The sequence below is a fragment of the Idiotropiscis lumnitzeri genome, chromosome 8 (assembly GCF_059441095.1).
Source record: "Idiotropiscis lumnitzeri isolate Australia: NSW breed Sydney's pygmy pipehorse chromosome 8, RoL_Ilum_1.0, whole genome shotgun sequence".
NCBI lineage: Eukaryota > Metazoa > Chordata > Actinopteri > Syngnathiformes > Syngnathidae > Idiotropiscis > Idiotropiscis lumnitzeri.
The window spans coordinates 23,550,275-23,683,759 of NC_142398.1; the positions used below are offsets into that span (position 1 = coordinate 23,550,275).

The 133,485-nt window shown below is 51.7% G+C and overlaps 13 protein-coding genes and 2 pseudogenes across 26 annotated transcripts in view; 7 read left to right on the plus strand and 8 right to left on the minus strand.

Annotated features, from left to right (window-relative positions):
- Nucleotides 1-1,704: 1,704 nt before the first annotated feature.
- On the plus strand, nt 1,705-6,810 carry LOC148332919 (transmembrane protein 178A-like). Its single transcript, XM_088303431.1, has 4 exons — nt 1,705-2,303; nt 2,710-2,823; nt 4,089-4,226; nt 4,344-6,810. Exons 1-4 carry the CDS (start codon nt 1,826-1,828, stop codon nt 4,583-4,585), a joined length of 972 nt encoding a protein of 323 aa, XP_088159557.1. The 5' UTR covers nt 1,705-1,825; the 3' UTR covers nt 4,586-6,810.
- A 1,036-nt stretch (nt 6,811-7,846) lies between these two features.
- Nucleotides 7,847-18,868, plus strand: LOC148332920 (son of sevenless homolog 1-like). 3 transcript variants are annotated; one of them, XM_088303374.1, is made up of 24 exons: nt 7,847-7,956; nt 8,500-8,625; nt 8,709-8,840; nt 8,932-9,096; nt 9,209-9,418; nt 10,340-10,483; nt 10,665-10,775; nt 11,213-11,311; nt 11,664-11,791; nt 13,099-13,393; nt 13,485-13,851; nt 14,517-14,598; nt 14,669-14,785; nt 15,172-15,275; nt 15,396-15,618; nt 15,697-15,816; nt 15,898-16,060; nt 16,147-16,264; nt 16,340-16,512; nt 16,577-16,693; nt 16,922-17,198; nt 17,362-17,406; nt 17,618-17,739; nt 18,240-18,868. In XM_088303374.1, the coding sequence occupies exons 1-24, from the start codon at nt 7,870-7,872 to the stop codon at nt 18,669-18,671; spliced, it is 3,957 nt and encodes a 1,318-aa protein (XP_088159500.1). In that variant the 5' UTR covers nt 7,847-7,869; the 3' UTR covers nt 18,672-18,868. The 3 variants fall into 3 exon arrangements, with proteins under 3 accessions (XP_088159500.1, XP_088159502.1, XP_088159503.1); XM_088303376.1 differs by having other exon boundaries at nt 9,233-9,418; XM_088303377.1 differs by lacking the exon at nt 17,362-17,406.
- Nucleotides 18,869-19,022: 154 nt separating this feature from the next.
- Nucleotides 19,023-20,979, minus strand: LOC148332921 (gem-associated protein 6-like). Its single transcript, XM_088303228.1, has 2 exons — nt 20,561-20,979; nt 19,023-19,512 (listed from the first exon to the last, which is right to left on the minus strand). The coding sequence occupies exons 1-2, from the start codon at nt 20,692-20,694 to the stop codon at nt 19,068-19,070; spliced, it is 579 nt and encodes a 192-aa protein (XP_088159354.1). The 5' UTR covers nt 20,695-20,979; the 3' UTR covers nt 19,023-19,067.
- Nucleotides 20,980-21,742: 763 nt separating this feature from the next.
- LOC148332922 (UDP-N-acetylglucosamine transferase subunit ALG13-like) lies at nt 21,743-27,013 on the plus strand (annotated as a pseudogene). Its single transcript, XR_015844764.1, has 23 exons — nt 21,743-21,980; nt 22,110-22,193; nt 22,302-22,352; nt 22,467-22,513; nt 22,627-22,699; nt 22,782-22,863; nt 22,918-23,083; nt 23,141-23,195; nt 23,301-23,418; nt 23,498-23,562; nt 23,668-23,768; nt 23,877-23,962; nt 24,031-24,334; nt 24,418-24,522; nt 24,716-24,869; nt 24,954-25,119; nt 25,229-25,296; nt 25,378-25,446; nt 25,509-25,644; nt 25,705-25,824; nt 25,903-26,154; nt 26,266-26,373; nt 26,449-27,013. The product of XR_015844764.1 is annotated as a UDP-N-acetylglucosamine transferase subunit ALG13-like (transcript).
- Nucleotides 27,014-28,205: 1,192 nt separating this feature from the next.
- Nucleotides 28,206-37,006, plus strand: LOC148332923 (alanine--tRNA ligase, mitochondrial-like). Of its 2 annotated transcripts, XM_088303588.1 has the most exons (22): nt 28,207-28,590; nt 30,047-30,235; nt 30,486-30,631; nt 30,707-30,898; nt 31,596-31,740; nt 31,820-31,959; nt 32,038-32,146; nt 32,350-32,388; nt 32,456-32,570; nt 33,350-33,477; nt 33,550-33,685; nt 33,753-33,922; nt 34,003-34,116; nt 34,998-35,138; nt 35,216-35,353; nt 35,423-35,526; nt 35,611-35,719; nt 35,895-36,020; nt 36,090-36,200; nt 36,264-36,347; nt 36,418-36,531; nt 36,607-37,006. In XM_088303588.1, exons 1-22 carry the CDS (start codon nt 28,372-28,374, stop codon nt 36,775-36,777), a joined length of 2,940 nt encoding a protein of 979 aa, XP_088159714.1. In that variant the 5' UTR covers nt 28,207-28,371; the 3' UTR covers nt 36,778-37,006. The 2 variants fall into 2 exon arrangements, with proteins under 2 accessions (XP_088159713.1, XP_088159714.1); XM_088303587.1 differs by having other exon boundaries at nt 28,206-28,590; nt 33,350-33,685.
- A 1,230-nt stretch (nt 37,007-38,236) lies between these two features.
- On the plus strand, nt 38,237-47,739 carry LOC148332924 (calpain-2 catalytic subunit-like). 2 transcript variants are annotated; one of them, XM_088302155.1, is made up of 21 exons: nt 38,240-38,721; nt 38,874-38,943; nt 41,315-41,433; nt 41,978-42,111; nt 42,196-42,364; nt 42,452-42,535; nt 42,612-42,697; nt 42,785-42,850; nt 43,231-43,391; nt 43,465-43,634; nt 44,747-44,758; nt 44,859-45,070; nt 45,297-45,333; nt 46,019-46,084; nt 46,153-46,210; nt 46,287-46,351; nt 46,428-46,496; nt 46,561-46,639; nt 46,836-46,952; nt 47,440-47,498; nt 47,584-47,739. In XM_088302155.1, the coding sequence occupies exons 1-21, from the start codon at nt 38,485-38,487 to the stop codon at nt 47,605-47,607; spliced, it is 2,094 nt and encodes a 697-aa protein (XP_088158281.1). In that variant the 5' UTR covers nt 38,240-38,484; the 3' UTR covers nt 47,608-47,739. The 2 variants fall into 2 exon arrangements, with proteins under 2 accessions (XP_088158279.1, XP_088158281.1); XM_088302153.1 differs by having other exon boundaries at nt 38,237-38,721; nt 42,196-42,535.
- A 900-nt stretch (nt 47,740-48,639) lies between these two features.
- Nucleotides 48,640-49,252, minus strand: LOC148332925 (small ribosomal subunit protein bS1m pseudogene; annotated as a pseudogene).
- Nucleotides 49,253-51,098: 1,846 nt separating this feature from the next.
- On the plus strand, nt 51,099-54,388 carry LOC148332926 (splicing regulator SDE2-like). The gene is made up of 8 exons (XM_088303415.1): nt 51,099-51,290; nt 51,808-51,928; nt 52,006-52,117; nt 53,094-53,263; nt 53,615-53,720; nt 53,792-53,905; nt 53,991-54,087; nt 54,323-54,388. Exons 1-8 carry the CDS (start codon nt 51,174-51,176, stop codon nt 54,386-54,388), a joined length of 903 nt encoding a protein of 300 aa, XP_088159541.1. The 5' UTR covers nt 51,099-51,173.
- LOC148332927 (echinoderm microtubule-associated protein-like 6) lies at nt 54,380-81,722 on the minus strand. Its single transcript, XM_088303881.1, is given in 52 exon segments — nt 54,380-54,642; nt 54,888-55,028; nt 55,100-55,264; nt 56,571-56,711; nt 56,949-57,210; nt 57,720-57,924; nt 59,267-59,443; nt 59,619-59,779; nt 60,031-60,202; nt 60,536-60,650; nt 60,723-60,847; nt 64,997-65,097; nt 65,162-65,315; nt 65,890-65,993; nt 66,059-66,221; nt 66,873-67,045; nt 67,164-67,352; nt 67,708-67,822; nt 67,888-68,045; nt 68,573-68,781; nt 68,850-69,023; nt 69,524-69,544; nt 69,683-69,781; nt 70,351-70,480; nt 70,550-70,628; nt 70,738-70,864; nt 71,459-71,660; nt 71,756-71,923; nt 72,740-72,828; nt 72,897-73,028; nt 73,089-73,241; nt 73,326-73,467; nt 73,559-73,686; nt 73,763-73,874; nt 73,949-74,151; nt 74,317-74,417; nt 74,494-74,587; nt 74,656-74,761; nt 74,829-75,015; nt 75,587-75,687; nt 75,751-75,857; nt 75,952-76,119; nt 76,191-76,400; nt 77,162-77,418; nt 77,497-77,634; nt 77,959-78,202; nt 78,205-78,361; nt 78,423-78,608; nt 79,203-79,271; nt 79,338-79,436; nt 79,499-79,658; nt 80,358-81,722. Coding segments are annotated over 52 exon segments (7,740 nt in total). The 5' UTR covers nt 80,555-81,722; the 3' UTR covers nt 54,380-54,472.
- A 1,038-nt stretch (nt 81,723-82,760) lies between these two features.
- Nucleotides 82,761-107,387, minus strand: LOC148332928 (spectrin beta chain, non-erythrocytic 1-like). 3 transcript variants are annotated; one of them, XM_088301859.1, is made up of 36 exons: nt 106,557-107,387; nt 104,852-105,029; nt 103,347-103,498; nt 102,731-102,904; nt 101,425-101,516; nt 101,261-101,341; nt 101,066-101,181; nt 99,826-99,938; nt 99,411-99,598; nt 99,189-99,306; nt 98,909-99,067; nt 98,534-98,836; nt 98,244-98,397; nt 97,308-98,178; nt 97,104-97,241; nt 96,269-97,025; nt 95,990-96,192; nt 95,835-95,925; nt 95,623-95,769; nt 95,289-95,552; nt 95,004-95,228; nt 94,843-94,932; nt 94,105-94,368; nt 92,973-93,103; nt 92,145-92,349; nt 90,744-91,118; nt 89,740-89,987; nt 86,798-86,936; nt 86,332-86,416; nt 86,075-86,271; nt 85,360-85,448; nt 85,247-85,280; nt 84,775-84,983; nt 84,526-84,699; nt 84,415-84,457; nt 82,761-83,719 (listed from the first exon to the last, which is right to left on the minus strand). In XM_088301859.1, the coding sequence occupies exons 2-36, from the start codon at nt 104,985-104,987 to the stop codon at nt 83,537-83,539; spliced, it is 6,948 nt and encodes a 2,315-aa protein (XP_088157985.1). In that variant the 5' UTR covers nt 104,988-105,029; nt 106,557-107,387; the 3' UTR covers nt 82,761-83,536. The 3 variants fall into 3 exon arrangements, with proteins under 3 accessions (XP_088157985.1, XP_088157986.1, XP_088157987.1); XM_088301860.1 differs by having other exon boundaries at nt 89,740-89,984; nt 106,557-107,386; XM_088301861.1 differs by lacking the exons at nt 104,852-105,029; nt 106,557-107,387 and having other exon boundaries at nt 102,731-102,899; nt 103,347-103,608.
- A 200-nt stretch (nt 107,388-107,587) lies between these two features.
- Nucleotides 107,588-111,146, minus strand: LOC148332929 (DNA-directed RNA polymerase III subunit RPC6-like). Of its 2 annotated transcripts, XM_088302391.1 has the most exons (9): nt 110,729-111,143; nt 110,060-110,177; nt 109,916-109,983; nt 109,782-109,849; nt 109,598-109,710; nt 109,304-109,447; nt 108,470-108,577; nt 108,211-108,402; nt 107,588-107,742 (listed from the first exon to the last, which is right to left on the minus strand). In XM_088302391.1, exons 1-9 carry the CDS (start codon nt 110,788-110,790, stop codon nt 107,665-107,667), a joined length of 951 nt encoding a protein of 316 aa, XP_088158517.1. In that variant the 5' UTR covers nt 110,791-111,143; the 3' UTR covers nt 107,588-107,664. The 2 variants fall into 2 exon arrangements, with proteins under 2 accessions (XP_088158517.1, XP_088158516.1); XM_088302390.1 differs by having other exon boundaries at nt 107,588-108,402; nt 110,729-111,146.
- A 1,601-nt stretch (nt 111,147-112,747) lies between these two features.
- LOC148332930 (double zinc ribbon and ankyrin repeat-containing protein 1-like) lies at nt 112,748-118,928 on the plus strand. The gene is made up of 18 exons (XM_088303416.1): nt 112,748-113,041; nt 113,251-113,383; nt 113,806-113,875; nt 113,944-114,001; nt 114,398-114,474; nt 114,547-114,605; nt 115,444-115,549; nt 115,624-115,725; nt 116,065-116,190; nt 117,156-117,230; nt 117,314-117,434; nt 117,498-117,601; nt 117,664-117,741; nt 117,805-117,856; nt 117,935-117,966; nt 118,061-118,129; nt 118,206-118,333; nt 118,761-118,928. Exons 1-18 carry the CDS (start codon nt 112,933-112,935, stop codon nt 118,837-118,839), a joined length of 1,578 nt encoding a protein of 525 aa, XP_088159542.1. The 5' UTR covers nt 112,748-112,932; the 3' UTR covers nt 118,840-118,928.
- Nucleotides 118,929-119,637: 709 nt separating this feature from the next.
- Nucleotides 119,638-124,367, minus strand: LOC148332931 (cysteine-rich protein 2-binding protein-like). Of its 2 annotated transcripts, none has more exons than XM_088302389.1 (10): nt 124,127-124,367; nt 123,502-123,623; nt 123,317-123,438; nt 123,070-123,242; nt 122,532-122,975; nt 121,939-122,471; nt 121,734-121,867; nt 120,552-120,727; nt 120,300-120,490; nt 119,638-119,862 (listed from the first exon to the last, which is right to left on the minus strand). In XM_088302389.1, the coding sequence occupies exons 1-10, from the start codon at nt 124,365-124,367 to the stop codon at nt 119,689-119,691; spliced, it is 2,310 nt and encodes a 769-aa protein (XP_088158515.1). In that variant the 3' UTR covers nt 119,638-119,688. The 2 variants fall into 2 exon arrangements, with proteins under 2 accessions (XP_088158515.1, XP_088158514.1); XM_088302388.1 differs by having other exon boundaries at nt 120,552-120,739.
- On the minus strand, nt 124,362-126,987 carry LOC148332932 (protein PET117 homolog, mitochondrial-like). The gene is made up of 2 exons (XM_088302393.1): nt 126,864-126,987; nt 124,362-124,508 (listed from the first exon to the last, which is right to left on the minus strand). Exons 1-2 carry the CDS (start codon nt 126,957-126,959, stop codon nt 124,380-124,382), a joined length of 225 nt encoding a protein of 74 aa, XP_088158519.1. The 5' UTR covers nt 126,960-126,987; the 3' UTR covers nt 124,362-124,379.
- Nucleotides 126,988-129,953: 2,966 nt separating this feature from the next.
- The window catches only part of LOC148332933 (mechanosensitive cation channel TMEM63B-like), a 16,843-nt gene continuing 13,311 nt past the window's right edge, over nt 129,954-133,485 (minus strand). For 4 of the 5 annotated variants that reach the window (XM_088302105.1, XM_088302102.1, XM_088302103.1 and 1 more), the window contains 8 exons: nt 133,304-133,390; nt 133,167-133,232; nt 132,933-133,095; nt 132,291-132,396; nt 132,053-132,220; nt 131,349-131,464; nt 131,186-131,269; nt 129,954-130,854 (listed from right to left, as the gene is read on the minus strand). In XM_088302105.1, coding sequence (XP_088158231.1) covers nt 130,675-130,854; nt 131,186-131,269; nt 131,349-131,464; nt 132,053-132,220; nt 132,291-132,396; nt 132,933-133,095; nt 133,167-133,232; nt 133,304-133,390 — 970 coding nt within the window. In that variant the 3' untranslated portion in view covers nt 129,954-130,674. The remainder of the gene's footprint in view (nt 130,855-131,185; nt 131,270-131,348; nt 131,465-132,052; nt 132,221-132,290; nt 132,397-132,932; nt 133,096-133,166; nt 133,233-133,303; nt 133,391-133,485) is intronic. The other variant, XM_088302104.1, reaches the window with a different exon arrangement.

The window sequence follows — 133,485 nt, forward strand, 5'->3', positions numbered from 1 at the left end:
GCTGCTTTTCTTACGAAGAGCGTGAATGCGCACACGAACCCCGTTGGCAGATGCTTGCAGTTTTCGGACATTTCGCTACGCTAAAGTTTGGTTCAGTCTCAGGTGGTGGGTTAGCTTCTCTTTGACGTTAGCCATGGAAAGGCGAACAATCGTTTTGTGACGTTTTCAGAGGTTGAAGTGGGCCCAAGTGGCGATGTCCACGTACGTTTTGGCCCCGTTATTTTGGAATTATTAGCCACGTATTTACAATGAATTGAAATTGTGAACGCTCCTTGTCGTGATTCCCGCCAGAAATGGGTGGAGGGGAGGGGGCGTGGCCATACTGCTCATTACCAGGAGGTGTTTTAAACTCCTTTGTTTCGTATTGATTTCTCCAAAACAAATTGATCAAATTGAAAATGCAAGCCCCAATATATATTTCCTGATTCATGAAAAAAAAAAAAAAAACACACAAATTGAGCTTGTTGAAAAATGGACCATTCCGGTTGGATGATCCCTTGAAATCATCATGCGCAGACTGCTAAATTTAATATATTTCATTTACTTATTTCATTAGGCTACGCTTTTATGAAATATGATTTCATCGAATGCTGCTTTTTTCCCAAAATGTTTTGTTTTTATCAGACATTGTTGGCATTGCCATCCATCTCCATAGAAACGACAATCTGAGGGCTTCCACTCGGAACTCAAAGCGCCACGCTACTATATATGTTTCAAAAATGAGTTTCACTGTGTGTGCGAGTGTGTCAGCGCACTAGCAAAGGTGTCAAGATGGCTCTCGTCACACGGTCACGCGTCTTTGCCTCGTGACACATCTCAGGTGATGGAGGCAAAAAAAAAAAAATGTCCATTAAGTTGATCAATAATTCATAAAAGTCGCTGCAGTTGCTTCCTGTAACCAGACCCCCCCAAACCCAAAGCCCCTCCCGGAACGCAACATCATCACAATGGCTCAGAATAACAAAAGGAATAACAGAATCCTTTTCCATCTCTTGCTATTTGCGTGTGTGCCAATTTGTGCGAGTATGCGTGTTGACGTGCGGTTTGTAGCATGTACGCGCGTGTGCGTGTGTGTGTGTGTGTCTGCTTGTGTGTTTGAAGGTCATTCCACTTCCTGTCGGTCAGCATTTTGACTTCATTTGCTTGCTGGCGTGTTAAATTTTGTTTTTCAATATCTATTTTTGGGATTTTATTAATAAAATGCATTCGTTCAACACTTTAAACAATGTACACGCACACACTCACAGCGAGGACTTGCGATCAATTAGGTGGACTATTTCCCACGATATTGTGTGCACGTGTGTTGGTGTCAGAGTCAAGCCCCGCCCCCTCCCATCAGAGGAATTATTGATCGTCTTGCTGAAGCTTCATCAGCAGGATTCGACTCGCAGGTCGGATGCCGTGCGCGTGTGCGTGCGCGCGAGCGAGGGAATGAACAATCACAACGTTAAAGTAGTGCAGTAGCGGGAGGTCAAAGGTCAGAAGATGATGCCGATCCATGTCCTTGGTCGCGTGTCACCTTACTCTCTCCTTCAGGCACGCATCAAATGAATGCACGCGCATATTAACGCACGAAGAATGTGTGTGTGTGTGTGTTTTGATCAAAGAAACTGGCTGCTTAATAGTGTCGGTTCCTTTTGCGTCCAGACTTTTTAAAAAATAGGGTATTCCTTTCATTTGGATGACTACTTTGAAGGCGGCGCGACGGAACTTCCGGTCGGTCGGTAGCGCTCTGCGAGAGCTTGCTGAAGTTGGCACTCGCGCGCGCGCGCTCCCGGCGACGGACTGCGGCGCGTGCGAAGCGAGATGGCAGCAGCAGGACGCCATGGCGGCTGAGGACAAAGCGAGCCGCGCGGAGAGCGACCCCCGCTGCCCCCCCGCCGCCACCCGGCCGGCCGCGGTGCGCGCGTCTGCCGCCGGGAGCCTGGCCCTGAGCGCGCTCTCGCTGCTCCTGCTGGTGACCGCCATCGGCACCGAGCACTGGTACGAGACGGACACGCGGCGCCACCGCGACAACTGCGAGCGACAGAGCGCCGACTCGGGCGGCCAGCAGAACCGCGACATGCCCATATTCCACCTGCCGCTGCTCGACACCGGCGCGGCGCCGCGCGACGTGGCGCTCCTGAAGCCCGTGCACGTGGGCAGCCGCGAGGACGAGCTGCTGGAGAACTGGCGCGCCATCCTGGGCATGGGCATCCTGGAGACCGAGTGCGGGCGGCCGCTCTTCTCCACGCACGCCGGCCTCTGGCGCAAGTGCTACGTCGCCGGCCTGGACCCGGACATCGACCGACTGGTCGACCGGGGTGAGCCGCCGCCGCCGCCGCCGCCGCCGCCCTTCTTCCCATTGCGCTCGAAAAAAAAAAGGACGCGCGAGGTGCTGCGCGCTCTTCTGGGGTGGTGTCTGCCTTGGATTTTGCATCCAAGAGTGTGCATGTGAAAGTTAAAGTGTAAAATCAAAATGGGTTTGGTTGAGCTGTGGGCGCGTGGGCGTTAGTGTACGTGTGCGTGTAAGGTTGCGGGTGTGCTGGATTTTGTGCTTGCGCGTGTTGACCCGTGTGCGTGTGTGTGTGTGTGTGTGCGTGAAGTACTTGGCGCACGGGCGAGTGTAGGATCGCAAGTGTGCTTCAATTCGTTCTTGTAGGAAGCCATGGTGAAGCGCTACTTGCACGTGCACGTGTGCTCGCTCACGTAACGTTTGTGTGCGCGCAGGTATCGCGGAGCGCTGCACAGCGGTCAAGTATCATTTTTCTCAACCAATCAGATTGAGGAACATCCCGCTCAACTTGACAAGAAGCATCCAGCAGGACGAGTGGCATCTGCTGCGTGAGTCGCACACGAACACACGCACACACGCACGCACGCTCCCAAATGACATCACGAAAGACAAACATTCACACATTCATAGACACACACATTTATGTACACACACACACACTCTCTCCTTAAAGGGCAAGTCAAGTCCAAAATGTTTTTTCCAAAAATCTGTCTTCGCATTCGGGGCGCAACAAAGCAGAAGTTTGCTCCATCAGAGCGGGCGGCCATTTTGTCACTTGCTTTCTGTTGACTGAAAATGACATCCGAGTTGCTCAGGAGCCATGATTGGTCATGATCCGATCCACTGTCATGTCGACAGTCACACACCCGTCAACCTCGGCCAGTAGTAGCCCTTATAAATGGTCAAGATTCCCCTTATAAATCAACCAAAAACCTTACAAACACCACGCAACGCAAATTGTGTCAGGAACTCAAAATTCAGAATTTTTATATATATATGAATTCAGTTACTCTTTATATTTATATAAGCAGGAAATGTTAAAATTAATTAGGAAACAGAATTTTTCTAGGAAGTTACAGTTACCATGGTGCAATAAATGCAAATATGTTAAACACGTGTTTATACTAATAATCAAAAAAATGACCTTAGCTGTCTGTGAATCCGGGAACATAACTTTCACCAATTCACTCAAGTGGTCCGCAGCCGCCAAAGGGTTGTTGTGCTCCGCAAGGAAAGAGAAGACGATTACGGATTGTCGACCTGATGCTTGAATTTTTCGTTTCTTATTTCGCGGTTCTCCCATACTTGCTTGCTTGCTTCGACGATTTTATTGAATGTTTCTTCGATTGCAACACTAACACAAGCGGAAATGCCGACGGTTGTCATGCTTCATCAAAAATAACGAGCTTTCGCACATGTGCACGTTCCACCCACAGGAAGTGAAGGGTCAGCAGCTTCCTGTCTTCTCAAAAGCCAACGTAAACTTCGATTTTTTATTTTTTTTTGCCCGTACAAAAGTCGATATCCGGCGTACATGATTTGAAATGATAAAAAAACGTACAAAATACGGAGAAAACGTCTAAGTTGGCAGGTCTGACAAAATGTACCCCCCCCCCCAGATGGCTCAAAATGGCCGTTCATATTCCACAAATAAAATATGACTCGATGAGTGAGTGGGGCCGACATTATCGTCAAGGACATTTTGGGATTTGACTTGGCCTTTAAGTACACGCACGCACGAGCACAGGCACGTGTGCGCGAGCGAGCGTTCATGTGCTCGCTGCCACCGGTGTTGTCCCCGTTTCGCCGTCAGACCTGCGTCGCATGACAGCGGGTTTCCTGGGCATGGCGGCCGCCGTCCTGCTCTGCGGCAGCATCGTGACGGCCGTGGGATTCTTCTGGGAGGGAAGCCTCACGCGACACGTGGCCGGACTCCTCTTCTTCATGGCAGGTGCCCAAGCGCACGTGTGTGCGTGTGTGTGTGCGTGCGCTATGCACAGAAGCCGATCACTCCTGATGCTTTCTTGCGTGTTTTTTTTATGTCGTTGTTGTTGTTTTTTGCCTTCAGGAATCTTTTGCACCATCTCTCTGTGCACGTACGCAGCCAGTGTGACCTACGACCTTTCTCGGAAGCCCCCCTTTATCTACGGCCTCCCGGATGACGTGGACCACGGCTACGGCTGGTCGGTGGGTCTGGCGTGGGCCAGCCTGGCTCTCAGCGTGGCCTCGGGGTGCCTGGGCGCCGCCATCCCGCTACTGGGCCGCGCCGGACCCCCCCGCCACAAAGCCGTCCGCGCCTCCGACGTCTGAATCCACGACGTAACGTCCCCCTGCGCTTCCCACCTCCCTCCGCCTCCGCCCCCCTCCGAGACCCCGACGCCCAACGCCCGAACGTGAAAGCGAGGCGTTGCGAGTTCGACTGGCACGGTTGCCTTGGAAACCGACCTTCGCTCAACCCTAAATCATGTCATCGGCCGTCGTGCGACACATCTCTGATAAATAATAACAATTATGATCGTAATCGTAGCGAAAACCACAAATTATTGCAGGCCGTAGTCTCCAAAATGCGGATGAAAATGCCTTTTTGGAAAGAGCGCATAAACATTGTACATAGAAAGATCATGAAAACGTTCACGCAAACCACAAAGTTGGCTACTCGCTAACATAAAATGCCAAATGCCATAGACGGGATAACAAAAAGCACACACAAATGCACTCACTCATCCGCATGAACACACACGTGTGGTGTCATCACCATGGCTGCAACAATACCAAAACGATTTAGCTGCTCACGGCTGCCAGACAGGATTCGTGCAAAAAAAAAAAAAAAAAAAAAATCAGACGTGTTAAAGAATTTGCATCTTGTCATACATTATTCGGAGTGGGCGGCCGTGATGATGTAACCGAAGGCCTTTAGCTCCAGCTCAATTCAGGAAAGCAGATGGCGTGAAAGCCTTGTGGTGTGTTTTTGGAGTGGGCAGCAGAGGGCGCTGTTTGACTTGTCAAGTCGGTTCCCATCGCTTGCCATTGCTGGCATGTTGGCACAATTTGCAAATCCACATCAGGCCAACGTCACTGCCGTGCGAGCGTTGCATCCCAAGTTGCGACGATGGCGCCTGCCTCGCCTTTATCGGGTCCAGATGTCTTCACAGTCGGGAAAACACACATTTTGTCTGACTTTTTCCAGGTGGGAGCCTTTTATGGTGGCAGTGAAGTCAACTCGACTTGACCACAAGCAGCAGTTTGGCAGATAGTTAGCTTCATGCTAACATACGATGACACGCTAACAAGTAGCTTCCGCGTTATGACCCTTGCGGCGAATTGAATCAAAACGGTGGCGTAACACATGACGAGAGAGCTTATTGAGTGCAATGTGAAACTTTTCTTGGTCGGTGCTATGCTGCCACCTGGTGGCCGAGCTGCACACACCACGAGGAGCAGCAAACGGTTGCACCAACTTTAAAACAGCAAAGTGTACATCTCAAGTGAGGTCAAATATTGCATAATTAACAAATACAAATACGGAACACACGCTTTCCAAGAACAGCGTCCAATCAAATCACCAAAAAACAAACTAAACTGCTTTAAGTCAAGTCAATGAAACCACCAGAGGCGGGCATCGGTCAGCGCTTTAGTCCGCCGTCTTTGAGTATTTCAGGCCCGCCCAGTCGCTCCGAATCAACCAAACGGCATCGAGGAGGGACTTGGCGCTACATGCGGGTGCCAAAGAAAGAAAAAAGAAAAATACTTTTCACTTCCTCAGACCGCAATGACGCGTGTCCCGTATTGGTTTTATTTGGACGTTCATTTATTCCCATAATTATTTTTCTTCTCTATTTGGCCGCACGTGACATGGAAATGATGGGTCGGCCTGAAATTCTGACGGGAACTTTGTGACGGACTGACGATGCTCACCTGTGGAACGCACGCGCACCCCCCCCCAAAAAAAATATCAGGACTGTGATGCAGAGAGAAGAGAAAAGGACAAAGGATGGAACTTTGGGGGACTCCGTTGACACGAGGTGCAACAGACGAGCCACGTTTACCGAAACTATCGGAGCGGCTTCTTCTGGACAGACAAAAGCGAGAGCGGTGCCGTGAATGCCCAGGCGAGAGGTGACAAGATCCTGGTCCATTGGATCAAAGTAACCTCCTTCCAAAATTCCAACTGGCCATGCTAACGGTGAGCATTTCAATGGCGTTTGTGTTGTAGTTTCGGAGTAAACTGCAGCTGGCAATGGCTTTTAATGGCTTCAAGCCCCATTTTGGCCAAATGGAGTTGAGTTCGCTGCCACCAGAAATCACTCACATCATAAGTCGAAGGAAAAAAAAGACGATGGCTCGTATCTGGAACAACTCACTCATATCTAGAGCCAGTACAGTCCCGTTTTTTTCCGAGCAATTTTCTTTTTCAGTTGACTGTTTTCCGTGAGCCAATTTGTTTTTTTTTTTTCACGCCAATGTAATTACGGATGCAGTTTATATGTGGCACCGACCTGTTTGGTGAAAATCAAAATTAAATTGTTTCAACAGCATGTGTGTTTCTGCAACAATTTCTGTTCAAGTGAACAGTTTGGCGAATTTTCTCAAGTTGCAACTATTTTGGTGACGTGGCTGTGTAGAATCAAGGCACACAAAGACGAAGAACCAATCACACCTACCACCAAGTTTGAGTGTTCAATCAACCGACCAAGCATGTCTTTGGAATGTGCGTGTATTTTTGTTCTTCTGTTTTTTTTTTCAGAATATTATTAATATTTCCCCCTCGTTTTTGGAATATTCCCCAAAACAGAAACTCATTACTATGTTTTTCAGAAATGTTTTTTTATTGTAAAAAAAATTATGACGACAAAAAGATTGGGAAAAACAGAAAAAAAAATCTGAAAACAGGGTAACAAATAATAAAAAAAACAGACAAATCTCCCCCAAAAAGAATTATTCAGAAAATGTGGATTTTGGTTGTGCGCGTGTGTGCGTGTGAATGCAATACGCTTCTGTAAGAAACAAGAACAGACGAAAAAAGACTCAAATCAGACACCGCCTCTGTGCGTCCTGACGTCATTGCGCAAGCGCAGACGCTCCGCCGCGGAGGAGCAACACACACGCGCACACGCACTCACATTACCAAGCGAGTTTCCGCATCATCGCCGGCAGCTCGGAAAGGATCCGCGGACTAGAACCGGACAAACGGACGCTCCGGGACTGGAGCTGCGACCTCCTCCTCGTCTGAAGTGGCCGCCACAGGTGCCCGTTCCAAAACCTCCCCGGTGCCGCCGAGATACCTAACCGGCTACGGCAACCCCAAGCCAAACGGATGGCTGCCGCCCGCTAGCGGGCTAGCAAGCAAGCTAGCTGGCAGGCAGGCAGGCGAACTCATCCAGTGGCAAGCGGTTAGCATGGGGCGGCTAGCGCTCCGAGCGTCCAATTAGCCGCCTAGCTGGCCGGTTAACGGCTAGCTAGGGTCGTCACGTCTGGCGGGCGCAGAGGATGCTTTCGGCTGGATGTGCCGAGGCTCCCCCCTCCGCCGGAACTGCTGCTCGGCTGCCGTCCATGTAAAGACACCAGACCCCCCCCCCCCCCCCCCCCCCATCATCATGCAGGCTGCCCATCAGCAGTACGACTTCTTCAGCGACGACAACGCCGCCAAATGGAGAGGCCTGCTGGTGCCAGCACTGGACAAGGTAACAAGCACTATATATATATATATATATATATATATATATATACACATATATGTGTATATATATATGTGTGTATATGTATATGTGTATGTATATATATATATATATATATATATATATATATATATTATCAAAAAAGTCATTAAAAAAATAAATAACAACAAAATAATAAAAAAAAGGGTTAGGGTTATATATAAATATATAATGTGTATATATATATATATATATGTATATATATGTATCACATCTAATATGGTGCAGTATTTGCAAAGTATGCAAATTCTTTTGGAGTTAAATTATTTAATTGCGTGAGTTTAAAAAAAAATAATAGTGTGACCTTTTTTTTTGCGTCTTGTATCCGAAAAATACTTCATATACTAATACAAGAAGTCATAACAAATTAAAGTCCAATGAGGCATTTTTGCGAAGGCAAGAACTAACAAAGATGCTTGGAAAACAAATGAAAACAAACTGAATTTCAAGCGTAAAAGCCAAAAAGAAATGAAAACTAACTCTTGTCGCCCTGGTGTGCGTGCATGTCAGGTGCTGAAGCAGGTGCACCCTAACCTGGTGTCCCAGCAGGAGGCGCTGCAGTACATTGAGGATTTGATCTTGCTGCTGCTCAGCATGTTGTGTCAGGCTCAGCCTCGCAGCGTGCAGGATGTGGAGGTGACACACACACGTGCGCACACACACACACGTCACGTCACGTCACGTCACCGGGTACGCGTGTGCGCCTGCTGTCCGAACAGGAGCGGGTCCAGAAGACTTTCCCCCACCCCATCGACAAGTGGGCCATCGCCGATGCTCAGGCTGCCATTGAAAAGAGGAAGCGCAGGAACCCGCTGGCGCTACCCGTTGACAAGATCCACCCGCTGCTCAAGGTAAGCCACACACTCGAGCGTTGGGCCGTAAGCGAGCCACGGCGTGTCGGCGGCGCCGCCTTTCTCCAATGGTGCCTTGTGCCGCCGCTAGGAGGTGCTGGGCTACAAGGTAGACCACCAGGTGTCAGTCTACATGGTGGCCGTGCTGGAGTACATCTCGGCCGACATCCTCAAGCTGGCAGGGAACTACGTGCGCAACATCCGCCACTACGAGATCTCCCAGCAAGACATCACCGTGGCCATGTGCGCCGACAAGGTAGCGTCCGCCCGCCTCGCCAACGTCCGCGATCCCGTCGGAATATCCGCGCTTGTTCTTTTCATTCTTGTTTCCGCAACGAGCAAATGATGCGTTTGTGCGTCGCGTTCAGGTGCTGATGGACATGTTCCACCAGGACGAGGACGACGTGAGCAGCTTCCCGCTGACGGACGAGGAGCCGTCGGCCAACGAGGAGCAGAGTTACTACGAGCTGGTGCGAGGCTTCATGGCCGACGGGCGCCACTTCCTGCGTCAGCTGGAGCTCGTCATCAAGGTTTTCCGAGAGCCCTTCAGCGCCAACGGCATGCTCTTCTCGCAGCACGTACGTACGCACGTACGCGCGCCTGAAGTGGGCCGATCGCGAGGCACTCGAAGGGAAACAAGCCCTCGGAGTGTTTTTTTTTTTTTTTAATGTCGTGTCCGCGCATAAAGACAAAAGGTTTAGGTGGGCGAGTTGCACCCTTCGACGTCATATGCCCACAAAGTGTGCACAGAAAATATTTGGAAGGCTTCTTTCTTTTGTCAACGAATGTCATATTATGCATTTAGACTTTGAGAATACGAGATGTCTCATATATTCCACCTGAGTTTGCCCTAATCTGCACAAGAAATTCCAATAATGTTTCGATTGAGCCGTTGGCCGCGATTCATGAAAAGCCATTTTTCGATTTCAAATCGGTTGCGTTACGGTTGAGCTCGTTAGCGGCTGTCCGAGACGTTTGTGACGACTGCCGCGTGCGTCTTGCTGTCCGAAACGAGCGAGCGACTTTGGTTGCGAAGTGAGCGAGGTCGCGTGGACGCTCAAGTCGAGTCGACGCGCCGCCTGCTGCGATACGGCGAAGGTGGGCCGCGACAGACCGATTAGAGGCGGGGCTTCTCCTTCATCGCGGCTGGTGTTGCTCAAACTTTGGCTAATGCTAAACGCCAAAGCTGCCCACTTGAGCCTTTTTTTTTTTTGCCGGTCAGGCCCCGCCCTGCAGCCGCGATCTCTGCGCCGTTCCGGCCACGACCCTCTGTTTATTTTTTTCTTTTTCATAAAAATTGGCGGCCCCCGACCCCGTAAAAGTTGGAGTTTGTTTAGGAAAATATTCAGTTTGTGGGTGACTTTGTTGGTTTCGGAAAATGTTAAGTGCCGCAAACGCATCAGCCTTCCCTTCCGATTGACGAAGCCGCCGGCGCTCTGGCTGTGCCGATCCCCGGGCGTGGCGGCGTGCCCCTGACCTCTTGACCTCTGTCTGCTCAGGACGTGGAGGGCATCTTCAGCCGCGTGGTGGACGTCCACGAGGCCACGGCCAAGATGCTGGGCCTGCTGGAGGATGCCGTGGAGATGACGGACGACGGCAGCCCGCACCCGCTGGTGGGCAGCTGCTTCGAGGACCTGGCCGAGGTTGGCCCCGCCCCCCCGCAATCACACCTTTTGCTTTTTTGCTGTTGTTTTAGTTTTTTTTTTTTTCCCCCTCTCTCTTCTTTCCAACTTTCTCGCTCTTTTACTTGTTTCTCGCTAATGTGAGCAATGGGAACTAATGTGGTGTTCTCTCCTCCCGGCCGTCACTTGACCCGGCGCGCAGGAGCTGGCTTTCGACCCTTACGAGACGTACGCTCAGGACGTACTTCGCTCGGGCTTCCAGCAGCACTTCCTCAGCCAGGTCACCAAACCCGGCGCTGCCTTCCACCTCCAGGTGAGCCCCGCCCACTGACCTCTGACCTGACCGTGTCATCAGCAAACAAATGAAGTTCATGGTTGGCCCATTCCTGACTTCCGAACGGGACAATATCTCAAGCTTGCCGTTTGGTTCCCACGTGGTATGGATATCTTTCGAGGGCTATTTGAGAGCGTTTTCCAGACAAATAAACATTCTGTTGGAAATTGGACATTGTTTTGCTCAGGATTCTCAATTTGTTCGGGGACCTCCTGGGCCCCTCGAATTCTTCTCCTTAACACCCCCCCCCCCCATGCTTTCGGAGCCCTGCAAAACACACAAAAGCATTTCAGTGCGCTGTGGGCACGAGCATGGCGGCTCATTATTATCGGATTGAGATTTGTCTTTGTCGCGTCGGTCGGTCGAGAGGATCAACGGCATCCCGGTGACCCGATTGCTGCTTGTTGTGTCCGCAGTCCATCTGCGAAGGCTTCAAGGAAGCCGTGCAATACGTCTTGCCTCGACTGCTGCTCACGCCCGTCTACTACTGCCTGCACCTCTTTGACATCATCAAGGTAACCAAAAACTCTTCCTCACCACCATCGTCATGCATGTACAGCATTTTGTTTTTTAATATCACAGTGTCATTAAAAGAAATAATCATGTTCCTGGAAAAGTTTTTTTTTTTTTTTTTTTGTGGGGCTGCAACAGATTGAGGGCATTTGAATTCTTTCAAGTGGCAAAAATTATGAGTTGAGGTCCCAGATAGGTCACAGAACAAATGAAGTTTTGGCCACCAGATGGCACCAAAGCTATTTGAGGTGCTTTGGCCTGAGAACCCCCCCCCTCCCCTCCCCTCACCCCACACACAAACGCAAGAACAAACAATGATGCTCAAAACCGAGTGCACGTGTGTTTGTGTTGCAGCAACTGGAGGAGAAGAGCGAGGACGAGGAGGACAAGGAGTGCCTGAAGCAGGCCATCACGGCTCTGCTCAACCTTCAGAGCAGCGTGGAGAGGATTTGCTCTCGCAGCTTGGCCAAGCACAGACTCAGGTCCGTATGGAAAGTTCCACTGCGGGATTCCGCCCATTCTTCGGCTCCCCGGACCCAAATAGAGCGGGCAGGGGCGGCCGGGGCAGGAAGTGACGAGGGCAGCCAGTAAGGCGGGGCGGTTCTACTCATTGTTCTTTTAGCAACAAGAACAGGAAGGAAAAAAAAAGACGTAGACAAGTAGCAAACAGGTTTGAGGAGAGCCGAGGCGGCTCAAGTTGAAAGGTGGAGACGAGCTGGACGATGGACGGGCGGCTATGAAGACGTGAGTGCGCCTAGCCCCCCTTTAGCGTTGCCGCGTTGGCGTCCCGTGACGCGTCGTGTTCATACCTCAGGGCGTTATGTGCTAAAGTGATTAGCCGAGGATCAGCGCACGGCGCTTTCATTCTCTGGCTTGTGGTCGCCTGCGTTGCCGCCGATCCGTCGCCTTCCTCACTTTGGTCACGTGATGATTTTTGAGCAGCATGACAATGCGAGTCGGGATGACATCCAAGACTTACTGAGCGCTCGTTTGGCACGGTGGCGAATGTTGCGTTCTCGTCACAAATGTAGACGGTCGCAAAACGTTTGCCTGCACAAGAAAAAAAAAAAAAAAGAGACCTTGAAACGTGCTTTTCTACTGCCGCAATTGTTTGCCACCGAGCGGGCGGGGCTTTCGATTCTTACCCTCGATTCAGAGTTGGTTCGATGCCACAGGATCAAGATGCGGTCTAGAATCAGGACCTCGCTTCAGCCAATGTACTACAATGAAACATTCCAAGGTGCAGGACTAGAATCAGAACCGGAACTCGGATCAGTGTTCCAAGCAGGATCAGTACTTTCTCCTGCAACACGTGTATCGTTTGATTTTAAGTTCTGAGGATCGTGGTCGGAACCATTTCTGCGTCAAGACCGGGATTTGCCATCATGCTAGATTTCGGATCACTGTTCGAACTGGGTCCCAGACTAGGGTCGGTCCGAGATAAGGTCCATCATCAGGTCTGATAGTGTCTTCAGGACCGGGACTAGAATCACGTCCAGTATTTGGATCAGTGAACGAATCAGAATTACTCACAAACAAGGGTCCAGGAATAGGGTCAGTCTCGGACCGGGTCCAGGAATCGGACTTGAATCGAGTCCAGGGTGAGGAGTCGAGTCAGGATCGGGACTACAACCGAGACCGGGGTTCGGACTGGAGTCACGGTCACGGGACCTAGTTTAGGCTCAGTACGAGAATGCGGTTCAGAACCAGGATTTGGATTAGTGCTAGAATCAGGTTCCGGTTTTGAATCTGCGCTTTTGGGTCACGCGGCCGCTGTGGTACGTTGCAGTGAGTCGGCCTGCCGCCTGCACAGCCAGCAGATGAAGGGCAAACATTTGGCCATCAAGAAGATGAACGAGATCCAGAAGAACATCGACGGCTGGGAAGGCAAAGACATCGGCCAGTGCTGCAACCACTTCATCATGGAGGGAACGCTGACCCGAGTGGGCGCCAAACACGAGCGCCACATCTTCCTGTTCGACGGCCTCATGATCTGCTGCAAGTCCAACCACGGACCGCCGCGCCTGCCCGGCGCCGGCTCGGCCGCCGAGTACCGCCTCAAGGAGAAGTTTTTCATGCGCAAGGTTACAAAAGCGACTGAAAATCTTGATTTCAATCCTTTCCCCTCGATTCCCGTGTTTGAAAATTGACGGCCTTTTTGCATCCCACCGCAAGGTCCAGATCAACGACAAGGACGACAAGGAGGGCGAGTACCGGCACGCCTTCGAGATCATCCTGAAGGACGGCAACAGCGTGGTTTTCGCGGCCAAGTCGGCCGAAGACAAGAACGGCTGGATGGCGGCGCTGGTGTCGCTCCAGTACCGCAGCACGCTGGAGAGAATGCTCGGCGCCGCCGTGCTGCAGGAGGACAAGGACGAGCACGTGCACCTGCCCGCGCCGCATCTCTACCGCTTCGCCCAGCCCGACTCCGAGGAGAACGTGGTCTTCGAGGACAGCGTGCAGTCCAAGTCGGGCATCCCCGTGGTCAAGGCCGGCACCGTCCTCAAGCTCATCGAGAGGCTCACCTTCCACATGTATGCCGGTGAGTACGCCGGCGCGGAATTTGGGTCCGCTCAGCCAGCGGGACCTAGATTTAGTTTCGGGACCGGAATGAGGACTCGGCTCGGCGGATGTCATTTTTAGTATTTGACGAGATTTGAAGCTTAAGACCTCTCGAAAGAGTAGAGGCGGAAAGAAAAGAGCGCCGACGGAAGTCATTTTCGGACCGCCGCAAACCCGAAAAGCAGGCGGAGGAGCGGTAGTAGTGCAAAAATTGAACGCTTCGTTTTACAACATAGTCATCAGGAAAAAAAATGTCGCTTCCAGGATATGAGTTGGACACGCCCCCCTTTTCCCTTTTTGCGAGCGTTCCTCTCCAAATTCATGCCGAAAATGATTCAAATGTGCCGAACTGTGTTTGTGTAAAGTGGTCCAAATCGTGGCGCTGTTCCGCTTGTAAATGTTATTTTTGTGTGCGCGTGACAAAAAAATGGATGCACGATCCAAATAACGCTGACGCGCTTGGCAAATGACGGAAGTTCGCTGACACGCCCACCACTGATAAACAAACGGACTTGACTTGACCAGACTCGGGATGGGTTCAGGCTTGGAATTGTGATGAGTTCTAAAAGCAGCAATCTGGGTTGTTGCGCGATGTGATGCGTGATCGTCGCCATCCTTCTTCTTCTGCCGTCCTTCCTCCCGCAGACCCCAATTTTGTGCGAACGTTTCTAACGACCTACAGATCTTTCTGCAAACCGCAGGAGCTGCTGGACCTGCTCATGGAGAGGTAACACGCGCACCTGCGCACACGCGCGCGCACATACGAGAGGGATGACTCATAGCGCGCGTCGCTTCAGGTTTGACATTCCTGAGCCGAGGCCCAACGACGCGGATCGTCCGGACGGAGGCGAGCAGCCCCTCAGCGCCGAACTCAAACGTTTCCGCAAAGAATTTGTGCAGCCCGTCCAGCTCAGGTATGCCAACAACGGTGGTGGAAAAAGTCTGCACACCCCTGCTCAAACACTGACTCATAGACCGGATAGTTTGTGGTTGCACACCCTAACCAAGTCTTCAGAATGAACCGTTGGACTCAAGTGCCCAAATCAAGTTCAGCGGTTCCAGGACGCTTTGCCGTGGCCACTTGCTGCAGACCGACCCCAAAAAAACATCCGAATTTGATTTAGGGTTAATTAGAGGACCCTGAAATGTCCGAAGGTTTGCGTGGGATCGGTTGACTCTGAGCAGAGCCACCTTCCCGGTTATGGGGGGTGTGCACACCTTGGCAGCTTTATCAGAATCAGAATGCGCTTTGAACAGGGGTGTGTGCACTTTTCATAAGCAGCGTGTATTCCTCCGCCAGAGTTCTGAACGTGTGCCGTCATTGGGTCGAACATCACTTTTATGACTTTGAGAGAGACGCTCACCTGCTGCGACGACTGGAGGACTTCATCGCTTCCGTCAGAGGTGTGCGGCCCGTCGGCGCCTGCGTGACACTGGAGGAGGAGAAAAACCCAAAACAAAAGCGCCTTGTGTAGCATGTCGTTGGCTGCCAAAGAGACTTTTTTTCCTTTGTCGTCGTTCCAGGCAAGGCGATGAGGAAGTGGGTGGAGTCGATCACAAAGATCATCCGGAGGAAGAAGCAGGTGGCGGTCAGCGGACCGAGCCACAGCATCACCTTCCAGAACTCGCCGCCCGCCGTCGAGTGGCACATCTGCAAACCGGGGCAGCTGGAGCACTTTGACCTCATGACGCTTCACCCCATCGAGATCGCCCGGCAGCTCACCCTCCTCGAGTCGGACTTGTACAGGTGACAAAAAAAGCGCCCGTGAACTCCGTCGCCCCGAGCGAGCGGCCGATCGAGTCGTGTGGCCCGTTTGCCGCGCAGGGCGGTGCAGCCGTCGGAGCTTGTGGGCAGCGTGTGGACCAAAGAGGACAAAGAGATCCATTCTCCCAACCTCCTGCGGATGATCCGACACACCACCAACTTGACGCTCTGGTTTGAAAAGTGAGGGCCGCCGCCTCCGCTCTGCCGTCGCCGCCGGCTCCGCCCATTTCTCCATGGCCATCTCCTGTGGCGGTGGCGCAGGTGCATCGTGGAGACGGAGAACGTGGAGGAGCGAGCGGCGGTGGTGTCGCGGATCATCGAGATCCTCCAGGTCTTCCAGGAGCTCAACAACTTCAACGGAGTCCTGGCGGTGGTCAGCGCCATGGACTCGTCGCCCGTCTACAGGCTGGACCACACCTTTGAGGTGAGCGCGCCGTCTCGGTCGAACGAAGATTAGTTGCGTTTGTCTCACTAAATTGCTTTTGGGGCGGGGTTTGCTTTTTGCTTCAGCAAATTCCCAGTCGTCAAAGGAAGATTCTGGAAGAAGCTCACAAGCTGAGTGAAGACCACTACAAGAAGTATTTGGCCAAATTGCGCTCCATCAACCCTCCCTGTGTCCCCTTCTTTGGTATGAGCCGACTTGTCTGTTCATGAAAGGGTCCCGGAACGCTAATAAGTGCGTGCGTGCGTGCGTGCGTGGCAGGCATCTACCTGACCAACATCCTGAAGACCGAGGAGGGCAATCCGGACTTCCTGCTGCGCCACGGCAAAGGTTTGATCAACTTCAGCAAGCGGCGGAAAGTGGCGGAGATCACGGGCGAGATCCAACAGTACCAGAACCAGCCGTACTGCCTGCGCGTGGAGAGCGACATCAGGGTGGGCGTCACCGTGGTCATGTTTGCGGCGTCGCCCGCCCGTCTTGACGTGCGCCGTGTTGCAGAAGTTCTTCGAGAGCCTCAGCCCCATGTCGGAGCTGTGCGAGAACGACTTTGGCGATCGTCTCTTCAACAAGTCTCTGCTCATCGAGCCTCGCAACGCTCGCACGCCGCCGCGCTTTGTGAGTATTTTGTAACGGCTGTGAAATGTTTTTTTGAATATTCGGCACGCCAAATTCCACCAACTGTAAGATTCGATTGTTGGCGTTTCACGCTGGAAATTTCCATCTGCCTGCCCGGTGCCGTGAACGTGCAAAGATGTGATCGACGTTCAAATGAAAGACAAAAGTTCCAAGGCAATTGAAAAGCAAATAACGCCGACGACAATGTGTGCGGACTTTGACCTTCAGGCCAAGAAGTACTCGTGTCCCCTGAAGTCTCCGGGCATCCGTCCCACGTCGGCGCGCCCCGGCGCCACGTGCCACCCGACGCCGCTGCAGAACGAGCCGCGCAAGATCAGTTACAGCCGCATACCCGACAGCGAGGCGGACGGCCCCGACGCCAGCTCGGCTCCCAACTCCCCCTGCACGCCGCTGACTCCGCCCCCCGCCTCGGCCGCCTCCAGCTCCACCGACGTCGGCAGCGTCTTCGATTCGCCGCAGGCGCCCAGCAGCCCCGCCCACTCCAGTAAGCGCACGATTGGCATTCGCCTGGCTAACGTTGATCATCGGCCTACGTCCTGTTTCTCAAGTGAACTCCGACCCGGGAAGTGTTGACATTGTTAGCTTAGCTTAGCTTAGCACGAACGCCTGCTCGTCCTCACGCTCATTCTCTCCTCTTCGTCCCGCAGCTGGCGACGCCATCTTTGGCTCGGTCTGGCTGCCTCATGGCCCACGTTAGTATGACCCCGCCCGCCGCTTCCCCGTTTCCATAGCGACCGTCAGCTCGCCCCACCTCTTCCTGTTCCCATCGTAACACTCATTAGCGAGCGTGACGCTTTTGCAGATTGTTCCCTTGAAATGCTGGACCTTCATCCTCATCTTCGTCGTTTGTTGTTGTTGTCGTTTGCGATGTCGCTGACGCCGCGGCGTCCCGTTTGTCGTCAGGGTCGTCGTCCGTGTCGTCCATGGTCTCCTTCAGCCGCCTCGCTGACGACTCTCCCCTGCCGCCGCCCGTGCCGCCCCGCAGAAGACCCGAGTCTGCGCCGGCCGACCCGTCTCCATCCAAGGTTCTGCTCCTCTTCCGGTGACAAACATCTTTGATGGAAGCCTTATTGGTTATGCCGCACCTCATATTGTGCAGGGCGGGCTCCGTACATTTGGCAAGCTTGTGGCTTTAATGTACGCGCGATGAGACCGAGGCAATTGGCATCTTGGCATGCGTCTAGAGTCCGATGCCACGGAGAGAAGCTGGTCACTTCAAACAAAATCAAATATTGCTTTTTGTTTGGTTTCCTTTTTTTTTTTTTTCTTTCATTTGTGCGTGTGCGGTTCCCGCATTTAACGTTGCAGCTGAAAAGCATATTGCATAGGCCATCATTGTGATATCAATATTTTTTTTCTATATCTCGCAGCCCTAATTATGCTCAGTAATATGATTAACATAACGAGGATGATGATGATTTTTACAACAATGTGATCGCGTTGGTGGTGATGTTCGCCAATTGTGATTCCGATGAATGTCGTTTTTGGGACAATATGATCCGATGGTTCGTCTGTGATGTCTCAGATGTCGTCTAAGCCGGACAGCCCGCCGGCCGTGCCGCCTCGCCAGCCCACCTGCAAACTCCTGCCCCCCCGCTACTCATCGCTGTCGTCGTCGCCTCCTGACAGCCCGCCCCTGCTTCCCCCCCGGGAGCCGCTCAGCTCGCCCCTGCACCTCCTGCCGCCCCCCCAGGGCCGCCTCCGCTGCGAGCTGCCGGCCCAGGCCTTCTTTCCCGCCGTGTCCTGCCTGGGCCCCGCCCCCACCTCACCGCCGCCCGCCTCCGTCAGCCCTTCCCCCGCCTCCAGGAGGATGCCCCTCCCCTCACCTTCCCACCTCCTCCCGCTGGACGGCCCCCCTGTGCCGCCTCGCCACGGCGTGCCCAAGCTGCCCCCCAAGACCTATAAGAGGGACTCTCTGAGCCACACCCCCTTGCTGGACACACCACCTGCGGTGTGAGGGAGGGGGAGTGGCCGATCTAACGCGACACTGCTGATTGTGCACACACACACACACACACACCCTTCCCACCACGCGCACCGAAGAATGCGAAGCCTTCAGGTGCCGGAACCAGCGGAACCAAAGGTCTCTTGCGTTAGACTCGCCACGGTTCTGCTCTGACTTCTTTTGTCACAAGGGAATAAAAATTGTCGACGTCACAAGCGCTACGTTTTCATTGGGGGGGGGGGGGGCAAAAAAAGCGATGTTGAGATACGTTACGAGAACAAAAATGAACCAATTTGGATGTGCATTGCCCACGTATCGGATCGGGTCTCTGGGTCAGCAAAAACTCAATCACGTGACCTGGACTGGGGTGCAAAAACTTTTAATATCTACAGCAAACAGGTGAGTTTTTCAGTCAATCACAGAGGGCAACTTTTGATTGAACAGAGGACAGGAAGCGCGTGCGGGCGAGGAAGCGGCGGCAGCTTTCCGTCCCTGAGCCGCTTCCTGCTCTCGCTGGCCTTCCAGCAACTTACGCACTCGCTCCAACACCATCGGGTTGGCGCCGCTGCAGTTGTCCGGCCCGTAGGGCGGCGCCAGGGTGAGCGCGCCGGCCACCGTGAGCCAGTCGCCGCACTCCTCCACGGGGACGCGGTTGCTCTCCAGCCATTGCCGTACGGCGGCGCGCCGCTGCGGGTCCGGCCCGCCGGGCGTCGGCGGAGGGAAGAGCTCACGCAGACGCCGGTCCGTGGTGTCATCGGCCTCCTGTAGCACCTCCACCCGCCGCACCGCGTGACCCATCACCACCCGCACGCTGCCGACGCCGTCCGCCTCGCCGAAGCTGACCAGGACCAGGCTGTGGAGGGCACAAGGGTCAAAGGCTTATCTGAACGCTCAACATAAGACTGAGACAATTGCACTTGGTGTATTTTTAAACAATGCCCTTGCTAGCTTAATGCTAACAACATATTGTAATGGCCACCCCCCCCCCCCCCCACGACATCCACTACAATGTGGTGGAAAACGTCATTTCCATGCGGTGGTGAGCATCTAGTCGTGGCGAAGCGCTGCCAGTTGCACAACATTCTTCTGATATGTCTGCATCATACTTTGCTGCCCCCTGCTGTCTAAACTTTTGACATTCTAGTTTCAGGGGCCAGCGACCTGGCGGCCAGTTCTAAAACTAGCTGACCAGTAATCGGACATTCCGATTGTCTGGCAATGTTGTATGAGTGATTTGGAAATGTACACTGGAAATAAATGGATTGTTATTGATGCGCTTGCTAATCATTTGAAAACATGGTCATGAATTATTTGAAAATAATCATTCAAGGTCATCTGAGCAAATCTGTTACTTTGCGTTCCTCAGCAGCCAAACAGTTCTCCGCTTCTCTTCTCCCTTTGAAAAGTCAAACATTGTCCAGGCACACGTGTTGCGAGGCTCTGACAATTCCCAAATTCAAAGTTGACAAAAGGGAAGATCACCTTTCAATTTAATGTTATGTGAATCGACTTTTGTTTTTAACTTTGCAGTCATGATGGTTGAACTTTTCAATCGCTTCCGAGGCCAATTTTAATGATGGCCCGTAACTGATCTTAATTGTTCCTCATTTGCTAATTCTTGTCCGGTTTCTATGCATGTTTGAGTGGCAACGTTTCCAATTAAATTTGATTTGATGAAAGTTGCGGCAACTTGAAACAAAAAGATCAGAGAACGTTTGCGAACTTTCTTAATGTTCGTCAAGGGGAAATGATGGAATCAAAAACGCTCCGAATCAATTCCTATTTGAAGTCTGACACTATTATTTGACATTATGTTGCCAATATGTTTGGACCGAGCATGACTGTTACATTTGCTCCGTTCGTGGGGAGGTGCTCGTGCGTCCGCGTGCGTGTTGACATGCCTGGCAGAAACGGGATCGACAGTGAGAAGCCATCCGGCCAATTCTTTTGCCTCCTTCCCCGCCGTGACTTGGAGCTCTTTGTTAATATACGTCGTCCACTGCAGCGGACCCAGGTGGAGCCAACCGCACTGCATTTCCCGCAACGTAAAAACAAACAAAAAAACAACTACAAACAAGCACACAGACCACCGCTAGCGTTGTGAGTGTGGCGAGTACGCTCGCTGACGCTTCCGGGTTCTACAGGAACGACTTTCCGCTCCAGTTACGGTTCCGCTTTCGAAAACGGGACGTACTAAACAAAACATGGTGAATGTTCATAAATATAAACTGAACTAATTAAGCATCGCTTCGACCAAATAGCCATAAACATGTACACTACACGAACCAAATAATCATCATGCATATATGCTATGTCTTCAGCTGTTGTTCGTACTTCGAATGCTTCCGGCTTCACCGGTGGCATTCATTTTTCATTTCCGCTCTAAAAAAATACGATGCAGTGAAATGAAAAATCTAAACATCGTTTGATTTTCAATTTTTAATTCTAAAACAAAAATAGAAAATAGTAAGAGACACAAATAGAGATACGGCTCATATATTTGTTTTAGATTCCCAGAAAATGTCAACAACAGCATTTCTCCTGATGACCAGCAGATGAAGACAGAGTGGTGCTTGAAGACGCGAACTGTACTCGAATGTTCCATTTAATTTCTATTCAAGTACCCCAAAACGCTAAGTACACGTGGAGTAATTTGTTGCTATCCTCTGTTAAAGAAAAAAAATACTATTACAATAAATAAAATAATCAAAGTTTTTTTTTTTTTTTTAAACTAATGAAAGTTCACTAACGAAAATCTGAAATTGCTTCTGAATGCTTGGGGGGGCGCTTTTGTGTATATGGAATACCTTATAGAAATGGAAATAAAACTATTATCAAATGAAATTTATTCATATATAATTTTTCTCACATAAAATACAGCTCAAAGTGTACAATAAAAACGCCCCAATTACAACAAAAAACTAAAACCCACGTGTCTTAAAATAGTCTGTAAAGCCGCCCCTATACCATACACACAAAAAACAGTAGTTTTCAGCCCAGTTTAAAAAAAAGATTTGACGACTTTCGGGTCGATTTTTTTTTTTTAGCTATTTTTGTTTGTTAGTTGTGGTGACGTCGTCGTCGTCGTCGACTTGTCGGGCGGGCGGGCATCCCCGCAGGTGTTTTTGCGGCTGCTCGTTAGTGCTGATCAAGTTGATTCGGGCGCGCTCGGCCGACGACGACGACGACGACGACGACGGGATGCAAAAAGGCCTCAAAAAGTATTTCGTCAACATGGACGACTACTTGGCCAGCCTCGGCCTCTACCGCAAGATGGTCGCCAGGGACGCGTCCAGTCTCTTCCGGGCCGTCTCCGAGCAGGTCAGACGACCCGGGTTGGGTTGGCTCGGCTCGAAGCTCCCAGCCAAGGCTGGAGCTAAGCAAGCTAAAGCTAAAGGCTTGACAGAGGTTGACTTCAATTCTGTTTTTTATTGTGGTGTGTGCGTATAGTTGTACTACTCTCAAAACTACCACCACACCATTCGTCAGGCATGTGCTGACTTCATGCGGGCGAACACGTATGTCTTCGAGCCGGTGAGTTTTGCGTGAAATGACGTCATACACGTGTGACGTCTTACATGTGTGCCACATGTATGTGAGGTCATCTCATGGCTGGGTGATGTCACCTGTTTTGTTTTCAAGTTCGTGGAAGGCTCATTTGAGAAGTATTTGGAGCGTCTGGAGGACCCCAAGGTGCGCACACGCGCACAAAAATGGACATGCGCACTAGCACACAAACACGTAGCAAACACAAGCCCACGTATGGTAACGAGCATCCAGCAACACAAATGAACGCATGTGTTGCAGGAGACGGTGGGCCAGGTGGAGATCAAAGCTCTATCTCAGCTTTACAGGTGATGCTTGTCAATCAAACGCCAAGTTCGGCCAATCAGAACGCACTGCTTTGACGCATTCAAGTGCGTGCATGTGTGTTTGTGTGTGTGTGTGTGTGTGTGCGCGCGTCTAGGCGCTGCTTCTTGATTTACCGTTATCCCGGGAAAGCCGCCACCATCATCTCCGAGGAGGATTTCGTGGACAAGGTGAGCCAGGCTCCGCCCCCCCACTTTCAGTGATGTCACTGGCCACGTATGTTGCTGCGGTAACTGCACGCGTGTTGCCCAGGTAACCTTGTCCTGCTCCATCAACGGTCACTATGACATCGTGTACCCCAGGAGCTACCCTGCCTCCGCTGCCCTCTGCCAGGGTGAGTTCAAAGGTCAACTGTGGCAACGCAATCTCCTGACGTGCGTGCGTGCAGCTGTCGTGTACGAGCTGCTCTACACAAAGGTGTTCGGTTGCGACGAGCCGGAGCTCTCTCAGGCCACGGAGGCGTTCAGGGTCGGAGGTCGTCGCTATCGGAACAGTCTGTCCGCGTGTAGTGATGTCGACTTTGGCTACGACGTCCCTGAGGACAGAAGTCAGAGGTGCGTGCGTGCGTGCGTGCGTGCGTGCGTGCATCACAAGCGTGTTCCGTTGTGCAGGGATGAAGCGGAGTCCGGCGAGGAGAAGCTTCGAGTGTCGTCTGAAGACGTCAAGGTGAGAGCAATTGATGACACAGAGGCCGTGCACTTCTTGTGCGTGCGTTTGTGTGAGTACATGTGTTTGTTGTTGACCTTTGCTGACCTCTTCCTGCGAGGTCAGCCGTCGTCCGAAGCGCCGTCCGCCAGCAGGCTCTCTCTGCCTTACAAGGTGCTGAAGTCGCTGGACGGCGACGTTTACCGAAACGTCGAGTTCGATGTCTGGCAGGACACGTGCAAAGGTAGGGTGCAAACGTGGCCACCCTGCGGCGGCGTCTTGATGATAATCATGATGATGATGTCACATCGCCTCGCCATCAGAGATGCAGAAGACGGACTACATGGTGTTCGCTGGCCGACAGTACTTCCTGGGGGACAAATGTCAGGTGAGCTGGCGAGTGCGCACACGTTTGTTGGTGTGGCGTCATGCTTCTGGTTTGGCATCTTTTGCCGCGTGTGCGTGTACACGTGCGTGTGCGTGCATGTTTCAGGTGCGTCTGGAGCCCAAAGGGAAGTATTTCAACGCCTTCATCCAGGAAGTGGGAACACACTCGGCTGCTGTCACCGTTTTCATTGAAGAGCTGGGAGAGAAGTAGTCACGCACGCACGCACACGCACAAAAACATCCGTGCGCACGCACACACAGACCACTGCAAGTGTGCCCGTTACGAGACTGAGGCGACCTTCTGTCCGCCGTCAGACATTTGGTTCCCGTGACGGACGTGAAAGCCGTCAATCCTGTTCTGGCGTGGAACGCGCCGGCTCCGCCCCGCAAAGGCGACCTGGGTACGTCTGCCCCGCCCACGTCTGCGTCCCGCTTCCCATGGACTCACCTCCGCTTTCGGCTGTTTTAGACGGCGACGCGCGAGGTCACCAACGGCATCAGCGCCATCGTTACTTCAGGAAGTCTCGAGGGGGCGGGGCTGTCATCAAGGGGGCGGAGCTGGCGGCGGCCCCACCCTCCTCCTACGGCGGCCCGGCCCCCGCGCCGCTCCCGCCGCGCTTCCAGCCCACGGGCCACCCCCGCCCCCCGCCGCCGTCCGCCGGAGCCGTGCCTTTCGACCCCTACGCCCCCCCGCACCACCATCACCATCCGCCGCAGCAGCAGCATGGCCACGCCCTCGCCGCCGCCAGAGCATCCAGATACGGCGCCGCCAGGTGGCCGCAGCGCCGCTCGCATGCTCGTCATCGCCCGAGCGTACTAACCGACGTGTGCACGTGTGTGTTTGGATTTGGGTCAGAAGCTCCTCCCGCTTGGTGAACCGCCACCTGATTGGTCCTCAGCTGACCTATTATCCACACAGCAGGCGTTACTACGACTACGACAACTACGCCTTCAGGTCTCGGTAAGAAGACGCCGTTTCGCATGGATGCTGAGTGGGCGGAGTCAAAAGCCCGGCGCACACGAGGCACACTCGCCTCCGCTGTTGGCGTAGCGACATAAAGTTGCCAAACCCCCCCCCCCCCACAATCGGCGTGCGGCAAAGTGATGAAACATACAACTTTGATGCTCGGCGCCGTCCTCCATTTTGTGTTCAGTCGCAGTCGGCGTCATCTGACGGCGGCGCTCGCCAAAGGTTGTCCCTACTTCAACGAGGACGACGCGGCCGACCCGTCGGCGGAGATGGACGCCGCTGTGGCGTTCTACCACATGGACGACCCCAACCATGACGTTTTCACCACGCTCGCCACGGCACGTGTGCAAACCTCTTTTCGTTTGTCTCGTCTTTGTGCGTGTGCTTGACATGTCTTCTTGTGCGTCTTTTTGACATGGTAGGGTTCTTCCGTACCACAACCGGTAAATGTGGCAGCCCCGCCCCCTCCACCTGGCTCCTCCTTTCGGATCCAGAGAGGCTCAGGGGGGCCACTCCCGTCGGCGGGTGGCGCCCTCGTGTGTTCGTCAGAGGAAGAGCAGGACGATGCCAACCCTGATCACGAGCAGGGTGAGCTGTGTGTTTGTGTTGTCCGTCAGATTGCATGTTGGGCATTCGGCGTAAGTCACATGACGTGGTCGTCCCCTTCGCCGCGCTAACCCTGAAGTTGATGTTTCAGATGCCAGCTACCAGTCGCCAACCCTCTACGCCAGCAACGGTGCTGCCATCGAGACCCCCGCCGCACAGGTAACGTGCGCGCCGCGCCGCTGCTGCAGTCACGCCATTAAAAGTGATGACATCATCATCATCATCATCATCATGTGACAGGACCAGGAGGAAGAAGGCGTGGCCGAGTCACCTCCAAGAGCTGACGTGGGCTACGGCTACGCACAGCAGGTGCGCATGCACACACGCAGAACAAAGTTGCAACGATGCAAACAATATGGTTGTCAAGTTAGGCGGTGAAGCCGATAGCGGTGATTTCTTCCTCGCCGACGTCCTCCTCTTCTTCTTCACCCTCATCCTCATCTCGTGCGGCCGCATCCGCTCACACGGCGGCAGCGGCAGTGGCGGCGCACGCTCAACCTCGGCCAGGTGCGTACGGGCGCACGCGCGCTCAAAGCTGCGTATGTGCTCATGTTGCTTTGCTTGTAGTTGCCATGGCGATCCCAGACGCCACCCCCTGGATGGTGAATGAGTTGGGGGAGGGGCTGTGCTCGATGGTAGCTCCGCCTCCTTATTCCTATGACCCCAACGGCAACGACCTACCCAGAGGTGGGCGCATCCAGGACGCTTGTCCGTTTGCGTGATTATTTGCTTTTCTAATGATTGCCGTTGTGATGCTCGTTGCAGACTGTCGGGTTCTTCAGTATTACTTCAATCTTGGAGTGCAGGTCGTGTCGTTTTCGTGTCGTTTTCGTGTCGCGTCGTTTTGGTGTCGCGTGTCAGCGCGCTGACATGGTGATCTGTCTCCTCAGTGGTACCATCAGAGCTGCTGGCAGCAGCAGCAGGCAGCGGCGCCGTACCCCCACGCGTACACCCCCGACGGCGCCTACCCCTACCAGCACTACCCCCCTTACCTCGGCCACGAAGCCCCCCCACACCGTGAGCTCATTTGTCTCGGGAAGGCTTCTGATATCAGAGCCGCCCCTTTTGTGACCGAAAACGTGACGTGATTGCAAACGTCTGACCCGCTGGGCTTTTGTCCGTCCACAGCTTCACTCCAGTCCTCTGCCGACGCGGGGCGCGGACCTCACCAGCCCCCGCCTTCCTACCCAGAATCCAGCAGGACTGTCGAAGCTCCGACGGACGCACATGGCGGCGGTCGGTCGTTCGCTTTTGGCGTCGGGATGATGCAAAGTTGAACGGGATCCTTAATGTGCTAATTTTGTCTTGTAGGCCCCGCCCATTCACTGGAAGGCTCCTCCCTCAATGCACCCCTTTCAGGCCCCGCATTGTACCCGGACCAGATGGCCCTCCCGTCTGTGCTGCACCTCCCTTATGAAGCTCCACCCCCAACTACCTACCTGTCATCTGCTCCACCCCCTCCATTGGCTCACTCCGCCCACCACCCTTACCACACCCACCACACCTGCATGCCCCCCTCTGCGCACTGGGGAGGGCACACCTCTCGGGTCTACTGCCCCACCCCCAACTCCGCCCACATGGTGAGCTACATCACGGCTCCGCTCACACACTTTATCCCACCTAGTGCTTGATGCACATGTACTAGCTCGCCCAAAAAGTTGAGTTGTTTGGCTCGTTTGAATCGGTTTTCGTGGTAACCGGCAAAACTATGGCATCTTTTGAGTTTGTGGTAGCCAATCAGAGCAAGAGAGAGAAAAAGGGGCGGGGCCAGTCCATCTGTTGTTGAAGGGATGTTTTTGTTACTACAACACGGTGTTGTTTTTTTTTTTTTTGTTCGCTTGATTGCAGGGAAAATAAAGTTTGTCACAAGCAGAAATCTCGCCTTCATCTCGCTATTGGATGCTCAATTACTAGTATCACTTTTTCGCTATTGAATATATTCACACCAGTTCCATAAGCTTCAGTTGTATAAAAAAAAAAAAAAGGTTTTCTATTCATGTTAAAGTAACCCTTGCCCAAAAAAGAAGTCAATGAAAGAATGGTAGCAAAACCAGCATGACATTTCGAATCAAGGCCATTTCCTTGGACAACGCTTCGCTCACTTTGGTCCATTTCCACGATTTAAATCAACCACATTTTTTCTTGTCAACTTTGTTGGAATTATTGACACAAAATAATACATCCTCAAAAAGTAAGAGTGGAAAAGAGACGCACAGAGAATATAAAAGTTGTGTCGCTATGAACAAGATCATTTCCCATGACAAAGCCAAACGAAATATAATCTAGATTTAATTAGTTTGATTATGCATTCTAATGGGAAAAAAAAGTCTATGCGCTTAATCTTTGAGGTTACGTCATCATTTACGGTGCAGATTGTGAAGGACGGTAAGTTTGTCTGAAAGTGTTTGCCATTCACTTTATTTATGGGGATTGGATTTGTTTGTCTGCACTAAAGTCATAATTAAAACTGCAATGACAGTCAAACCAGCACAAGCAAAAATATTTGTCCAACTTGAGTTCATTCTTGCAACTGTTGATGAGGGGCTTCGTTCGCCTTGACGTATTTGCATCTATGAAGAAAATGTTTTGCAAGTGAAATGAAATAGTTGAGGTTGTTCTCCTTTAACTGCACTCCAACTTGAACTGGTGCAACGTCATTTGTTTGCTTCGTAAGCAGCCGTGGAAAGACACCCAGAATTCTGAAAGCAGCTTGCATTCAAGGAAAATATCTTCCACCGTTTCATTCTCACAAAATCCACACAATTCAATCTCATATGGAAGAAGTCATTCAATATTTTTAAGCTTGATGGGGAATTTGATCAACTACATTTACTGTTTCCTGATGGGGTTATTATTTTTTGGTTTTTGCGTAGAACGTATTTGTCTTTTAGTACGTAACGATCGTAGTTGAAACACTCTACCAAAGTTGAATCCTTCCACACGGAGTGGCCTCATTTGTGAAACATTACAATTTGCCACCAATGGTTAAATTGTTGCTTTAAAGGGAGCTGGAATTACTTCACTTATTGGATTTAATTCTCGAGATGAGCACTGGGAATTGTACGCGTCCGGCCGCTAGGTGGCGGTGCGGCGATATGGTGTCTTTTTCCTCGCTCCGTTGAGTACCAACGAGAAAGGGCAGCGGGGTGCTGTCACTTTGGCGGAGAGCTTGCGAGTTTGTCCTCCTCCCGATGACATTGTGACCTCGCGGTTCTTCTCCTGCCTCGGCCGGCGATGCTCACGCTGTTTCGCCGGAGCCAGCGCTCCGCCCGCGGGCCGGTTGACTGGGCTCGCCGCGCGAGCTCGTGTCCCCCGGAAGTGAGCGCCGCGCACGTTCGAAAGACTTTCGTGGACTACTTCGAGCGAGAGCACGGACACGTGCTGGTCCCGTCGTCCCCGGTCCGGCCCAGGGGGGATCCCAGTCTGCTCTTTGTCAACGCCGGAATGAACCAGGTCGGGCCGCGGGCGCAAATGCAAAAGCAAACGCTACCGGAAAGATCCGCCGGCGATCTGGTGGCCTTTCAAAATAAGAGCCTAAATCTGCTGCTAAGTGCTAGCTTGCTAGCCAGCTAACTAAGTGTCTCAAGACTTTTCGTTTTCTTCACGAAAACGCTATTTTGGCCATTCCGTGTTGTGACTTTACTGAATGCTGTGCGAGTTTCGTCTAAAGTCAAGCATGAATTGCTTTCCGCGAAACCAGCATCATGAAACCGATCTTGGAAGCGAGCAATTATTGAGCAAAATTCAGACTTTTTTTTTATAGAACTTTCAATGTACAAAACATATTGGCATAGTACATTGTTAACGCAAAACATAAATATAACAGACAATCCTCAAGAAAGTATCACAAAACAATACATAAGATAAATACAATAAATGAATAACAATAACCATAAAAATAATAAAGAAATGAAGGAAGAAAGAATCCCTAGAACCTTTCAGCAAGGTTCAACTTGCCTAATCGAAATAGTTTCACAGCATTTTTCTTCGTCTATTTCAAGAATGAAAATTAATGACAGTTCTTTATGAAAAACATAACATTTAGGTTTGGATTTGATGTATCCATTTTTATGTGTAAAATATTTTCCGATAATGATAAGTGTGTTATTTACGAGGTCACGGGGTCATTGTTTGACAGACACAGTTTCTTTTGACAGAACGATTGGGCAGTTTAGGGAACAAACAGTCGTACTGATCTGGCCAGAAATTATTAACAAATTTGCAGTCATAAAATAGGCGTCGTGTTGTTTCAATGTCTTGATCACAGAATAAACAGTTGTTGTGGTCCAAATGAAAGCGATTTCTTAAAAATTCACCTTATTGAAAAATTTCGAATGAATTTCTTTTGCTTTTGGGGGAAAGGTTGAGTAAAAGGAAGAAATTTCCGGGGTGGGACCTTTTATTGTTTGGTCTTGTTGTCTTCCTCGGTCTGATAATTAAGAAACTCGTGCAATGTTGCAAAGGTACTTTTTAGTGTGTGTGTTTTTTTTGGGGGGGGGGCGGGGGGGTGTCTATATGACCTTTGAGATCCGTGACCGGTAACCTTTCTAGACATTGCAACATGTACGTGCGAGCTATCCCATTTCCGCAGCAAATTGTTTTCTGTGGTACTCATGCTTGCATTTGCAATCGATGAAGTCGAGGAAATGATGTGTGGCTCACTTTCACACACGCACACTCATTGCAATTCATGCTGGCAAAGCAACGACGCGTCAAAATACACCACGTTGAGCGGCAACAATTTTCACACTTTTTAAATCAGTCCATGTGTCAAGGTTACAAAGACACGATCCCGCTTTCGCAAAGCAGCGAACATTACAAGACATGAGCCACACTTGCTTTCTTCTTCAAAAAAGGCTCGCAAAAAGACACACCCTCGTTTTCATGCACTGGGGTTTCTTTCTTTCAGTTTAAGCCCATCTTGTTGGGAACGGCGGACCCTCGCAGCGCCATGGCGTCGTACCGCCGCGTGGTCAACAGCCAAAAGTGCGTGCGGGCGGGCGGCAAACACAACGACCTGGACGACGTGGGCAAGGACGTGTACCACCACACCTTCTTCGAGATGATGGGCAACTGGTCGTTCGGCGACTACTTCAAGGTAAAAAGCCACTCGCTAGTCAGGCGGCCGCGTTGTGGTGCTGTTGGAATGTGCCGTGGGTCGAGCTGCCGACTTTTTATGCGCGCGCCAAATTGGTCACATCGTATCGACGTGCAGCGGGCATTGCGCTGGCCAGGCCAAGTTGTCAAATTCCACCTATTGTTAAATATGACATCTTTTGAGTTTTATGCACTGAAATTGATCGATCGTCAGTGATTTTAATTTTTTTTTCCTGTATATTCCACTGCAGAGAGAGGCCTGCATCATGGCGTGGACGCTGCTGACGGAGTATTATGGGATGGAATCCGACAGGCTGTACGTGTCTTACTTTGCCGGCGACGCCGCTTCGGGTCTGCGAGCCGACGAGGAAACTCGGCGCATCTGGTTGGACATCGGGTATGTCGATCACAGGGGCGGGGGGGGTTCTCGCGGTCGGCGGTGTCGGCTGACGACCTTGACCCGCCTCCTCAGGGTTCCTCAGGCTCGCCTTCTTGCGTTCGGGCCGAAGGAGAACTTCTGGGAGATGGGCGACACGGGCCCGTGCGGCCCGTGCACCGAGATCCACTACGACCGCGTGGGAGGCCGCGACGCCGCCCCCATGGTCAACGCCGGCTGTCCGGACGTGCTCGAGATCTGGAACCTGGTCTTCATGCAGTACAGCAGGTACGCGACGCGCACTCCTCATGCTACGATATCGCTACGCTCTGCAGGAACGTTGTGCGACCACAGTTGGAAGCCCAAACTTCAGCCGTCACCAACAAATCTTTTCCGGATCCGTTATTCTGTCGATTGCTCAGGTTCTCACCACCGCCATGACCCCATCGAGGTTGACTTTAATTTTTTCTTGCGAATATCTGACAGTGATAAATTCACCCCACAGCTCATGAATGAAATTTCTTGACAAAAATGAAATCAAAGGTCATTTTCCATCCACATACAAAGTAGTCGCGGCACGATGGCCTCACAGTAAGACACAGCAGAGGTCGTGGGCTCGATCCCGGCTCCGGCCTTCCTGTGTGGAGTTTCCTGCCGTGCCTGCTCCGGTTTCCTCCCACATTCCCAAAACATGCACGGCAGGTCGATCAAACACTCTGACTTGTGTGAGTGTGAGCGCGGATGGTTGTTGGTCTCTGTGTGCCCTGCGATTGGCTGGCCACCACTTCAGGGTGTTAGCCCCGCCTACTGCCCGAAGACAGCTGGGATAGGCTCCAGCACCACCCCCGCGATCCCTGTGAGGAGATGGATGGATGGATAAAATGTCGTCAAAGTTCGATGTCGTGATTTTCTTTGTTTATTTCATGAACGTGTCGAGTTTTGCGAGATGAGGTCAGCGCTGGTGTTTTTGCCGCGCATCCGTCAGGGAGCGTGACGGCGAGCTGCGCGCCTTGCCGTGCCACAGCGTGGACACGGGATTGGGTCTGGAGAGGCTGCTCAGCATCCTACAGGGGAAAAACTCCAACTACGACACCGACCTCTTCAGCCCGCTGATGGACGCCATCCATCAGGTACTCGGCACCAGCGCGGCAACACGCGTGACCACGGCAGCGGCTGACCGCGCACGTACTCGTGCGTCTTTCTCCTCAGCGAAGCGGCGTGCCCCCGTACGGCGGCCGTACGGGTCCTGAGGCGCAGGTGGACACGGCGTACCGGGTGGTGGCCGACCACACCCGCACCCTGGCGGTCTGCATCGCCGACGGCGTCCATCCTGGCATGTCGGGGGCCGAGTGAGTTGCGGGCAGAGCGCGGGGTGGGCGGGGCCGCACCCGACGCGGTGTCACGTCTGCCTTTCTGCCTCCTCTCAGGCTGGTGTTGAGGCGGCTCCTGAGGAGGGCGGTCCGCTTCTGCACCGAGGTCCTGCGGGCTCCCCAGGGAACGCTGGCAAGCCTGGTGCCGTATGTGGCACGCAGCCTGGTATGTTCGCGTACTTACTTGCATTGGGCACGTTCGAGGAGAAGACAAAGGAGACGAACACGGGTTATGAATAAGGTTGGAGGCTGGAGGGCGAAAGGGTGGGGGAACTGACCTTCAAAAAAGGCTCAAGTGCCCAGCTCTGTTTAGAACGGTTCTGGTCGTAACACACACACACTCTTAACAGCTGTTGTGGTCGCATGCAGGGCGACGTGTATCCGGAGGTGCGCCGCGAGGCAGACAGGGTAAGTCCACCCAGCTGGCGGGGGGACGTGATCCAACAGGAAGTGGCTGACGGCAAGCGTCTGACAGGTGATGGAGGTCATCAATGAGAACGAGGATCACTTCCTCGCCAATCTGCGGCAGGGCAGCAAGCTCATCCGACGCACACTCCAAAGCGTGGACCCGCAACGACCGCTCTTTCCTGGTGAGTTCGCTCACGTTTGCTTGCTTCATGCTTACGTGGCACGACAACGCAAAATAGTAGCAACGTTACGGCCACGGCAGACTTGTTTTTTTTTTTAAGACGTGTCGACACAAAAAGACAACTGAACGTTGAGCATTTTGTCTCCAAAATGCTCACCAAAACAGCATCATTTTGTCTAACAACAGTTGGTTGGCTTAAAGCTAGCGTACACCACAGACAAAGTGATCATCAACATCACAGAGAATTACATTCCATGTCGTTTAATGGAAGCAATCGCAGCCGAACCTTTGATTCATGCTAACGCTAATCATGTTGCGGCGCGGCAACAGACGGCTTGAGCACCAACGGTGCAACAACATGTGTCCTGACCATAAAACCGAGCTCACATTCATATATCCTTCATCCGTGGCGTCGAACGACTCGGTTTGTGACGTAGCAACAAGCGGACGTGTTTAAATGCCGCTTGAGCTGCCTGCAGCGGCCAATCGTTTTGCCGCAAGGTGTGTCCTGCCCGTGGGATTCGTCATGCCTGCTAATGTAGCCGCGATGATTCCGTCTTATACTGCCTCCTTGTGGTCAAGGCGGGTACGGCACAAGCAGTCCCGTTCAAGTGTGCGCGTGCGTGTATTGATTGAATTTTTTCGGCGAGGATTCAAAAAAGGTTCTTCCCTTCGCTTGAGATCCGAAAGCAAGTCAAGTTGCGTGAGGAGGCCCCGGCCTAGCGAAAATGTTGCGCCTTGACTCAAGGCGGAGCTCACGTGTGCTTTGCGGCGCCTTAGCATCGGTGGCGTGCTCGCTGCACCGGGACTTGGGCTTCCCGCTGGACCTGGTCGAGCTGATGCTGGACGAGAAGGGCGTGTCGCTCGACCGTCAGGAAGTGGAGCGGCTCGTCGGAGAGCAGCGCAAGGTGGCGCCCGCCCGCGCGCGCCGCTTTGAGGCGTTGACGTTGGTAAAAATGCAATGTCACGGATGGTGTCAGGTGTCGTCGGAGCGGGCCGGCGCCGACGCTCGGGTGACGATGGACGTGGTCGCCCTGGCCCAGCTGCGGGGGGAGGGTGTGGCCCACACGGACGACAGCGCCAAGTACGAGTACACTGTCCAGCGGGAGCGCTACGGTGCGTGCGTGCGTCATGATCCAAATCCTCGCGACCGGCGGCGACATGGCGTGCATTTTGCTCACAGTGTTCCCTGCGTGCCGAGCGCGCGTGCTCGCTCTGTTTGACGGCACGGCATTGGTGTCTCAAGTGGAAGCGGGTCGACGCTGCGCCGTCATCCTGGACCGGACCTCCTTCTACGCGGAGCAGGGCGGGCAGGATGCCGACCGCGGCTACTTTGTACGGGACGACCTGCAGGTCAGTGGACGGGGAGTGCGTTGCCATGACGACGTGGTGGTCGCGCTCCTCCCTCGCCGCCTTCACGTCCTGTCTGTCAGGAAGTGCCGTTCTCCGTGGAGCACGTGTCGACGGCGGGGGGCTACGTGATCCACCAGGTGACCGCCACCGACACCCTCAAGACCGGAGACCACGTGCACCTCCATCTGGACCAGGTGATTGCGTGGACTTCACGGTTACACAACGCAAAAACACACGTAAGCGTGCAGGCACACGCGGCGCACGCGAACGCCAAATCAAATGCACGGCAGCGCAACGCGCACAAAGCCCAAACCCAAAAAATCACGCGCACGGGTGCTTTGAGTTCATGAAAAGTAACAAAATGGAAAACATATTTTTGTTGAAGAAATCAAATGAAATGATTGAAATAAATGAAAAGTAAACAAAATGTTTCCATAACAAACGGGCAAAATTGATTTCTTTGGATATTCACGGTCGAACGCTCGTCCGGGAGTTGTCGTCCTCTTCAGAAAGTCCAAAAAAGATGACGTCGCTCCTCGCTCACCTGCGCTTGACGTTTAACGTCAGCTAAAAAATGCGTTCCCTCTTTTGCTTCATTAAAAAAAAAAAAAAAGGGACGTGACGAGTCCGCCCGAGTTTAAAACTTTGACTTGAAGTTGGCGTCTCTGCAAACAAGAATTTGGACGCATGCAAGCGCTTCAAAGTGGAGTCTTTTTGTTTTCAAAATAATCTAGTTGAGTTTTTACTAAAGGGTACTTACTACCTTTTTTTTTTTTTTTTTAATCTTGAACACTAGTAAAAAAAAATGTTTTGATCCATCAGCTCCTCAACTGGATACAAAATGTGCGACGGAGCTCTTTGTCTCGACGGGCAGCTTCCTCCTCCTCATTAGCGACATTTAGCAACACGTGAGCCACGTCGTCACGGCCTGTCCTGTCTCCAAAAACCGCCGCTGATATATGCCAAGTGTCCGTGTGGTTTTGAGACGCTAGACAGCAAACGTCCAAATGACGACTTCAAGATGGCAAAAACGGGCAATCGAAATGTTGCAAAACGCGTTTTGTGCCGTTCGCAGGCTCACCGCGTGGCGTGCATGAGCAACCACACGGCCACGCACCTGCTCAACTTCGCCCTGCGCGACCTTCTGGGTCCGTCCGTCCACCAGAGAGGATCGCACGTGTCCGCTCGGCGCCTTCGCTTCGACTTCAGCGTCAAGGTCGGCCAACGAGCCGCTGCAAGTGGCGCGTCGGCGGCGCTAGCGCTAGCGCCGCTGACGCGCCGCTTCCCGCGCAGGGTTCGCTGAGCGCCGATCAGCTTCAGCGGGTGGAGGCGTGCGTTGACGCGGCGGTGGCGGCCAACCAGACGGTGCACGTCCAGGACGTCCCCCTGACGGCGGCCATGGCTATCCAGGATGTCCGCACGGTGGATGAGGTGATTGCCGCCGCCGCGCCGCAAGCCGCCGTCTGCCACGTCCCGTCCACATTGACTCGCCGTCTTCAGGTGTATCCCGATCCCGTTCGAGTCGTCTCGCTGTCGGTTCCGGTCTCGGAACTTTTGGACCAAACTGCTGTCGGGCGAACGTCGGTGGAACTCTGCTGCGGAACGTGAGAGCACACTTTTATTGGGAGAAGGCCCGAGCGCTCACTTTGACTCCGCCCCCATCACGGATGCGTGTGCGTGTGTGTCAGTCACCTGGCGCGGACGGCCTCCATCGGCAGCCTCGCGATCGTGTCCGAGCGGCAGCTGGTCAAAGGCATCAGTCGCATTGTCGCCGTCACGGGAACTGAGGCCATTCGGGTCAGTACCAGCGCGGACGAGGTTCCCCGCTCCCTCGTCGCCAATCTTGGCCTAGCTTAGCATGCCGACAAATTGTGCGACACGTGCACTCACTCAAGTGCACACGCGGTCGCAAGTTAAGATTCGGTTAGCTTAGCCCAGCCACCGCTAACGTGTGGCGCAATTCTATTTGGAGGCTCGAGAGGCGGGCCAATCGCTGTTGGAGGTCGTGGACTCCCTCGCCGCCAGGATGGCGGGTCCCGCCGCATCCCGCCTGGACTCGGCCCAGAGTCTCGCCAAGGAAGTGGGCGTGGTCTCCGACGTAAGTGGCCCCGCGCTTTGGTCGCCGCTCCTTGGGCTCTGCTCGTTTATCGCCTGTCGCGTCTTCCAGGCGGCGGACAACACGCCCATCCCCCAGTGGCTGCGAGGGGTACTGCAGTCACGCCTCAAGGCCATGCAGAGGCGGAGCAACACTTTGGTCAGGAAGCTCGAGAGCGCGCAGGTAAAGCCTTTCCAAATGGCAGCTCCACTTCCCGTCGGCAAAGCTAACTGGCGTGCTCAACAGGCGGCGGATGCAGCTGGGGCGGTGCTGGCCGACAGCAAACGGGACGTTCTGCTGCTCAGCGCCGTGGGGGCGCCGTCCTTGGCGGTAGGTCGACGTATGCTGGTGAAGCTCGTCCCGCTTGACGTGTTTGGCTCGAGCCTTTTGATGCTTTCAGGTCCTGATGAAGACGGTCAACCTGGTGAGCTTGGCACGTCCTTCCGCTCACGTCATGCTGCTGGCCCGCCAAAAGCATTCTGGGAAAGTCCTGTGTGCCTGTCAGGTTCCCAAGGTAACACCATCAATCACCTGCGGGGGCGCTGTTCAGAAGCGTCTGATTGGCCAGTGTCTTGGCGTTCCCCTTCAGGACTCGGCGCTCTCGGCTTCCGATTGGGCGACGGCCGTGTGTCGGAGAATGGGTGGCGACGGCGGTGGCTCGGCGGCGGTGGCGCGTGGAACAGGGAGTAGCGACGACATCGCCGAAGCGCTGGCGTGGGCTGAGACGTTTGCTCGCAATTGTCTGCCGACGTTAACGTGACGGAGTCTGCAACAGCTTCTTGCACAACCAGCTGGTGGGGGGCGGGGCCCAAGCTGTAAACATTGATTGTGGCGATGATGATGATGAGTGGAAGCCCCGCCCACAGGTCAATCCTATTGGACAGTAACTTCCTTTGTGTATTTCAAGATGTCAGTTGTCCCATTTTTGAAGAAAGGGACGCAAATCATGCAAATATTTTTGTAAATAATAATCATGGTGGTGAAAATGATCAGTATCTTGATAGCGCTGCCAAGATTAGTCGACTAATCGCGACGTCGTCGACGGTCCAAATGGTCGCCAATTAACTGAAGCAGTCGGGGCAATTTCGAGTGTTCAATCGGCCTGCCATGCATGTTTTTGGAATGTGGGAGGAAAGCCACGCAGGCACGGGGAGAACATGCAAACTCCACACAGGATGGCCGGAAGCCTGGATCAAATCCACGCCCGATGCTGTCTCTCACTGTGAGGCCATCGTGCCCCCAAAATTATCATTTAATCGTGAAAATCTGTGACTACGTTTACATACAGTCAATAAACCGCTTAAAATTTTGAATATTGGCAGTATTTGGGTTTTTAAAAGCCATGTCAACGTGCGCAATAACCCAAATATGCCGTTCTTCGGGTTTTTAAAATTCCGATTATCATGCCTGGGTAATTCATTTTCGAACCATACGTGTGCGTGGAGAAGCTGATCGGAATTGCACGGAACATCTACGCATGCTCAACTGCAAGGAATCTCGGTCTTTTTAGTACAGGAAGTTTTTTTTTTTTTTAAATATATATTTTATTTAAGTTTTTTGAGCATTGAAAGTTACAAACACTCACAGAGGATAATACAAATTCGGTAACAATATATAAAGTAAAATCGATATGTTACATAAACAGAGGGGATTCATAAGTATAAAGGTAAAAAACACAAAGGAGCATAAGGAGTAAAATCCAAACAATAGATATTTAGTAATGACTGTATGTATTCTTGCATTATTGTTTCTATTTTCTGAAGGCAAACGAACACGTTTGTAGTTTAATTGGAACAAACGAGCGAGCCCAACCTGAAACTCCGCTGTGCAGTTTCGCTGTCCACCACCGGGCGGCACTGTTGTAATATGTATAATATGTACGGGGGCAATGCGCGTCCAACTTTTCTCTACAAGCGGCGCCCCTCCCTCAAACAAAGCAAAACTTTGCTCTCCTCTGTGATGAGCAACTTTATTTGTTTCTTCATCCTAAACTAGAGCGACTCAAGTGAGTTGAAAACGAAATGTTCGCCATGCTGTCAAGAGCAACACTCGATTGCTTTGTGACAAAAACAAGAAACAACCACGCCCAAAGCATAAAGAACCATTCGGCTTTTAGGTGGAGACCTTCCATTCTCCGTACGAGCCTATCGGAGCTGACTTCCGGTAGTGGGCGGGGTTCACACGTCCAAAACATTTTTGGGTGTTCAAACTAACAATGACGCGTGACTCAAGGCGACTTTTGGAGCCTTGGTCTTCCCTTCATCCACACTGGAATTAATTTGCGACTTTGCGGAAGCGGACCCGCCCGCACACGCACGAACGCACGCCTCACGGCCCCGCCCCTTAAACAGGGCGTGGGTTTATTTGCCTACGGTGACGTCACGCGGCGCAGAATCCCACACAGCCGAAGTTTTTCCAGGCGGGCGAAAAGTTGATCGCAGCCGCCGAACTTTTTCTTCTCGTCGCCATGTCCGGCGTGGCGTCCACCCTGGCCAAGAAGCGCGCCTTGGCGGCGGGCTTCGGCACCAACCAGCGGGCCGTCCCCTTCCTCAACCAGAACTTTGGCGCACTGCGGGCCCAGTGCCTGAGCGGCGGCAGACTTTTCAGCGACCCCTCCTTCCCGGCCGCCCCAGAGGCGCTCGGCTTCAAAGAGCTCGGACGCAACTCGTACAAGACTCGGGGAGTCACCTGGAAGAGGCCCACGGTAAGGCCGAGCGACGATGGGCAGGGGAGGGCGCGGTCGTCGCGTCTTGCTCCCTTCCTTCCTTCTTTCGTTCGTTTGTTTGGAAAATGGCAAAATTGTATCGGAAGGTCGATTTTTCGGGTGATTGACGCCGCTTGTTTGTGCCCAATCAGGAGCTGGTGTCCTCACCTGAATTCATCGTGGGAGGAGCCACCAGGACCGACATCTGCCAGGGCGCGCTCGGTACGTCCCCCGTTGGCCTGCCAACCTGTCAGTCAGTCAGATTGTCTGTCTGTCTGTCTGACAGCCGCATATGAGTGTTTGTGTTCTTCTCAGTGCAACGTCAACAGGCACTCTTATGTTGCACACTGCCGTGTTACGAAAACACACACAAGACAATCACAGAATATGATTAGCATCGTAAACATGAGCGATTGTCAAGCGATGCGCCTCGTCCACAACCGTACAAATCGCATCGGGCGCTGGTGTTTACGTTCTAATATATTTCAAGAATACTTAAGAACAATTCAAGTCAAAATGAAAAGAGAATGGATCTTCATGCTCGATGAGGACATCCGTTTAAATGGCTCTTGAGTCGGTGACCTCGTCGCTTGTCGTACTGTGATGGCGCCAAGGACAGTCGAAGCGCCCGATGTCTGAAAGCTGTGTTCAAAATTCACCAAAATGCGTGTTGGCATCTCTCTTCATGCCTTTGTAAACCTCTGAAAAGCTCTGAAAATATGACCGATATTCGTGATTATCAACACGCTCAACTTGGCTGGGAAATCACAATGCCCCGCCCCTTTCCTCCAAGTTCCCAACGGATGTGGCGCGACAGTACCGTTGCTCGTGTTACACAAATATAGACAGACGTCCTTTTTGGGGATGGCGAAAGAAAAGTTTTGTTTTGACTAAGCGAGGACAAAAGTGTGTTTTCGTCCGTCCCGAACTGGCTCAATTGCCGACTGCGTAAGACGTAACTATGGGGGGGGGCTCGCGCACATACGTCAAACTGTTCACCCCGATGTGGGCACCCGCAAGGCGAACGAGCTTCAAAAAAGATTTTCGGAATGATCAAATCTCCCACGGCGTCATGCCATGGCGCTTTTTTTGTTCGTTTTGTTTTATTTTTGGGCGTGGTGGCGATGAACTGGTGAAATGTAAGGACGGAAGCGCTTATGTTATGAATAAGAACGGAGGACGGAAGGGTGGCCAAATGGTGGACGGAGGACGGCGGACGGACCGGCAAAATCCATTAAAGTGCTGATTTTTGCTATTACATGCAGTACATTATCTCTGCATTGTGGTTGGAGCTGAGCAAGTTTATAAATGCATCACGCGCACACACACACGCACGCGCACGACCCCAAACCTGGCACACACACACTGAAACGCAACACTTGTATGTGTCAAAAAACCTCCCGTTACACATCAACAACATTTCTTCTGCTGTCTCACACACGCACACACACACACACCCTCACACTGCGTGTGCGTGCGTGCGTGCGTGTGTGTGTGTGAGAGAGAGAGAGAGAGAGATGAGTCACTGGCTGCGTGACTCATTTTTTGTTTTCTCATGTTGGAATGTCTTCTGCCCACAGCTTTTTTGTGTGTTCCAGCTTCAAAAAGCACACGTGTGTGTGTGTGTGTGCGTGTGTGTGTGAGTTGGAAAAAGGAAGCGTAACTTGAACAAACTCCTGAAGTGACAAAACGTGTGGCGTGCTTGTCCAAACTTGAACGTGCTCGTGTCACATTGTGTGCGTACTTCCTGTCAATCATTTTGACATTTTACAGATGGTGATGGGCGGATCTCATTTCTGAATTTGCTTGCTTAGCTCCTCCCACCGGCGGAGCAAACAAGATGTCGTTTGGTGGGACGCCAATGAAGAAGGCAATCTTGACTCGAGCATGTTTTTTTTTTTTTTTTTAATCCCACGGCCAACTGCAAATCGCCTTGAAACTTTGCTGCAGCCGCGGCTCTCGTTTTCGCGGCTGTCTCGGTTGTCCCGACTCAGCACCGTCTGATTGGTTACACGCGCCGCCACGGCACGGCAAACAGCCAGTCAGCGATGAAGCGTGCCCGACTTTCAGCGGCGGCGGCGATTCCGCCGCACGGGGAACGAGAATTTGCTCACCACTTGAAACGGGCTCGGATTGCGTCGAAATAATCGACCGGACATCATCGGAATCATTTGGAATGCGATCAAAACGCGCACAAGTCGAAGGAACCGGACTCGTCTTTGGTCACCGACTTCAGCCTACTGGCGTGATTTTAGACCTAAAGTTGTCTGAAAACAAAGGCTAAATTTATAACGACTATTTTTTGTTTTCCACAGACGTCATTTGTAAGTCCAGAAGTACAAAATAAGCGCCCATGCTGCAGCATTCAAGAGGATCTTGAAGTCATTTTACGCTCAAACGGCGCCCCGCTCGGCAAAATGGCGATATTCCAAATCGAAAGGAAAATCTAAATATCGCAATTGGGGTCGTTTTTGGAAAAAAAACCGGCGACAACGAGCGACACGCTGCCCGCGTTGCCCCGAAGGATGTCGTGATTGACAGGCAGGAAGTGCACATTTTGTGGGCGTGTCTAACAGTTGCCGTGACAACGCAGGTGACTGTTGGCTGTTGGCCGCCATCGCATCGCTGACCCTCAACGAGTACGTGATGGCTCGCGTCGTCCCTGACGACCAAAGCTTTCGAGACAACTACGCCGGGATTTTCCATTTCCAGGTCAAAGGTTACACTCGCACATCTCATCCGTGTTTGTGACGCCGGCGTATTTGTGCCTCGCATTTTGGTGTATTTGTCGTTAGGGGTGACTGCCATGTTTGCTGAAAACGATGTTTGTGCGCGTGTATTATTTGAACTTTTATCATTGAACCTTGAGTGATGACACACACACACACACACACACAATTGTGCATGGATGTTACACACAATTCTGTTCTATACGCACGTACATACTGTCGCTCTTTCATGTTACACACACACACACACACGTGGACAGTGAGCCCCATTATTGGTGTTAATCGACAACTTATTTGTGCTGTAGTTACACTCAGCTTACACTAGATGGCAGCAAATAATTTCAAATGGAGACGACCACCAAGCACGATGGCGCCGCAATCGCACACACGTGGCCGTCAAGCGATCCATCACAAACAAAATAGACAACCGACCACCCAACAAAGCGACACGAACGCCGTTTTCAGCAAATATCTCCTGTGTGCATGTGTGTACTTTGTTTGAACTGTGTGTGTGTGTGTGTGTGTAGTTTTGGCAGTTCGGCGAGTGGGTGGACGTGGTGATCGATGACCGCCTTCCGGTGAAAGATGGCGAGCTTCTGTTCGTGCACTCGGCAGAAGGTCGCGAATTTTGGAGTGCGCTTCTCGAGAAGGCCTACGCCAAGTGAGACTAAAACGCCCCCCCCTCCGCCCCCCCCACGGGCGCGTTAGCATGCGCACGTCATAGCGTCCATGTGCGTGTGCGCAGGGTGAACGGCAGTTACGAGGCCTTGTCGGGGGGCTCCACCACTGAGGGCTTCGAGGACTTCACGGGGGGCATCGCCGAGAACTTTGACCTCCAACGACCGCCAGCTGACCTCTTTGAAATCCTGCAAAAAGCCTTGGAAGCGGGGGCCCTCTTGGGCTGCTCCATTGATGTCAGTAGCTCACGCGCCCTCCCTCCCTCCGTCCGCACGCGCGTTTGTGTGCCGCACTATAACGGGTGTCTGTGCGCGTGCCATCAGATCACGAGCGCCGCCGACTCGGAGGCGGTAACGCGTCAGAAGCTGGTCAAAGGTCACGCCTACTCTCTGACCGGCGCTGTGGAGGTCAGAGGTGTCGTTCTTTCCGGATGCACAAAGCCATTTGGCCTCGAGGTGACCTCCGGGTGACTTCTGCGTGCAGGTCAACTGCCGAGGACGTCAGGAGAAGCTGGTCCGGGTCAGGAACCCTTGGGGTCAAGTGGAGTGGACCGGTGCCTGGAGCGACGGGTACGACGACGACGACGGCGACGACGGCAATGATGCAAAGGAAGCAATAGTGGCAGCGTGACCCCTCACCTTTTTCCGTCCCGGTAGGTCGTCCGAGTGGGACTCGGTGCAGGGAGACTGTCCTCACGCCAACGCAGAGGACGGAGAGTTCTGGTGAGCGTGTTGACGTCTGCCACACACAAACGCAATCTTATGCGTACATCTCACACACACACTCCGGCGTGTCCCGGGTAGTCCGCCGGTGGGACATGCCCCGAACGTCTCACCGGGGATGCCCGAGCCACCTCATCTGGCTCCTCCAACGCGGAGGAGCGGCGGCTCGACGCCGAGTCGCTCTCGGGTGGCCGAGCTTCTCTAAACTCATTTTGGCCAAAGGTGAGGGGAGGAACATAAATCGAGAGCGCCACTTTCTGGCTCAGCTCCTTCTTCACCACGAGCGACCGCTACGGCGTCCGCAGCAAGAGGCGGGGCCGGACACGCACGCGCTTGGAATGACTTTTATTCTCCATTTTTTTTTTTTTTCTTCTTGCCAGGATGTCGTACCGAGACTTCCTGCGTCACTACTCCCGCGTGGAGGTGTGCACTTTGACCCCCGACACCATCTTGGACGACTCGGTGAAGCACTGGAGCGTCAACAAGTTCGACGGCGCGTGGCGCCGCGGCTCCACGGCCGGCGGCTGCAGGAACCACCCCTGTGAGTTAGCGACGCGTCACAGCTCAGTTGGACTTTGTGGCGCTGGAGGTGACGCGGTGCCGTGCGCCCGCAGACACCTTCTGGATGAACCCGCAGTTCGTCATCAAGTTGGACCCCGAGGATGACGACCCGGACGACGGCGAGGATGGATGCAGCTTCGTGTTGGGTTTGATCCAGAAGAACCGAAGGAAGCTCAGGAAGCAGGGCGAGGACATGCACACCATCGGCTTCGCCATCTACGAGGTGACGCGCCCGCCCTCGCCTGCACGCGCGCGCGTGCTCGTGAAACGAAAGAAAACCTTCACACAACATCAGTTTGAGAAAAAGAAACGTGAGATTGTCGTGATCTGAGTGACGGGGAGCATGCAATTGCTGAAGAATAGTGGACCGAGCGTGGCGCCTTGGGGAACACCGCGCTTGACCAGCGTAGTGTCGTTTTTTTTTTTTCCTTCCCGGCTCGTCCCGTCTAGGCCAAAGAGCCCCAAACGTGTTTTTTCCTTTTTCCCTTCTCTGACGGAGGGCCGGGGTCAGTTTGTAACAGAAAAAGTGGGACCATCGCAGGGGTGCATAGACACAAACGTAAAATGTATTATTTCATGATCATTTTTTCAAAGCCACGCATTTGCAAATATTAATTTCTTTCTGGATTTCACAAGAACGTCCACGGTAGGTTGAAAACTCTGAATTGTCTCTCGCGTGATTGTGAGCGCAGGTGATCGGCCGCCTTTGTAACCGTCACTTGACCCTTTTTTGCCAGTCCGTCGTCCGCCATCTGGGTAGCCTTCTGGTGTTTTGCCCCCCCAAAAAAGTGTCTTGTGCGTGACGCCGCCGCGGGAGAAATGCTAACGGCAGAGGTTTCTTTCAACATCGTTTTGTGTTTGAAGAGACGTGAGACAGCAGCGTGCGTTCAAGCGTGCCTGTATTTCCTTATTGAGACATCACATAAGCCGCGCCTCCCACCTCAAAAAGGGGCGGGGGCAATACCGCAAACGCTAGAGCAATCGTTAGCTAGCTAATTTACGATTCAAATGTGCATACCTTCTTATGGTCAAACCGAAGTGGCTTAACAATTTGACTTCCTCTGCTGTTCTCTCGTCTGCAGCACGTTGCCGTCTCACGTCTCTTCAAACACAAACAGTTGGTGGTGGCGCTAAAGAACTTTTGGTCGCATCGCGATCACATCACACGCACGAGGGCCGGACTGAAATCCACCTCCGGCCTTTGTTAATTGAACCCTTTTTTTTAAAGTTGTCACCCCCCCCAAAAAAAATGGCCGTCCGGCTCTGTCAATAAGAAATGGCAACATGGTTGTGGAAGTTTTTACACTTTGTGACGCCACATGTGTTGTGTTTCAGCTTCCCAGACAGGTGAGCAGCGCAAGCACAGCGGCTCGAAAAGTTTTTGCGTGCAGTTGCCGTGCTAACGGATCCGGTGGCGGCGGCGGCGGCGGCTTTGTTTGCGCTTCAGTTCCACGGCCAGCGGCAGGTGCACCTGGACAAGAACTTCTTCCTGACGCACGCTCAGACGGCTCGCTCGGAGACCTTCATCAACCTGCGCGAGGTCAGCACCAGGTTCAAGCTGCCGCCCGGCGAGTACCTGGTGGTGCCGTCCACCTTCGAGCCGCACCTCAACGGCGACTTCTGCATACGCGTCTTCTCCGAGAAGCGAAGCCAGACCGTGTAAGTGGAGCCGGGCGAGTTGGGAGGGCGGACGGGTTTTGGGTGGGCGTGGCACGCGTCAATGGCGCCGCTGTCTGCACGGCGGCGGTGAGTCGAGTTTGTTTGCAGGCGGCAAACAACTAAACAAGGCGGCCCTTGTGCACCGGGGACTCATTTTCACTCACATCCAATGTGCGTGTGTGCGCGTGTGTGCGTGTGTCTCTCTGTGTGCGTTTCACATTTTCAGACCATTTGACGACCCGGTCAGCGCAGACCTTGATGATGTAAGTAAAGAAATGGAATTTAATAGTCTCTGTTGGGCGGGATTCGCACACTTCCAAAATGACAACTTTTCAGGAAATTAAACAAACCCCCAAAAAAAAAAAAGTTGCTACAAGACGTTGAATCGACAATTGACACTGTGGTACTTTGGCGCCCCCGAGTGGTGCGGCAAACAACCACAGTTGACTTTTTGAACATTTTTCTTCAACTTTTTTTCATTTTTGAAAATGAACCCATTTAAGAGCAGTAGCGAATGTTTTACTTGAGTGCGTCACAACATTACAACTTCTATTTTGTTTGATTTTCTCTTCTTCAAGTATTTTGTCTCCATGGACGACAGTACTTGGTGTTTTGTTCTCCCGCTGACTTTCTTCACTTTCTTAAAGGGACAGCGCACCACTAAACTGAGGCTTAAAGGGCAAATGCACCCAACAGTCTCTTAACAGTAAACAATTGCAAAAATAAGAAGGGGCAAAAGACTTTCTAAAAGATTGACAAGACTTCTTAAAGGTTTTGAGCATCCAAAAGCCTCAATCGATTCGGGGCAGACCTTGAGTATGAATTTGGAAAAAAAAATACTCAATTGACCAAAAATGGGAATTTCGGGGCCTTCGGCCCGACAGCCACGACCGCAAACGGATGAAAGCGGCGTCATTGACTCGGACTGACGTGGCGTCGCCTCGACAGGAACTCGTTCCGGACGACGAAGTGGACGCGGCTTTCCGAGGCCTGTTTGCCAAGCTAGCGGGACCGGTACGTCGCCGAGTGCGCTAACGCTCATGCTAACAGTCCGAGAAATGCTAACGTGTGCGCCGCTTCAGGACATGGAGATCTCTGCGGCAGAACTGCGGACCATCATGAACAAGATCGTCTCCAAGCGTGAGTTTGGCGACGGCGCTTCACTCCCGAGTCGGACGCTCACGCCGCAAACGTTTTGTCTCCTCTCCGCAAACAGGAAGTGACATCAAGACGAGCGGCTTTGGCATCGAGACGTGCAGAGTCATGGTTAACCTCATGGATGTATCCTTTTCGTATCGCGGCATATCGTAACGATCCTCGAAGAAGACGTACGCCGTGATTCTTAACGCCGCATCAGGAGAGCGGCAACGGGAAGTTGGGTCTGTCGGAGTTCGCCACCTTGTGGAAGAAAGTGCAGCGCTACCTGGTAGGATGGCTACTTTGAAACTGCGGCGGATGTTTTTGTCACGCCATTTCTCGGTCCCTGACAGTCCATCTACAAGAAGAACGACACGGACAACTCCGGAACCATGAGCACACCTGAGATGAGAGTCGCCTTCAAAGATGCCGGTCGGTCCCGCCACTCTAAATGCTAACGCTAACGAACCCGATGGTCACCTTCAAAGACTTTGAGCAGTTCCTGTCATTTGATTGCAGCAAATAATCCTCCGTCTATCAACTCCTTTCCGAGACCTCCCCTAATGCCGTTCGTCACCCTTCTGTTGAGGGAACTGCTTGACGTGTTATGTTTGGGTTTGCGTCGTAGGTTTCACCCTAAACAACGCCATCTACCAGCTGTTGGTAGCCCGCTATGCCGAACCAGACTTGACGCTGGACTTTGACAACTTTGTGGGCTGCTTGATGAGGCTGGAGATCATGTTCCGTAAGCTAACACATAACACCGCCACCAGTGAGCGAGCTCGAAGCTAAGTGCATTGTTGAAACGAAATTTCGGACGAGTGTGTAGTTAAAACAAAACACGCGCTGCTATTGCTAACAACCAAGCTAAGGCTTCACACGAGCTGCGTGGAGCATTAAAACAGGAGTTAATGTTGATTCACAGCCACTAAGTTCACAAATGAAGTTAAGTGTGAATGAAAAAAATGTGCCACTTAGCAATTGGTAAGCTAAGCGCGTAAAGCAAAAGTTCACACTAGTAAGTGGCTGCTAAGATAGCAACCAAAGCTAATTGCGATGCTAAGTCAAACGTTCCACTCGGTAGCGACTGCTGACGCAATGTCAAAACTTGAAGTCAAGTGTCGTTAAAATCTCATCTACTTCTAGTTAACAGCCGTTAAGTTAAGTTCGCCACCGAAGATAAGCGTGTTGTTAAATCTGTCCGCTAAGCTAAGTGTGTTGTGTGTGGTCAGGGATTTTCAAGAAGTTTGACCCGAACGACAGCGGATCCATCCAGCTCAACTTCAATGAGGTCAAAGTTTATCTCAATTCATCAAAATTGTTTTTGTGTTGTGATGGTCGCGTTGTCGTCATCTTTTGTGTCCTTGTCTCTTTAGTGGTTAAACTTCTCCATGCTCTGAACGGCCTTCAAGTTGCGGTGGCCGTGGCCCCGCCCCCTTCAAGAAAACAACTTCCCATCTCTCCACATTTTCACTTCATAAGCCGTTACGAGAGCAAGAAAAATCAATCAATAAAAGCTGTTTAAAACGCTTGCTCGTTGGCGTCTTACATGAAAAAATTAGCATGAATGCTCTTGTAACAAAAGAAGGAAAAAAAAAGGAGCAATGCACAGGCAAGCTTTGTCCAAATTTGCAGGCTGCGTCCTTCCTCATGTAGCCTTCGAGCACTGCATAAATTATGTGCGCCGCACGTGAGCACGACCAACGCATGGCGTCCTTTGCAGAGTTTTACTTTAGTTTAAACCCGCTTGTCGTTGGAGTCTGTTTTTTCATTTTATTTTATGCAACCATGACTGTGATTGGTCTCACAAAAAATATGAATTGATCATATTGTAATTCCAAACAAAACCTTCAAAAATGTTTCAAATGAGCAGTGAGCTCCATCTTGCTGCGTAACGTTCACAAACGCTCAAGAAACTCTTGATTGTGACATTTGCATCCATTTGGAGATTGGCTAGTGAGAGGAGATAAGCTGCACTTCCTTTCAAAATATTTGGTTAAAAGGTCCCGAAAATGTGTAAAGCGTTACCAGACTTTAATAATAATACGAAATACTGAGAGGAACTCGCTTGACTACTGGCTTAATGCCAAAATGTAATCTATTACATGTGACTTGGGCACCCCAACACTCTTGGAGATGCACGTTAGAAGAGCATTTTCGCTCTTAAAATGGAAACAAATGTCGAACCGCCACCGAGAAACCAATCCGACGCCTTTTGCGAGTGGCAACGCAAGATGGCCGCCGCTGCCAAAGGCCACGCCCGCAGATTTGCTCACAAGCAACAAGGTTAGCTTGTGTGCTAACATGTACTGATTTGAGCAGCGCTTGCTAGCATTAGCCTAGCTTCACCAAGCGGGCAAATAACGAATGTGATCGTCACGGGTGGAGGTTGGAACAAATATGCGCTGACAAAAAACGTTACAAAGACCAACTTCCAATGCGCAATTGTTTTATTTGAACTAAAGTAGTCCAACCTCCAGCGTCGCTCGCTCGCTCAGGAACGGCCCGGCCCGTCCCTGCCGGCGTCCGGAGCTCCGAGCAGGGTGGCGTGGGCCTCCAGCAGGGTGACATCGGCGTCGGCCCCCAAAAAGCGTCCGGTGAGCTCGGCGTCGTGCAGCCGCAGGCGGACCCTGGCGCCCAGCTGCAGTTTGTCGCCGTCCGCCGGCCGTCGGCACACAGCGTGGAACTTGGCGCCAAAGTCCACGTACAGGTCGTCGCCGACGACGTGGAAGATCCTCCCGACGACCGTCTTGTCTTTGGCCGATCCCATCTGGACGAGCGGGCTGCGGCGGAGGAGAGCCGCGAAGGTGGCGGCGGCGGCGGCGTCGTCTTCTTCGCGGGGACGACGGAGCTCCGATTGGGAGATGAAGGCGGCCGCGAAACCCGACTTGGGCTTGTTGTCCTCGGTGGAAGAGGAGAAGGCAGCCCGGGCCCCCGGGCCGGGGCAAAGGGGACTCCGCGGTGGGACCGGCGCGACCACGCCAAGCGCGCGGCGGCCGACAGCGGCGACCATCCACATGGCGGACATTTTGGACGCGGGCTCACGAGCGCCACGAGGCGCGCGCGCGCGGAGTCACTTACTTGCTGTTGTATGACTTTATTCGAACAATCTAAATAAATGAAAATTAATTTCGGACATTGAATATTATTTGGGCAAAATAAAGTGTGTCCGTGGTCACGTGTTGAGATGTTGGATTTATGTACGGAAAAAAAGAAATAGATAATTTCTCTGCTCTGCTCAAAACTCTATTTTGGGGAAAAGTTAGAAAGCTTAAGAAAGGACCCGTCCAGGATGATCAGGCTGCAATGGATGCCGAGTGAGCCGAGAGGGAGCTGATGGCTGCTGCGTTCAGGTGCTTTTGTTGTTTTAAAGAAACAGTGGGATGTGTATGGGCTGATATGTGTGCCACTAGAAACTGAATGTGAATATGATCGATTTGAATGTGAATTTCTTATATTTGAATTGAAAACTGAATATTGGCATTGAAAAATTAATTATTGAATTTATAACTGAATTATTGAATGACATAAATTGCATAATAGTTTAATTTGAATCTGAAATTTTCCATCTACTATTTATGTCATTCAATAATTCAGTTTTCAATTCAAATATTCAAGTTAAGCAATTCACATTCAAATCGATATTCAGATTCAGTTTCTAGTGCCACGGGGGTGCCTCTAGGATGAGCAATGGATTTCAGATACATAGATCTCCTCTTCGGCCAATCGGCCCCTTCGTTTTGAAGGTCGTACACTACGTCATTGGTATTGCCAGTGTTACCATGTGTTATGCTTTTGCAGGACCGAAAGAGACCTCTGGAGGGCGCCAACCGTCGGACACTTGGAAGGCTGGTTGCTGATTTGTTCACTGCAAATTTCTCTGGCGTATCTTATATTTTATATCTTATATTCCATGCAATGGTGACTGGCAATACTGATGAAAAACTTAACGGCCTTAAAAACGAAGGTGCTGTTTTATGGGCTGATTTGTGCCAGATTGTCCGACGAGGAGATCTATGTATATGGAATCCATTGCTCATCCTAGAGGCACCCCCGTGGCCTGATATTTGTGCCACTAGAAACTGAATCTGAATATCAACTTGAATGTGAATTGCTGAACTTGAATATTTGAATTTTAAACCGAATTATTGATTTGAAAACTGAATTATTGAATTACATTTGTAAATGGAAAAGTATTGATTAAAATTAAACAATAAATTTGTTGTTATTCAATAATTCGGTTTTCAATTCAATAATTCAGTTGTCGATTCAAATATTCAGTTTTTAATTCAAATATTCAGTTTTCAATTCAAATATTCAAGTTAAGCAATTCACATTCAAATCGATGATATTCAGATTCAGTTTCTAGTGGCAGTTTCAGTTTCTATCAGCCCATAGCCTCCACTCAAAAAAACGAAGTCAAGCCAGCCGCCACTCTTATTTTAAATACTGTGCACCACGGTGCATTACGGTAATGCGCCAAAAGCCCTTTGTTGATGGCCACCTTCAAAATAAAAGTTGTGAAACTCAAGTATGCACGTCAGTGGTTTTGGGTGTACCGGTCAAATTTTGATATTTCTCAGTCCTTTTATTTTGAAATGCCCCATCAGATTTTGATGAAAGTACTTTGGTTGGATACCTGGGGTGGCCTAGTGTACCCTAGCGCTTGTCTGGTTGCGGGATAACGAAAACTAAATGTTTAATTATTTTCGATTCATCACATTTCTTGTTGCAATTCTGAGTCAGTTTGCATTCGCCCTGGGTGAAAAAAGAAGTTTAATAACATTATTTTAAATCCAAACCAGTGACGTGCATACTTGAGTTTCATAACTTTTATTTTGAAGGTTGCCATCAACGATCGCTTTCGGCGCATTACCGTAATGCAGCGTGTTGCACAGTATTGAAAATAAGAGTGGCGGCTGGCTTGCTTTCGTCTTTTCGAGTGGAGTCTGGCCTCACTGCAGTCATGGAGGCCACCACGGAGGTTTTTGTTTGTGGCCCGGGCCGCTTGCGCTTTTCCCCGCGTGTTTTTCCACAAGGTTCGCTGGTTCGAGATGTTCTCGAGTGGTTCGGCCAACAATGGGTGAGTTTGGACGGCCAAATCGTGACAACAATTAAACTGACGTGCTAAGCTAACGGTTAGCACGTTAACATCTGCTTGTTCACTCACAAATTATTTTGGAAGCTAGAAAAAAAGTCGTTTGGCAAACTCGCACACTTTGTAAGGTCTGTGCTTTGTTGTAATGGTTGCACAAAATTATTTGATGCCCATTTGCCACGTATTAGGTCATTGAATAAAAGTCCAAACTGCGCTTACGAAATGTGAATTTGTGGCTGCATGCCCTCAAAACTAGTCTTGCTTTCACTATTCTCCAAATAGTGGCCACAATATGTAACTGTGTGTGTGGGGTTGTTGTTTCAGAAGTTCAGTGTCGTGTCAAGTCCAATAGATTTTTGTTACTCGAAGTATTTTTTAAAAGTTGTGCTGCTGCTTGCTAATGCTAATGCTAATGCACGAGGTGGACAGTCCTGTCCTGCGAAGTTGCTTAACGAAATCATGAAATTGAATCAAGAAATTGAAAAGAAGACGTGAATTCCAGGCGCCGGCGTCACCGCGGGACTTCTACGTCAGCAGAGACGGTGGCGTGTCTCGCTTGGATGAGCGCCTGCAGGCCGGCGCCGTCTATCGCCTGACGCCACGCCTCGTGGGAGGCAAGGGGGGTGAGTGGGCTTTTTGTGTGCGCGTGCGCGTGATGGGAAGCGGGTGACGTGAAGTGTCCCCTCTCTGCTCTTGGAAGGCTTCGGCTCCATGCTGCGAGCGCTCGGCGCTCAGATCGAGAAGACGACCAATCGCGAGGCCTGCCGCGATCTGAGCGGACGTCGCCTGCGAGACGTCAACCACGAGAAAGAGTGAGTGACGAGGCCTGATGGGCAACGTTAATTTTGCTCCCGCTCGCTTTTTAAAAACAAAACAAAACATGCTAGCATATGCTTTCAGCTAATGAATGTTTTACCATCCCTAAGTACAGAATTGGCCTGTCGCCTCGTGAACATTCGATAATCGATGCTGAAAGCTATTTTGGCAATTTTTTGTCGTCATTTTGCGATATTTGTCCTCCCGATTTCAGCCTCTCTGCAGCCATTTTCTGACAGCAATTAAAGCAACACTTTTGGACCTTCTGAAAATATTTTCTGAACCCAACGGATGAAACATCAACTTCCAAGTAGTTGAATGGAACCGTTGCCGGAGTTGGTCTGGCACCGCGCAACTTGGAGGAGGACGGCTCACCAAAATCAACAAATGTGCAGACGTCCCGCTTTCCCCAAGTCGCAAAGTTGATGTGTGATCACTGCTGTTGTGACGGCTGCAAGAAGACCAAAAAAGGGAAAATGTCTTCCTCTACATTGTCTTCTTTAAAAAAAAAACAACTTACAATACCTCTATCGGGCTTTCCCTCGCTCAACGACAAGGAGGCGTTTGTGATTCCTGCACATCCGGGATCCTGCTGTCCCTTTTGATTTCCTCAAAGCCTTCGAGCAAGTCAAAAAGGAGAGACTCCTCGCAAAAAAATTTGCGTTTTGAGAAAATGCAAAGAAACGGGAGAGATGGAGGTGGAAATTGTGCACATTTGCTGTTCAAGCAACGCAAAGTTGTCCATCATTCGAATGTGGTTGAGTTCAGGCGAAACACTACCACTTTAGTCCACACGGTGCCGCCATAATCAGCACCGCTTGAAGCGATTCATCGATAGCTCGTCAATCAGCAATTTGTGAGGCGACTCTTTTGATTTTTGAGTCGATCTTCGTGTGCAAACGATCTTTCGTGAAGGCGGACCGATTAGCGTCTTTTGTCAAAGTAAGACTTGCGAACTTCCTCCGACGGCAGGATGGGCGAGTGGCTGAAGCGCCAAGCGGATCGCGAAGCCGAGAAGGAGCAGCGGCGTGCCGAACGTCTGGAGAGGAAACTGGCCGAGCCCAAACATCAGTTCAGCGACCCCGCCTACCAGCTTCAGTGTCACAGCCTGGCCGAGAGGCTCGAGGACTCCGTGCTCAAAGGTGAGCACGCACATTTGAATACCTGCTGGCATCTTGTTTCCTCTTTTTTTTTTTTTTTTGGAAGGACCGAGCTAAATCTCTCGCAGGGTTCCACTTTGCGATTTGTGAAACGTTGAACGCTGCCAACGATGCGTTTTTGTGAACGAGCGGACGCTTAGTCCCATTTAAAATGGCCGCGCGTGAATGTCGCCATTTGCGCTCGTTAACTTCTGCTGTCCATCTCGCGCTCGTCACTCGCTTTCGTCCTCACTCCAAAACTTTGGCGAGCTCGCATGCTTTTGTCATCAAAGTGCGGCACAGATTGCGGCGCCGACGCCCACTGACTTGTCGCACGTGTCGTGCTCCGCCCAGGTCTGCAGGCGGCATCCGGTTCGCAGGCAAAGGCCTCTAAGCGACCCGGCTCCAGCTGCCGCCAGCCGCCAATCAAGAAGAAGAAGACGACGGGGGCGTGTTCTTGGTGAGCGGCGGCGCAAAGACGCGCGGCGACTCGATAACCTCGGTGACGTCTGTTGGTGCTCGCTTGCGCAGGACCGGCTTGGACGATTTGAGCTCAGAAGATGACGATGACAAAGAGTCTACAGCGATGTCAAAGTGTCACGCCACCGCAACGGGACGGGAGGCGGAGCCTGCGACTGGCGAGAGGTTGGACGGCTCATTTAGTTCCGATTGAGTCGACGGTTTTGTTTGTCAAACGATTGGCGCCAGCAAGCGAATGTTTTGTGCTCAGGATGCGGGACCCGCCCTTACAGGAAGTGCATGTGGAGGAGACCACGCCCACTGAAGAGGAGAGGGCTGTGGCAGCCAGCTGCTCACCTGGCTTGCAGGTAACAACTTTGTTCAGCTACTCTGATGGATGCTCATGAAATGACAAAACAATGAACCTTACTTGACATGGTCGCCTTAAAAAAACAAAAAAAATATATAAAAAGTGTGCAGACTTGACGAGACGTGTAAGCCTCAACATCAAATTGGTTTGGATTGTATTTTATTCATTTTCACTTAGCATAGTACACATTTCTTCTCACAATTGTTGTGTTGTATTGTGTGTGCTCTCCACAGCCAGCAGGGGGCGCCGTCGGCGTGCATCACAACGAGGAATCGCTGAGCCGGCGCTCGTGCAAGTGAGCATCGTTTTCTTTTCCCCGTAGACTGCTTTGTTTCGGTTTTTTGTTTTGGTTTTTTGTTGTTTTTTTTTTGGGGCAAAGCCCTTCAGAAACCGGGATCCCAGACGCTGACCTGGGGCGCCTCCTCTTCCCGGAAGCACTGGACGACGTCGCCGGGCAGGAAGGTCACATTGCCGTCGGCCAACAGGCCGCACTCGCCGCCCGCCCCGACGGCGCTCACGTCGTCCTTGTGATGCTTCAGCGCCAGCAAGCCACCTGAACAAACGTGCCAATAAAACGGCTTTGCTTCAACATTTTGTCAACATCTTCCATCCGCTTTTCGCGATTACGCTGCCGCTTCTGCATTGCCTCGGAGGCGACGATTCCATTTCTCAAGGAGAAGATGCGCATCGATTAAGCTTGGCGCTTGTGGTTGGGCGTGAAAGCCAGGACGACAGCATCAAGTAGATACTGATGACGCGTGACAAAAGCCTGGCGGTGGCGCCGGTGACGACACTCACCCTCCCACAGCATCTCGCCGCCACGAATCAGCCGAAACTTCATCTTGCGCTCCAGCTGACCTTTCAGCACGCGGCAGCCGGCCACCGCCATCTTCTTCTTGCCCGCCGTCACGTCGAATACAGCCAGAACGTTGGCCTCGCCTGGGGGCGGAGCCAAAGGGTCAGAGGTGGAGTGGAGGGCGGAACCCATCATCAGGCCCGTCGCGACTCACCCACGACGTGGCGAGTGACCAGCGGCGGTAGCTTGTCGGCGATCTCGGCCTTGAGCTCGTCCACCATTTTGTAGATGACGTCGTGAAGTCTGACGGGGACGTTGCGATGCGACGCCGTTTGCCGGATGGCTTTGCTCGCCGCCACGTTGAAGCCGTACACGCTGCCTGCAGGAAGCCGAGAGGACGCGCGTGAGCGGCGGCGGCGGCTTGCGCTCTTGCCCATTTTCACTGCGCTCAGGCCGGCAGCGGCTTGCGCTCTTGCCCGTTTTCAGGCAGACGCCAAGCCGATGCGGTGCATCACGATGCGTTTCGGTAACGCGCCGAAAGCGAGGGCCGCTGCCCTCCTTTGAAATCAAACTCATGTTATGAAACGTCTCCGCGAGCAGGCGGCCGCAACATCACCAAGAAACGTTCTCAATTGAGATTGTAAGAGAAATTAATGTGAACTGTGAATCAGTGGCAACTGATTGAAAAAAAAAAATCATCAAAAGTGTTTTTTGTGATCCCGCAACCAAAGCGGCGCTGAGGCACACTCGGCCATCCCAACGAGAGGACTTTGATTCAAAATCAAAGGCCAAAGTAAAGTCATCTTTTGACCTTTTATTCCAATTTGGTGTGGCATAAAAAGCAAACAAACAAAAAAAGTGTGCAAGTTTAACCGTTGACACTTTAAAAAAAAATGATGTCAATGAAAATTCGTTTTTCCCTCTTGAAGGATTCAAATATGTCAGTGGCATTTACGTAACAAAATGTCGATCATGAACATGAGCAGTTTTGTTTTTGCTGCGTTTAATAAAAAGAATTTATCAGACGAAACTAGAAGTGATGATTTTGTTTTCAAATCATTTGTCGTTGAATCACAGTTGACATTAATTTCTCTTTCGATCTCAATTCAGAATGTTTCTTTCTCCAATTCTGAGACCGTTTGCATCCCTCCGAATGAATTGCCGCATTTGATCTTTGAAATGTAAACAAAAACGTCTTTGGCATGCGGTCGTACGCAGTCGGCACCTTCTGAGCGGCCAAATGGGAGACGTCGCGGACGCTTGAGTTTGGGTGAGCCGCAATAGTCCAAACGTCAAGCAAAAAAAAAAAAAAATGAATAAAGCTTGAGGGTCGAAGCTGGACCGGTACCGAGATCGCGGCCGCAGACCAGCAAAAAAGGCTTAAGTGGCCAACTTGAAGAATTTCCAAAGCCAAATCTGAGAGAAACTGGAGCACATTTGCTGAACAGAAATCAGTTCAAATCAAATTCTGTTTTCCATTGCAATGATTCATGCTCGACAATCAATTCAATTCCAAATCAAATGGAAACGTTGGCAATGGCCTCAATATTTCAGCGCGTCAACATCATCACCGGCCCGGCTCGCCTTTTAGAAGCACGCGCACGCATTCAGTCACAGATGCGCGAGTGGTGAGCAACGTGAGCGACGACGTCGACGCACGCTCGCACTTTTGCGTTGCTTCGTACCTCCAAACGTTTCCGCCATGTTGAGGTCGTTTTCGGAGACGTCGCCGATGCCAAAGTGAACGACGTCCAGGCCGCACTGATGCTCGCCGTCGTACGTGTCCAGGATGTTCAAGATGGTCTCCAAGGAGCCGTCCACGTCAGCTAGCCGACACAAAAACAAACACGGCTGACATTCCCTGAAGGCTTCACCAAATTCATCTTGTCGTCTTTGTTAATGAGGTGATTTTTTATTTTTTACCTCTAAAAGGTGAAACTAATTAGCTTCTGGTGAACTTCCGTGGGAAGCAAATGTTTCAAATCGGGCCCCACAATGTTCCGGTTGGTCAGTTCATGCAAACGACAATGCTCTCTTTTTGCGATCGAGAGCGTTGTCGGTACCTTTGATGACGAGCGGCAGGCTGGCAAGCGCGGTCGCCGCCGCCGCCGTCTTCTCGCTGGGCCTGCTGACAAACTTGCTCTTGTTGTTGCGGTACAGCAAGGACTTCCTCTGCCGCCAGCCGAGGTGCGCCAGCTCCGCCCTCTCCTTCTTGTAGGCGTCGTCGTGTTGCCGCCGCTTGGCCGCCACGGCGCTTTGCTCCGCCTCCAGCCTCTCCAGCTCCTCCTCCTGACTCCGCCAGGCCACCACCTCTCTGGCGCGCTGCTGCAGACGCAAAACATTCTGTCCGATTTGTGTATGTCCAGGCCAAGAACGCGACCCGGCGTCCCCGTTTCAACCTCAAGCCGCGACGGCGGCGGTGGGAGGGGCATCGCATCGCATCTTCATCTTGGAAAAAATACAATTCTGATGAACGGCCACTGGCAAACACAGATACCAGCTATCGGAAGACGCGACAGCGGCCGATGCCGGAATCCGGCGTCCTCTTGTGGCCATTTTCTGATGCAAATTGAGATTTGTCTTTAAAAATGACATTTCATCCATTTTTCGGAACAAAGATAATAATTCTAATAATCATAAATTCAATTTGCAAGCGCCTTCCAAGACCTTCAAGGACGCCGTACATCAATAAAAGCAATTAAAAACAAACATTAGAATCTAAAAAAATAGTCGTGGTATCGATCTAAAAAATGCCTAAACGCCAAGTGATAACTTTTCGTCCGCAAAAAACAAACATTCTCCTCAGTCGAGGTGCAACAAGGCGACACACCGACCTCCGACTCCACCTCCAGGATGACGTCTCCGGCGGAGGGCGTGTCCTTCCAGCCCACCACCTCCACCGCCACGCCGGGCCCCGCCTCCTCTACCGTGCGGCTGTTCTCGTCCAATAGGAAGCGCACCTTGGCCCACGTCTTGCCCGCCACCAGCACGCAGCCTCGCCGCAGCGCCCCCCGCTGGACGAGCGTGGTCGTCACAGGACTGAGGGCGACAAGCAAGTCGGCGTCCGTTGCCGCGCCGAACAAGCAAACAATCATTTGGGGAAACGAATTGCCGCCATGCCGTAAAGCAAAGAAAAACTAAAATGCGACAAAAGAAACAAGAATTGAAAATAGCATGAAAGTCGAGTGTTGGGTCGGAGTTCGGCAACCTGTGGCGCCCTCAAACCAGCTCATTATTTCAAATGACTTTCTTTGTATTCCAAATGGAGCCGAACCTTCCGAGCAGATTTGGAGGGAGAAAGGTCGCAAGACGACGACATTTGCAAAAAAGTGAGCCAAACGAGACGGGAAAAGACGCAGAGCTGGAAAAGTCACGTTCAACAAATGGAATGTTCAAACTTAGACAAAAAAGGAGGCAACCAATCGAACGTCTTTTGAAGACATTCCAATAATTTGAAAAATAAAAAACACTTTGACTTCAGCTTCTTTCTTCAATTCGGCTTCTCAAAAGCTCAATTTCTTAACACAAACTCATCATGAGCAATGTCGACGAATATGTGGCTGGCAAATGACAAAAAAAAAAAAGGGACGGCTGTCCTCTCGTAGACGTTGAGCCCGTCATACGCACACGTGGACAAACATCACAACTACATCATTTGGCAAAGAGCGAGGGAAGGATCAGGCGGCGGCGGCGGCGGCGGCGGCGGCGTCCCACCCTTTGCCCTTGTCCGTGCGACTCTCGACCACGAGGCCCTCGACGGCGCCGTCGGCTTCCGCTTTGAGCTCAAGAATGTCGGCGAGCGCCGCCGTGGCCTCAGCCAGCGCCGGCAGGTTGTCGCCCGTCAGTGCCGAGACGTGGACCGCCTGCACGTCTCCGCCAAAGTCCTCGCACACCACGTCGTGGGCCAGCAGTTCCCGTTTGACCCGCTGCGGATCGGCTCGAGCTTTGTCGCATTTGTTCACCGCCACGATCAGCGGAACTGCAACGCAACAAAGTTTTGATGCGAGCTTCACAAAAAGTTCCAATTCTGATCATGAAAGGCAACGTTTGCAACGCAGATTTTTTTGGGATACTATTGAAAAAAAAAAAAAAAACATGCAAGTCAGCTGGCTTTTTGTATTCAGACGTCGAACGACTTCCTCAACTCAACCCTCCTCTAGCGCCGCTCGTGTTTTTGCCCAACAGCAGTGATAAAAAAAAAAATACTCCATATGGGGAAAAAAAAGAAATAAAATAAAATAAAAATCGGGATAATTCCGTGAAAGTTAAAGAATGTCAACGTGGCCCACCCATGCTTCCATTTTTTTGCAGAAAAAAACCCATGAAAATTAGAAAGTCAGCCTTGACATCCGCAAACACGCCGGCACCGGTCGCTCGCTACCTGCCGCCCGCTTGGCGTGCCGGATGGACTCGACGGTCTGGTTCATGACGCCGTCGTCAGCGGCAACCACCAGGATGACGATGTCGGTGGCGTGGGCGCCACGGGCCCTCATGGCCGAAAAGGCGGCGTGACCCGGCGTGTCCAGGAACGTCATCCTCTCGCCCGTCGCCAACTCCACTGCGGCTCACAAACAGTGCGCTATCAAAAGTGGAAAACCGGCAACAAAGTAGGCGCGTACCCATACAACATTTGTCAGAGTTGGCCGCTCGAGCAGCTCAATCGTGCGTCTCGGTCCAATTGGAGGCCGGACAAAAGCGGAAGCACAAAAGGCCGACGTGAACGCAACGAGTACCTGCGAAGGCGCCGATGTGCTGCGTGATGCCGCCGGCCTCGGTGGCGGCCAGTTGGCTTTTCCTCAGACTGTCCAACAGCGTGGTCTTGCCGTGGTCCACGTGGCCCATGATGGTGACCACCGGGGGGCGCCGCACCAGCCTGCTGGCGTCCGCGGGGGGTCTGCGCATTCACACGCGGAACAAACGATGGAGCCAGACTGCTTTTGAAAAGCAATTCACTTGCTTTCAAATAATTGCCACTTGCTGTCCGGAGTCAAAAAAAAAGTCGTGGGGAAAAAAAAAGCCAGCTTATTAAATCCTAATTTTGTGTCACGCCAAGAAACAGCTTTCACTCAAATCCTCTCCTTTTTCAATCAAACCCTGAAATCGTTTCTCGTGGCTTAGCTTAGCTCAGCCCGGCCAGCGGCTCACCTGGGCACGGCGTCTCTGTTGTGGCGCGGCGGCGTCTCGCTCAGCTTCTTCCAGCGGAACTTCATGCCGGAGCGCGTCACCGCTTCCTTGATCCATCGCTCCTCCAGCACAGACGACGCGTCCACCCGCGACACGTCCAACGGCGTGTTCTTCAGCGTCTCCAACACGTGAGCTACGTGCACGCACACTCGCAATTATTGACTAAACAAGTAAACCGCCGGGACGTCGAATCTCCAAATTCAAGAGGAGCGGTGCGGTTCTCGTCCCGGCCGGTCCTCGAGGGTGCACGCGAGTTCGCCCAACCGGCGAGCCTCGGAGAAGGCGTGCGACCGTGTCCCTCGAGGAATTCGTTGGGGGGACGACAGGGAACCGAGCCCCCTAATTAATACGGACGGTTCGGTCCGTCTTCCGCCCATGTCAGAGTTTGGTCCGCATTATCGGAAAAGACAAAATCCAAAATGGCGACCAGAAACAAAAACAAAAGTGAGAAGGTGGAGGAATTTACCGGGGTGTTTGTTCATGGCTCGTGCGAGGGCCTCCACGGTCATGGTCTGCCTGATCTCCACTTCCGGCTTATTGGCTTTCACCATTGGCCTCTGCCCCTTCCTCTGACCTTTGACCTGCAGTGGGGTTTGGGCTCGGTTTCAAAGCGCGAGGCGGCGGGGACGACGAGCGCTCGCTTGCTCACTCACCTGCTTGGAGGCCAGCAGAGAGGCGGCGGAGGACACGGGACGGCACAGAACGGGCAAAGGCGGCAAGTTGGCAAGGTGCCGCAAGCGCGCCAACGACGGAAGCGCCGTCATCGGCAGCATCGTCGCTGACAGACGAGCGAGAGGTAAAGACAAAGTCACTTTTCAAACGCGGCAGTGAAGGCAACTCGCACATGCTCAAATCAAACACCCTCAAAGGGTTGCCAGCCAATTGCAGGGCACCATCCGCGCTCACACTCATACCGAGGGGCAATTTAGACCTGCCAAGCATGTTTTTGGAATGTGGGAGCAAACCGGAGTACCCAGAGGAAAGCCACGCAGGCACGGGGAGGACATGCAAACTCCACACAGGATGGCCGGAGCCGGGATCGAACCCACGCCCGATGCCGTCTCTCGCTGTGAGGCCATCGTGCTAACCGGTCGACCACCGTGCCGCCATCAAACTAAACGAAAAATATTCAAAGCAGTGCCGGCATGCATACATATTTCGATCTATTGGATTTGGTAGCATGATCAAACGCTAACAAATACGCTATTTTTGGTGTGTAAATTCATTTGAGTGTGTTTGTGTGATCATTTCATTTATGATTTATTTACTGGACAATATATAAGTTCCACTAATTATATTTTAAAAAATTAATCTTATAGATACAAATATTGATCAAAGAGCTCTCAGCATAGAGTCGAACCATTTCATATTAGAGTCCAAATATTTTCATTCCGAGTTAACTTGAACAGCTCCAGAATGAAATTTTCCTTTCAGAGTGTCAAAATCGGTAGGAAATAAATTAAGACTCGGTTTGCAAAAAACTAAAAATAAAATAAAACTAACTTAAACTTGAGTAACCGAGTTACTCTACAAATACGGTAATATTGAAAAGGAACTTATTACCTTCACATGCAAGGGTATGCAGTCCTCCAATGTACTTGCACGCATACAATCGAGAAAATGTTTTTTTTTTTAAAACCGTCCACGGGCCAAGAACCAAATCTGATTTAGAACGCAAACATTTCTCTGCATCCATGAACGTAATGTTGGCGAAATAATAATCTAGACGTGGACGATTTCAACGAATCGAACATCACGTCTGGACGTTTTTTAAACGTTTTGGACGGAAACGGATTTGGCGACAAATGCACGTCAAAAATGTCTCGAAAGATGAAAGAAGTGCGACTGTGTGTCAGTGCTGACCTGAAAAAAAAGGACTCAATCCCGACTGGATGGTTTGATGTTGATTTGTGTCGTCTCGAAGGGCGCCGCCATGACACTTCACTGTGCCCGGAAGTGCAGCTTATACGTTGGCGCCCCCGTCGGCGCGGAGTGTGCAACTGCAGCATTAGTGACGTCAAGTGCCCGCCATCTAATTCAAACCACTTATTCTTATTTTGTTACATTTAGTTCTATAGTAATTCATGTAGAATTTTCATTCATTGTCGTCTTACAGGTTTGTGGTTCCTTCTTTTTTAAGTGCGTCCATACTTGTATTGGTCCGAATTTTTTTAAAGCATAATCAATAAATGCTGCGAGTAATGTCGCTTCTCACAACATACTTCTTTGTGTTTGACATTTTTTGAAATCATCAGTGCTTGGCACTTGACCATTTTTTGCCGGTCAGTCTCCCGCCCTCCTGCAGCAATCTCTGTATCGTTCCGGCCTCGACCGTCCGGCCTTATTATTAACATACAAATAAAGTGTTTAAAAAAAATGCAGCTCATAATTTGTTGACTCATGACATTGAACAATATGAATGTCACATGTACTTTTATTGGAAAAGAAGTCAAAGAAGTTTTTTTTTCTGCACTCACTTTTTTTTTTTACACTGACCACCATCAAATGTCACAAACAACCGCAGCTCATATAGCGCCATTAGCCGAGCCGAGCCGAGCGTTCACTTTCTTCGATGGTAAGCTAGGCTAATCAGGACTGATTGTAAACAGCGTTTGTTTGCCCGCCCAAATAAAATGCGAGCGCTGAACGTAAACAAACACAAAGACAAAATATGCAACATGCCAATCACACATAACACTTTGCACGTGCTAAGATAAGCTAAACGTCAACAAGTCCATAGCGTTAGCAACAGCGCGACATGAGCTCGCCTCGCTAATGAAGCTAACGTTGCTGAACAAACCATGCATGTACCGCAGCAACTAAAAAAAACAACGCAAGCTAGCCAACAGCCTTGCTTTTGCTGCCAAACCCTTTTTTTGTTTTTTTTTCCCAATGTACAAAAAAACGATTCTGCGCAACACAATAAGGTCGAAATCAGTCCGAGTTGATTGGGTCACCACAATTTGAGCTCAAGCGGCCGTTCGGCAGAGCCACAAAAACAGCTTGAGACAAATGGTCGCATTCCTCCAAAAATATTCACCTGAATTAAATATTCTGAAAAATGGTGATTTTTTTTTTTCAACACAATGATTGCACAACGTACTCTCTCTCTTTCTCGCGACACAAATTTCGGCCCGGAAAAGTGCTGCTTTTGATCAAACGTTTTGATATTCGAATTGCGTTTGGAAAACAGTGGCAAGATTTCTTGCAAAAGTTGGAATCGGTCACGTTGCAAGTCAGTCGGTCAAAAATTGCAGACTTTTATTTGGAAATTTGCGTTTGTGGGGCGATGAAACAAGCTGTCAAGTTGAAATGCTTTCAATTGCTCGTTTGGAATTGCCCAGCGCCGCTACACAGCTTTCAAACGTCATTTTAAACGTAATACGCTCGAGTCCGTTGTGTCTGAAGCCAACGCACACCTGAGCAAATCATGACTGCCGGGAACGGGCGAGCGAGAGCGAGAGAGCGAGAGAGAGAGTGCGTCACTGTCTTGTGACTTTCAGTCTCCCCAACCTTCCACATTGTTGTCCTCCGAATACGCGGCCCCCATGCCGATCGTGTTCCGAAGCCTCTGCGCGTGTATATCGGAGTTTCTGCACGTGTGCACGTACGTGTGTGCGTGACGTCGTGGAAGAAATCCATCGGCCACGAGAAACGGCCGGTTCAACGTATTTTTGATCCGGTTTCGATTCGCATCAAGTGTAGAAAAGGCCAACGAGTGTCGCGAAGCTAACCGCGAGTAAGCGTGCGCCGCGGTGAGGTCGGCGAGGTGAGCCGCCACCTTTGTCTGCGCTCAGCTTCCCGTGGTGACTCTGCGGCACCGCGCCCCCAAAACCAATCCGCTTTGCGCCGAGTGGGAAGGCACATCCTCGGCTCCGATGAGGTCGCAGGTCGCAAGGTGCCGCCACGCTGGAGGACGCTGCCAACTATTGACATTTCCACACAAACAAACTGGAAGGAAAAACACAATCATGTCAGGAATCAGCCGTTTGTATCCTTCCTTCTTTTCATTTCAAAGAGCAAAAGAAAAAGTGGTTTCTAAAGGTGCCACGATGAATCAAGTCATCAACTGAGTTTGAAAATCCATGACTGTATTTTCACGAGCACAAGGCGCACCGCGTTCAAAGGCGCAGGCATGGAAAAACAAACGTTAGCATGCTAGCGGACGTTTTCAAAAAGGCAGCCGGAGCAAAGAATTTTTGTTGCCGTACGGCTCCTCCGAAACGATGGCGGCTTTTGCGCAAGCCTCCACAATCCATTCACAAATTGCCCGCCGCGGCCTTACATGGAGCGTCCCAAAAACGGGCGTCCGGCCGGGCTGCCGGCTCTGGAAAAAGCGAGTCTGCACCAAAAGATGCTGAAGGCCGAGAAATGATTCGAAGCGCAGAGCGACGTTGCACGCCGTCGCTTGCACGCAACTCAAACACTTGGCTAACGTTGAATTAGCATTAGCGCACGCTGAAATGATGAACTAAAAGTCATTTTGAGCCGTTTCATTTTGCAGGCGGAAACTGAAAGCCCGTTTCAGTGCTCATTCGATCTCAGCTGATACAAAGCGTGCGCCGCAAACTCCCGACGAGCGGCGTCCTCTTTCGCGCTTCCCCGTTTCACGTACGCACGCCGTCCTCAATCACGTCCGCTTCGTGTCGGCACCAAACGCGACACATTTTGGAAGCGCCGCGTTGGAGAAAAAATGAAGCGCGCCATTTGCTCGTGAAAATACCGTCACCGCTGCGAGATCTTGTTGAGCTTCAAATTGTTGCCGTGAGTTGGAGTTGGGCTCGTTGATCGGCGAGAAAATAATCGGCCCGTTTATCGATTATTAAGTGCTTGCTGCAACGTAAATAAGAAAGACTTGGTTTGAGTTGTGGCAAAATTTGGCACATTTTTTTGGCGCTCAAAACTTTTTGGTTGGCGGTTGCGTCACCTGCAGTCGCTGCCGCCGGCGCTGATGACGAACTTGTCATCGCAGGAGAAGCGAGCGTTGGTCACGTGAGCCGAGTGTCCGAAGTAGCGCTTGTGCTTGGCCTGCAACAGACCCCGGTTAGCCTCAGCGCCGCGCACGCTTGCGCACACAGTCATGCGGTCGTACGAATTTCTCAGGGCACGGGAAGTCGAAGAGCTTGATGAGGCCGAAGTCGTCGCCGGTCACCAAGTTGAGGCCGGCGCGGGAAACGCACGCGCAGTTGACGTCGGCCTTGTCAGCGTTGCGAGGCCAAATGCCGAGAACCTCGTCGCCTAGGATGCTGCACAAAAAAAAAAAAAAATTTAAAACCTTACGACAACTCAATGAAATGATTTGCATTTTTTTTTTTGGTCAGCACATTCGCCACGTCGGCCGCGGCCATCACATTTGCCACAAAAAGCGGCAAACGTCTTTCGGAAAGCGCCCTATGACCGGCCAAATACAACCAAAAGGAAAGACGAGAGGCCGCACGCTTTTTCTTTTCTCCTTTTGTGGTTAAGCAGAGAGGGGAGGGGTGAGCAGTTACGTCCACCCCAACGCGGAGGAGCGAGCCCCCGAAACCATCCCAGCTCCAAAAAAAAAAAAAAAAAGGTTCATGTTTTGTTTGGTTGAGCTTAACATGGTCGCAAATATTCCATATTTGTGAAATGCCCGATATAAATAAAGCTGTATTATTTCCAAATGAAAGAATGTGTTCAATGCGCAAAAAATATTTCCCAAAAGGCCATTTTTGGGGCTGCGATGTGAACAGCGCACCATGTCGTTGCGCTCCCGGTTGTCGAGACGAAGCGTGGCGACGGCAAAAGCGTGAAAATCGAACGCGAGAAAAGCAACAAGTGATCATCGGAGCTCACCTGGTCCACGTCGCCCAAGTGATCCTCTCCACCAGGGAGGCGTCGCTGACCACCTTGCCCGACGGAACCTCGTGCACCTGCCGGGCGTACGTGCTGGTGGACACCTGCGGGCGGGAACGATTGCGGTCAGTCCGGGAGAAGAGACGGCGGGCGGGCGACGCGCGCCGACCTGGATGCGCTTGCTGTCGGCCGAAAAGTCCATCTGGATGACGTGGCCCGGGATGTCCTTGCAGTAGCCGATGCGGTTGAGGGAGGAGCCCAGGGAAAGGTCGTAGAAGTCCACGGCGCTCTCGGCGCACCCCACCGCCAGGAAACGGTTGTCTGGGCTGAAGCTGCACAAAAGCGCACGTCGGCTGCGGCATTCTTGATGGACGCGACGCAAATGCCGTCGGCAGATGTTTTGCATTTTCATACGGCGGATCCACAGAGAAAGATTTTACAGCAAAGGGGTTTATTGTTTAAATGTGCCGCTCCCCGTCCACTGCACAGTAAATAAATACAAGTTTGGTCCGAGCTCTGATCAGATTGCAAATCGAGTTATCGTTTTTATAACAAGGTGACTGGTGATGAGCTCCAAAATCTTGGTGTAAAAACTAAGCGGCTGTTTAAAATCTTTCCGTCAAATATTGCAATTGTCCGGGGGGAAAAAAAAAGAAAAGAAAAAGAATTGTGAAAGCTATGTTGAGGTGTGCTGCTTTGTGGCCATTCGAAAACTTTAGGAGGGCATTTTGGCTGTTTGCCATTCCCAATTCCATCACTTCAAACTTGCTCTCCCAAACATCCCATGCTGAGAACCATCAGTCACATTAAGTAAAAAAAAAATTTCCCGTCGTGCCCACGTTGACGCCTGTCGCATTTGTGCATCTTTTATTGAGCCACAAAAACAAAGAAGGCTGGCAGGGGAGGACAATTAAGGAGCGTGTGCAACTATTTGCCAAGAGACCCCCCCCCCCCCCGACACAGTCTGCAGGGGCCGCTCGTACCGTACGTCCTGGATGGCGACGCTGCGGTCTCGTTTCTTGCCCCAGACGGTGAGCGAGTTGACCAGCAGGATGATGAACTCGCCGTTGTCCATGCCGATGGAAACCATCTCGCCGTTGGGGCTGTACGACGTGCACTTGGCAGGATGGCCCAGGGTCACCTTGTTCAGGAGTTTCTAGGAGAGCGAGAGCACTTGTTGGCATTCTCTCACGGCTCGCTCACGTGGCGCTTGTCGTGTCGTGGGCGGGGCTTCGAAAAACAGGGGTTCGACGTCACAAAGGAGCGCGTGGCACCTTGTCAGCCAGGTCCCAAATGCGGACGGTTCCGTCATCGCTGGCCGAGATGAAGACGTCTTTGAACGGGTGCGCGTCCAGTCCCCAGATGCCGCCCCGAGTGTGCCCGTTGATCATCGTGTTGGAGGCGGCGTTCTTCTCGCCCACTTCGATGATCTCGCCGTCTTTGGTTCCCACCAGGATCTTCCCCTGGACCGGCACAGTCCAATCGCCTTGTAGTGAGCTTGCTTTTAAAAGGTGGGGGTGGGGTGACGCTCCAAGGAATGGCTTTCCCGAAAGAACATTTAAGAAATTTCAATCAAGCTTTGAACGCGATTGGTTGAATGAGGCCCCTCTTGTGCATACGTGCGACGTGAAAGCAAATAATTGGCGGTCGTTGAAGGTGCAGCGCCCCCTAGGCTGTAATCGTGCATTACAACAAGAGTGCCGAGGTTGTGATCCGGCGTCATCTCGCGTGGCCCGCGCGGGCAAATCGGAACATTTTCGATAAAAAATGATCATTTGGCGTCAAAACATCCCACCGCGCCGACGCCGCCATTCCTACCTTGCCTCTGCAGACGGATCGGACGTTCTCCACCGCTTGACCGGTTTCCAGCTGAAAGGCTCGACATCGCTTCATCTCCTGGTCCCAAAGTTTGACGGCGCCGCCCTCCTTGGTCCTGCCCGCAAAAAAAGCCGGTCAGACCAGAAGAAGCGGCCGGCCAACCGGCGGCGGCGGACTCACGGCCGTTCTTTTCCGCCCGTGACGATGAGTCCGTCCCTCAGCGTGGTGTACATGGTGAAGACGGGCCCGCTGTGCGCTTTGGCCACCACGCGGACCAGGAAGTGCTCCCTCCACACGTACACGTCTCCGTTGATGGCGCCCGTGAACGTCAAGTTGTTCTAGCGTACGGGCACACAAAAGCCAATGAGCCACCTGACACAAACGTAGCAGCAAAGCACTACTTTTGTCCAAATCAGTGTTTGCATTTCACTCCAACAGGATTTCTTCATGAAGAAGTGAGCGACAACACGACGAGTAAAAGTCACAGAGCGATTTTCGCCGGGGCCAATATTTGGCATTTTGTCAATTATCAGCATCGAGCATTTTTTTAATTTGAAGGCCGATAAAGTAGAAGCTGCTTTATTTCGGCTCGCTGCACCCCTCGCTCTAATTTCTACGATCGAAAAAAACCTTGGCGTGTTGTAAATCACTAAAGTCGTTCAATAAACACGTGCATTTAAACCAAGACACATTCGGGAGTTTTTAGTTTTCAAAATTTTGAGACAATTTCAATGAATATTAGCTCGAAATATCGGTTATCGGCCCATCGGTCGATCACGACTCAGCATAAACTGGTCGTGGCTTTCGTTTTTTTTTTACTTGCAAGTTGAGACTCAGAAGGCGCCAGACGCCGACTCCAACTTACGGCTCCAAAGGCCACCGCCAACATGGTCTGCATGCGTGCGTCCTCCACGGCACCCAGCACGCCTTTTTTGTACAAGAGCGAGCCGCCCACCAGAGTCCAGAACTTGATGTGTTTGACGCCCACCGACACAAACTGGCTGTCCGAGTCCGGCCGGAACTCCACCGCAAAGATCCGCTCCGGGTGGCCCCCTTTGCTCGTAATCCTGGCGCCTGTCGTCAAAACACACGCGCGCCAATCGTCCGGCAGGGGGGCGCCGAGCGCAGCGACCTCGCCTCACCTTCCTGCCACCGCCACACGCTGATGACGTGTTCGGGCTCCACGCCCACGGACAGCAGCAGCTTCCCCGTGGCGCTGAAGTTGACGTAGCCGACGCCTTTGGCGTGCGAGCAGCGCAGGACGGACAAGGTCTGCTTGGTGACGGCATCCCATACGTGGATGGATGGAGCAAAACCTGCGGCCGCACACGCACCACAACCGGAAGGATTCATCAGTCGCGCGTCAAACGCGCCCGAGACAGCCGAGCGCGGCGGACGCTTTCGACACGTCCGCGCTACTTACTGTCGACTCGCGTGCTACCACAATTCCTAGAACAGCGACACGGATTGCCGCACGGCCGCAGAACAGAAGGCGCTTCCTGCCAAAATGGACTCCTTCCTTTTTTTTGAACCTCGCGCGGCAAAAATATAAAGGCGGGAATCTCGGCAGTCCGAACGGCTTACTGTACTTACTTGGATCGGGCACGTTCATCATGCAGAAGACATAATAAGGTCAGCGCATTTGAATCGTAAATTAGGGATTGTATTATCGCCCCCGAAACGCCTTTGTCAAGGTCTGCAGGCGTTGCGTGATGACTTGATGACAATCCGAGCAGACCTTCCACACTGAGCCGACATCAAGCGCGCACGTCCAACATGCAGCAGAAAAATGGGTGGAGAGGTGGGCGGGGCTTACCTGGGAGCTCTGTGATGTCTCCTGACGGAGGGGCGGAGACAACAAGGACGCAAAAAAAAAAACACAAAGCGGCTGGTGGAGCAAAAGCAGCCAAAAGCAAAAACGTTCATGCAGCGGCGGCGGCGGCGGCGGCCATTGAAGCACACCCGACCGACTCACCAATCTGCCCGGTGGCGATGACATTTTGGTATTTGGGGTGCTGGTTGACGGTCAGACACAGGATGTCGTCTGTGTGCTCCAGATAGAAACTCTGAGTTCCTGCCGAGACGGGAAACACGGAAACATAAAAACTCGCAAACACGGATGGCCGCACGGCCGCAGAACGGAAGGCGCTTCCTGGCAAAATGGACTCCTTCCTTTTTTGAAGCTCACACGACGGAAATATAAAGGAAGGAATCGCGGCAGTCCGAACGGCGGGAAAAAGGGGGACGCCTTATTGAAGACAATTGTTTTTGTGTAGAGTCGCGGCAGCAAACAAAATGTCTCCAAGGACCCAACAGGAACATTTTCATTCTTTTTAGAACAGGCCGACTCATGCGGTCCTCGGCGTGACTCCTTCAACTCTGCCCGATGCGGACGAAGGGCGCCTCCGTCCAAACTTTTACGGTCGACGCGCTTGAACGCCTCGCCTGCCGTGTGATGAGGTGTGACTTTGCGCGGGCGCCGTCGTTAAGCGAGCGAGCGCGCGAGCTCAACCGCGCTCACGTCACCCACGCGACCCCATTTGGATCTTCGGGAAAATATCAGAGTCCGGACTCGGTTACTTTTACATGCAGGAGCGGAATCGGGAATCTTTTGCCGGCTCGCGTCTGGCGTGGACTACAAACCTGAGGACAGATTTTGAACGACGGCTGCGGCCGCCGTGTGGAAGATGATGTCGGCGCCGTCGTTGAGGTAGTGAAGGTTGTTGCGGCAGTCCAAGCCTCGGTAGCCGAAGACGTGATCCAGCCGGAGGTCCTGGAAACACGCCGCCATCACACCGAGGGCAACCCCGGCGGAAGACGCCCACGCCGCGACTCGACTCACCTCCACCGCCTTCTTCTTCTTGGACACGTTGTTCTTCGCCAGTTTGTCAGGCAGCGGAGTCGCTCGGCTCACCGGAGGTCTGAGAACACGTCAGCCGGATGACACCGAGACCCTGGATCGGGTTGAGAACGGCGAGCCGGATCGCCAACGATGGCGAGACCGCCGGTCGCTGAGAAGCGCGCGTTTACCTCTCTTCGACAGGAAGTTCCTTGTGCTGCAGGTGAGGTTTGGTTCCCGTCATCTTCCTGATGCTGGCAGAGTAGACCTTGGTCACGTAGTCCACGGCCCGCTCCCGAGCCACATCGCTGTCGTAGCCTGATCGGAGGGGGGGGATCATCAGTCTGGCAACCGAGCGCAACGGATCCAAAATGCCGCCGCCGGTGTCCTCCCACGAAAGCACGCCGCACTCGGCTTCAAATGGATTTTGGGCGACCCATTTGGAAATGTTTCGCGGCAAAATCCACGCACGACGCCACGAAGCGTCAGGTCGGCCGCTTTCTTCGCTCGTCGCCCCGACGACCTCGCCGGGTCGTTCATTATTGTTGACGGCAACATTCGCACCAGCTCATCTTTTTGTCCATTCCTCGTCAACTTTTCAACTCTCTTTTGGTGATTCTTGCAATGTGATCTTTGAATGTTTTCGGCGACGCTCCGCTTGCCATTTCTGCTCGACTCGTTGAAAAGTCGCACGGGACGCATCTTCCATCTCGAACGCGCGCCGGACAAACATTTTGCTGACTTATAAAGTCGGTCCCGTCCAAAAGCGTTGTGGGGAGCGACTTTGGCTCGCCCGCCACCGGATTCAACGCGGAAACGATGCGACGTCATCTCCAGTTAGAAATGAAAATGACTTTGATTGTGTCGTTGTCACACCGAGAAAGAAGAAGAAAAAAAAAAAAAAAACAGTACCTCCGTCTTCCTCCATGTCATCGTCGGACTCTTCGCTGTCGACGACTTTGTTCTCCTTTTGACCCGGAGGCTGCCTGGTCCAAATCATGAGCGCCGTATCGGCCCCGCCCACCGACAACAGCAGCGCGTCGTCATTGGACCAGCGGACGTTAGTCACGTTGATGCTGTGGCCGACGTACTTCTTGAACTTGGAAAAGCCACCCTGAGGGCGGAGAGGATGCAGCGGGGTCAAAAATGGCCCGGCGAAGAGAAAGGGGCGAGCGAGCGGGCGGGCGAGTTCAAGTGGGCGGGCCTAACCCTGCACGGGAAGCTAAAGAGCTTCAGGAAGCCAAAGTCGTCTCCGCTGGCCAGCAGTTTCCCATCTTTACTGAGCGACGCCGCATTCACGAAGCCGAACGTGGGCCAGATTCCTTCGCAGTTCGGACCCACAACGGAGGTCCAGCTGGCCCACTCCAGCTTGTCCAACTGCAAAGACCGGTTCAAAAGGACTTGAAGACGCGAAAGCAAGAGAAGTCACAAGACGTCAACAGTTGCACCTTTTTTTTTTTTTTTTTTTTACTTGCAGTGAGGATTTCGTGGCGTTGAATTTTTACACACGGTTTGTTGCTGCCCAACTCGTGCTAAGTGTCCCGAGAAGAAAATTGAGGAGAATGCCACACTTAATAAAAGAAGCAAAAGTGTCTTTTTTTTTTTTTTTTTTGTCTCTGCTAAACATGCTGCAGTTCGGGCGGGAAGAAGAGCTCACCCCGAGCCGGTCGCCAGTCAGCAGGGTTCACGTGTCGGCACAATTTCAAGTCGAATCTGGAGGAAACCCAGAAAAGTCCCCAGAAAAAAAAGATGCAAACGGATTCGAACCCACGACCTCTGCACTGCGAGGCAAAAGTGCTAACCAGCCCCAAAACCTTGAACCTTTTTTTTAAATTTAAAAAAATTTTTTTTTAGGGTGAAACAATTCACCACAAAAAAATTCAAAACCAAAAGCAACAAAAAGCGACGCACATCCAAATTGATAACTTCGTGCAACTTTGCAAAAAAAAAAAAAAACCCTAACCCAAACGAACGGAACAACTTGTGCCTGCTCACTAACAAAGCCCAAAATGAAGCATAATGGCAAATTCACGAGGTGGACCAAAACTGAGAAGGGTGGCCCCAAAAAAGGAGGGCAAATTTTTGCTTCCAACAAAAGTGGGGCCGATCCGAAAAAGATGAGGCGAGCAAGTTTGGAAAAGACGCATCATCGTTCGTCAGCCCGGGAAAACGGCGGAAAGCAAAAGGACTGACCTCGGCCGCGTCGATGTTCTGCTTGCGCCCTCGAGGAGCCTCAAAGAATAGTTGCTCTTTGCTTCCCGTGTTGACCCGCAGAAGTTTTCCTGCGAGGACGACACCAGCAAGTCGTCCAAAGTGCAAACGCGCGGAGAGAACAACATCGGGAGCTGACCTCGCGAGTCCCAGTCCACGTGCGTGACCACGCCGGCGGCGCCTTTGCAGATGCCGACTCGCTTGCTGGTCAGCACGTTGTAGATGTCCACGAAGGAATCGTGCGACGCCACCGCCAGGTACTTGCCGGCGTCTGCAACACGCCACCGTCTGTTGAGTTCAGGCCCCGCCCCGCCCCGCCCGCTTCTGGTACCTTGGGAGAAGCGGATGTCGGAGATGAGCTCCCGGCGGTGGTGGAAGGTCACCATGTCCTCCAGCGTGTCGGCGTTGACCACCAGGAAGCTGCCGTCGTTCAAACCCACCGCCAGAACTTTGCCGTCGGGAGAGAAGGCGCAACAGCGCCCGCCTTGGTGACACCACACGCACAAACACACAGCGAGACCGGTCGGATTTGGGGTCCCGCTACCGCGAGGGTCCGGCTGAGGCAAACCTTTCTTCAGCTTGCGCACGGCGACCATTCGGTGATTGGCCGACAGTTCCCACATGCGCAGAGTCTTGTCGTCGCTGACGGTGGCGCAGACGGGAAGCAGGGGATGCACGGCCAAACCCCAGACCTCGCCCTCCATGTGACCCTGAACGCAAGACGTTGACATTATTGATGAGTCCGAGTCCCGAGTCTTGAACTGGGACGTCCGAGTCCCGAGTCTAGCCAATCGGTCCGACCTGGACCAGCAAGGTCATGGGTCCACTCTTGTCGATCTCCAGAATTTCTCCGTTCTTGGTGCCGACGAGAATGTGCCCGTGTCCCAGCGTGATCGCTCGGATGGACGGGTTGTCTTCCAGCAGCAATCCTGGAGACGAGAAGACGCGCAAGACCGGTCGGGCGGGCGCTTCGGCTTCGGCTTCGGAGGCGGCGGCGTGCCCCACCTTTGGACGAGGGCGACAGAAGCGTCCTCTTGATGGCGTACGTCTTCAGACATCTTTCAAAGGCGTCGTCCCAAAGTTCCACTACACCGTCCTTGCCGCCCGTCACGAAACCCTGCACAGTCCACGCCACCAGAAGGACAAGCATTGAAAGCCGCACGCACGACATTCGGCGCACCCCCAAGAGACCTTGTCCAGGGAACACATGGCGAAGACGGGCCCGTCGTGGGCCTTGACGGTCTTGACGAGCGTGGTTTCTCGCCAAACGTAAACATCCCCGTTGGTTGCCCCCGAGTACACAGAGTCCTCGGAGCGGCCGTAACACGCCGACATCATGGTCTCCTGCTTGCCGAGGTTGCCGAAGATGCCGCGTTTGAATGTCAGACCGCCGCCTGGTCGGGAGGAAAAGACAAAGTCGCCGCTCGTTGATGACGTTCGTTTCAAAGCGAACCGAGGCGGCGTTTGCTCGCGGCCGGCGAAAAGCTGCACCACATTTGCATGCGCACGCGGAAGACGACGCATCGTTCAATCGTTTGTCGCACGACCGACGATGCCACCTGAGTGTTGCCAGAACTTGATGTGCTTCATCCCCAGCGTGACCAGCTTGTCCACCCGGAACGGATTGCTCTTCACCACGAACACTCGGTCCTTGTGACCCCTGCGAGGAAAGCACAGCGAGCCAAGGTCGTGGGATGCCGGGGCTTGGGCGGGGCATGGGCGGGGGCGGGGCCTACCTGCTTCTGGCCAGTCGCTCGCCCTTCTTCCAGTCCCAGATGACCACGGAATGGAAGTCGTCCATTCCGACCGATACCAAACTCTTCCCGTCGGCTGTGAGCGCAAAACACAATCATGCCGAGGACTCGGTCGGCGCCGGCGTGCTCGCGGCGCCAAATTACCCGTGAAGTCCAGCGCGCACACGCCGGTGCTGTGGTGACCTCGGAGCAGCGACAGACACTTGAGAGTGGCCATGTCCCACACGTGCACGGCCGGGTCTCGGCCCACCTAAGCCCACCACGGACGAGCGCACGTCAGCGAGTGGACGGTCGGTCGCCCGTCGCTCGCTTCGTACCTGCGCGGTGGCCGCCAAGTCTTTGAGCGGGTGCACGGCGAGGCTGAGGATGTCGTCGTCGTGGCCCTGGTAGAAGCGCTGAGTGTGCTGCGGTCGATTGTAGACCACCGCCACGGCGGCCACGTGGTACACCACCTCGCCCGCCTGGCTGTAGAACAGGTTGTTGCGGCAGTCGAAACCTCGGTACCTGCGGCGGCGGTGAGCGCAGTTATGATGAATTTTCACGTGCACTCGCAACCGGCCGATGCGAGCGTGAGCGGCAGCCGTTGGTCGTGACGGGCAGGCGTTCGTCAACCGGATTGCGCCTGTGTCGACCAGAAGCTGGCGTCAGGAGTCGCCGTCCGAGAGGTAGAGAAACCCGCCGTGCCGCCGAACAATTCAATAGCGTCGTCCTGACAGCGGTCGGGAAAACGTGCTCGTAGCCGACTGGCCAACTCGTCCACCCGGGCAAACGGTCGCCAGCAGAGGTGCCAAATTTTGGTTGGCGAGCCCGTTTGTTTTGTGGCGACGCTCGTCGGGTGGCGTGATGGGCGACAACGCAGACAGTTCGGTCTCGGTGACGCCTTTGCGGAATCAAGTGGGCGGCGCTCACGACTTTGGAGGCATCAGGCCGACTCGTTTCATCGCGTACGTGGTGGCCGCTCATGTCGCTAAATCGATCATCGGAAGTCACTGGACGGCGTCGCTATCGCTTACGAGCAGGCCGTCGTGCCGGCCCGGCGTTAAATGAAGACGAAAATTGAAAATGGCAATTTTACCCGTGAACAAACTGCAGACGAAGACTTTCCTCGGGAGCTTTCTGCCTCTTCAGCGAGCCGCTCAGCTTCCGGCGCAGCTGCGGCAAGTCGTCCTTGTAAACCTGCGGACGCAAAAGGCCAACGGTCAAGACAAAAAAAAAAACGCTCGCCGTGGTTCCGCTCACCTGGCGTTCGTAGTTGTGCTGAGTTTCCTGCTCGATGTCCGAGTCGATCTCCGGCACGTCGGAAATGTCCGAGTCCGAGTCGCCGCTGTTGGAGTCGGCGTAGCCTTCTGAGGCCGACACGAGATCACGGAAACTTTTACGAGAACGGGTGACGACTTGCATAACTTTCGGCGGATCTCAACTTGAGTCGGGCGGCGTTACCCTGGAGGAGCGGTTCGAGGGCGCCGTTCATGACGCCCTCTGGCAGGAAGCGCCACTGGAAGACGGCGTGGTCTGCCCCCCCGGTGCTGAGCACCCACTGCAGGTCGCTGGACCAGCGCACGTTGGTCACGTGCGCGGAATGGCCGATGTACTTCTTGAATTTGGCGCCTGCGCAACGGAACAAACAAACGAGCGAGCATGGAGGAGGCGCTCAGAGACGGCCGGCGTGCTCGACGGACCTTTCTTGAGGCACGGGAAGCGGAAGAGTTTGATGAGGCCGAGGTCGTCGCCGGTGGCCAGCGCGGCGCTGCTGTAGTTGGCGTCCACCGAGTTGACGTCGGTCACGTTGGAGTATTTGGGCCAGATGCCGTTGACTTCCGGGCCCAGCACGCCGGTCCACGTCATCCAGTGGACGCCCTTGACCTCCTCCTTGGACACCTGCTTACCTGCTGCAGGCCAGGTCAAAGGTCACCAACCGCCATAGCGGCTGGGACCTCAAGTCACGTGACCCCTGTCGGACCGACCGCCTCGATGGATATAAGTCGGCGAATCTTGGCTGTTTGCGTTTGAAAATCTTTTAGAAAGCAAAGTCGTTTGATGTGTCCTGCGCGCTTTGAATTCGAGGAAAAAATTAATAAATAAATAAATCGACCCGGTCGTCTCCACCATCGGGGGCTGCCTTATTGCCCTGTGGGCCGCCCCGCTGTCGGTTGAAATGGATGTCGCCGTGGCAACGGGCCAAGTTGCGACTTTTGATTTGAGTCGACAGCAGGTGCCAGCTCGCAACGGAAGGGCGGCTTCCGCTTCATTCTTCTTCGGTCACGAGATATTCAAGTCGACAACTTTAGACGAGCGGGGGCACATCTTATTGTCGTGGCAAAGAACGAGAGAACAAGATGGCGGATGCAAGAGGTGTTTTCCGCGTCATCCGGCCGCGGCAGGCGTGGCGAAGAACCAAAAAGAACGGGACGCTTTTCAAGGATCGCATGTCTGAGAACTTGAAATTTCGCGCCACGACTCGCTCGATGTTAGTCGCGCGACTTGCGATTGGCTTGAAGCGACGGTGACGTCGGGCATCCTGCAAAACACCGCACCAAACGCCACCAAGGCAAGGCGGAATTTTACTCGCGCGTAATGTTGACGGCTAAATCATCGGCCTGCCAAGACGGCACCGATCGTGCCGGCGTCACGCCATCAACAACCGACTTACCCGGCATCCGGTAAAAGAGGCGTTCGCCGGCGCCGTCGTTAGTTTGCAGCAAGCGCGAGTCGACCGACCAGTCCAGGTGGGTGATGAAGGAGGTGGAGCGGGCGCACTCGCCCACTTTTTTAAAGCGCTGCGCTACGGCGTAGACGTCCACCACGCCGTCATTGGAGCCCACTGCCAAGAAGGAGCCGTCCGGCGAGAACTTGAGTTCGTGGATCACCTCCTTGCGGTCCTTGATGTGCACCACCTCCGTCATGTCCCTGAGCATGCAAGTCAGCGCCGTTGATGGCACGCCCACACATTGCGCGAGGGGCGGGCAAAGGGCGGGCGGGGGTCACCTGACTCGCAGGACGGTGAACGAGCCGTCCTTCATGCCGAGAGCCAGCTGCGATCCGTCGTTGTTGAAGGAAACGCTGCGCACCGACTCCTCCATGTTGCAGCGGGCCAGCAAGGTGTGGTCGGGAAGACTCCACAGCCTGCAAACGACAATTGGGACGCAAGGCAAGTGAAGGCGTTCCAAAGAAATAGGAACCGGGACTTACGACCGGCCTCCGAAGCCAGAGGTGGCCATCTTGCGTCGCCGCTGCTTTTGGCTGCGTTTTTTTGCGTCAGGTTGCCTGGATGGCGCAGGCGACCAAGTCGCATTCTTACCGATGCAATGCGCACGTCGCGCTCGGGAAAAGCGTCCACCGCGCGCGACGGCAAAATAGCACCAAAAGGCCACAACGTCTGCGCAACACAAGATGGCCGCCGTCGACCACAGATGTACGTGAAGTGACGTCGGGTGATTTGTCGCTCACCTGACGGATCGGTCATCGCTGCCGGTGACGGCGACCGGTTGCTTGGGATGCAGGTCGAGCGCCCATAACTCGCCCTCGCTGTGGCCTTGCATCAGCAGCAGCGGTTTGTCACGGTCGCGGACCATGACCTCGAAGATTTCGCTGTCCTGCGTCCCGGCCAGAATGCGCTCGGCCTTCCAGCAGACGCTGCGGATGGACAGACCTGAAAGTGCAGACGGACGGCGGCGTGACGGCCGGCCGGTTAAGCGAGCGAGCGGGCGCTCCCACCTTTGTAGCCCTGCTCAGCATCCCGCAGGTCGATCTTGGTGATGGGCTTGAAGTCGACGTCCCAAAGGCGCACGCAACCGTCGCGGCCGCCGGTGGCGAAACCTTCCTCGCTGGCGTGCATGCTGAAGATCCCTGCCTGAGAGGCGGCCCGCGTCAGCCGCGCCGTCTCCTTCACGTTCACCTTTGCGCGTACGTACCGCGTGCGCCGCCTGTACCGTCCTGACGAGCGCCACTCCCCTCCACACGTACACGTCGCCGTTGAGCGCTCCCGAGTAGGTGGTCTGTTCCTTGGCGGTGGCCACGCACAAAATGGTCTGGAGGTCGCCCGTCTTGCCGAAGATTCCGCGTTTGGGGCTCAGCGCGTTACCGCACAAAGTCCAGAACTGAAGAGCCACACGAGTCATCGTTAGCCAAAACAATCGATTGGTCTTGGCGTTTCAAACGAGAGCGCCGCCATTCAGGCCGCGGCTCTCGTGCGACTTCGACGAGAACGAAACGCATTTGGAAGAGGCGCAACGAGAACCGACGAAACTCGAGCGCTTTCTTCGGTCCTTGTTTTGGTTGCTTCGTTGCGACAAGCGACTTTGGACGACATCGGCGCGGTGTGATCAAGCCACTTTCTAACTAATTGAGTTTTTCCGTCATGTCGGACAACGACGGGACGGAACACGCCGTGTACGGTGGAGAACTTGCCCATTTGTGCACGCCGACTGATCAAAAAAAAAGGCCAAGTTTTGCTCCCGCTGCCTTTCACAAAGCATGTAGCATGTATGCTAACGTCGGTTTTAGCTTGCACGCATGCTAAGCTAAGGTAGGTTTGGACATGCCCGCGCCCAAGAAGACGGCCACGCTTGTGTATGATATTCATTCACAAAGATCAGAACAAAAAGGACATTGCCGCTCAAATGAGCATTTGTTTTCTCACCGTCATTCATTTGAATTGTTTTCGTTTTGCCTTCAGGACGACTCAACTTCACCTTGATGTGTTTGACGCCGCAGCTGACCAGTCGCGTCGCAAGTTGCGGGTCCCAAGCCACGTCGAAGATCTGCAGGAAGTCAAGCGCAGCGTCAACACGGCCGCCGGGACAAAAGACGGGCGACGAGACTCGTACTCTGTCCGAGTGTCCGCTGGTCGAGGCCAGGACGCGTCCTCTCCTCCAGTCCCACACGCACACCGTATTCTTGGCGTCCAGACCCACCGAGGCCAGTCTCTGCGGTGACACGGCACGTGAAGCGATGCGCCGAGGCGCGAGCAAGCGGGGGCGGGGCTCACCTGTCCGTCCGCGTCGAAAGCCAAACAGGCCACGCCGTGGGTGTGGCCGTCCCGCAGGATGGACACCGTCTGCATGGAGTATGTGTCCCACACGCACACGTACGGTTCCTTGCCCACCTGACCGGTCGCCACCTGCACTTTGTCGGGATGCAGCGCCAGACTGGTCGCAAACACAACAAGCATGACTCGCCGCCAGCGTGACCGCTCCACAAGCGGGACGAGCTTCCGCCCGCGTGTACTCGGACCACGATGATCTCACGAGTCAGGCAAAAGTGTGCACTCGTTAACAAGCGTGTGCCACGAGCATGACGAGCGGCGCCGTCAAATTCAACTGCTTTGCATCACATAACGTCAACTCGTGCGCACACTCGCCTGACTAGTAACTTCCTGCACTAGTAAAGCCAGTCTTGATCCGGAAAGCGAAAGTGAAGCTCAGTCTGACGCCTCCACTTGCGAGACCTGCTCAGACTTTTGGACCGGCGGCGGAGCTTTGGAGCTGAAACCAGTGAGCCGAGCAAAATCTACTGGACTCCGAAGAATGGCTGGATTTGAAAAATATCGGAAACTATTTGGCCTTTCGTACACAAGGTCAACATTTTGAAGCTTTTCATTTGCACAAATAAAGGATAGCTTCCGAAAACTGAAAGAACGAGATTCTCTTTGAATGAGTCGCGGCTGCAATCAAATTGATTTGATTAACACATGGAATAATCAATTGCCGCGGCCCTAATTTGCCATTGCTTTTCTTTTTTTCCCTACAGTGAGCAGAGGTCGAGACATTTCATGTCGCATGTGCAGCGGTCGATCGGAAACGTCCAAAACTCGAACCAAAACCGAAGCGTACGGCATGACAGCTGACCTGATGATGTCATCGTTGTGTCCCAGGTAGAACTTCTGAGCGTGTTCGCGGGCATTGTAGACCACGCCCACCCCAGCCACAAAGTAGACCACCTCCTTGCCGGCCGTGTAGAAGAGATTGTTGCGGCACTGGTGTCCGCGGTAGCCGTGGATCCACTCCAGTCTCAGCTGGCAGCGCGGCGCCGTCTTGTCCGCCATCTCGCCTGCTCACTGATGTCTTGCGGCCGCCGCCCCCGCCATAACTCCGCCGCGTCTTCCTGTCAAGACTTTGCCGTTCGGGCGCCACGTCAAATACACGTTAAAAAAAAAAAAGAAGACGACGACGACTGACTGAATTGTGCCGCAGTCTGAGGCAACAAAACCCCCAACACGTCGTGGCCTTTCCAATGATTAAGTTAGTAGGATAAGACGTGTTGGTTGAACGTTTTCAATAATTCGTAAAGACTCGACCATCAAATTAGTTGACAACTATTTTTTTTAAAGGGTGAAATGTTTCCAGAAGTTAAACTTGAAATTGTCCAAATTTCTATTTCATTATTTTTTGCAATAACTTGAAATCAAAATTCATTACTATTTTTCAAGTGATCAATCGATTATGAAACATTTTCGAGAGCTGAACAAGATTTTCAACAACCAATCAATTCGACAACTAAATTGTTCACATCCTCAAAAATGTAAATCGTCTCCTATTTCTGTCGTTTTCCCTGAAAGCAGAGGGATTTTCTTTTCCAAAATGAGACTTTAACAAATACCAGCTTCTATTTGGGAGAAAAAAAATATCAAGCAATGCTCAATATTTTGACTGAATCAATTCATCTAGCTGCATTTTTTGCTCGTTCAATTTGCATTGTTCGGTTTCGGAATAACGGAATTGGAATGATGATATCTATTTTTTTTTCTTTTTTTATAAATCTAGTGGGTCGATTAACGCGATTAAAACTAACAAAATTCAGAGTGAATCTATCAGCGGTTTCTAGTTTCCGAGTTGAATCACGTGACTTTTTTTCGCACATTTGGGGTGGACTGCTCGTTAATTACGTCTTTTTCCGTCGAAAATTATCCTCCTTTTAAAATTATTTCCCCCCCGAGAAAATAATCCTTGCACCTGCTGCAATGTGGCCTCTGACGTCATCGGCATCTTGACGTTCTGCAGCCTTGGCGTCCGAAGGCAGATTGGAGCGGCCAAGAGCGCCCAGCCGCCCCCCGGCCCAACCCGGCCCGGTGTCTCCTTCGTTCCGCAGCAGGACTACGGACCGGAATCACAGGCGAGTACCGAAAAGGCTGAAGGAGGCGAGCAAGGACGATCCAGATTGGACGCAGATCAGACAGACAGCAGACCGCGGGAAAACGGAAAGATTAACACCTCCACATCTAGCCAAAGCCCTTCAAAATAAAAGCTTTCGTGCCAAAATGGCGAATTCAATGTTTGCGCTTTCACCAGCAAGCGGAAAGAGCAAAACAAAAAGAGGAGCAATTGTTGTTAACCTTTGAGGAACTTGAGCTCCACATGGCGTCGCTTTCAATATGCTGAGCGGTCTTGGCGCCCTGCTTTTAAAAAATATATATTTTATGTTGAAGGGTGGTCATCATCTTTGTCCTCTTTTCCGCCGCGTGAGCGAAGCCCGGAAAAGCCGCAGTGCATGCCGGGAGAACGAGTCTTTCTTTTTTCAACGCCAAAAATAATGAGCGTACACGCTGAAAAATGAACATTTCATTTCAGTCAATTGCAGTAACGAATTTAATTTGCTGCGTCATTCTGTTATCGATTGTTTCCCATTGAAATGAATGGAATGCAATTTGTCCGTTCCAACGCAGAACGTTAAATCGTTCTTCTGATACGAACATGTTTGTCAATTGATTTTCCCTTGATGTATTCAAACGGTTTACAGCAGTTGCATACAAGTAACACCGGCCTCATTCTTTTCGACACAGAATTCGATACCTCAAAAATATCTTGTGAAATTTGATGACGATAAATTAATTCTATGGTTAGTTAGACTTACAGGCGCTTGAGGGTCAGAATTCTAGCTAATAGCAAGTGTTCAAATACTTATTTTCCTCACTGTATAGTAAGGTGTTTTTGTTTTTAAACAACCATGTCTAGTAAGGATATTATCGCTCGCAGTTTTAGACAACAGAAGTGACAATTGTGTGAGCAATATTTTATTATTTTTTTTTTTACAATATTCCCCGCTTGTCTCCTTGCTGTGACGTACACGCTGAAACCGGAAACAAATAACAAGCCGAGCTCCAAAAGGGGGCGTGCCAATTTCTAAATAAATCAACATTGGCATCTCTCTCACTATCTCCATATCGGTCAGCCCCAACTTATATACGTATATCTTTTTTTTCATCACGTGATGAAATGGGAGATAAAAAGTACAAGAAAAAGAAAGAGCAGATCTTGTTGCTAATGTAAAAGCTTTTAATGGCATTTGCCAGCAGCTACATGAGATAAGCTTCAGCGTGCCGACCATTCGTACAAGTGGCTTCTTCATTCCTAAGTACGTGCGCGTGATTGGGCAGCAGGTGGCGCTAACTTGCGTACGTGGTGAGTACGAGAAGTGCGTTGAGAGCGAAGATTTGACGACCAGCAAGCAACTTCTCACAAACTTTAAACAGCAACATTGACCAAAAGTGTTGTTCCTTAGCCAAGTTTCTGGTGGCGCAACATGCTATGCGATGCTATGCTATGCTAAGCTATGAGTGCGTCCATGGGGGAAACAAACAAAGAAAACAAAATATTGGTTCCGTTTGCCCAGAGCGGGCGGGCCAAGAACGGCACCGTTGCTTGAAGAAAAAAAACAAAACAAAGGTGACCGTCGCATTCATGTTTACAACTTCGGAGGTGGCGGAACCCCCTTTTGGTAGCTAACGTTAGCGTAAGGTTAAACAGGAAATCGGATAGTTGTGGCTTCCTTTGCTATATTTTTGTCTTGGCTAATAGTTGTGTTGAGATTGTGAAAATCACAAGATCATGATTCAGGAGCATTATTTAGCAATAGTTAGTTGAGTTGGACGTAAACATTACTATTGAGCAATGAGGAAGTCGGGAATGATGGAAGGAGCTTCACAATCCTTCATTCAGTTCCAACTTCGTGATCACGTCCATCGGAATGTGGCAGAGGCGAACATGTCACTTCCTGGTTCGTTTGACCAGCGGTGGGGTGTCGGCCCATCTCACTGCTTCTTTTTACCAAACAAGCTGAAGCGCTTCTCTTTGTCTTTGGTCTTGACGGGACTGGACTCTCCGGCAGGTGGGGCGTCCGAGTCCAAGTCCAGCTCCAGGCTTCCGTTGGCGGCACTCGGCCCGACGATGGTGCTAGCGTGGAGGACAGCCTGGATCCATGCGCTCATCTCGTCCTGCAAAGAACGCGGACACTGTCTTTGGATGACAAGATGTTACCAAGCACATCCTTGCATCACATCACAAAGTCGTCATCCTACAGTGGCGCCGGCTCGAGCCAAAAAGCACACGCGCCGCGCGATAATTGGCTTCAACGCCGCCGTAAAGATAACGCCGCTCTTCGCTAAGTCACCTGCAGGCTGCGTCAGGTTTTTCAAAGATGACCCCATAAGACCATCTCGGAAAGCACAAGATAGTCGGGTCGTCGACGTCGTTGGGCGGGAAGGGACAAAATGGAGGCCAAAAAAACCTGCTTGAGTGTCTTGAGGTGTGTCGCTGGCCTCGTTCGCATGTTGACGCCAACCAAAAAGCTTTTGGAGCTCCCAAAAGACCCGTTTCCATTTTGCCAAAACGAGAACTGGAAACCAAATGAGAACTTTCAGCAAACGGGTGTCGGCTTCCTGATTGAGTCTGGAAGGCCGACACTCTCAAAGACTTGATCCAAAAACATTTCATAGTCGGTAAATGCGACACTCCAAATTGTCCCGAGGCGTGAATGCCTGTGATTGGCTGGCGAGCGGCTCAGGGTTGACCCCGCCTATTGCCTGAAGACGGGCCGGGATCGGTTCCAGCACCCCCGCGACACTCGTGAGGAGAAGCGCAAAACACATAATGGATGGATGGAATTTAATGAGATAAACAACAAACTCACTTCGTCTTTGGCTTGAAACAAAAATTCGTTCCCGTCGGCGAGTCTGCAAAACACACACAAAAAAATAAGAAAAATCAAACCTCGACTTGCTTTTTGGGAATCGCCACCAACCTGAGTCTGAAGACGTGCTTCTTCTTCTTGTAGCCACTGGCCACGTCGCAGGCGGCGCCCTGGAGGCTGACGCGCGGTTGGTTGTGATAGGCTAGACCTTGCGCCGCTGCTTTGCTGTCCTTGTAGAACGCCATTTCCTGTCTGGCGATGACACACAGCACGTGGTGCCACGACCTGTCCGATCAGCAAACGGAGACGCGTGACGAGACCGTCGACGGGAGCGGCCGGACGCTAATGCTAAGAGCTAACCTATTGGACGCCTTCTTGTTGGGCCCCTCCCACTGATGTTTCCGGTGCAGAAGTCCTTCCTGCTGCCACGGCGAGGCGAGGCTCGTTTTGCTGCTTTTCTTCTTCTTGACGGGGGGCGGCGAGGGGGCGGGGCTCGGCTCCTTGGAACTGCCGTCAGCAAGCCCGTTGACCAGTGAGACGCCGCCGTCGACGACCACGCCTTCGCCGCTCTGATTGACAGAAGAAAAAAAACAACAACAAGCGCTCAGCCCATCAGAGGACGGCTTTGAGAACCGATCTGGTTGATCAAATGTGGACAAAAGGGTAGCGCTGACATGTTAGCTTCATTGAAGACGCAAAATGTTCTGCGGGTTGGGAATGTGTGTTTGCCTGTAGCGAATACGCAGTGCAGTGTATCGCCTGGCCAGAGTGTGCGCGACCTTTGACCCACAGTCAGATGTGAGTTGTGAGTTGTTCACAGAGGAAAACGGACCTGATCGGAAGAGTCGTTGCGGCAGACCACGTCACTGGCAGAGTCAAAAAAGAAAGCCGCGGTTAGCTAAGGTGCGCTCGGCGCCACGTCGGCCGCGCGACGCCGTTTCTCACCTTTGCTGTTGCGTGTCCACTGAAGACGGCGGCTCGGCCTCCCTCCGCTGTTCCTCCTCCTGCTGCCGCCGCACCTCCATCAGCTCCAGCTGCAGGACACGCACGGTAGAGCGCCGTCACCAACACGCGAGTGACTTGACCTACGACTTTTCCACATTTTCTTTGTCATGACATGCGAGCCAAAATTGGGGGGAACAACTTTTGACTGGAGGGCAGTGATGTGAAAATGAAGCTTCAAATTTGCTTTGCGAACCACTTGTTGTCATTTTTGAGTCCTTTACATGGCAGCTGAAAACAGTTCTTAAACCCCTTTATTTAAACCAACAGTGCCATCTAGAGGAGTAAAAAAAAACACAACTGTTTCACGAAGCAAATTGGAAGCTTCATTTTCACGTCACTCCTTGAGTTTTTATTTCTTTTATTTTTTTTTTCACGAGGTACAACCAATGTGTTTGCGTCTTCAAATATGAGCAAACTAAAATGAAGAAAAGAAGACGATTGGGTCAAAAATTCATGAAGGCTATGAGGCGCGTGGTTCGACTTTGGAAATAAAGTACCCTTGGCTTTGTTTTTGGTCCTTTTTTTTTTGCCACTTTGGCGTGTGTTCAAGCGCCGACAATGACGTGCTGCGCAATTATGGCAACATTGGACACGGACGTTCCGGACACGAGCGCCTCCACTCGCAAGTTTCCATCCCACCGACTCAGACGACTACCGTGGTGAGGCGTTCCAGCGCCGAGAATCGCTCCTCCCAGGTGGCGGCGGACTTCTCGAAGGCTTCGTGTCGTTTGAGGAGCTTCTCCACCTCGTCCACGCTTTGGCCCGCGTCCTGACCGGACAGGTACGACTCCTGACCCAGAAGCCAGGCCTCGGCCACGCCGGCGTCCCGGGAGAACTGCTGCACCTCCAGGACTGAGGGCGACACGTCGCGGTGAACGCGGGAGAGTCGCGCAAGCGCCGCCAGCCACTTACCGAGTCGGAGCCACTCCCAGCGATCCTCCCACTTGTCGATCACGGCTTTCCTTTTTTCCGTCAACTGGAGCAGCTTCTCTTTGATCTGAACACAACAGTCCGGATTTTCATGCCCCGCTGACGTCGCGACCAAAAGGGCCGCAAGTTGCCGCTACCGGCGCGATCAAAAACATCAGTCTGCATTTATTTCAGTCATTTTTGGAAATGGGAAAAAGATGGGCTACTTTTCGGTGTTGTTTTAATGCCACAGACATTTGACTTGTGTTTGCATATTTCTGTCAAGAAGAAACGTTTTGTTTTGCTTTGTCAGAGAAAATCAAAACATACTCAACAACGATTCTGTTTTTGTCCTACTTCTTGTCCATTATTTGACTATTCGCTGGACTTATTGATCGTTGCCACGGGACTACGAAAGGTCCAAGCGGGTGCAGTGCGCTGGCATCGAATGAATGTTGAGTGTTCTTACTTGTTGCGCGGCAAAGTGCTTGTTGGTCAGGAGCGCCTTTCCCAGCTCCACGCACACGCTCAGGTTGTCGTTGCGCGCGTCCACCTCCGCCTTGATGCCCTGATGCTGGTTCATCAGCAGCTCCACCGAAGACACGTCTCTGGAGCCACGCACATGCACACCTTGACCAACAGCAGCTAACAAGCTAGCCACCTCGCTCCGCACACTGATATTGTGGCATCGTTTTGGAAAGCGTGTTAGTTAGTTGGCGCGAGTCGAGGCATGACAAGGGTCGGTCGGGACCAATGGTTGGACACGTTTGACCTTCTTGCGCAATCCAGCAGAAAAGGCACAAAAAGCCGCATACTCGATCTTTCTGGCACACATTCAAGAGTTCAACTAGCATCGCGAGCATGAAAGCAAAAAGAAGCGGGTGAAGGGCTCGCCCACAACTTTGCAACGGGCGCCATGACCCGGACCGATGCCAGGAAGATCGAGGACGCGGCTCTTGAGCCTTTTCTGCCGGATTCCGCAAGAAGTTCAAACGTGTCCGACAAATTGTCCCGACTCGATTTCTGTCTCAGGGGTGGCGACTCTGCCGAGCCCGAGTGACAATGTGTGACTTCGCAGTCTTAAGTGAAATCAACAAAAACGTGCACAAAGCGTGTCAGAACTATGAGTTACTTCTCGGTTCTTACGCACCAAAGAAGCCTCCTGGAAAAAGGGCGTCGCCTCTCACTTTTCCCCTAATCTCGGTGTTATATTTGACGCAACTATGTCTTTTCAAATGCACATTAAAAATATTACTCGAACTGCGTTTTTTCATCTGCGTAACATTGCTAAAATTCGCCCAATTCTATCAACGTGTGACGCGGAAATCTTAATCCATGCGTTTGTTACGTCTCGCCTCGACTATTGTAACGCTTTGCTCTCGGGTCTCCCCATGTCGAGTATTAAAAGTCTGCAGTTAGTTCAAAATGCAGCAGCTAGACTCTTAACTAAGACGAGAAAGTTTGATCATATTACCCCGATATTAGCCAATTTGCATTGGCTTCCGGTCCACTTGAGATGTGATTTTAAAGTTCTGCTACTTACTTTTAAAATATTGCACGGCTTAGCACCTTCTTATCTCGTTGACCTCGTGGTACCATATGTTCCGTCCCGAAACCTTCGCTCACAAAATGCTGGTCTTTTAGTGATCCCGCGAGCCAAAAAGAAGTCCGCAGGTTCTAGAGCGTTCTCTATTCGGGCACCAATGCTTTGGAATGCACTTCCCTCAGATATTAGAGGCGCCACCTCAGTAGAAATGTTCAAAACACTATTAAAGACGCATTTATACTCTTGTGCATTTAGCTGAAATATTTGTTGGCCTGTTTACTGCCGCTCTTTTTTTTCTTTTCTTTTCTTTTCTGCCCCCTTTTCCCCCGGCTGGGGGATTAGGTGACGGTGACCCACTAGGAAGTTTAAGGCATTGACCAACTGGGCATGCACCTGTTCCAGTGATGTCGTCTTCCTGCAGCGCGACATTTGATCAATTTATTTATATACTTTAGCATCTAATTTAATTATTTGTTGGCCTGTTTACTGCCGCTTCTTCTCTTTTCTGCCCCCTCCTTCCCCTGCTTGGGAATTAGGTGATGGGGACATGCTTTGAAGATTACGGCACTGACGAACCGGGAAGGGACCTGCTCTGCCGAAGTCGTCTTCATGCAGCGCCTTTTCTGATTTCCTTATAGTTCAGCACTTCATTGAACTACTTGTTGGCCTGTTTGCTATTTCTGTTCTTTCTTTTCTGTTCCCAATTCCCCGAATTAGGTGATGGCGATTCACTTGGAAGTGGCTGTACTGAATTTACACCAACTGACCGGTACAAGATCGAAGGCTCATCTTCGGATATGCTGCCATGGATATTACGGCCCTGGATGAGGACCCGCTCCACTGAAGTCATCTTCCTGCAGCACTTCATTCAATTGACTCTTATATTATCTCATCTATTATTGCATAGCATCATTGTATGTGCCAAATGTTGCCCAGTTGGCATCCATTGCAGCCTGGTCATCCTGGAAGGGGGATTCCCCCATCTGTGGTCCCTTCTCAAGGTTTCTCACTTTTCCCCTAATGAGGTTTTGTGAGTTTTTCCTTGCCCTCCTGGGGGTTAAGATCGGGGATGTCGATTGTGGCTATGTAAAGCCCTTTGAGACTGTCTGTGATTAAGGGCTATACAAATAAAATTGACTTGACTTGACTTGACACAACTGGGGGCGCCGCTTCTCAATTTGCTTCCGTCACGCCCCCCCAGGAAGAAGAAAATGGTTCGAGCAACCCTAACCCTGAGCTGATCTATAATTAGTAAAAAGTATACTCTATCCTAATTATGCTAAATCCATTTAAAGAAAATGAAAAAAAGAATGAAATATTCATCAACTTCCAACAATGATCCAATAAATCACCGTTGTTTTGACTTTCAATAAATCTGAACTGCACTTGCAATCTGCTGTCACGTTCAAAGGACTTTGGGAGCCGTCCCGTTTCTGGCCCGTCTAAGGCCAAGCAAGCAAAATGGAAGCGCTCTTCCTTCCCGCCGCTCGACTTCGCTCTCTTTTTTTTAAAGGAGCTGAGTCGTCCCATTGCGCCACGTCATCTTCCTAGAAGCACAAAGCTCCCAATCATGAAGGCACGCACGCGCACTTTTGCATTCGGCTTGACCATGCGCCAATGCTACCTTGTTCAACTGAATGGATTTCAATCTCATGTTACGAAACAGTTTTCAACAAGAACTCAGGCATCCCGAGTGCGTCAGGTCCATTTTGGGGTCGGAGAACGAGAACTTTTTTATTTTATTGGCTTAAGACTGGCTAAGAATTGCATCAACAAATAACGGAATGGCTCAAGCCAAATCTGTGAGCAGGTGAACTTGTCAATGCCAAAGCACGGATACACGAGCGGCGGGCGGGTAAGCATACCGAGGTTTCTCTTGGGCCTGGATGATCCAGACCACGTGATCCATCCACATCATCAGGTCTCGGACCAGGCTGAAGAAGCGGAACTTGTCGGCCGTGTCCAGTAGGCGAACTCTGCGGCGGTCGCAGGCATCCAGCAGCTCGTTCCACGCCGCCAGGACCTCGCTCTCGCGGAGCTGGATGTCGTCAGCTTTGTCGCCGGCGTAGGCCGACTGAAGGCGGCCGGCGTCCTCCTGGAGCTGCCTCACCTGCTGACCCGCGCCAAAGGAGAAGGCTGTCGTTGGTATTTAGTCTGAAGCGTGAGCGTTAGTTGAGGCCATCGTCAGGTTGGCGTGGCAAAAACCAAATCAGTCCAGTCCAGTTTGCGTACATAAGAGCTGTGCGATATAGCCAAAATGGAATCCATCCATTTTCTGTTCCGCGACTCCTCACTAGGGTCGCTGGAGCCCATCCCAACTATCTTAGTGCAGGAGGCGGGGTTAACCCTGAACTGGTCGCCAGCCAATCGCAGGGCACACATAGACAAACAACCATCCGCGCTCACACTCACACCTAGGGGCAATTTAGAGTGTCCAACCAAACTGCTACGCATGTTTTTGGAATGTGGGAGGAGAGCAGACTAGTTGCAACTTTTCTCCAAGGCACGACAGCCGGTGTGGTCGTGAAGCTCGCTAGCTGACATCGACGCTTCCCAAGCGGTCCCGGCTAAAAGCATTTTAGTCCTGATGTCATTTTGACACGCAAAGCGATAATTGAAGTGCCAAGGTTAACGTCACTCATGTGTCCCTTAAAGATTCTTCACATTTGCCAACTGAGGACATTTGAAGCCCTTTGAGACTCTTCAGTGCCTAACTGCAGCAATTGAACTTGATGAAAAAGAAAACTGGTCAATGCCTGATTTCGACCTTCATGTGTGAGCTCGGTCCCAGATAAAAAAAAAAAAGAGTTGAAGATTTGGAAAATCTTTCTGCGTGCAGTGCGTCTAGGCGGCGACGTGTACCGCTTACCTGCGCGCCCAGCGCATGGATGTCCCGTTCAAAGGCTCCGTGGGCTCGCTGCAGCAGGTCCACCGTGTTGTGGTCTTGGCCCGCCTCCTCAGGGAGCTTGCGACGCTTATCCATCACGCGAGCCAGGACATCCTTGGCATCGTGATAGAACTTGTGCAACTCGAAGGAGGCCGCCAGGATCTGGGTCCTCGTGTCGATGAGCTCCAACAGGTCAGCCCAGGCCTCGTTCAGTCCGTCCTTCCACTCGGCCACCGTGGCGGCGTCTCCGTGGCCAAAGTTGATGAGCTCGTCCGCCTGCCGGTTGACGGCGTCTACGCGCTCCTGGCCAATGTTTCCCGTGTCCCGCGCAAACTCCTTGAAACGCTCCTGTAACATCTGAAACCATTCCAGCACCGAGGCGGCGTGAGTGCACGGGAAAGTCATGTGCTCACGGCTAAGAGCCAATAAGCGCCGTTGTTAACATATTAACATTCATCCATCTGTTTTCGTCCGCATCTTTAGCAGGAAAGCCCGGACTTCCCTCTCCCCAGCTGGGAGACAGACGTCTCTCCAGCGTGACCCGGGTCGTCCTCGGGGCTTCCTCGCGGTAGGACGTGCCCAGAACGTCTCACTGGGGAGGCGTTCTGGAGCCATCCCAACTGTTTGGCCCAAGCCACCACATCTGGTTACTTCTGATGCAGAGTAGCAGCGGTTCGACTCTTGAGTCCCCGCCCCCTTCTGTGCATGTCCCGGCACCATCGAAGCCGACACACCACCACAGCACAACAACGGAGTCCCTTGTGGGGACATCACCTCAAACGACTCCAGGAAGGAACACCGGCAACAAACAGCAGTCAGGCCCCGCCCACCTGAAGATGGAAAGAGGCCACGCTCTCGTCCACGGTGGTGAACCTCAACGTGCAGGCACCGAGCCCAGGCTCGTGCGCTCCCAGTAGAAATATTTTTAAGGGATTACTCAAATAACCGATAGTCTCATTACTATTATTCATAGTCATTTGATTTACAAATGTTTTGCAGATAAAAGTTAAAAAGTTACAAACAAAAATTGGACTTTTGAAAAAAAAATAAATAAAAATTGGTAACGGTGAAATCCTAATCCTACCTGGAGAAAAGCCACGCAAGCATGGCGACAACATACAAACTCCACACAGGAAAGGTCGAACCGTTCAACTCCGAACTGTGAGGCCGTCGTCTTAACCTGTCGGCCGCCGTGCCGGTTGCAATTTGAATGTATTCACAGTCAAATGAAACAAAACTGTACTTGATTTGTGGTGACTTGAATAACTTTTTCTTTTTGGACGGGGCCAGAATCGCATCCATGGCATCGTGATAGAACTTGCGCCATTGCCGTTTTCCCGTATTTGAGCTCCATCCCCGAACTTTTTGGGGATTTGTACGTACCATGACGTGCTCGTAGTCCTGGCCCAACTCGTGCGAGCCGGCCACCACCTCCCTCTCGGCAATCCACTGCTCCAGGTCGTCCACTTCCCGGTTGAGCAGGAAGAGGCGGAGTCTCTCGTCCAGTTTGGCCTGCCTCTCCTCGGACAGGTCCTTCAGGCTGGCGTACAATTTGTCCACCTGCGACTGGCGCGTGCTGATGCGCTCGCTGGGAAACACAAAAGTGCTGAGTGACTTCATCGGAGTTTCTTCTTCGTGTCACTGAGCAATGCCAAGCGATCCCGCTAATTGATGGATTTCTTTCGATTCTTGTTTTATAGCACTGGAGAGGGGAGCTCCCCAATCTTGTTGAACAATGAGTACGATGACAATCAATGGCATTCTGATCCGGATTCGGATTAACTCGTATACGAGCAATGATGCCTTCTGAACTATTGAGGCGTCGTTTTTGCTTTACATTTGACTGAAGCGCCTTACGAGTCTTGCATCGCCCAGGACTGATTTTGATCCAGAGGGTGCGAAACGAAATGTCGGAACAATAGTATAAAAAACAAACAATGGAGTGTCCTGATTTGTTTTTGCTGAAATCTGTAACACTGGCAAAATAATTGTGAAATGCTCTTTTTGTAAAAGGTTCAAGTTGACATGAAAGTCAAGCAGAAACGCAGCTGGCTAACAGGCGACGGCTAACAGGCGACGGCTAACAGGCGACGGCTAACAGGCGACGGCTAACAGGCGACGGCTAACAGGCGACGGCTAACAGGCGACGGCTAACAGGCGACGGCTAACAGGCGACGGCTAACAGGCGACGGCTAACAGGCGACGGCTAACCTCTCTGGGTGGCCGGCAGACATGAGTCCGCGGCTGGTCTTGGAGAGCAGGTGCACGGCCTCGGCGTAGTCCTCTACCGCCTGCTCGACGATCTGATGTTTCTTCAGCATGCTGACGGCGCTCTGCTCGTCCTGAAAGACGCATGCCGGCAAAGGTCAAAGGTCACGCCCCGAACACCGCCCCTCCCCACTGATACGGAACACGGGTCAGTACGGTTGAGTCTCGCATATGTGACTCGCTAAAAGAGCCCCGTGCCACCAGACGGCATTTTCCCCCCCGCTCTTTTATGCCTTCCGACCGACCGACTGAGAGTTTTCGATCTGGTTGACGTTTGACATCTTCGCACTTTGCACTTTTGCCTTTGTAAGGCAAAAGGCCTGCAAGGCAGCACTTTGGAATTGAGCATCAGTGTGTCACTGATTACAGACTCCAGACTCAAGTACCTCTCCACTTGACTCGAATTGCAAAATCCTAAAACTGCTTCAATTTCATTTGTGAGAAACTCAGAATTTGGTGGAGGACGCCTCGGTCAACAGCTGAGCCAAGAACGGACCACATCACGCCGCACAAAAAACGAAGCGATGTTGCATAGCACAATGACATTGTCTCATGTTTTTATTTCACTGATTAGCATGCCTGTGAGCATCCGATGTTTTCATTTGATTTTGGTTCGCGTGTGGTGTGGAAATGATCTCGACGGCAAATGGCTGCGGCCCAAGTGGGCCGGCCTCTGACAGCAAATCACTGACGGGCCTATAATGTGGTCAACTGATGCTTTCACCCGAGCTAAAAAGACATTCTCGAGTTGTAGCGACACGTGCGCACACGACGCGAGGTCGCACGCTCGCGTCGTAGAGGTACATTTGAACTTTTTGGCTTCAATCAGAGAAGAACTGTTGCAGACCGCGGCTTGGCACGTCAACGTGCTCGCAAAGGGGGAAAGCCATTCTGCCTGGTTCTAGGCGACACGAATCGTCTCATTGATTCACCTAACCGCAAGATTCCGATAATGGGAGTGGCTTCAAAGAAATATTTGTGATCAGTCGAAAGTCACCGCCAGTCGATCGCCACCACAACAATTTTCGATCACGCCATCCTCGAGCTTTTCCGTTCTAAGAGTTCTAACGCCCACCTTGGCCTTCTCCTCTGACATCATGTAGAGCTCCTGCTCGCTCATCCAGGCCTCGGCCTCGCCGGCGTCAAAGTAGAAGCGCTGAGCCTCGCGGGCCTCCTCCAGGCGGCGGTGGCGAAGCTCCGCCGCCTCCGTCAGCCGCCGCCACAGAAGCTGAAGGTCGGAGACCCGCCGTCCCGAGTCGCCGTCTTTCAGCAGATGACGGCTGCGCTCCGCAATGTCGTCTATGCGTGGCCGGTGGCCTCGGATCTCCTTCTGGAGAGTCTGCGGGGGACAAAGGACGGAGTGTATCATGACGAGTACTGCAGTCTGGAAAAAGTGTTCAAGTAACCCGAAGCCTGAAAATACACTTTTAATATGGTGTCATTTCAATTAGTTTTTAACCATTCACCCTTCAATGGAGAAAGTTTGAAAACAGAATAGTGGTACCAGAATAGTACGCATCTCAAAGCTGCCAACGTGGGGCACCAGAATGCTAATGCTAACGCAACACGCAGAGGGCGCCTCATGAAGCCAGGATCATTGAGGCGATTCAACCATTTTGGTCTTCAATACGAGCGCAGAAAACGAGAACGGCGGACCAAAACAACAACAACGTCTGGCAAACGTGGCAAAGTAGAAAAGCCGGCTTTGCGCCTCAAGATGAGCGCGGCAGGACCGGGACACTTGGCAAGAGAGAAAGATGAGCGAGGACCAAAGATTGTGGAGCGCACCCTCACATGACCACACGACCTTCACCTGGTTCTTCTTGATTAGCAGCTGGACGCTCTGGAGGTTGTGCCCGTGGTCGGTGGACGAGGCCAGCGGCATCCTCTCTTTGGCCCACAGCTTGAAAACAAAAAGAGAAGCGATGAAGATGCGGTCGTCAGCCTCACAACGGGGTCACGCCGAGAACGTACGATCTCGTCCTCCACATCGCGGTTGAGTTGATGGACTTCCCTCGATGCAGCCAGCGAGTCCTTGCGCCGGCGCAACGGCTCCAGCAGCTCTTGGAACTTCCTCTCGGCAAACTGTTGCCGTGCATCCGCCCGGTTGCTGTCCTTCGCCTCCTGACCGAGCGCCTTGACGTGAGTCTGCAGCTCTACCACCTCACGTCGGCGGACCTCCACCTGTGTCTCCAGCATCTGCAAGGACACAGCAACCGGTGAGCGAAGGGCGGCACCATACCGGTACCGGGACGGTACCTGCTGTTTCTTCAGCAGGATGTTGACGGATGTCAGGTCTTTCCCAAAGTCGTCAGACTGGATCTGACCCTCCAGCCCACATAGCCACTGGTCCAGGTCTGCGCAACTTTGCGTGAACAGCTCCGCCTTATTGGCGTCAAACAGACACTGAGCTTTGGTCTGCGTCGTGGACTCCAGCGCCGTCCACATCCTGCGCAGCCCTGTCAGGTTTTCCATCACCTGCGCCTCCGTCGCCGCCTTCTCCGACATCAGCAGCAAGCCGTCCTAACGTGAAGGTACCATCTACAGTTTGCAAGGCCGTCGCATTGCGTCTGAGAAAAAAAGTTGGCAGTACCTTCTGGATCTTTTCTAGCCACTCCTTGTTGGACTGAAGTTCGGCCATGAAGGCCTGGTGCTTGAGCCACTTGCTGTGCAGGTTGCGTGCCTCGTCATACGTCATGTCCTGAGCCGTCAGCATTTTCTCGTTGATCCACAATGTCAACTTTGGTGGGAAATGACATGATGAGCACAAGGCCACCAACCGAAGCGTTCTGCAGACGGACTAACCTCCCGGCAGTCCTGCAGGAATTTCTGCAGCTCTCGGTTGTCCTTCAGTTTGATGAGAAGCTCCACTGAAGCCTCCCTGTTGTTCTTGTGCCTGCAGCAGCGACATGAAGAGCAGTTGTTGAGTGTGAAAGGTGGCGACGGCAAACAAAGCTGACCTGTCATCGATGGACGTGACTCTCTCCAGGATGCGTTCACCATTGACGTTCCCGTGAGTGGCCAGCCGCCGGCCAGTCTGCACCACGCCGTTGATCTTCTCCTCATTGGCCTCCGTGGTGGTCATGAAGTCTTCCTGCCTCCTGATGGCGGCCTCTGCGCCATCCAGTGTGGCGGGCATCTCGGTGTGGGCCAGAACGTACTCCTGCAGAACATTTGCGAGCAAGGCAGCGTTTCAAGTCGTCACGTTGAGCTTCTCAGCCAGCTGAGCGGCTTCTCACCTGGTTGTTGAGGAGGGCTTCGGCTTGATTGCCATCCCTGAGGAACATCTGGTACGCATGGGTCTGGGACAGCAGGTTGTGGCGGTTCTCCCACATTTTGTGCAGCTCGTTCCAGCCCACGTCGAGCGCCTGCAGCCTCTGTCGCAGGAACACGTACTGAGCGTCTGTTTGACCCCGTGTCACCATCTCGCCCATGTCCCGCATCTTCTGGTAGACTTCTTCATAGTTGCGGATCTCGTTTCGGATGCCCTGGTGTTGGCCGGTGAGCTTCTGCGCTCCGGCCAGCGTGTTGGGGATGTCCTCGGAAGCGATGGCCGTCTGGGTGCGGGAAAGCCAAGACTGGAAGTCATCGAGCTCTCGCAAAAACTGATGTAGCTTGCGGGCCTCGCCAAGAGATTCCTCGCGATTCTTCAGCGTGTTCTTCAGTTCCTCCCAGACGGCGCCGATCTCAGCCAGTCGGCCCGTGATGGCCTCTGCCTGGTCGGCGTGGTCGTCTGCCAGCCGCCGGGCTTCGCCTCGTAGATCTGCGAGTTTCTGCTCAATGGCGGCCAGGTCTCGCTCCATACCGCTCACTTTGCGCTGCAGGGCCATGACCCCAGCCAGATCGTTGCCCAGCTCATGGGTCGATTCGATCACCTTGGTCTTCTCTTTGATCCATGCTTTTGTCTCGGTACATTCCAGGTGGTAGTTCTGCACATGCAGCGCAGAGCTCAGGGATTCCTTCTTCTGGTCCACCAGACTGCGAAATTGGCTCCACCTGGTGGCAGAGGAGAGCATTGCAATTGGCCAACTCCATTCCAGCTTGCGTCACCAAGATACGTTCCCATGTTTGTACCTGTTGTTGAGTTTGTCCTGCCGGGTCCTGATGTCTTTCTCACCAGGATGAGCATTGTGGAGCAGCTGACGAGCAATCTGGTTGACCACTGCTACACGTGAGGCCTGACTGTTCATCTCCGGCTCCAGACTTTCAAACCTGCCAAGGACACAAAGTTCCTGGAGTTAATGGATGCATTCTTGGGGAGCAACCCGGTGCTCTTACCTGTGTTGCACGACCTCCAGATCCTCCAGTTTGTCAGGGATGTCCATGCTGTTCAACCGCTGTTCCTCCTCGTCGATCCAAACCTCGCAGGCTGCTACCTCGCTTAAGATTTTGTAGAGGGCCGCCGTGTCCTGCAGTGACTTCTTCCTCAGCTTGGTGAGCTCTGAAACCCCCATGAAGCGTTCCTTGATGTCCACCAGACGCTCCCGCAGCTCATCCGACTCCGCCTCCTCTCCGGGGAGAGAGGCGGCCTGTTCATGCAGCAGGTCAATGACAGGCCGGTAGCTGGCAACCTCCGTCGCGGCGTCTTTGTACTTCCTGACCAAAGCCTGCGTGGAGAGCTCATCGTGGCCCACGTCGGCGCTGGAGGCCACGCGAAGGGCATTCAGAGTCCAGGCGTCCGCGTCGTCCACGTCGGCCTGAAACTGGTGCAGAGCCAGAGCTTCTTGCAGCTTCTTCTTCCTGAGCGCCGCCAGCTGCTCCAGCGCTGTCCACTGAGCTTGGAGATGGCAAATGCGCTCCTGGATCTTGGCAGCACCAAAGTGCTCTTCCTGCACCATGTTCTGGCCCTCTGCGACCGTGTGCCGTAGGCGTCCGGCGCGACCGCTCATCTCGTCCTCCAGTGCTCGGTGCTTGCCGAGCAGACGCAGGACGGCCGTCAGGTCTTTGCCGTACTCGGCCGACGACAGGATCTGCTCCTTTTCCTGGATCCAGCCCTCCTCCTCGGCCATCTCCCAGAAGAACTTCCAGAGACGGCGTGACTCCTCCAGGCGGGCCCGGCGCTCGGCGGCCAGCTGAGTCAACTCCTTGTAGCAGAAGTCCAGGTGGGCCACCCGGTCCTGAATGATCTGAGGTTCGCAGGGCTTGTAGCCTTCACAGACAGGACAGGGTGATAGCACGCTAAACCCTTTCAATTCTACTTTCGCTTCGGCTCACCGTTGCCGCTGCCGGAGAACTTGTGGGCACTTGTGCTGACCACCTTCACCCGGTCTGACTGGATGGCGATGTCCGCCTCCACCAGAGCATGTTTCTGCAGAAGGTCCTCCACTCCCAACAGATGCTTGCCATGATCTTGAGACAGAAGAAGCATCTGGAAAGCAAACAGAAGAAACTTGTTCACACCACGTTGATCTCCTGCTTTGAGCACATCGGCGCAGTGGAACAATAAAAGCAGAAAGCTGAAACTTTACATGGTTGGATTGCAGACCACAAAGCATGTGACAAACCTTCATCTCGTCTATCCAGTCCATTATGTGGAGCATCTCCTGGAAGACTCTGTGCAGGCCGAGGTTCATCTCCAGTCGCTGCCGGCGGGCCTTGAGCAGCTCCAGCAGGTACTCCCACAGACGGATGACGTTGTCCTTCCTGGCCAAGATGCGCTGGATGTCGTGGTAGCGCTCCGCTTCAAGTTCTTTGGCCACCACGACCACGGCCTGCACGCGCTCTTCATACGCCGCGATGTCTGTCTCGATGGCCTCGTGCTTCTTGGTAGCCGCCTCCACGGCCTGAAGGTCAAAGCCAAAGTTGTCCTGGACACAAGGAGAGCCATTCATGAAGTGTCAATATTGGCCTGCAAGCGGCCACGTCCTCGTTCCTCCCACCTGTGAGACCAGCCTCTGGTTCTCACTGAGCCAGGTTTCCCTCATGGCCGCCTTGCGGTCCAAGCGTCTGGCGAGCTGCTCCAGTTTCTCCTGACGAATCAGCTCCATGCGCAGAGCCAGCTCTCTCTCATGCTCTGCCTTCTCCAGACGCTCCCACGCCTGTGAGGCAAAAACACCAGACGGGCTCAAGACAAGTCGGGACGCTTGCAAAACGTCAGCATGCTTTGGCGCAAACAAGGATTTGATCAAAGTTCCGAGTCGGGATATGCCCGCCGCTGACCTTGTTGATGTCCGAGATGAGCTTTCCCTCTCGAGGTGTGTAAACCTTCTGATTGTTGGCCCTCATCTTGCTCTGGATGGTGAAGAGGAGAACCTCCAGGTTGCCCTTCTCCGTGAACCTGAAAAAGAAGACCAGAAGAAGCGCATCAGCCAAAAGAGCAGCTGTTTGAGCAGAACAACAAGAGGCGGAGTCACAATCACGATGGCGGCGGCGGCCGAATACTTTGGGGGTTTCTCCACCGTCCTGTAGGTGTTGAAGGCCTGAAGCTGCAGCTGGACGCCCGCCAGCGAGTTGGCAAACTTCCTGTTGTTGAGGATGACGACGCTCTGCTCGATCCACTCCAGCAGGTCGGATGCCAAATATTCGTATTTATCCACCATCTTCTCCGCCTCCACGGCGCGATCCAGAACCTGGGGGTCGAGAAACCTGCAGTCACCCGACTTCCTCTTTGAACACTGCAGGTTTGGCGACTGGCGCGCCTCCTGGTAGGGCTCGGTCGCCAGCGGCCAGAATCGCGGGGCTCGGCTATACGCGCATTACAGCCTTTTGGAGCCTTTGATGCTCCACAAACGTGTACACGAGAACGGCACTTTCAGCTTGTCACATGAAGGAAAGGTGTCCCGATTTCGGAACTGACCTTCCCGACGCGCTTGCCCTCCACCTTGAGCGCCTTCATCTTGGAGAAGTAGTGGTAGAAGGTCACCACGTACGTGATGACCGACTTCTCGTCGGGATGATCCATGCTGATGTCTAAAAACAAACAAACACACAAATTAGGTCACCTTCAAATCCATGCTTGGACTGTTTTGGTAAGGTTTAATTCAGTGGGAACTGAAAAGTGTCAAGGGAGAGACATATGCGCCAGCACTATTCAAAACTCGACACCGATCAACGGCCATTTTGCGGGCGGAGAATTTTTTTTCAAAAAGGACAGACGTAACCAATAAATATTAAAAAAAAAAAGGACAGGACGGACGTGGATGGCCATTTTGCTGACAGAAACACGCCCAGTTTGTCTTGCTGGTGTAATACAAGAATTCAGCTCAAATGGGAACAGGAGTGACCTGAATGTGCTTCAAGCGGACAAGCGAAGCCTTTACGCATCATCGCCAGGCAGTCGGTTGTGCTGGCAGCTGAACGCCATCTTGGCTGGCACGTACACAAAAGTGGAAGCTCAAGCAGCAATTAGGAAACCTCTGCCATTAGCCGAGGACAGACGGGGTGGAGGACGGTTATTTTATGAAGAAGGACGGAGGGACAATGACTGAAAGGTGCCCAGGCTGGGGACCCGTGGACTCAAAAATGTTCTACTTTGGAGCGGCGTCACCGTGACATCAAATTGCACATCCAGAATTGGGCGGGGCGATTTCAGAGCGTCAATTATAATTGGCCAACCAGTAAGAAAAACAAGAGGGAGGTCGCTTCCTGGTAAGCTGTTACGCGAGCACGCGCAAAAACGGGCAGCTACGTTTTTCTTTGACGGCGACCTCCAGCAAATGCCAAGACAACTAAGTGCAGTGTGAAAAGGCTTTCAGAAGCCGGCAGTGGCAAAGGAATATGCATCGCATCCTCGCCGAGTTGTAAACATGTTTTGAAAGAAATACTTTGCAGATTGAAATAAACCGCCGCTGAGCTGACAGAGAAGATTTCTAACTAAGTCTTGACATCTTTGCTTGAGTTCCCTTTTTGGATCGTCCCGATGGAGGTTCAACGAATCCCCGGTGGAGTTGAGTGACACACGGCTTACTTTGCTTTTACTTGGAAGGAGCTTCAATTGAATGAACGACAGGCTAGGTCAACGACGTTTGAACCGGAGCTCGGGTTGTGCTCGGAAGCTGAGGGTTGGGGTCACCCTCAGGCCCGCCGGGGGTGATCACCTTCGGGGTCGAGTAGCTGCGTGAGGCCCAGGTGTTCTTCTGCCATGTTGAAAGCGTTCTGCAGGTTGTGGTGAACGTTGGACTTTTTCAGCTTGTCAAAGTCGATCAAATCGGGCCTGAAAGACACAAAGCCGCGTGACAAAGACGAAGGGCGGCAACGGCAGCGGTTCCGACTGCCGCCGATGAAGACGTCACCTGTGTTTGTGTATGAGGGCGTTTAAGGCCATCCCGTCTCTCCAGCTTGTGGTGAAGTTGTGGATGTTGACGTTGGAATAGCTGAAGACAACAAGGTAACGTTGCAGACGGGCTGGCCAGCCTTCGGTCAACAAGCATCCGCAGAATCAATAATCAATAATCACCCAGCCGTCTTCATCTGACACCAAAGCAGCAAAGCTTCTTTGGCCGACTTCCGCTCTTTGTTGTCTTCTGTCTCCACGCTGATGTCTTGAATCTGAAAGGACAATGCAATTCTTCGACTCCGAACTTTTGGACCGACTTTGGTGCGCGATTAATCAATGATCAAATTCATCGATAGTTATTCGCATTCCGTCCGTCTCGGAAATTCGCCAGCTTTATATAATATTTACGAATGATCAAACGTCTGCCAAAGGTGGCACGGTGACGACTGGTTACCGTGGTTACCGTTCAAAGGTGCAAGTTTCAGTTCCGGCTCCGGCCTTCCTGTGTGGAGTTTGCGCCAGCGTGGCTTTTCTCCGGCTGCTCTGGTTTCCATCCAACATTCCAAAAACATGCATGCTCGTGGGAGTGTGTCTTTGTGTGCCCTGCGATTGGTTGGTGACCAGTTGAGGGTGTCCCCCGCCTACTCCCCAAAAATGGCTGGGATTGGCTCCTTTGTGAGGAGAAGCGGAAGAGATCATGGATGGAGGAAAACCGTCGCGGGTTTAGTTTTTGGGCGGGAATATGAATAAGGACGGGTGCTCAAGTCGAGGAGAGGATGGCGGACGGACCAGCAAAATCGAGTAAAGTCTTTTCAAGTCCGTCTTTGCTTATTTGGATAACTCATTAATTGTCTAGAGACTTTGCTTAAATCAAAATTGTCCAAATCCAAAGAACTTCAGCCTCCAGACGGAAAATATTCACTAATTACTATAGTCCTCCACAAAATCAGGTGCATCGCCTTTGCGTTTTTTTTAGTTTTTTATTTGCAAATATCTGCTTTTATTTTGGAAAACAATAATCCACATTTTCCAGGGAATATTTTGGACGAAACCAGTAAGGAAGTCAGAATTCGAATTGGTTCGTCCATTTTCAATTTGAAACAACGGCCCATTTTTCAATCAAGGTGACAATTGAAACATTTTCAATAATTGTTTGTGACCGCCACTGCTTAATGGCGGCAGCACGCTTGGCAACCTGCAGCCACCATCGCTTCATATTGTTTTTTCCCGGCAGACAATAACAGTTGGCGGCGCAAATGAATCGTTCAGCTGCTTGGGCAACTTGGCAACCGCAAAAGAAGCAGCGGCGAGGACAATACATGAGGCACAGTTGCGTTTTGGCGTTGTGGCTTACGGCTGTCGAGTGCAATTTGGTTGAAAAACGGGAATGGGCGTCTTTGGGGTGGAAGCGTTTGCAGGCCTTTGGAGACGCGAGCATTTGTGCCGCTAAGGAAAGCGGCAAAAGGCAGCCCGAGTGTGACGTGACCTGGAAGCGCAGGATGATGGTCCAGATGAGGCCGAGCGTCAACCGGTGGCTTCCGTCCACGATGTCGTGAGAGCCCATATTCTCCAGATGCACGCGTTGCTCCTTGAGGAACTGAAGCGCCTTGTCCACATTCTCCAGGCAGTGGATGCGCATCCGGCCTCTGGTGGGCCTGGGCTGAGCGCAGGGCACAGTGCACACGCTTAAAACACGTCTCTCGCCTGCGTCTGTGCGTGTGTGCGCACAGGCGGGCATCGGTCAGCGCTTTAGTCCGCCGTCTTTGAGTATTTCAGGCCCGCCCAGTCGCTCCGAATCAACCAAACGGCATCGAGAACGGACTTGGCGCTACCGCGTCACATGCGGGTGCCAAGGAAAGAAAAAAGAAAAATACTTTTCACTTCCTCAGACCGCAATGACGCGTGTCCCGTATTGGTTTTATTTGGCCGTTCATTTATTCCCATAATTTTTTTTTTCTCCATTTGATCACACGTGACAAGGAAATGATGTTCTCGACGCCGACGAGAGGCGGACTGGACCCATGTGGGTCAGCCTGAAATTCTGACGAGAACTTTGTGACGGACTGACGATGCCCACCGGTGTATGCGCGTGTGCACCTTACCAGCTTCTCCCCTGACAGAACTTCCAGAAGTTGGATCAGCATACGCCCATCCCGCAGGTCCGTGTAAAGGTCCGAGATCCGGCATGACACTCGTGAAAGGTGAGAGTTCACCCACTTAGTGAACGTCTTCTTTTGCACCGCTTCACGCTCGTCTGACAAGACACACACACACTCTCAGAACCAATGTTGCTACATGCCGTTCACACATTATGCCACCCGACCACGCACACACACACACAGGTCAAAGTTCCACCGCGGAAACGACAAGCGTGCATGTGCGTGAGTGCGGGGACAGCCAATGACACGCAAGCATGGCGATGATGTCATCAGGTCCCTTCCCTCCATTGTGACACGCCATTCCCGAGTGAGCGGCACGACAGGAAACAGGAAACAGCAAAGCGCGCGGCTTTTCAAGCGACCACTAGGGGCCGCCAGAAAGGCTTACTTCCGAAGGACAAAATCCTAGGGCAGGCTTTGCTTCGTCCGTCCTTTGGAAAAAAAAAACTAAAAACTCATCCTCCACCCCAAAAAGGGGGACGGGGCCCATCTCTGTATATGAGATCCGGTACATTACAATACAACAATATTTCACAACAGCCGGAGCTGTAACAAAGCGCTTTCCATCTGCTGTCATATAAATGAGCCTTGCCCAAGCCGAAACAGTAAGATAACAGCAAGGGCCCCAAAACAGAACCCTGTGGAACGCCATACGACCAAGGGGCAGAGCGGGACTAAAAATCCTAAAAAGATACATCTGTGGCAAGTGCAGTACAGGTGTTACAAAAGCCATTTTGGGTAACAGAAAGACGAATTGTGACATCGATAGAGTGAGCGTGGGCGTCAACTGCCCGAGTGCCAATGGAGGCACACAACGTTCAAAGCCGCCGTCATTTCTTCGATTCTCGTCCACGCAATTAAACAGCAAATACAAATCGAGCCATTTGAAAGATGGCAATGCTGATTATTGTTGTGTTGAGACAAAATCAGGACCACGGAAATAAATGGAACATCATTTCATTTAATGGTCTTCTTTCCGGCGGCACGGTGGATAACTGGTGAGCACGATGGCCTCCCAGTGCACAGGTGCACGGTTCAATTCCGGCTCCCGCCTTCCTGTATTCACATTGCATGTTCTTCCCGTGCCTGCGTGGCTTTTCACCGGGTACTCCGGTTTCCTCCCACATTCCAAAAACATGCTCGGCAGTTTGCTTCAACACTCCAAATTGTCCCAAGGTGTGATTGTGAGTGCGACGGCGACTGGTTGTTCATTGCCTGTGATTGGCTGGCAACCAGTCAAGGGTGTGTCCCGCTTCCTGCCTGAAGTTTTGCGTGCATCACGTTACATTTATTTCAATGGCGGCACCATTCCAAAATGCAGAATGACGTGGAAAATGCATACAACATATTCTCGCCCCGCCCAGAGAAAATTGTGCTCGATTTCTCCTTGGATGGTTGGAGTGTTGTCAGCGGCAGACAGACGGAGGGACAGATAGGCGTTTGGGTACCTGCCAGCGCTCTGATGCGCGAGCGTTCGAAGAGTCGAGCCGAGCTGTTCTCATTGTCCCATTCGTCGTCCCAGCGTTTGCCACCCACGCCCATGTCGGCGCTGTACTGCAGCTCCGCGCGCTCCACCGCCGTCATGCTCGTCACGTGGGACTCCAAACGGCAGCCGCCTCGCGCACACTGCGCGACAAAGAGGAAATATGACGCCGTTGGAGAGTGCGTCAGGTCCACAACTTACAAAATCCATCCAAATCAAAACTTGTTTGCCTCATCAATTAATTTTTGAGACCTTGTTTGAGCCAAAAGATTTTTGTAGTCGTCCATGAAAGCACATTTGTTACCTTTGCGTTTTGGCATTTGCAAATATCTGCGTTGACTTTGGAAATCAACGTTCACAATTTGTGACCGAGCAAACCAGGAAGTGAATCATCATCAATTGATGTTGAAGCATTTTCTGCACTTTGCAAATTGAAATCACATCCTGCTTTTGAATTTTTGGGACCTCAGCCGCCCAAAATTTTTATGCTGCTTTTTTTTCCCCTACAAAAGTATCTGTTTGTCCGATAACGAAAGGAATGTAAGTACTTTTTGGCCCATCAGCACTGTGGCATTGCAGATGTGACGTAATACCGTGTGTTGATCTTAAGTGCAACGTGGCAAAGAGCTGAGGATGCTGATTGGGTGCTGATGTCAGCTGACCAGTGCTAATGTAGCAAGCGCATCTGGTGAGTCTAATTGGTCATAAAAGCACTCCGAACGGACTTCATCGACCGCTTCCCAGAATGCTCGGCCGCTGCACGGCAAAAACAAAGTGCCTCTTATGTGACGTCATTAGCCGCCCATTAGCGCGCTGACAAAAACAAACAACGCCAATGGAGCGCGGGAAGCAAGCAAAGTGTCAACAATCGACGCGCAAATGTTGCCAAGCATCAGAAGAAAATACAAATAAAAATACATAAGCAACATGATAATGTCACGAAATGTGTAAACGATGAACAAATTACGTATTAGAAATGAAATATAAAAATCAACATGCTAAAGTCGCAAAGTGTGCAAATAATGTGCATTTAATGTACAATGTCACACAACTTTATTATATAGGCAAGTGTTAGTGGAAAGGAAAACAATGAATGTGCTTAGCTTGCAAAATGAGTAAATAATCAACGCACAAATGGGACTAAATATTAAGGGAAGAGTAAAAACAAACAAAAAACAATAACAACAACAAATCACTGTGCCAATGTAACCAAGCGTTAGAAGAAAATAATGTTGCAAAGTGTGTAGACAATAAACATGCTAATGTTATGGTGTTCGAAGAAAGGTAAACGACAAAAAGAAAATAAGTTCACTTGCTAATGTCGCAAAGTGTGCAATCACCATCAAAAGCGATCGTTATCACACGAATGAGGTGATCGTTTCCGTTATGACGTCATCTCAAGCGACTTCCTGTTCGCGCTTGAAAATTGCGACGGGCCATTAAATCAAGATGACTTCACGCTCAAACAAATGACGCGTTGGTTATTTTGATGACGTCATCATTGTTGTGATTACAAGACGACCTCGCTCACTTGCATCATTTTTTTCTTTCCCTTCCTTCTTGTCGTTGAAGGAAGCGGCGCCGTCGGGATCGATACCGGACGGGCAAAACCCCGAAACGAGGCCTGACGCCCCGTAGAGCAACCGAGCACAAACCGAACCGAAGCTCACCTGATGAGAAAGATGAAGAAGAGGGTGGAGCCGACGAGGACAAAGTGAGATGAGAAGAAGCCGCGCGAGCGGAGGAGGAGGAAGAGGAGGATGATGATGATGAAGACGCCGCTGCAGGGGATGACGCGTTGGCCACGCCCCCTTCTCCCCTCCGGCGGGCAGGTGCGCGCGCTCTGAAAGCAGCAGTGGCTGAGGTGCGTGACGTCACGCACACGTGCACGAGCCTAGAAAATCACATTTTTGAAAACAACGCAAGTGAAAGACAAGGACGGAAGGGAGCCATTACTTGCCACGAGTATCCGCAGACGGATGTCCAGTGGTGATGTCACACTTTTTGTCCACTCGATCGTAAATAAAGTCCAAGTGTCGCTACATGAACTTGCTCAGGATCGTACCTCGAACATTCTCGCTTTCAATTTTCTTTTGATCTTCTAATTTGTTTCTATGTTCAATAAAAACCAAATAATTTGAAGCAGTCATTTAGGAATGATGAACAATTTTCATGGAAACGATACGTAGTGGCTCTAAAAGAGGAGCGAAAACTACATGCGATCCGCAAATGTGCGCAAAGGCAAAGCGATACTTAGCGCGACTTGTCAAGTCATTTACAGGAATTCAGTTTACGCAAAGCTTTCAACTTTTTGTGGGAGGACGCGAGGGACAGGGCTTCACCGGTTCTGCCCTTCATATCCCAGCATGCATTGCGGCATTCGCCACTGAGCCTGACGGCGTCCATCATGATTGTTTGCGTCTTTTTGTTGCGCATTGTGAACGCAAACGCTCCAGGCCCTCAATTCCAATGAAATATTTAGGAATGAATGAATGTGGACGCAGCCAACAAATGGCACAATGTTCCAGAAGTTCCGATTGATCAGACATTCACTTGAGGAAATACATAAATGAAGAATGGGCAAATCGAAACATCATTTGGATTCATACAATCATCATCATCATTCCACTTTTTTTTTTACCCATGGCTATGTAACTGTTGCGCAACGTTCTGTGCACGTCAAAAGTATCGTGAAACAAGATTTTGAGTTTTTGGACTTTATTGACAGGGTCGGACGAGGGTGGGCAACTGAAAAAACGTGGTCACGGTCGCGTGCTGTCAGAAATCGAGCCATTGGTCCAAGTAGACGCAGTTGGACGGCGAGATCTCGCCGCCTTCGCGGCAGTCGTCGAAAACCTGCCGAAACAAAAAAACTAAACGGAACATTCGGCGCTAGCTGGCAAAACCTGCAGTCAAAATACATTGCAAGCAGTTGAGCCAAACTGAAGCCCCTTCAATTCGTCACTTTAGGCACTGGCGCCCTCTGGCTTCCACCAAAGGGAACACCACAAGAACTTTTTGTGCTGCCAACGTCAGGCAAGCAAAGCGGAAGATGAGGTTCGGGTTCAAAGGTCGAGTCGTTTGGCTCGTATCCGTCTTCCGGTTTTGCCGCGGCAAGCGACTGTCCTACTCGGAAGACACCAGCGCTTTCCATCGTGTGGCCGACTTTATATCTGACCTGAACGATGTCATTTTTCAAAAGCGTGTCCAAATGAGTTGAGGAGCTTCATTTAGACAAAAGCAGTGCTTTGCGACCCTGACAGGCAATGAGCAAAGGACATTTTCTCTCCTGGCGGCAGGGCTGAGAGCGTTGCGTAACGTTACCGGGCAGAGCCCACAGGGCGTCTTGACAAGGCCGGTGGGCGCCACGGCGGCATTGACAGCGCGGTACAGCTTGATGCGTCCATCCACGCTGCCCAGCGTTCCCTCCTTGGCCGCCATCACGTTCAACTCCACCTTGCCGTCGTACACCAGCGTGTCCAGGATGGTCTCCGTGTCGTCCATGGACAGCTCCACCTGGCCGAGAGTAAGGTCAGAGGTTAAGAGAGGGGATGTTTGGGTTGGCCCGAGGGGGCGGGGCTACCTTGCTGATGCCCAGCTCGCTGATGTACTTCCAGACTTCGTGCGAGGTGGCGAAGGAACTATTCCTCTGCAGGATGGGACTCTGCTTGCTGTCCTGCGCCGACTCCGCCTGAGCGGCACCACGCCACGCGAGCGTTAGAGGCTAATTAAGCCCGTCCCTTCCGATAATCACGACGGTAGCGCCAAAGCCGTAGAAAGCAAAGGGTACGTCATCATCATCATTTTGTTTCAGTTCCCGCCAAAATGGATGTTCTTTTCCACCCATGCGAAGCGCAATTCAGCTGCGGCGGAGTTTTGGGGATCGGGGTGCCATCAAAACGAACGCTTCAGACAGTTTTCAAAACGCATCCCACCCTCCCTTTTTTTTCCAGCTCTCAAACTAGCTAAAGTGGAAGTTTTGAACTTTTGAAATGACAAACAAATTGAGACGCCGTCGACTGGATTCCGCGCATGTTTTGGCAACGTCACGGGCAAAATATTCCACCAATTGTAAATCTAACGAGCGACGCTGCCGGTTGCCAGGTTGGCGTGAACCAACGAAATTCCGCTTTTCCCGAAGAAGGCGGCCATACGAATAAGATGACTCGTCAAGTCAAGACAAATCGTACGACGGGAGTCGCTCCACTTTCTGCGCTACGTTGGCCTCCATCTTGATTGATGGCGTGATGATGTCATCCATCTCCAATCACAGCCGACCGCACGTCCTCCAAAAACAGATCGGTCGCTTGTCAATGAAGCCGGGTGACAAAAATGGCGCCTCTCCTGCCACTTTGATTTCTACGACTTGGCGAGCGCCGCCGGCTTGGAGCTTCGCCGCCCCCGCAAGCGATGTTACCTTGCTGTGCAGAAACTTGAAGCACTGCTGGTTCAAAACCTCCACAAACTCCGACTCAAAGTCCTGGTCGCTGTACCAGGCGCCGCCTGTCACCGAGCGGTCAGGCTGCACGTTGTACAGCATGTACACTTTCTTCTTGGAGGCCTGCACGCACGCACACGCACGCATAAAGGCGATACAGGTTGCCGTCGGTCACCTCACTTTGAAAAGCGATCGGCCGCAATGTTACACAACGTTTGCCATCTGGAGGCAGCAACGTGTTGCCATGGCGACGCAGGTCGCACCCCGACTCACCGCCACCGACTTGACAGCTTTGATGAGTTTTTTGCTCTCGAGGTTCTTGAGGATCTTGTTGATCTCGGTCAGAGGGAGGTTGCTCTTGAAGCGGATGTCTCGGCTCCAGATGCCTGCGCACGCGCACACCCGCAAAGTCACATGCGCACCCACGCGCACACTCCCAACTCAGACAAAGCCCCACCTTTGTTTGCGGCATCTTCGATGATCTGGTAGACGAGCTTCTCCTGGTTGTCGGAACCTTTCATCTTGCTGACGTCACACACGCACGGCGGGTCACGTGACGCGGTCAACGCGCGTGTTGCGAATGCGTGTTACCTGGCAGTCTGCGTGTCCTTCAGCCTGTAGAGGAGCCCGTTGCTGTTCTGGAGCAGATCCAGAAAACCCTGGCGCACAGGTCAGGCAGAGGTTAAGCAGGGGTCAGGCAGAGGTCAGGCAAGATACGGCGAGGCCGCCACGGACCAGCGAGAGCAGTTTGTTGATGGAGGCGGCCCTCTGCTTGGCATCCAGGTGCGGCATGTCGTTCTGGATCACCTGGTCCGTGATACCGTGAGGAAACTGCTGACACAGCGCCTTGATCCTGAAAAAACAACAAGTCAAGGGATGTATGCCTCGCAAACAGATGCTCTTTTTGCTGCGATCGAGATTACACATTTTGGAATGAAGGGATGGAAGTTTTTTTTTTTTTTTTAAAAAGTGCTTTTCTGGCCATAATTAAATGTGAACCATGAATTCATTCCTATGACAGATTCATTAATTATTCCAACAGTCGGCTGCAGCCCAGCTGTCAACTATTGTGTGTTAGAAACTGTTTTATTCCTGCTCGTTTTCACACACAGGCAGCAAGAGAAGGTTGAATTGTGCAGGGATCGAAGTTGCTCGTGACATTGCATCACTTTCGACAACTTCCCAGTTGGACAATGTCTAGCAGAGCTCATATCAACCGGTTCGTGTCAGGCAGAAAACAAAGTCACGTGACCAAACGCATTAATCGCGTCATTCGCGAGTGGGGATGACTCGCATTCGGAATCATCACGAAACATGTCAAGCGCATAACTTGATGGTGAAATGTTTAGACTGCGAAACGTAAAAAGAAGTGAAAGTTGTGTTGAAGACAACAAAGTGTCTGACCTGTTTTCGACTTCGGCGGGTTCACAAATGTTCGATTCCTTCTTCACTTTCACTTCGGACATTTTGAACAGACTCTTCGCCACTCGGAATAACTTTTGGATACTTGAATAATCGCCGATGACCCTTTGTACACGTTGTTGTCGCTTTAGCCGGTTAGCAGCTAGCCACCATGCTACAATCTGACCGGGGTCCTTAAAAGCCAACACAGACGCATGGACGACCAAAATATGCCCGATGGACGACCAAAATATGCCTGATCGAAACTATACCGATTGCCGAATGACAAAACACATCTTGAGCCTCCTTGCCGCCGCCGGTTATCATTATTATGCATGAATAATTGTTTATGTTGATATCCGACAAAATATGGTCGCGGCTAACAAAAGCTGCAAAACACACACCGCTGAACGGGGTCCTCAAATGCAACACGGATAAGGGGACGACCAAAACGTTGCCTGATCGCAACTGCGCCATTTGTAACATTTTCAGACCGAATAACAAGATCACATGATCATCTGGACTACGTGGATATCATATTGTTTTCCAATATGAGATTTTTGTTGTTCTATCGAAGACGACGGCTCCTCTATTCGCGCGGCCACCAGCGTGCAACGCCACCGCCTCGCCGTAATGAAAAGTGAAGCCACTGGCGGCCATCATACGTTGCCAATCGCTAAGCGAAATGGCCTTTTTACGTCATTTAAATTTTTGATAGTTTTTATTCTGTTTCCGTTTTTAAAATGTAGTTAGTTTTCATTGCGGCTTTATTACTTTTTATTAGTGCCAGGCTGCCACAGGCTGTTGTCACTTCACCGTTTTGTTATTTAAGTAGTGAAGCATTTCTGTATTTTTTGCCCATGTTGGGACATACAATACAAATTTACACGTGGTAATGTTGCCTGCATCTGTGTGGAGTCGTCCATCTTGTGGCAATCTTGTATTTATTTCTATTTTATTGGGAAAAGGGGATGGAAGCACAACCGTCTCAGCCACAACCACGATGACGCCCCAGGTGTTTCTTTCCGCTCCACGACGCACCCACAACAATGCAACGCAAACCTTAGAAATGCGCAGAGGCCTTCTGCAGCACTTTTGGGTTACATTAGTTTGAGTTGTTTTAAAAACATCTAGTTTTGGTATTGTTTTTTTTAAAGAATTTGGTGTTTTACTTGTGTGCAATATTAAAAAACCACAATGGTAACTATTCTATAGTAAAAAAAAACAACAAAAAAAAACAACCAACATATTATCTAAAAACATTTGGTAGAGTTTATCAGTCGACAGACTTTGAATTACAATAAATGCGGTGCATGATACTGCTTCTTAAGTTCGATGCATGTATGCATCCTACATAAATAAAGCTGCATGGGATGCCCTGATTGCCAAGTTGCCAACTTTGAAAGATGAACTGAAACTAATTTTAGGCTAAGCATTAAAACTTGACTCACGTTATTAGCTGACGTTCCATTGTCATCGTCCCCTTGCGGGTTTGTAATCAAATTCTTCTCACAGCCTGCAGTTTGCTATTTAATTGAACGTTTACGTTTTTAAAGTTACATTTGTGCCCCCCAAAATAAAAAATAAAAATAATAATGATCACTAAAAGTCAACCTCGACTGTGGTTTTTCACTTTTCGTGGAGGTGCCGTCCCAATTAACCGCTTAAAATGCGGTTTTGGTTCATTAAAATAACTTTGGTCTTTGCAAGAAAAAAAGCCGCAAAAAGTAGTAAGTGTAGTAAGTGAGTAAGTAATAAGTAAATTATTCTTATTCAGTATCTTGCATCATTCCTGGCATAAAAATTATAATAAAAAAATAAATAAATAAATGAATTTTATTTTCAGCCAAAAGCCAACACAAGTTGGCAACGTGACAAGGCTGCTCACTGGCTTCAGCCGCCAGAGTCCGTCATGGATACACACGTGCATGCCAGAAACGTGTGCATGGCAACCGTTGCTGTGGTGACAGACAAACACACACACACTACCCCCCCCTCACACACACACCCCTCACACACACACACACACGTCAGTGATCAAGTAGCCCAAGCTTGACTTGCGAAAATTTTGGTCATTTAAAGAAAAACAACTTTGAATCATTGAACTGGATTACAGCACCTTTTTTTTCCATTTTCATGGACTGTTGTGCAAACTTTTGACTTTCTCATCATACCATCGTGTTTTGATTGACAGCTCAGACGCGACCATGACAGCGGGAGCAGTGGCGGCACCGCGCATTTTTGCCATCATGCAATGGAACAAAGCCACGACAAAGAAGCACATTGACACCAGCACGCTTGTTTGCATCCAGTCGGGTATGTGATGAAGGAATTATGCAGACGCCCCCCCCCCAAAAAAAAAAATAAATATATATATATATATATATGTGTGTGTGTGTTTTGTCTGCAGCAGATGTTGAAGTTGACTCTGGGGCTGAAACGATTACTTTCTATTGCCGTCATGATATCACTGTCCCGGCTTAACGTGTGTGTGTGCGCGTGTGTGTGCGCGCGTGTGCGTGCAGACACAAGCGACGCGGCTCTTTTCTACACGTTGGACGGCTCCAAACCTGCAGGAGGCGGCGGCGGGCAACGCTACCTTTCGCCTCTGCTGCTTCCCGCTGGCCGAGTGTGCGTCCGAGCGACGGCCGCCAGCAGGTAGCGTGACGTCACACTCGCTGTCGCTTGAAGACGACCAATTGTTTTACTTTGTGTGCGCTCCGTCTTTGACTCTTCCTCTTCACTTGCACCACCTCCATCTACTTATCAGACTCACCTTACAGTCTCTTATAGACCTTCTTCAGACTTGTTTTTTTTGTGGGTCTACACATCGTTGACAAGGCACATTTTCTGTTGCTCAAATTGGTGTGGAGGGTCGAATTGTTTCAGAAAATTCGGAGGGGCACCAAATTGGTGACTTTTGGTGTGGGCTTCTCCAATTTTTATGTGGGTGCGCTCATCATAAACAGGCCTGCCAAATTTGATGTGGATAAGCAAAAGCAAAAGTGGCTTGCAAGTTGAATAACATCCAAAACGAGAACATTTAACCAAAGTTGACAGCTCGCATCATTTCCTGTCAGCAGCGACGGCCGCGAGAGCGCCACTGTCACCAAAGACTTCATCGTCCGGGAGGCAGAGCCTTTGCAACAGGTAATCAATCAATCGGTCAACCAATCACTCAATCGATCACTCAATCGTCCTGTGTTGTTGCCTTACAGCAGGCGAGTCACGGCGAAGGTTTGCATGATGACGTCGCGACTTCACGTTGGCCTCAAGGTTGAGATTTTCAACAAGCTTTTCTGCAACGAACTGAAATGGACGCCGTCGCTAATGCTAAGTGGCTAGCTCTCAGTCTGCTGACAATTCTGAACACAGTTGTTAATGAGATTTGGAGGAAATGATTTAGTGCCATCTAGTAGGACAGCGGAATGACACCCAAAATAAACGGGGGGGTGGAACAAATCGAGTAAGCGCTGGAATGACACGTACTCACACCACCAAGCCACGTGTGAAGCGCGATAGAGTGGGGGGGAATTATTGTTTATGAAGAACCGGGCTGGATCAATGACATTGATGCCCCGTCGTCACGACAACGGGAGTGTTTCTCGGCTGCGTGACCATCACTTTCTCGCCCATCGTACGAAAGGCTCTTTTGTTCTTATTTGTTGTCAGGGTCAAAGGTGACGGGCAGCCTATCGCGTCCCTGTGAGGCTCCGCCCGCCGGCATTTCCACACGCTCGAGTTGGGAGGTAAACAAACAAACGTGTGCTAACGTGTGATGAGTTGCCGCCTTTTATTTGCAAGTGCCTTCCGTGTGTCAGAGCGCAGGTGTGCCGAGGCATCCGAGCGCCACGCCAGGCACGCACGCGCGCTTCCCAAGGTAGGATGCAAGAATCCAGGCTAAACGCATTTCCTCCCCAACATACTAAGCTTGTCTCGCGTTTGAGAAGGATCTCTTCAAGCTTGTTTCCAGCACCAATTGCTGTACTACTTTCCTATTTGGATGGCTGCAGCCTTTGCAATGCAAACATTCATATTCTGTTCTACAATCATGCAGAGCTACAGCGCAGTGCAGTGAAAAACTGCAAAGCAAAGTGCGGAGAGTCTCTGGCACCCAAATACATTCACATACATACGTGGATACCAGTGCAGTGAAGTGATTCCATTTTTTTACAACTAATTACAAAATCCAGTGTACAACTTGACTAGTAAAGTATTGCTTGGTGTGACGCATTGGCGTCTTTCTTGATTAATACTTCGAATACTACTTTCTTTACTAATTCATGGCGTCACTGATGGTGTAGTGGTACATCCGCCTGATTTGTGTGCGGGCAGCGTGGGTTCGGTTCCCACTCTGTGACGGTGTCTACGTTTGCTCTGTGACGGGCTGGCGACCTGTTCAGGATGTGGTGCGCCTTTCACCCGTAGTCAGCTGGGATCGGCTCCAGCACCCTCACATGACGATAAGCAGTGTGGATGATGACATGACATGAATAATTCATTACAAAAATGTCCCTAATTATTTACTATGTGTTCTAATAGCTGTCTTTGATTCTTCAATACAATCTCTTTACAGTCATTTTTCTTCAAAACAACACACAATCAGACGTGTGTTTTGGCAAAGTGCGCGTCAGGAATGGTGATTAGATACAGTTGATGTCCACGCATAATATGTACAACACGTACGCACGCTCGTGTGTGTGCGTGCGTGTGTGTAGGTGCGTGCAATGTTTATCGCTGCGTCCATGGGACAACTGTATGAGGTGCGGCACTTTGCTGCCTCCTTCGCCACCTCACGCGAAGCCCCCTATAGACGGAGGACAGGTACTGCAGCCAAACGCCCGCCGGCAGAAGATGATGAGACGTCATACTCAGGTGCCTTTGTGTCCACACGTTAGCAAGCGTGTTGCGTGTGGTGCCATACCCAAGTTCCAGTCAACACTCACGTGTCTTCCGGAGGCCGCGCCTCCAGACAGCACAAACTCCACCCCGACCTGCAGGTACACGCGCACACAAACATGTGCACAGACAAATGTACGTACAGAAAAACAAGTACACTTTAACACATACTAATGTACACGCACACACACGCTCGTACTTAATTGATGTTGTGGTTCAGGCTCAAGTTTTGTGCGTGTTGTGCACGACGAAACACAACTGACCTGTTAAAACGGTTTGACGTGTGACACCCGCCAACGCGCGGTAAAACACACGCACACCGACTTGAAGACGCACTCTACACAAGTTGCATGTCAACAAAATGTAGGCGAGTGATGCATGTGTGTGTTCGTGTGTTCAAATTTGGATGTGCGTGCGTGTTTTTGGTTGCGGCATCGCAGACAGCGTTGAAAGTGGACAGCGCCCCTTGTGTCCAGGAGTGCTCATATGAAACAAACTTGTCCTGCGCCACATGCCGACGTCTGAACCGGGGCGACGCTCGCTACTGCGACTGGTGTGGCACAAAGGTGTGCGGAAGCGGACACGCACACACATCGAGCATCGCCACCGAATTCGTTCCTACTTTTCAATGTCACTTCTTTCAAAATGGCCGTCTCCGAGATGAACTTTGATGTAGCGGGAAATTAAGCCCCTGGGGCGGCCATCTTGCCACCGCCAACCTTCCTCCCCCCCTTGCGCGATTATGGCACATGTGCAGAATGTAGGTGGTGTCGCCCTCTGCAGGTGGACTGCAATCTTCCTCCCTCACATCCCACTCACCTTTGCATATGCTTGTGTGTGTTGTGTTGTTTGCCGATTTCCCCCCTCCCAATGAAATGAAAGCAAAGCATGCGAGGGCTGCAAAAAGGAGGCCAAAGTTGTTGTTTTTTTTCGTTTGTCACAAGCGACCACACCGAGATAATCGTCTCCGGATGGCACATGCAAAATATTTAAACACCAGCACTTTTTTTTTTTTTGTGAACATGGAAGCATGTTTTTGTCTTTGCCCACTTTGGCAGCCTCGGCCACAGAAAAAGGCAAGTTAAAGGCTTGCGGTTGTAATGAGGGACTGAAGCCTACTCATTGAAACTATTTTTTTTTTTTTTTTAAATAATAATAATAATAATAATAATAATATTCCCTTTATTAGTCCCACAATGGGGAAATTCGAGATTCGAACCCAGGCCTCCTGGGGAGACTGGGTCCTGAACGCGGCGCCTTAGACCACTCGGCCATCCTGGCAGCCAGAATGTGTCTTTATGATTCGCGATCATTGCAACTCCACGATCGTCCTTTAGGCAATAGTGACCGACTTTATATCATTGAGAATAAAAAGTCAAAATCTAAAATGAAGCATTTGAAAAAATACATCTGAACAAAATAAACGTGTTGTGAATGAAGTTTAGTGCATTTGAAAAGCAATTCAAAACAAAGGATGGCGAAAACTTTCAAACGACAACGACGACGTTCTTGTTTGTTGTTGCGCGTGTAGTGCAAGCGTGCAGCGAGCCGCGGGACAAGCCCCCACCCCCCCTTCTTCGTGGATGTCACCTCAACAACTTCCCACGTAAGACGGTGGAAACGCCTCCAGGCCTGTAGGGGGAAGCGCATCCCGACAGCCACCGAGATAACGCGTGTGCGCGTCCGCAGGCCGGCCCCCCCGACGCACAGCGTCACGCGCTGACGTCAGGACCACTTCGCACCTCGGCCACGGCGCAGCGGGAGTCCAGACGTCCCCAGCCGCCGCTCACTGCCGTCAGCCCGGGAAGAGGTCAGACTGAAGCCACGCCCACACATGCTAACGAGGTTGATGAAGTCATGGCGTGTCCATCAGGTTACTGGCGGAAACAGCTGGATCACGTGTGCGCTCACCTGAGGAGTTTTGCCCAGAACGACGCTCCCTTCAGGACTCTGCTGGGAGAGCCTCGCCTCGGCCGGGTACGACCCAGTGATCCTCCGCGCCGCGCCAGTGCGTGTGTCATCACTTCCTGTCTCCTCAGATGACCTCCGCTGTACTTCAAGAAGACGCTCGAGAGGTCAGCCTGACGGTCGGCTTCGCCGCGGACGTCCGACAGAAAGTGAGTGACGCTGCTTCCACGGCAAGCTGCAGCATGCTTGGCTTTTCTTTTCTTTGCCGTCAGGTTGCCGGTGAAGCCGTGCACGAGATGGTGGCTGCGGTGAAGACGCGCCAAGGCCGGTGATCTTGTTAGCGATTTGATGTCAGCGTGACGTTAGCATGGACCAAATGCTCTCATTTTTGTGTGCTGGCAGGTGGTGGAAGCAAAGCAAGCGGTGGTGACATGGTGAGACTTGTACATATTCTCAAACACACCTTTCGTATTAGCGTTTGGCTAGTGTCAGGCCACTCCCGCTTTCTCTCATTTCTGGTGATGCCAGCTGCTCCAGGAATTGGGCCCGGGTACCGGTCGCGGTCGCGTGGGTGTCGTCCAGCAGCTCCTGGATCAGGTGAGGGCTGTCGGCCAATCAGACGCCTCCCCCAGCTCACGCCGCCCACCAACGGCTATCCGTCCTTGTCCTGCAGGGGGCGGACCCAGACTGCCGCGGCGGCTGCGGCCGTTCCGCAGCGGCAATCGCCACCATCAACGGGCATCACGCCGTCCTGCCGCTTCTACTGCAACGCGGGGCCAACGTCGACCGACAATCTGGCCCGTAAGACGCTGTCGTCATGCTCGTCGTATTGAGATTCACGGCAGCGTTTGAGACGTTTGATCAAAGATACTGTTGAACAGGTTGCAAACTTGAAAGTTTGGAATCTGATTAACCTCAAGGGTCAACACTCAGACCCGTTTTATTCAGCCTAAATGTATACCATTGGGGTCAAATTCTTTGTAGCTACGGTATATTTATCAATGTGCCACGTGACAGCAGTTCAATTAAGGTGCCGTGTCACTCGGTAGGAATGTAACGATTAATTGAAAATTGATTTTAAATTTATTTCCACGGCTTGAAAGATGCATCGAAAATAAAAGTAACGATATTGAAATTTTTATCACAAAAGTATTTGTAATGATAACAGATAATTCTATTGTGCATTTATTTTAACATGCATGTCCTGTTACCCCCCCCCCTCCGTCAGGATGAAGAACACGGCACTGCACGAAGCTGCCGCACAAGGACCTGAAGGGCTTGGCTGTGCGCATGTTCTCCTCAGGTAGCGCCGCCATTTAGCCGAAGATGCTTTCGTGCTGCATGACGCTTCAACTTGCTCACTGCTACTTTCCTTCCAAAGCACCAAAGCGTGCACGAACGCTTACGTATGAAAGTAAATGACACGACTCTTTGTGGTTCACGACAGTTGCGATAATCTCGTTGCGCGTCTTGGACCAAGCGGACGCCACCCAATCGTCAACATCCTGTCCGGCGCAGAGGCGGGACAAGTAGCTGTCTGTCACGTCGCAGTGTTTGATGACGTCACATCTGCTCATCAGCGGCTAGCTTTGCAGCTAGCAAACAGAGCATGAGTTGACAATTTTCCATTGTTTGGATGTGTGCGCCTCGTCTTAAGTGGGTGGGAACTGACTTCCTATTGGTCCATACGGAAGAAGGATGTAGGAGATTGTCACACTATGCGGCAAGACGTCCCAAATTTTTTGCTCGTAAAGGGTCCTAGAGAGCGAGCGACCGATCGTTGAGTCTCACTGAATCGGCGACATCGATTTGAAATCGCGTCATTATTTCAAGTATGAAAAGTTTGTTCAACGAGCGTCATTGAAGAATGCGTGCAATTGCAGCGATGATGTCATCGCTGCCATTTGGCTTTTTTCTCTTTCAGCTGCAACGCCGCCACCCGGCTGCGGAACGCCGACGGCCTGACGGCCTGCGATGTGGCGGCCGTCGGCGGATGCGCTGACATGAGGTCACTGATGGCTGAGACGGGCGGGGCTGACGGCGGGCTCAACACCATCAAACGCTCTCATGTCATGTGACGGACACACGAGCGGAGAAAAAGAAAGAAAAGTTTGACTTTTTATTGGCTCACATGACGGGACGTGGAAGGGGGCGGGTCAGCGTCGCAATCGCAGGAAGAAGGCGTGTCGACACTCGGCGCTGTCCAGGGCGTAATACTTGTCGTAAAAGTCCAGAATGTACTCCTCGGCCTGGAAGCCGAACTTCTGGTAGAGCAACATGGCGGGATTGCTGGCGGACACGTGCAGTGTCACGTCCTTGCCCATGCACGTCTGAAACGACAAACGAAACACACATTTGCAACTAGCGAGCCACTTCCGCAATTTTGGTGATGTACAAGCTCAAGTTAAAGACGGGAAGTTTAGAACATTACATCAACAACACACTTATACTTGCTTAAGGTAGTTAATGGGAACCTCGTTGCTGCTGCTCTGCCGTGCACGGACTTGCATATAGTCCAAATAAAGTCTGTGCCGCTACGGCGCAAGCTAGCTTAGTGCCATAGCATTCATACAGCCTCGAAAGAAAATCCTTGCGGGAATATTTTTTTATTTTTTTTAAAAATCAGTCTGGCGCCGGTTAGTGTGGTCTGCTTCGTGAGGGTGGCGCACAAGAGCCCCCACAAAAAAACGCAAAGGGCGATTTCGGTCCGCAAACGGCAAATTCTTGTGTAAACTTGCGACATGCTTTTCCCTTGACAGCGCCTCACCTGTATGAGGTGGTAGATCATGAAGGTTCCGATGCCCGCCCGCCGCCACTCGGGATGGACCAGCAGGAAGGAGACGTATGCTTCGTTGTACTTGACGTCAGGTACCATGAAACCAAAGCCCACCACCACCTTCTTGTAGAGCGCCACCACGCTGAAGTCAGGGTACTGCAGGCACTCCGACAGATCCACTCCTGAGTTTGGGGGCGCAAAAGTCACCGACGAACATGTGGGGGTGGATCGGTGGCGCTTTACCTGGCCAGAAGCTGTGGCCGCACATGGCGTTGACTGAGGGGATGTGATTGGGCCGCACGTAGCAGTAGTCGAGGGGGGCGTCGGCCTCCGGGGTCCAGTCGGTTTCCTTGCGGTGGGCGTGCGCTCGGATCTCGGCCAGCAGACGCATCTTCAGGGGACGGCTCTCATAGTCGCGCCTGGCGGAGAAGCTCACACGTGAGCGACAAAGCGTTCCTTTCGTTTTTTGTTGAATGGACTTACAAAACTCGACAAGCTTAAGTGACTCATCGCACCACCAAGTGGAAATGTTTCACAAAGAGGTTGTGTGTACGCCATACCCCAAAAAAAAAAAAAAAAAAAAAAAAAAAAAAATCGGGAAAAAAAAATCAAAGCAAGCACTTTTGAGCGTGAGATGTCGACAGATATTTTGCAACATTCCGTCTGTTCCCCGCGAAAAGCAGCGAAGCAAAACGCTGCTAAAATTATGGCGTTTTTTTTTAGCCTCCAGAAGTGCAATAAAACCTTAAGTGCTTGTCAGTGCGCCCTCCAGTGGACAAAATGCACAACAACAGTGACTGACAAGCCAGGCGAGCAACTCTGAACTTTTAGAAGCGTTTTGTTTTTTGTATTTCTCTTTTTCTGCTGCGTGTTTTCATCAAGACCCTGCATAATCTCTCAGGAACATTGCGGATATTTTGTTGTTGACAAATAAATTTTGACCAAACAATTAACATTGACACCATTTTCTTTCTTTGAATAGTTTCCAGTCACATCTCTCTTGTGTTCCTATTTGCTTGATTCTTAAATGCTCACAGAAAGGGCGTCAGGTCCTGTCCAGGCGACCAATCGCATCGCTTCACATATCACCGTATCAAATAGATTTGGAATTCGCAATTGAATATATGAATGGTTGCTGCGGAAACAACGCAAATATCTCCAAATGAAATCATCGTTCGATGCTGACGTCCGCCGTCCTTTTTGTCCTCCACGGTGACTTTTTGGACGGAAGCCGCTTGATATTTTTCTGTCCACAGTTCGAGCGATGGAAGCGTTTCAGTTCCACTGAGCGGCGTGAAAACAACGCCATGGTCAACGATCATCTAAATCTAAAACGTCGGGAAATTCAAAATGGAATATAGCGTCGCTATCGGAAGCGCCGCCCTGCGTTCAGCCAATCCAAACTGACCTGATCTTGGTTTTTACCTGATGTAAGGTTTGAGGAGGCGGGACGTGTACGGGCTCTTGATGCTTTGCTCCGAAGCGCCGTCGGCTCCCGTCAGGCGGCATCCGAAAGAAAGCCGAGGCGAGGGCGAGCCGCCAAGTGCCGAACCTTTCGCCTGCGGAGAAGAGTGGCAAGCCGCGCTTAGGCAAACTGCGGCGGCTGCGGCTTGCCGTCACGCGGCTTTACCTGGAAGCGGTCCAAGACCCGCACATTCTGGCTGCTGGCGCCGCGCCGCCCGTCACCCGTCTCCCGGCCCGCCGCCAGCGCGCCGTAGACGCCGCCCACCAAACTGAGCGCACGGTCGATGTCCAGCAGAGGGAGTCCTTGCTGCCGCTTGACCTGGCGCACCAGCAGCTTGCGGCGGAGGCGGCGGGCTTGCGGCGTGACGGCCAGCGCCAGAGGGCACGCGTCCAGGCGGCGCCGCAGCATCCGCTCGCCATACGGGCCAATGAGGGCGTGGCGAGGAACGGGAGGGCTCCCGCGTCTTTTGTCGCAGCCGACCGACCTGCGCCGCTCCGAGCCTTCGAGAGCGGCAGAGAGCTGCGGCCCCGCCGCTTCTTCCACGTCGCCCCGGCGCCCGTCGTCGTCCTCGCTGTCCGCCTCCCGCTTGATGTGAGGCGGCGCCAGGCGGACTTTCTTGCAGACAAAGGCAGCAGCAGGCGGAGGCGCGTACTCCATCCCGGGGTCGATGGCAGCGTCCGCCTCCATCTCCTCGTCGTCTGGAAAAAGACGCGTCACCCAAGCGGTGGCGGGCGCGTCTGGAGCGGCCGTCCACTTACCATGAAAGAGAGCCTGGGGCGGCATGGCGTCCGGGATGAGGTCGGCCTCCGACAGCAGGCTGGGCGTGGCCGAGTGGGAGGCCGGTGTACCGGGCGCAGAGAAGTCAGGCGAGGGCGACGGCGACGGGCTGGTCAGCGGCGTCCTGTCCGAAGAGCTGATGGAAGAGAAGTCCACCACCTCGCCTTTCTCCAGGAAGGCATCCGGTAAATGCCGCCGCCCCCCCCCGGCGCCGCGGCCAGCGGCCACTTTGACAGGCGTGGAAGCGGCGGCGCGATCGGACAAACTCGCTTCCTTCTGAGCCCGCCGGATGTCTTTGGCCTCCTGCGTCCGCGAGCGTTTCTCCTTCAGCTGCATGGCCGTCTCCACCGGGCTCCTGCCGACACCGCCTCCTCGCTTACGCAGACCTTCCACAGCGATGGTGGGCTCCGCCGCCGTTTTGTACACTTGCGCCCGCCACCAAAAAAAACAACGACAACAAAAAAAGGGAACGCCGTCAGTTGGAAAACGGAGGTGAAAACGCAGCCGATGGCAGCTCACCTTTAGCCTTGGCGGCCGCCTTGTGAGCAGGGCTGCGCAGGGTCGGAGGTCGGTTGTGGACCAGCTTCCACCATCCTGGTTCGCTGAACTCCTGCGCCCCCGAGCGGAAGAAAGCAGGACTGCCGACTGACAGACAACCCGCCACCGTGCTCCACCAGGTGGATGTCTTTTTCCTGTCGGGGTGGCAGAATTACGTCAGCAGACGCGCCGCGAGATGCGGCAGCCGCGTGCCACGACCGGAAGCCACCTGGATCCCAGGAGGAAGTTCCAGTGACGGCCGATGAAGGCGCAGATGTCCTCCTTCCAGCGGAAGTAGCCTTGGCGTCCGCTTCCCTCCAGAGACAGATTATACATGGCCAGCATGACCACCTGCCGCACACAAAACCTCGTGAGCTGGGGCGCAGCCGGCGATCACGTGACGGGAGGCGCGACCTGCTGCCAGGTGAGGCGCATCCTCTCGAAGGTCTCCCTGCCGTCTTCGGAGCAGTCGCGGCACACAAACTTGAAGAAGTTGTCGCCCTTCAGGTAGCTGGGCTGGTTGCCGTGGAGATGAGCTAATGTGACAAACGCGCGTGGGTCAATGTTTTGTTTAAAAGCCGCAATCGCATTTGGAGGGCTGAAAAGTCAGACGAAAGACGCATCCGTGGAGATTGAAATATTTTGGAGCCAATCGAAATAAACTACAATTGAAAATATGCGCGAGTCCAAACAATGGTTTTGCGAGTTGACGTGCTTTCGTCGCTCACCCAAAGCACGGCGTGCGTCCTCTTGAGCGGGTTGGTTATTGCCATCCCGCCGGCGACTTTGAGGCCACGCCGGCTAACGTCCGCGCCACCTTTTCGTCCGTCAACTTTTTCAAAGACTTGCGCTGAGGCGACCGAAGCAAGTTTTGGTTCGCCGTTGCTCACACGTGACTAACGAAAGCGGCGCCAAGCGCAAAAGCGCGTTTTTCATGCCAAGCGCAAAGCGGGGCAAATTGCGAATTTCAATGGACGCGACTATCGTATTTGTGGAAGCGCTCGAAGCAGACGAGAGAGAAACAGAAGAAAAGGCGTACCTGCGGGGATCCACTTGTGGCATCGCTCACAGTAAAAGGCCAAGCGGTTGCAGGACCAGACGGCGTCTGCGTCGGCGCCCGGCTCGCTGGCGAGGGAGTCGCCGCTGTGGTCATGCGACAGGTCCAGCGAGCCCTGATCCTCCGACTCCACGATCAGAAGCGTCTCGCCCTCCACCTCGCCCTCCTCCAGGCCCTCCGAGGCCGAGGTGCACGCCGCCTCGTCCTCGCCGCCGCCGTCCATGACCTCGCCGCCTCAGCGCACCGCCTGCCGACGCTCCTCTTCCAGCTGAGCGCTCAACTTTCTGTTGTCCTCCAGCCGCCGCACGTTCTCCTTCTTGCGCTCAACACGCTCCAAATCTCGCAGGACACCTTCGTGGAGACGCTGCGCACACACGCCGCCCGTCTTACAACAGCAACACAAAGCATTTGGCGAGCTAAACCATCAAGCGAACCGCTCTAGCTGAAGTTGACCGAGCCATCTTGGATGAAACGAAACTTTGACCTCGTCCGCGTCATCATTAACTTTCAATCCTCGCGTATGTTGCTTGCGGTTTCATCAAAACGATCATCCGTGAAGCAAACAACCTCGCCAAATCTTTTTTCTCTCTCCTCAATTGACGGCTTGCAAAAAATTAAATAAAAATATCAGTCAATAAGTTCACCCCACCAGTGATTTTACGTGCCAAGATTCAATAAATTGATGTGAAAGTTCACGATTTTTCAAAAAGCAAAATAAACACTTTCCTCCAGCAGATGGCAGCACGCAACCCATTTGTAGAGCCGAGCGAGCGTTCGGCATCGGCACGCCACGTTCGACCGCCGGACAAAAGAAACGTCACAAAGACCGACGGACTTTCATCCGTCCGCATTAAGTGAAGTACGAAATGCTTCGAGTGTTCACCATTGTTGGAAAATGTGAAACGAGCAATAAGACTGGTATCGAATGGCAGCATAATCAATCGGTTGTCACGCAAGAATTCTGACTTGAATCCGATTTAGGCCCACAACATGCTGCGATGATTCGAAGCGACTCGGCGAGTGCACAACACTTGCGCTTGTTGTTAATGAAGATGACATGACACTACATGAAGTCAATTGAAACATTCGAGTTAGCTCCACAAAAAGAGTCGTTCAAAAGATTCAGCGACCGGCTGGAGCTGTCATGCACGAACGGGAAATGCAGCGCGTCGACTCACTCAATCGTTCACCGACGGGAAATGGCGTCGTTCCTCCGTGAACGCCAAGAGCGTGGCGGTAGGTTGAGTAAAATCCCGCCTCCATCTAATGCTGGCTGCTGATTAGTCGTTTGCAAAGATTGACGGCTTGCGCACCGCTCAGCTCAAATGAACTGAGAAAAGAACCAATCACGTGATAAAGTGATCCATATTGCTTGACCTAAATGTTCACAATCACATTTTGACGGGTCCCAACCCAGCATTCGCGTTAGCTAGCTCAACTGTGATGTTAACTGACCTGTCGATGTCGTCGTCGGTCAGATGTAAAGCATGTGTTTTGCAATCCTATTTTGGTCAACGGCATGGATCAAATCGTCTATTCTGTCCAATTTCTGATCGGCAGCGTTGAAACGACTGACGCTCGAGTGAATTTCCAAAGTGCTTGAAGGCGATCGCGGCGGGATGCAAAAAAGGTCGTCGCGCAACAGCAAATTCACAATGAAGACGTAAAAAGCAGAAAACAGACCAAGCGGATTGAAAAGCCAAAGAAGAATCAAAATGAGTTTGAAGACGACTTATCAAGAAAAATTTAACTCGCTACCCGAAGCAACAGTTCAGGAACCGAATTGGCCAGGTCACTTAAATATTTGTGTTCTAATTTGCCACTAAATTCGATGGAAAGCGTTTTGTAACAGCTCCACCTGTTGCGGAATGCGCTCGAGAAATAATGTCGGCGTGAATTGGAAACGAATCAAAACATGGTCACGGTACAAAGAAATTTGGAGTCCGACCGTGCCAAATTTGATACCTGAAATAGCGATGTGAGCAAAATTGCAACTGAGCGGGCGAGAAGAGCCGCAATGTCGCCGGTCTTCGTCAGGTTTTGGCAGTAACGTAAACGGTTCCTAATTTGAGAAGTTTGGCGCTACAGATCTTCCGGAATCGTATTTGGCAGTGGAAACCAGAGCCACTTGAGCCACGTCAGCCCCCCGCCCTCAACCCTCAGAGCTTATTCAGAAAAATTATTTTTTCTTCTCCTCGAACGTGCCCAATGCAAGTAAGTACGCACAGTTGGTGTTCTTGTGATTGCGGTATTGCCCCCCCCCCCAATGTCACAATGAGGAAATCCAGACACGTTTGAATGCACGCTGCTGTACCTCGCCTTCAGAGGCCACATTTGTCATTTCTCTTCTAGGTTCATCATACGCAGGAGGGCCGATTTGTGAGCCGGAATAAAATCAACCTCCGGTCTTTGTTAATCAAACCCTTCTTTAGAATTAGCCACCCCCCACCCCAAATAATGGGCATTCGGCCGGACCGTTCCGCCTCCGGGGACGGACTGCCCAGCTCTAGTGGCAACAACAATTTATCCACAACCGTCTGGCCACGGAGTCTTTTTGTTTCGCAAAAGTACCGCCCCCTTAGTTCGATCCAAATCCAAGCCTTCTTCCCGACCTCCCTTTGACCCGCACACCTCACCTCACCTAAACTTACCTCTCCTCCACTCGTTGCGAGCTCGTTTCGGCAGGTCGCCTTGCCAAATACACTTGACTTGGACTCACCTGTCTGTCCCAGGCCTGCTTGAGGTGGACCGCAACCACGGTGCTCACAGTTACAAGCACAGAAAGTCCCAGAACCGCTTTCGAGGTCGTCGACATCACGTTAGCATTAGCCTCGTGAATGCTAATCGCTACCGCACTCTGGCGGCGGCTTGACTACCCGCTTCCGACTTCCAGTTTCCTACTTTCTGCTTCCGCTTCTGCGGCCCAATCCCAACTCGACACGTTACCACTCTAGTGCCTTTCAATTGCGCGTTCGCCTCGAAGGAGCAAGTGTCTCCTTTTGCGTCCTACCCTCACCCTGCAGGGACTGTACCCGGAACGTCATCAACTTGCGCCACGATATTAGAAATGCGTCATCAAACATGGCGGAAGCGCGTGTCTTTTTTTTCATGATTCCTTTCAGAATAACCATAAACAAACAATCAAGGCGCAGTTTGCACGTATTGTCTACGAGAATTGCACAGTTGAACAACAAAATCAAGAAAAAAAATCAAAATAAATTTAAAAAACAAACTCATTTTTATGGATGGGCCACATTATAGTTCTAGTTTCCTTCAGTGAGTGAACCCATCTAAATGTACGATCACCTTACGTTATGTTTTGAAATCAGAAGCCAGTCAGTAATTGTTTTAAATTTTCTTCGTTTTAAAAGGTTAGGATTGGGAAAAAAATATATGCCAATAGCTCATACTTCAATGTTGTTAAAAGTGGATAAATTGTGAGTGAAACAGGAAGTTGATGCTGGCATTTGGCACTCCACGGATTCAAAGGTGTATTTTTAATATGTAATATATTGCATTTTGGGAGTAACTTGCCCAACACTGACGTCCGCATACGTTTATTAGTGACATATTTCCTATGACTTTGAATTATGATCGCTACCTGGCGTGACTCCCGCCAAGACATGGAGGGAGCGCGGCCACATTGCTCATTACCACTCGGTGTTTTTCAACTCCTTTGTTTAGTATTGTTTTCTCCAAAACTAATTTATCAAATCGAAAATGCAAGCTAATCTCATTTGCGGAAAACAAGTAGACATCTATCTATCTATCTATATATATATATATATATATATATATTAAAGCTGTCAAAATTAAAGCATTAACTCAGGTGATTAATCCCAAAAAATTTAACTCAGTTAAATATTTTAACTCAGTTAACTCAGTTTGATTTACTTCAAAAATAATTTGCCTACTTTGCAAATATTGTGCCATATTCGCTGTCTTTAGCACGTCTCTGAGCAAAACACTGTTTAAGTTACCACTGGGCCTTGCAAACCAACCTGCTGGAGTGTGGCGCTTGTAGGCAGTTTTAAGAAATGTTTCGAAAATAAATGTCTGCAAAGATGTCTCCGTTTAGATCGTATTCGTATCCAAGAAAGCTATTAGAACAGTCTTTGAATTAAATATACTTCATATTTGGTGATTTTGCATCAATTCCAAGATATTATTCAAGTAAATATCTGTTGTAAGCTTCGCAAAAAATAATCATGGCTTTTCCACGCTGACCATTGATGAGATGTTTTATTGACATAAATACGTAGCATACAAGTGAAAAGAAAGGCCCACAGCAAAAAGTCAAATCAAATGTTAGCGTGACGTTCAGTGCACTTTTTATTTACACTATTTGGATGGGCTTTATTTTACACGATTTGACAGCAGCCCTTCCCTTTTCATCTTGAAACCCTTCCCAGAAGAAGCATCATCCCCCCCCCCCCAAAAAAAAAAAAACGAAAAACAAATTAAAACCCCACAATGCTTGCACGTTGTCAAGCGCCAATGTTTTCAGTTTCCCTTCACAATAAAACAGTTTCTGTGTTTGTGATTACACGAGGCCGGCGACCTTTCTTGGAAGCGTTTTCATCCAGCACTCAATCCAAACTAACAATTATTTTCGAGAACGATTCATCCATCGATTTTTTAAAAATTAATTTCCCAAAAGTTCACGTTTCCATGCCTTCCTTTCTTCCAAATTTTAAATGGACCGTGCAGAAAATGCACAAACATAAATTGATGCTGATTCCGTTTCTGCTTCGGTTCGTCAGTGTTTTTTCGCAACGTCAAAGCAGACGTTTGCAAATATATGACGTCTGCTTTCATGGAGGACGACAGACGGAAATTTCGACGATTCGGACAATTTGAAGTTGAGCAAGGTCTTTGATCATCAAAGTAGGTCTCGATTCATTTCATCATTGATGAGTTGTTGATTCGTCAACAAATTCGGTTGACTTTTGGAGCCCAAAGTAACGTTTGCCGACCGTCGCAATGTGACAGATGAAGCTTATGGGCTATTTCCGAGCTTTCGACGACGCCGTCTTTTCGCCAAAACAACTTTTTGGTGTGACATCGGTGTCCAACGACAAAACGGTTTTGGAGGCCAATCTGACGGGACAACGTGAAAGTCAGGACACAACACGATGCAGTCAAAGTCTCCAGCGTGGAGCCACCAAGCCCGGACCTCCCAGGAGCTTGCGTGTGGCTCACCACGGCTTTCATAGCTCAGCTGCGTATCCGTGCGCGCGAAACAAAACGCAATGTAAACATGCATCAAGGAAAACAACACCTGAGACATCTCTGTCAAACGGCTGGGTCATTGCCTGCTCCTGTTGCCATGGCAACCACAAATGCTTCGTGTCACATCGGCTCCTTTTTTAACTTTTGAATCGACACACACACACCAAAAAAAATAAATAAAAACATTTGGTAGTTTTTTTGACTAGCTAGCTCAGAAAGAAGTTGTTTGAATTCAAGACGGCGGCGGCTTTCACTCCAAACAGAAGACAACCTTAAATAGTCCAAAATAAATATCAGCGCCAGTCAAAAGCCGTCAAAGAAAGTGCAGTTAGCCTAGCTTAGCAGAGTGGTGACTGGCCGATTCAAACTTTTCCGTTGTATTCGGCTTTATAGTTCAAGATGTCTCCGGAAGTGTTGTGGGCGTGCTAGTGCTAGGCTAGTGCTAGCAAGTCCCTTAGCTCGCCATTCGTGTCGGAAGTAGTTAGCTCACGCGTTGCGCTGGTGTGACATCAAGCTAAACAACGCTGCGCTAAGCTAGGCTAACATGTCAGCTTCAATACAGACGTTGGCAAGATGAAGGAGGACTCAAAAAATAAAATAAAATCCCGTCACTTAGTGGCATTAGCACATACGCGTTAGCTTGCAACTCCCGCTAGCATACGTGAAAACAACAAAGACATCGGAAGAGTTCAGTCGAGACGCACTCGAGCTCCAGTTCAATGTGCCACCAAGACGCGGCTTTTTCGCGACTCGTCCAGCCAATCGTGAGTCACGACGGCTCGATCTTTGTCGGCCCGGTCCGGTCGCTGTCACGTCCACCGATTCGTTCCCAAGTCGTTGTGCCTTTCCATCGGGGAGTTTGACGTGCGACGCATTTTCACAGCTCGCCGTATCCTGTCACGACTGAGTCGGGAGTCATATTGGTGAGTCGCGATCTGGTCAAGCGGACGGCGCCGCGTCAAAAGACCACCGGGGGAGTCGGACGATGTCACGTGACGCTTGAAGGTTCAGAGTCCAGACGAGTCAAAAGCGGTCAACGTGCGCACAACTCCCGAGCGAGCGAGCGAGCGCTTGGGAAAAAGCCACAGATGAGGGAGTGACATGCGAAGGGACGCGCTTCCGGTGGGATGATGGCTCTTCGACAGCGCTCAGGGTCAAGTCTTCAGGCTGGGAAGGGGAGGAGCCTCGCCAGTGCAGTGGGTTAGCTAGTGCGCGAGCTAATTAGCTCGCGCACTAGCATCGCGTGGTGGCGAGGACCGTGGACTGTCTCCGCCCCCTCCGTGGAGCTCCACCCCCAGTTACTGGCGGACCTCGTTTGCGATCAGACTGTCCTCCCCCGAGTGGAAATCCGCCTCGTTGATATTGTTGCCGCCGTTGAGCATGTCGTCGTCTTGAGACGACGCGCGGTCCTCCTCGCCCCCGCCGCCGGGATCATCCGAGTTGGCGTCCTGGAGTACCTGGGCGATGTACATCTGCTGCTGGGGGACACCGAGGGTCAAGCGCGTTAGCCGCCTTGCTAACCTTGTCCAGTGACATTACAAGATTTGGCCTTTTGCGTTTTGAAAAGTCCTGGAAGGACGGCGCCGGCCTTGTATTTATTTATTCCTCTTACTTACTTATTTGTTCGTGTCAAAGGATTGAAATTGAAATCATATTTTCAATATCAATATTTGGATCGAAAATAACGGAAAACAATTGACGAAAAAAAAACCCCATCAAAAACAATCTCATGAGGATTGGCTCAATAAATACTTGAACTGAAATGGTAAGTTGAAGAACCAAAGTCGTATGTCGCCGGCGACCTCTCACCTGCGATTTGGATGGCGGGGAGGCGGAGCTGCGGGCCGGACGTCCGTTCTCCACCACTTCGGCGTCCGAGTCCTTGGTGTCGATCTGCCGTACGACAAGGCGCGGTTAGCGCTACACGGTTAGCGCTACGCTAGCGCTAGCGTGGCCGAGTGGGCAGACACACCTTGTAGTTGTGAGCGCTGAGGTACTTGAAGTGTCCGAAGCAGACGTGCGACAGGCACACCACGATTGTCACCACCAGGACCACAAGCGTGAAGACCGACGTGGGCGTCTCGAAACCTGCCCGCAAAATCGCTTTGACGTGAAGTCGTCGTGGCCGACCGGACGCTCATTATAGTCGAAAAAAACAAAAAAAAAAATAAAATAAACAAAAAAAAAACGTGAAGAAGTGGCTCGTACTTTAATCGCCGTGAAACCGAAAAAAAAAAAGATCAAGGATCACAAATGAGGGGAAAACCGCAAACCCGCGACGACGCCAAATTGGGCTTCTGGAAGCGAGCGACCTGATCGTTTGACTCGAACGAGAAATCTTACTAAAGCGATAACGCAGAACTGAAGAAGTTCAAAATTCAAAAAGGATGGAAACGGAACGGAACGAGGAAGTCGCAAACGAGCTCGATTTCTCGCTTATTGCGTTCTTTAGCGGCAAAAATTTGCTTCCTCTTTCCGCGCCACTTGAAATGAGCGTCAGTCAGCCATAGACCGATTTGCGGTCGAGCCCAGTCCAATATCACTAATTGGACTCGTTGAGCCGTCGAGAACGATCTCAAAGGTGCCGAGTGAGCGCGTAGACAACCGAGGACCACGCCGACGTCGAGTCCAGCTGAACGGCGGGAGGTGAAGTGCTGGCGAGGGGTCGGTGCTTGCCTGTCCGCATGGTGGAGAAGAAGAGCAGCCAGAAGAGGCAGAGGATGGGCGCCGCTACCACCTGAGTCACGGCGCCAGAGTGGATCTTCTTGTCCAGCTTGGACGGCAGGTACGCATAGTACATGTTGTAGCGGTCCACCAGGTGCTTCAGCAGCATGTACATCAGACCTAAGAGCCGGACAGGGGGGCGGGGTTAGCCCGGAGCCGTCGCTGCGCCGTTATCCTGAGCCGCACTCACCGAACGGCACAATGATAGGGCAAGTGATGCTGTAGGCCATGACCACGGTGAACACGTTCATGATCCACGCGTACGCCGCCCCGAACTGGAACTCGTACGCTTGATGCTGACACAAGAGGGAATGGCGTTAGCTGATTGGCCAACGAACAACGCGGCACCACCATCAAAACATCACGTCAGGCCGGCGGCCCGGAAAGTCCACCGGTTGACCTTACGGTCCCCAGTCTCGGCATTGGGACTTTGGGACCTGGGGGTGATCTGCTTTTCTAGACCCGGTCTTCTGGAGCTAGCCTTACAGTACCGGCGGGATAAACCTGGTCAGGACCCGGCCTCGGTCATCTCAGATCTCGTTATGATCTGGCCTTCTGTCACGAGACTCGGCTTTCTAACCCTAGTCTTTTGAACCTGGAAAGGGCCTTCTGGACCTGGTCTGATAAAACCTGGTCAGGGCCCGGTCTTGGTCTTCTAGACTGAGTCAGGATCTTGCCTTCTGGACCTGCTCTGATAAACCTGGCCTTGCCCTTCAAGATCTAATTAGGATCTGGCCTTCTGGACCCGGTCTTTCGGGACCGGTCAGCATCTGGCCGTCTGGACCTGGGTCGTGTCGATCCAAGCCGGAACGTGTCCTTGCCGGGCGCTCACCCTCTTGACGTTACGTCTGTCGGCGGCGGACGGCGCCAAGCAGAGTCGGATCATGTACATGAGGAGGCCCGGGATCCGAAGCAGGTCCATGGCGTTCCCAATGAAGGCCGACGCGATCACGTAGTTGACGAAGAAGGCGCCGTTGTCGGGTAGGAACACACACCTGAGGGACGACACGCACCTTAGCAGTCTTCGTTGGTGTCTGCGGCTGAACAACAAGTCTTGCGGACTTACTCGAAGCGGACGGTGCCATCGGCCAAGAACTTTTTGTCAAAGAGCCAACGGAAGAAAACGTCCAGACTGAAACAGACGAGAGAGAGGATGGCGCTCAATTGCATGCGGCAACCTTTGTGCGGACGGACTCGCCAAACCTGCTCAGGCCGAGAGAGGGCAGCAGAAGAACCATGAAGATCAGGAAGGTGTAGCACTTGTGCATCGTTGTGCGGTTTTCTCCAGACCTGCACACGCACATGCACACACCTTCAAGACAACCTGCATAATTCTTCGCCTGGGAAGGAAAAGTTGACTTGGGCGCATTGGGACATTTATGATC

Excerpts from the sequence above, each read along its gene's own strand:
- LOC148332919 (XM_088303431.1), top strand. The coding sequence starts at position 1,826 with ATGGCGGCTGAGGACAAAGCGAGCCGCGCGGAGAGCGACCCCCGCTGC. Across the intron at positions 2,824-4,088 it reads GGACGAGTGGCATCTGCTGC|ACCTGCGTCGCATGACAGCG; the intron begins GTGAGTCGCACA and ends TTTCGCCGTCAG. Across the intron at positions 4,227-4,343 it reads ACTCCTCTTCTTCATGGCAG|GAATCTTTTGCACCATCTCT; the intron begins GTGCCCAAGCGC and ends TTTTGCCTTCAG.
- LOC148332920 (XM_088303374.1), top strand. The coding sequence starts at position 7,870 with ATGCAGGCTGCCCATCAGCAGTACGACTTCTTCAGCGACGACAACGCC. Across the intron at positions 8,841-8,931 it reads AGATCCACCCGCTGCTCAAG|GAGGTGCTGGGCTACAAGGT; the intron begins GTAAGCCACACA and ends TGCCGCCGCTAG. Across the intron at positions 13,394-13,484 it reads AGAAGTTTTTCATGCGCAAG|GTCCAGATCAACGACAAGGA; the intron begins GTTACAAAAGCG and ends TCCCACCGCAAG.
- LOC148332921 (XM_088303228.1), bottom strand. The coding sequence starts at position 20,694 with ATGCAGTGCGGTTGGCTCCACCTGGGTCCGCTGCAGTGGACGACGTAT. Across the intron at positions 19,513-20,560 it reads GTCGATCCCGTTTCTGCCAG|CCTGGTCCTGGTCAGCTTCG; the intron begins GCATGTCAACAC and ends TGCCCTCCACAG.
- LOC148332923 (XM_088303587.1), top strand. The coding sequence starts at position 28,372 with ATGCTCACGCTGTTTCGCCGGAGCCAGCGCTCCGCCCGCGGGCCGGTT. Across the intron at positions 30,236-30,485 it reads CGTTCGGCGACTACTTCAAG|AGAGAGGCCTGCATCATGGC; the intron begins GTAAAAAGCCAC and ends ATTCCACTGCAG. Across the intron at positions 33,686-33,752 it reads TGTCCAGCGGGAGCGCTACG|TGTTCCCTGCGTGCCGAGCG; the intron begins GTGCGTGCGTGC and ends TTTTGCTCACAG.
- LOC148332924 (XM_088302153.1), top strand. The coding sequence starts at position 38,485 with ATGTCCGGCGTGGCGTCCACCCTGGCCAAGAAGCGCGCCTTGGCGGCG. Across the intron at positions 38,944-41,314 it reads CATCTGCCAGGGCGCGCTCG|GTGACTGTTGGCTGTTGGCC; the intron begins GTACGTCCCCCG and ends GTGACAACGCAG. Across the intron at positions 46,953-47,439 it reads GAGGCTGGAGATCATGTTCC|GGATTTTCAAGAAGTTTGAC; the intron begins GTAAGCTAACAC and ends GTGTGTGGTCAG.
- LOC148332926 (XM_088303415.1), top strand. The coding sequence starts at position 51,174 with ATGGAGGCCACCACGGAGGTTTTTGTTTGTGGCCCGGGCCGCTTGCGC. Across the intron at positions 51,291-51,807 it reads AGTGGTTCGGCCAACAATGG|GCGCCGGCGTCACCGCGGGA; the intron begins GTGAGTTTGGAC and ends CGTGAATTCCAG. Across the intron at positions 53,264-53,614 it reads CGAGGACTCCGTGCTCAAAG|GTCTGCAGGCGGCATCCGGT; the intron begins GTGAGCACGCAC and ends TGCTCCGCCCAG.
- LOC148332928 (XM_088301859.1), bottom strand. The coding sequence starts at position 104,987 with ATGACGGCGGTGGAGCGCGCGGAGCTGCAGTACAGCGCCGACATGGGC. Across the intron at positions 94,933-95,003 it reads GCGATGTGGAGGACGAGATC|CTGTGGGCCAAAGAGAGGAT; the intron begins GTACGTTCTCGG and ends TTTGTTTTCAAG. Across the intron at positions 86,417-86,797 it reads AGCACTTTGCCGCGCAACAA|ATCAAAGAGAAGCTGCTCCA; the intron begins GTAAGAACACTC and ends TGTTGTGTTCAG.
- LOC148332929 (XM_088302390.1), bottom strand. The coding sequence starts at position 110,790 with ATGTCCGAAGTGAAAGTGAAGAAGGAATCGAACATTTGTGAACCCGCC. Across the intron at positions 109,850-109,915 it reads AAGGACACGCAGACTGCCAG|CAAGATGAAAGGTTCCGACA; the intron begins GTAACACGCATT and ends GTGTGACGTCAG. Across the intron at positions 109,448-109,597 it reads AAGCTGTCAAGTCGGTGGCG|GCCTCCAAGAAGAAAGTGTA; the intron begins GTGAGTCGGGGT and ends GCGTGCGTGCAG.
- LOC148332930 (XM_088303416.1), top strand. The coding sequence starts at position 112,933 with ATGACAGCGGGAGCAGTGGCGGCACCGCGCATTTTTGCCATCATGCAA. Across the intron at positions 113,042-113,250 it reads GCTTGTTTGCATCCAGTCGG|ACACAAGCGACGCGGCTCTT; the intron begins GTATGTGATGAA and ends GTGTGCGTGCAG. Across the intron at positions 118,130-118,205 it reads TCCAGCAGCTCCTGGATCAG|GGGGCGGACCCAGACTGCCG; the intron begins GTGAGGGCTGTC and ends CTTGTCCTGCAG.
- LOC148332931 (XM_088302388.1), bottom strand. The coding sequence starts at position 124,367 with ATGGACGGCGGCGGCGAGGACGAGGCGGCGTGCACCTCGGCCTCGGAG. Across the intron at positions 120,740-121,733 it reads CTCCTCAAACCTTACATCAG|CTTCTCCGCCAGGCGCGACT; the intron begins GTAAAAACCAAG and ends CTCACGTGTGAG. Across the intron at positions 120,491-120,551 it reads CGGCCACAGCTTCTGGCCAG|GAGTGGATCTGTCGGAGTGC; the intron begins GTAAAGCGCCAC and ends CCCCAAACTCAG.
- LOC148332932 (XM_088302393.1), bottom strand. The coding sequence starts at position 126,959 with ATGTCGACGACCTCGAAAGCGGTTCTGGGACTTTCTGTGCTTGTAACT. Across the intron at positions 124,509-126,863 it reads AGCAGGCCTGGGACAGACAG|CGTCTCCACGAAGGTGTCCT; the intron begins GTGAGTCCAAGT and ends GTGTGTGCGCAG.